The following is a 143,887-nucleotide window of genomic DNA, read 5'->3' as shown; positions in this document are numbered from 1 at the left end:
GATACGGGAATTGTACCGGGAAAAACATCGGGAATGACCGGAAATACGGGAATTGTACCGGGAGAAACACCGGGAAAGACCGGAAATACGGGAATTGTACCGGGAAAAACACCGGGAATGTACGGAGATCCTGGGAATTGTACCGGGAAAAACACCGGGAATGACCGGAAATACCGGAATTGTACCGGGAAAAACACCGGGAATGCGCGGAAATCCGGGAATTGTACCGGGAAAAACACTGGGAATGACCGAAGATACGGGAATTGTACCGGGAAAAACACCGGGAACGAGCAGAGATCCGGGAATTGTACTGGGAAAAACACCGGGAATGTGGAGAGATCCGGGAATTGTACCGGGAAAAACACCGGGAATGACCGAAGATACGGGAATTGTACCGGGAAAAACACCGGGAACGTGCAGAGATCCGGAAATTGTACCGGGAAAAACACCTGGGAAAAACACCGGGAACGCGCAGAAATCCGGGAATTGTACCAGGAAAAACACCGGGAACGCGCAGAGATCCGGGAATTGTACCAGGAAAAACACCTGGGAAAAACACCAGGAATGCGCAGAGATCCGGGAATTGTACCGGGAAAACACCCGGGGGAAAACACCGGGAACGCTCAGAGATCCGGGAATTGTACCGGGAAAACAGCCAGGGGAAAAACACCGGGAATGTGCAGAAATCTGGGAATTGTACCGGGAAAAACACCGGGAATGAGCGGAAATACGGGAATTGTACCGGGAAAAACACCGGGAACGTACGGAGATCCGGGAATTGTACCAGGAAAAACACCTGGGGAAAAACAGCGGGAACGTGCAGAGATCCGGGAATTGTACTGGGAATAACACCGGGAATGACCGGAAATCCGGGAATTGTACCGGGAATAACACCGGGAACGCGCAGAGATCCGGGAATTGTACCGGGAAAACACCGGGAATGACCGGAAATCCGGGAATTGTACCGGGAAAAACACCGGGAATGAGCGGAGATCCGGGAATTGTACCGGGAAAAACACCGGGAATGCGCAGAAATCCAGGAATTGTACCGGGAAAAAAACACCGGGAATGCGCGGAAATCCGGGAATTGTACCGGGAAAAACACCGGGAATGCGCGGAAATCCGGGAATTGTACCGGGAAAAACACCGGGAATGACCGGAAATACGGGAATTGTACCGGGAAAAAAACACCGGGAATGCGCGGAAATCCGGGAATTGTACCGGGAAAAACACCGGGAATGACCGGAAATACGGGAATTGTACCGGGAAAAACACCGGGAACACGCAGAGATCCGGGAATTGTACCGGGAAAACACCGGGAACGTGCAGAGATCCGGGAATTGTACCGGGAGAAACACCTGGGAAAAACACCGGGAATGCACAGAAATCTGGGAATTGTACCGGGAAAAACACCCAGGGAAAAACACCGGGATCACGCAGATATCCGGGAATTGTACCGGGAAAAACACCGGGAATGCGCGGAAATCCGGGAATGGTACCAGGAAAACACCGGGAATGAGCGGAAATACGGGAATTGTACCGGGGAAAACACCGGGAATGCGCAGAGATCCTGGGAATTGTACCGGGAAAAACACCTGGAAAAACACCGGGAACGAGCGGAAATCCCGGAATTGTACCGGGAAAAACACACCGGGAGTGACCGGAAATCCGGGAATTGTACCGGGAAAAAAACACCGGGAATGAGCGGAGATCCGGGAATTGTACCGGGAAAAAAACACCGGGAATGACCGGAAATACGGGAATTGTACCGGGAAAAAAACACCGGGAACGACCGGAAATCCCGGAATTGTACCGGGAAAACACCGGGAACGAGCGGAAATCTGGGAATTGTACTGGGAAAAACACCGGGAACGCGCAGAGATCCGGGAATTGTACCGGGAAAACACCGGGAATGCCCGGAAATACGGGAATTGTACCGGGAAAAACACCCGGGAAAAACATCGGGAATGGACAGAGATCCGGGAATTGTACCGGGAAAACACCGGGAACGAGCGGAAATACGGGAATTGTACCGGGAAAAACACTGGGAACGAACAAAAATCCGGGAATTGTACTGGAAAAACACCGGGAACGAGCGGAAATACGGGAATTGTACCGGGAAAAACACACCGGGAATGACCGGAAATCCGGGAATTGTACCGGGGAAAACACCGGGAATGCGCAGAGATACGGGAATTGTACCGGGAAAAACACCGGGAATGAGCGGAAATACGGGAATTGTACCGGGAAAAACACTGGGAACGAACAGAAATCCGGGAATTGTACCGGGAAAAACACCGGGAATGAGCGGAAATACGGGAATTGTACCGGGAAAAACACCCGGGAATGCACGGAAATCCGGGAATTGTACCGGGAAAAACACCGGGAATGACCGGAAATCCGGGAATTGTACCGGGAAAAACAGCGGGAATGCACAGAAATCCGGGAATTGTACTGGGAAAAACACCGGGAATGTGGAGAGATCCGGGAATTGTACCGGGAAAAACACCGGGAACGAGCGGAAATCCCGGAATTGTACCGGGAAAAACACCGGGAACGAGCAGAAATACGGGAATTGTACCGGGAAAACACCGGGAACGTACGGAGATCCTGGGAATTGTACTGGGAAAAACACCTGGGGAAAAAAACGGGAACAGAAATCTGGGAATTGTACCGGGAAAAACCTGGAGAAAAAAACGGGAACACAAATCTGGGAATTGTCCCAGGAAAACACCAGGGGAAAAAAACGGGAACAGAAATCTGGGAACGGAGCCAGGAACAGATCTGGGAATAGATCTGAGAATAGATCCGGGAATAATCTCCGGGTACAGAACCGGGAACGGATCCAGGAATTATCCCGGGAACAGATCTGGGAACAGACCCGGGAATAGATCCCAGAACGGATCTGGGAATAGATCCGGGAATAAATCCGGGAACAGATCCGGAAATTATTTCAGGGAACAGATCCAGGAACAGATCCTGGAACGGATCTGGGAATAGATCCGGGAACAGATCCGGGAAGAGGCCCGGGAACAGGTCCAGGAACGGATCCAGGAACAGATCCAGGAATAGATCCGAGTATAAATCCGGGAATGGATCCAGGAATTATCTCAGGGAACAGATCCAGGAACAGATCCCGGAACAGATCTGGGAAGAAATCCAGGAACAGATCCGGGAACGGATCCGGGAATGGATCCGGGAACGGATCCGGGAATAGATCTGGGAATGGATCCGGGAACGGATCTGGGAAGAGATCCAGCAACAGATCTGGGAACAGATCCTGGAAGGGATTCTGGAACGGATCCGGGAACAGACTTGGGAACAGATCCGGGAAAACACTTGGGAACAGATCCTGGAACGGATCCCGGAACAGATCTGGGAATAGATCCAGGAACAGATCCAGGAACGGATCCAGGAACAGATACAGGAACAGACCCGGGAATAGATCCTGGAACGGATCCCAGAATGAATGCGGGAATAAATCCGGGAATAGATCTGGGAGCGGATCCTGGAACAGATCCACGAACGGATCCGGGAACAGATCTGGGAACAGATCCGGGAATTATCTCAGGGAGCAGATCTGGGAACGGATCCCGGAACAGATCTGGGAATGGATCCAGGAATAAATCCAGGAATAAATCCGGGAACGGATCCGGGAATTATCTCAGGGAACAGATCCAGGAATAGATCCCGGAACAGATCTGGGAAGAGATCCGGGAACAGATCTGGGAATAAATCTGGGAATGGATCCGGGAATAGATTCGGGAATAGGTCCTGGAACAGATCCAGGAACGGATCCTGGAATGGATCCGGGAAAGGATCCGGGAACAGATCCGGAAATGGATCTGGGAACAGATCCGGGAATAGATCTGGGAATTATCCTGGAAATTATCCCAGGAATAAATCCAGGAATTATCCTGGGAATAAATCTGGAAATTATCCCGGGAATAAATCCAGGAATTATCCTGGGAATAAATTTGGAAATTATCCTGGGAATAAATCCAGGAATTATCCTGGGAATAAATCTGGAAATTATCCTGGGAATAAATCCAGGAATAAATCCAGGAAAAAATCTGGGAATTATCCCATGAAAAAATCTGAGAATGAATCCTGGAATAAATCTGAGGGCTATCCCGGGAATAAATCCGGGAATAAATCCGGGAATTAATCTGGGAATAAATCCGGGAATTAGTCTGGGAATAAATCCGGGAATTTATTCTCACTGTTCCTCGTTAACGACGGTGTTGGTTGATTGGCTGCCATTAACAAGCCAGTGCGTTAATTGGCTCAGTCATTAATTACCGGCTCCCGCCACATTGCCGTTGTTCATTGATTGGCTCCCATTACTGAGCAGGTGGTTAATTAGCAGCCTCGTTAATTACCGATCTCCCACCACGTTCCCATGGTTCGTTGATTAGTTCTCATTAACGAGCCAGTGCGTTGATTACCTCAGTCATTAATTACCGGCTCCCTCCGTGTTCCCGTAGTTCATTGATTGGCTCCCATTAACAAGCCAGTGTGTTAATTGGCTCAGTCATTAATTAACGGCTCCCGCTGCATTCCCATGGTTCGTTGATTGGCTCCCATTAACGAGCGGGTGGTTAATTAGCAGCCTCATTAATTACCGATCTCCCACCGCCTTCCCATGGTTCGTTGATTAGTTGTCATTAACGAGCCAGTGCGTTGATTACCTCAGTCATTAATTACCGGCTCCCTCCGTGTGCCCATAGTTCATTGATTGGCTCCCGTTAACGAGAGAGTGTGTTAATTGGCTCAGTCAGTAATTACCGGCTCCCGCCGCGTTCCGTGGTTCGTTGATTGGCTCCCATTAACGAGCAGGTGGTTAATTAGCAGCCTCATTAATTAACGGCTCTCGCCACGTGATTGGCTCTCATTAACGGGCAGGTGGGTTAATTAGCAGCCTCGTTAATTAACGATCTCCCGCTGCGTTCCCGTGGTTCGTTGATTGGTTCCCATTAACAAGCGGGTGGTTAATTAGCAGCTCATTAATTACCGACTCCTGCCGGGATCCTGTGGTTCATTCATTGGCTCCCATTAACAAGCGAGTGGGTTAATTAGCAGCTCGTTAATTAACGGTTCCCGCCACATTTCCGTGGTTCATTGATTGGCTCCCATTAATGAGTGGGTGGTGGGTTAATTAGCAGCTTCATTAATTAACGGTTCCTGCCGCTCATTGATTGGCTCCCATTAACGAGCCACTGCGTTACTTAGCAGCTTGTTAATTACCAATCTCCCGCCGTGTCTCCATGGCTCGTTGATTGGTTTCCATTAACGAGCGGGTATGTTAATTAGCAGCCTGGTTAATTAGCGCTCTCCCGCCGCGTTCCCGTAGTTCGTTGACTGGCTCCCATTAACAATGAACAATGAACGGGTGGTTAATTAGCAGCTCGTTAATTAGCGATCTCCCGCCGCGTTCCCGTGATTGGCTCCCATTAACGAGCGGGTGGTGGGTTAATTAGCAACCTGGTGATATTCCCGTGGCGCATTGATTGGCTCTCATTAACGAGCGGGTGCGTTAATTAGCAGCCTCGTTAATTAGCAATCTCCCGCCGTGTCCCTGTGGTTGGCTCCCATTAACGAGCGGGTGGGTTAATTAGCAGCTTGTTAATTACCGATCCCCCACTGCGTTCCCGTGGTTCATTGATTGGCTCCCATTAACGAGCGGGTGGTGGGTTAATTAGCAGCCTCGTTAATTACCGATCCCCCACTGCGTTCCCGTGGTTCATTGATTGGCTCTCATTAACGAGCGGGTGGTGGGTTAATTAGCAGCTCGTTAATTAGCGCTCTCCCCGCAGGCGTCGCTGCTGCAGAGCAAACTGAACCAGATCCTGCAGATCAACGTCAGGTACGGGAATGGGGAATTCCCGGGGAATTCCCGGGGAATTCCTGGGGAAATTTGGGAATTTCGGGATTGGGAATTATGGGGAACTTGGGAATTCCTCGGGAATTTGGGAATTCGGGATTTGGAATCTGGGAATTCCTCGGGAAATTTGGAAATTCCTCGGGAATTGGGGGGGATCCCTCCGGAATTTGGGAATTCCTCGGGAATTTGGGAATTGGGGGGGAATTTCGGAATTCGGGGGAATTTGGGAATCCCTCGGGAATTTGGAAATTCCTCGGGAATTTGGAAATTCGGGGGGAATTTGGGAATCCGGCGGGAATTTGGGAATTCAGGGGAATTTGGGAATTCCTCGGGAATTTCGGAATTCGGGGGAAATGTGGGAATTCAGGGGAATTTGGGAATTCCTCGGGAATTTGGGAATTGGGGGGAATTTGGGAATTGGGGGGAATTTGGGAATTCAGGGGAATTTGGGAATTCCTCGGGAATTTGGGAATTTTGGGGGGAATTTGGGAATTCCTCGGGAATTTGGGAATTTGGGGGAAATTTGGGAATTCCTCGGGAATTTGGGAATTCGGGGGAAATTTGGGAATTCCTCGGGAATTTGGGAATTATGGGGAACTTGGGAATTCCTCAGGAATTTGGGAATTCCTCAGGAATTTGGGAATTATGGGGAACTTGGGAATTCCTCAGGAATTTGGGAATTCCTCGGGAATTTGGGAATTCGGGGGAAATTTGGGAATTCCTCGGGAATTTGGGAATTATGGGGAACTTGGGAATTCCTCAGGAATTTGGGAATTCCTCGGGAATTTGGGAATTCGGGGGAAATTTGGGAATTCCTCGGGAATTTGGGAATTATGGGGAACTTGGGAATTCAGGGGAATTTGGGAATTTTGGGGGGAAATTTGGGAATTCCTCGGGAATTTGGAAATTGGAGAAATTTGGGAATTCCTCGGGAATTTGGGAATTCAGGGGAATTTGGGAATTATGGGGAACTTGGGAATTCCTCGGGAATTCGGGAATTCCTCAGGAATTTGGGAATTTTGGGGGAAATTTGGGAATTCCTTGGGAATTTTGGGGGAATTTAAGAATTCAGGAACTTGGGGGAATTTGGGAATTTTCGGGGGAATTTGGGAAGTCCGGGGGAATTTGGGGGAAATTTGGGAATTCCTCGGGAATTTGGGAATCTTGGGGGGAATTTGGGAATTCCTCGGGAATTTGGGAATCTTGGGGGGAATTTGGGAATTTTAGGGGGAATTTGGGAATTCCTCGGGAATTTGGGAATTCCTCGGGAATTTGGGGAAATTTGGGAATTCAGGGGAATTTGGGAATTGGGGGGGAATTTGGGAATTCCGGGGAATTTGGGAATTCGGGGGAAATTTGGGAATTCAGGGGAATTTGGGAATTCCTCCGGAATTTGGGAATTCGGGGGAACTTGGGAATTCCTCGGGAATTTGGAAATTGGAGAAATTTGGGAATTCCTCGGAATTTGGGAATTCAGGGGAATTTGGGAATTATGGGGAACTTGGGAATTCCTCGGGAATTTGGGGATTTTGGGGGAAATTTGGGAATTCCTCGGGAATTTTGGGGGAATTTAAGAATTCAGGAACTTTGGGGAATTTGGGAATTTTCGGGGGAATTTGGGAATTCAGAGGAATTTGGGAATTCAGGGGAATTTGGGAGTTCCTTGGGAATTTGGGAATTCGGGGCAATTTGGGAATTCGGGGGAAATTTGGGAATCCCTCGGGAATTTGGGGAAATTTGGGAATCCCTCAGGAATTTGGGGAAATTTGGGAATCCCTCAGGAATTTGGCAATTCGGGGGAAGTTTGGGAATTCCTCGGGAATTTGGGAATTCCTCAGGAATTTGGGAATTATGGGGAATTTGGGAGTTCCTCTGGAATTTTGGGGGAATTTGGGAATTTTCGGGGGAATTTGGGAAGTCCGGGGGAATTTGGGAATTACGGGGAACTTGGGAATTCCTCGGGAATTTGTGAATCCCTCGGGAATTTGGGAGTTCGGGGGAATTTGGGAATTCGAGGGAAATTTGGGAATTCCTCGGGAATTTGGGAATTATGGGGAACTTGGGAATTCCTCGGGAATTTGGGAATTTTGGGGGAAATTTGGGAGTTCCTCCAGAATTTGGGAATTTTGGGGGGAATTTGGGAATTCCTCGGGAATTTGGGAATTATGGGGAATTTGGGAGTTCCTCCGGAATTTTGGGGGAATTTGAGAATTCAGGAACTTTGGGGAATTTCAGAATTTTCGGGGGAATTTGGGAAGTCCGGGGGAATTTGGGGGAAATTTGGGAATTCCTCGGGAATTTGGGAATCTTGGGGGGAACTTGGGAATTCCTCGGGAATTTGGGAATCTTGGGGGGAATTTGGGAATTTTGGGGGGAATTTGGGAATCCCTCGGGAATTTGGGGAAATTTGGGAATTCCTCAGGAATTTGGGAATTGGGGGTGAATTTGGGAATTCCGGGGAATTTGGGAATTCGGGGGAAATTTGGGAGTTCCTCGGGAATTTTGGGGGAATTTTAGAATTCAGGAACTTTGGGGAATTCGGGAATTGGGGGAATTTGGGAATTTTGGGGGGAATTTGGGAATTTTGGGGAATTTCTCAGGAATTTGGAGGGAATTCGGGAATTCCTCGGGAATTTGGGAATGAGGGAATTCGGGATTGGGAATTTGGGAACTTGGGGGGAATTTGGGAATTTTGGGAATGAGGGAATTTGGGGGGAATTTGGGAATTCTGGGAGAATTTGGGAATGAGGGAATTTTGGGGATTTTGGGGGAATTTGGGGGAATTGGGGAATTTGGGGGAATTGGGGAATTTGGAGATCACGGATTTGGGAATTTGGGGATGGGAATTTGGGATCAGGGACAGGAATTTGGGAATTCCTCTTGTTCCTGCTTGAAACTTTCTTTTCCTTCCCATTTTTCTCACCCCAAATCCCTGAATTCCCATCCCCGAATTCCCCTTTCCCGTTCCATTTTCCCATCCCAAATCCCCTTTTCCTTCGCACTTTTCCTATCCCAAATCCCATTTTTCCCATCCCAAATTCCCTTTTCCTTCCCACTTTTCCCATTCCAAAATCCCAATTCTCCCATCCCAAATCCCCTTTTCCCATTCCCCATTTCCCACCTCAAATTCCCATTTCTCCCACCCCAAATTTCCCACTTTTCCTATCCCAAATCCCCAATTTCCCATCCCAAATTCCCATTTCTCCCATCCCAAATCCCCTTTTCCTTCCCACTTTTCCCACCCCCAAATCCCATTTCTCCCATCCCAAATCCCATTTTTCCCATTCCAAATTCCCAATTCTCCCATCCCAAATCCCATTTTTTCCTATCCCAAATCCCATTTTTTCCATCCCCAAATTCCCATTTCTCCCCAATCCCCTTTCCCACCCCAAATCCCCAATTTCTCATCCCAATTCCCATTTTCCTTCCCACTTTTCCCATCCCAAATCCCCAATTTCCCATTCCAAATCCCCAAATTTCCCATTCCCAAATCCCAATTTCCCATCCCAAATTCCCTTTTCCCATCCCAAATCCCAAATTTCCCATTCCAAATCCCCAATTACCCATCCCCAAATTCCCCTTTTCCCATCCTACATTCCCACTTTTCCCATCCCAAATTCCCTTTTTCCCATCCCACTTTTCCCATCCCAAATTCCCATTTCTCCCATTCCCAAATTCCCATTTTCCCCACCCCAAATCCCCATTTCCCACTCCCAAAATCCCATTTTTCCCATCCCCAATCCCCTTTTCCATTCCCAAATCCCCAATTTCCCAACCCAAATTCCCTTTTCCATTCCCAAATCCTCATTTCCCATCCCAAATTCCCATTTTTCCCACCTCAAATCCCCTTTTCCTTCCCACTTTCCCCATTCCCAAATTTCATTTTTCCATTCCCAAATTCCCATTTTTCCCATTTCCAAATCCCCTTTCCTATTCCAAACTCTATTTCCTTCCCACTTTTCCCATCCCCAAATTCTCCTTTCCCCATCCCCAAATCCCAAATTCCCATCCCAAATTCCCTTTTCCATTCCCAAAATCCCCATTTCCCAACCCAAATTCCCATTTCTCTCACCCCAAATTCCCCTTTCCCATTCCCAAATTCCCTTTTCCTTCCCACTTTTCCCATTCCCAAATCCCCAATTTCCCATCCCAAATTCCCATTTTCCCCACCCCAAATTCCCATTTCTTCCACCCCAAATCCCGATTTTCCATCCCAAATCCCCATTTTTCCATCCCAAATTCCCATTTCTCCCATCCCAAATCCCGAAATTCCCATCCCAAATCTCATTTTCCTTCCCACTTTTCCCACCCCAAATCCCAATTTCCCATCCCAAATTCCCAATCCCCCATCCCAAATCCCCAATTTCCCATCCCAAATTCCCATTTTTCCCACCCCAAATCCCCTTTTCCATGCCATTTTCCCCATCCCAAATTCCCCCTTTCCCATCCCCAAATCCCGATTTCCCATCCCAAATCCCCTTTTCCATTCCTAATTTCCCATCCCAAATCCCATTTTTCCCACCCCAAATCCCCAATTTCCCATCCCAAATCCCCTTTTCCTTCCCACTTTTCTCATCCCAAATTCCCATTTCTCACATCCCAAATCCCCTTTTCCCATTCCCATTTTCCCCTTTTCCCATTCCCCATTTCCCACCCCAATTCCCATTTCTCCCACCCCAAATTTCCCATTTTCCCCATCCCCAAATCCCCAATTTCCCATCCCAAATTCCCATTTCTCCCATCCCAAATCCCCTTTTCCTTCCCACTTTTCCTATCCCAAATCCCATTTTTTCCATTCCCAAATTCCCATTTCTCCCCCCCCCAAATCCCTTCTCCTGTTTTCCTGGCCGATCCCGGATTTTTCCCATTCCCAAATTCCCATCCCAAATCCCCTTTTCCTTCCCACATTTCCCATCCCAAATCCCATTTTTCCTACCCCAAATCCCATTCCCATCCCACTTTCCCCATCCCAAATTCCCATTTCTCCCATCCCAATTTCCCTTTTTCCCATCCCAAATCTCATTTTCCTTCCCACTTTTCCCACCCCAAATCCCAATTTCCCATCCCAAATCCCCAATTTCCCATCCCAAATCCCAATTTCCCATCCCAAATCCCCAATTTCCCATCCCAAATTCCCAATTTCCCATCCCAAATCCCATTTTCCTTCCCATTTTTCCCATCCCAAATCCCCCAATTCCCATCCCTGAATTCCCCTTTCCCATCCCAAATCCCCTTTTCCCATTCCCAAAATCCCATTTCTCTCATCCCAAATCGCCTTTTCCATCCCACTTTTCCCATCCCAAATCCCATTTTTCCCATCCCAAATCCCCAATTTCCCATTCCCAAATCCCATTTTTCCCACCCTAAATCCCCCAATTCCCATCCCCAATCCCCTTTTCCATCCCAAATTCCCCTTTCCATTCCCAAATTTCCCATTTCTCCCACCCCAAATCCTGATTTCCAATCCCAAATTCCCAATTTCCCACCCCAAATCCCCATTTTCCCATTCCCAAATCCCCAATTTCCCATCCCAAATTCCCAATTTCCCACCCCAAATCCCCAATTTCCCTTTCCAAATTCCCTTTTTCCATCCCTTCCCCCCCCGATCCCATTTTCTCCCGGGATTTTTCCGGCCGATCCCGGATTTTTCCCAGGCCGCCCCCGAGTCCCTCGGGCGCCGTCTCGGCCGTGCTGGGCCCGCCCCAATCCCAATCCCAATCCCAATCCCAATCCCAACAATCCCAATCCCAATCCCAATCCCAGCCCCACTCCATCCCCGTGTACGAGATGAAATTCCCGGATCTCTGCGTCTACTGAAGCTTCCGGAACAGCCGCGGCCCCTCGGAATTCCCAGAATTCCCAAAATCCCCCAAATCCCTCGGCATCCTCAGCCTCCCGCCCCGGTTTCTTTTTTGGGATCGTTCCAAATTTTCCTGGGATTTTTTGGGGTTTTTTTCGGATCATCCCAAATTTTTCTGGGATTTCCTGGGGTTTTTTTTGGGATCGTCCCAAATTTTTATGGAATTTTTTGGGATCGTCCCAAATTTTCCTGGAATTTTTTGGGATTTTTTGGGATCATCCCAAATTTTCCTGGGATTTTTTTGGGATCGTCCCCAATTCTCCTGGGATTTCCTGGGGATTTTTTTGGGATTGTCCCAAATTTTCCTGGAATTTTTTGGGATCGTCCCCAATTTTCCTGGAATTTTTTGGGGGGTTTTTTTGGGATCATCCCCAGTTTTCCTGGGATTTTTGGGATTTTTTTTTAGGGATCATCTCCAATTTTCCTGGGATTTTTTTGGGATCGTCCCCAATTTTCCTGGAATTTTTGGTTTTTTTTTTTTGGAATTGTCTCCAATTTTCCTGGGATTTTTGGGGGTTTTTTTGGGATCATTCCCAGTTTTCCTGGGATCTTTTGGGATCATCTCCAAATTTTCCTGAGATTTCCTGGGGCGTTTTTTTGGGATCATTCCCAATTTTCCTGGAATTTTTTGGGATCGTCCCCAGTTTTCCTGGGATTTCCTGAGTGGGTTTTTTGGGTTCATCCCCAATTTTCCTGGGATTTTTTGGGATCCTCCCCAAATTTTCCTGGGATTTTTTGGGATCATCCTCAATTTTCCTGGGATTTTTTGGGTTCATCCCCAATTTTCCTGGAATTTTTTGGGGTTTTTTGAGATCATCTCCAATTTTCCTGGGATTTTTTGGGATCATCCCCAATTTTCCTGGGATTTTTGGGATTTTTTTGGGATCATCCCAAATTTTCCTAAGATTTCCTGAGTTGTATTTTTTGGGTTCATCCCCAGTTTTCCTGGGATTTTTTTGGGATCATCTCCAAATTTTCCTGAGATTTCCTGGGGGTTTTTTTTTGGGATCATTCCCAATTTTCCTGGAATTTTTTGGGATCATCCCCAATACTCCTGGGATTTCCTGAGGTTTTTTTTGGGATCATTCCCAATTTTCCTGGAGTTTTCTGGGGCTTTTTGAGATCATCCCCAATTTTCCTGGGATTTTTGGGGTTTTTTTTGGGATCATCCCAAAATTTTCCTGGGATTTCCTGAGTGGGTTTTTTTGGGATCATTCCCAATTTTCCTGGGATTTTTTTGGGATCATCTCCAGATTTTCCTGGGATTTCCTGGGGTTTTTTTTGGGATCATTCCCAATTTTCCTGGAATTTTTTGGGATCACCTCCAATTTTCCTGGAATTTTTCTTGGGATCATCCCCAATTTTCCTGGGATTTTTTGGGGTTTTTTTGGGGATCATCTCCAAATTTTCCTGGAATTTTTTGGGATTTTTTAGGGATCATCTGCAATTTTCCTGGGATTTCCTGAGTGGGTTTTTTTGGGATCATCTCCAAATTTTCCTGGGATTTTTTGGGGGGAGTTTTCCTGGGAATCTCTGGGGGGTTTTTGGAACTGTCCCAGGTTTTTTTTTTTTTGGGATCATCCGGGGTGGGTGAGGGAGGGAAAATCCCAAAGGGAAAATCCCAGATGGAAAATTTTGGGATGGAAAATTCCAGGCAAGAAATCCCGGATGGAAAAATCCCAAATAGAAAATTCCAGATGGAAAATCCCAAATGGATAACCCTGGAATTCCAAATGGAAAAATCCCAAAAGGAAAATCCCAGATACAAAATCCCAAGTGGAAAATCCCAAAAGGGAAATTTGGGATGGAAAGTCCTGGAAGGAAAATTCCGGATAGAAAATCCCAGATGGAAAATCCGGGATGGAAAATTCCAGATGGAGAATCCGGGATGAGAGAATTTGGGATGGAAAATTCCAGGCAAGAAATCTCAGATGGAAAATTCTAGATGGGAAAATCCAGGTGAGAATCCCAAACAGGAAAATCTGGGATGGAAAAAAATCCCAAAAGGAAAATCCCAAATGGAAAATTCCTGGAATTCCAAAGGGAAAATTCCTGAAAGGAAAATTTTGGGATGGAAAATTCCGGACAGAAAATCCCAAAATGGAAAATTCTGGATGGAAAAAATCCTAAAATGGAAAATCTGGGATTGGAAAAATCCCAGGTGGAAAATCCCAGGTGGAAAAATTGGGATGGAAAATTCCAGACAGAAAATCCCAAAATGGAAAATTCTGGATGGAAAAAATCCCAAAATTGAAAATTTGGGATGGAAAATTCTGGACAGGAAATTCCAAATGGAAAATTCCAGAGGGAAAATCCCAAAATGGAAAATTCCGGGCCGGAAAAAAAATCAGGATGGAAAAATCCCAAAAAGGAAAATTTTGGGATGGAAAAAAATCCCAAATGGAGAATCAGAAATGGAAAATTCCAGATGGAAAATTCAGGATGAAAAATCCCACAAGGAAAATCCGGGATGGAAAAATTCCAGAGGGAAAATCTGGGATGGAAAATTCCAGATGGAAAATTGGGGATGGAAAATCCAGGATGGAAAAATTGGGATGGAAAATTCCAGATGGAAAATTTGGGATGGAAAATTGGGGATGGAAAATTGGGGATGGAAAAATCCAGAGGGAAAATTGGGAATGGAAAATTCCAGATGGAAAAATTGAGATGGAAAATTCCAGATGGAAAATTTAGGATGGAAAATTCCAGAAGGAAAACTCGGGATGGAAAATTCCAGAGGGAAAATCCAGGATGGAAAATTCGGGATGGAAAATTCCAGAAGGGAAATCCGGGATGGAAAATCCAGGATGGAAAAATTGGGATGGAAAATTGCAGATGGAAATTCCAGGATGGAAAATTCCAGAGGGAAAATTTGGGATGGAAAATTCTGGACAGGAAATTCCAGGATGGAAAATTCCAGAGGGAAAATTGGGGATGAAAAATCCAGAGGGAAAATTTGGGATGGAAAATTCAGGATGGAAAATTCCAGGATGGAAAAATTGGGGATGAAAAATCCAGGATGGGAAAATCTCAGGTGGGAAAATCCCACAAGGAGAATTTGGGATGGAAAATTCTGGACAGGAAATCCCGGATGGAAAATTCCAGATGAAAAATCCAGGATGGAAAAATTGGGATGGAAAATTCCAGAGGGAAATTTTGAGATGGAAAATTCCAGATGGAAAATCCAGGATGGAAAATCCAGGATGGAAAAATTGGGATGGAAAATTCCAGATGGAAAATCCAGGATGGAAAATTCCAGAGGGAAAATTTGGGATGAAAAATTCCAGAGGGAAAATTTGGGATGGAAAATTCAGGATGGAAAAATTGGGATGGAAAATTCCAGAGGGAAAATCTGGGATGGAAAATTCCAGAGGGACTCGGAGCGTTGGGAATTCCAGAAAATTCCAATTTTTCCCTAATTTTGGGATCAGTTCCTGCACTTCTGGGCCTGGAAAAAAAAAATTGGAGAAGAGATTTGGGAGATTTTCAAATTCCTGGGATCCAACTGGAGGAAAAATTGGGAATTCTTGGAAGCAAAACTGGAACATTCCCAAAAAAAAAAAACCCAAGAATTCCCAGGATTTGTTTTTCCCCAAATTGTTTTTATTTCCCAGAATCTTGGGGTGTTTTTTTCCCAAAATTCCATGTTTTTTCCCCAAAATTCCGAGTTTTTTTCCCAAAATTCCGTGTTTTTTCCCCCAAAATTCGATGTTTTTTCCCACAAAATTTCATGTTTTCCTCCCAAAATTCCGGTTTTTTTTCCCAAAATTCCAAGTTTTTTCCCCCAAAATACCGTGGTTTTTCCCAAAATTCCAGTTTTTTCCCTCAAAATTTCGTGTTTTTCTCTCAAAATTCAGTGGTTTTTTCCCAAAATTCTTTCCCAAAAATCCATGTTTTTTCCCCAACATTCCAGGGTTTTTTCCCCAAATTTTTTCCCAAAATTCCGCAGTTTTTTCCCCAAACTTCCGTTTTTTCTCTCAAAATTTTGTGTTTTCCTCCCAAAATTCCAGGTTTTTTTCCCAAAAATTTTTCCCAAAATTCCGTCTTTTTTCCCCAAAATTCCAGGGGTTTTTCCCCAAAATTCCTTTTTTTTCCCCAAAATTTCAGTTCTTTCCCTCAAAATTCCCAAAATTCTGGGGTTTTTTTCCCAAAATTTTTTCCCAAAATTCTGGGTTTTTTCCCGAAATTCCGAGTTTTTTCCCCCCAAAATTCTGGGTTTTTTCCCAAAATTCCGGGTTTTTCCCCCAATAAACGAACGCCGACGTCGGCACCGTGGCCTCGGGAATTTTTTTGGGGAATTTGGGGAGGGCTCAGGGGGAGGGGGAGGGGAGGAAAACCAACTCCAAATTTCAAAAAATTCCCCCAAAATTTCAGGGTTTTTTCCAAAATTTTTTTCCCAAAATTCCATGTTTTTTCCCCAAAATTCCGTGATTTTTCCCAAAATTCCTTTTTTCCCCCCAAAAATCCAGTTCTTTCCCTCAAAATTTCATGTTTTTTTCCCAAAATTCCGGGGGCTATTCCCCAAAGTTTTTCCCAAAATTCCGTGGTTTTTTCCCCAAATTCCGCGTTTTTCCCCCCCAAATTCCGTTTTTCCCCTAAAATTCCAGGGGTTTTTTCCAAAATCTCGTGTTTTTTCCCCAAAATTCCATTTTTTCCCCCAAAATTCTGGGTTTTTTTCCCCAAAATTCCAGTTCTTTTCCCCAAAATTCCATTTTTTTCCCAAAATTCCCTTTTTTTCCCCCCAATAAACGAATGCCAACATCGGCACCGTGGCCTCGGGAGTGTCGGGAATTGTTTTGGGAATTTGGGAAATGCTCAGGGGGAGGGGGGAGGGGAGGAAAATCAACCCCAAATTTCAAAGAATTCCCAAAAAAAGTCACAAAAATTAAAAAAATAAACCAAAATCCTTTCAGAAAAGTCCCAAATCTGCCCCAAAAATCGCCTCAAAATCTGCAGGGTCTCAAAAAACCCCAAATTTCCAAAAATTCAAAGAATTCAAAGTGGAAAAAAAACCCCAAAATCCCCCCAAAAATCCACAAAAGGCAAAAAAAGCCCCAAATCTTCCCCAAAAACCCCAAATCTTCCCCAAAAATCCCAAATCTCCCCCCAAAAATCCCAAATCTCCCCCAAAAACTCCAAATCTCCCCCAGAAAATCCCAAATCTCCCCCAAAAAATCCCAAATCTTCCCCAAAAAACCCCAAATCTCCCCCAAAAAATCCCAAATCTCCCCCCAGAAACCCAAATTCCTCAAAAAAACCCCAAATTGCTCCAAAAAGATCAAATCCCAAAAGGCCAAAAATTCCAAATGCTGAAAAACTCCAGATGGCCCCAAACAAACCCAAAAATTCCAGAAACTTCCCCAAAATGTCCAAATCTTAAAATGGCAAATCCCAAAAAAAACCCCGAAAAATTGGTTTGGATTTGTGGGGTTGGGTTGGGATTCCGGGATCGGTTCTGGGATTGGTTTGGGATTTTTTTTGGAATTGTGGGATTGGTTTGGGATTGGTTTGGGATTGAGTTGGGATTGGTTTGGGATTGGTTTGGGATTGGGTTGGGATTGGGTTGGGATTGGTTTGGGATTGGTTTGGGATTGGGTTGGGATTGGGTTGGGATCGGGTTGGGATTGGTTTGGGATTGGTTTGGGATTGGGTTGGGATTGGGTTGGGATTGGTTTGGGATTGGTTTGGGATTGGGTTGGGATCGGGTTGGGATTGGTTTGGGATTGGGTTGGGATTGGTTTGGGATTGGTTTGGGATTGGTTTGGGATTGTGGGATTGGTTTGGGATTGGGTTGGGATTGGGTTGGGATTGGTTTGGGATTGGTTTGGGATTGGTTTGGGATTCTGGGATTGGTTTGGGATTGGTTTGGGATTGGTTTGGGATTGGTTTGGGATTGGTTTGGGATCGGTTTGGGATCGGGTTGGGATCGGGTTGGGATTGGTTTGGGATTGGTTTGGGATTGGTTTGGGATTGGTTTGGGATTGGGTTGGGATTGGTTTGGGATTGGGTTGGGATTGGGTTGGGATTGGTTTGGGATTGGTTTGGGATTGGTTTGGGATTCTGGGATTGGTTTGGGATTGGTTTGGGATTGGTTTGGGATTCTGGGATTGGTTTGGGATTGGTTTGGGATTTTGGGATTGGTCTGGGATTTTGGGATTGGTCTGGGATTGGTTTGGGTTTGGTTTGGGATCGGTTTGGGATCGGGTTGGGATTGGGTTGGGATTGGGTTGGGATTGGGTTGGGATTGGGTTGGGATTCTGGGATTGCTTTGGGATTGCTTCGGGATTCCTTTGGGATTCCTTTGGGATTCTGGGATTGGTTTGGGATTGGTTTAGGGATTCCTTTGGGATTCCTTTGGGATTCTGGCATCGGTTTGGGATTGGTTCTGGGATTCCGGGATTGGGTTGGGATTCCTTTGGGATTCTGGGACTGGGTTGGGATTTTGGGATGGGTTGGGATTCTGGGATCCATTCTGGGATTTTTGGGGATTTGTTTGGAATTTTCTGGGGATTCTGGGATTGGTTCTGGGATTCCTTTGGGATTTTGGGATTGGTTTGGGATTCCTTTGGGATTGGTTTTGGGATTTTTTGGGGATTCTGGCATCGGTTTGGGATTCCTTTGGGATTGGTTTGGGATTCCTTTGGGATTCCTTTGGGATTCCTCTGGGATTCCTTTGGGATGCTGGGATCGGTTCTGGGATTGGTTCTGGGAATCCTTTGGGATTTTGGGGTTGGTTCTAGGATTCCTGTGGGATTCCTCTGGGATTCCTTTGGGATTCTGGGATCGGTTCTGGGATTCATTTCACGATTCTGGGATTGATTTGGGGATTTATTCTGGGATTGTTTCTGGGATTTGGGGACAGAGGGACAGAGGGACAGAGGGACGGGGACAGAGGGACAGGGACAGAGGGACAGGGATGGGGACAGAGGGACAGGGATGGGGACAGAGGGACAGAGGGACGGGGACAGAGGGACAGGGACAGAGGGACAGGGATGGGGACAGAGGGACAGGGATGGGGACAGAGGGACAGAGGGACAGGGATGGGGACAGAGGGAGAGGGATGGGGACAGAGGGACAGAGGGACAGGGATGGGGACAGAGGGACAGGGACAGAGGGACAGAGGGACAGGGATGGGGACAGAGGGACAGGGACAGAGGGACAGGGATGGGGACAGAGGGACAGATGGACAGGATGACACCGGACACGTGACCCGCCCCCTCCCCCCCCCCCCTTTCTGGCGCCCCCTCCTCCCCTCCCGCCGCCCAAATCTCGCGAGAACTCGCGCGGCACGGCCGGGCTGAGGCGGAAGCGCCGCTCCGCCGCCATTGCCGCCTCCCTCCGGCCTCTGCCGCTCCCGCCGGCACCGGAACCGCCTCCGGAACCGGCAGCGGCACCGGGCCCGGCCCAGGGCGCCGCGGCCCCGCCATGGAGGCGAACGCGGCCAAGCGGAAGGAGCCGCGCAAGGCGCTGCGGGTTAAAGTCATCTCCATGGGCAACGCCGAGGTGGGCAAGGTGAGGCGCTGCGATTGGCCGGCAGACCTGACGGGCGGGCGGGCCGGCCAATCAGCACCGCGGGAAGGCGGGCGCTGTGCGCTGAATGGCCGCGCGGCGTGACCAATCAGCGGCCGGCATTTCGTTGTTGTTGCTAGGTTGATTGATAGGCGGGTGGGCGGGGCCTCGGGGGAAAGGCGCGGATCTGATTGGCCGGCGGTGAAGGGGGCGGGGCGGCATTCCCAAAAGTTGGAATTTTTTGGGGATTTGGCGGGAACGGGCGTTTTCCCGGCGGGCAGAGCTGCATCATCAAGCGGTACTGCGAGAAGAGGTTCGTGCCCAAGTACCTGGCCACCATCGGCATCGACTACGGCGTCACCAAGTGAGGGGGGAAAAATGGTGGGAATGGCGGGGAAAATGGTGGGAATGGCGGGAAAAATGGTGGGAATGGGATTGGGAATGGTGGGGATGGTGGGGATGGTGGGGGTAATGGGAATGGTGGGATTGGTGGGATTGGGAATAACAGGAATAATGGGGATAAAGGGGATAATGGGGATGATGAGGATAATGGGAATGGGATTGGGAATAATGGGGATAATGGGATTGGGAATGATGGGGATAATGGGAATGGGATTTGGAATAATGGGGATAATGGGAATGGGATTGGGAATAATGGGGATAATGGGATTGGGGATGATGGGGATAATGGGGATAATGGGAATGGGATTGGGGATAATGGGAATGGGATTGGGAATGATGGGGATAATGGGAATGGGATTTGGAATAATGGGGATAATGGGAATGGGATTGGGAATAATGGGGATAATGGGATTGGGGATGATGGGGATAATGGGGATAATGGGAATGGGATTGGGGATAATGGGAATGGGATTGGGAATAATGGGGATAATGGGAATGGGATTGGGGATAATGGGGATAATGGGAATGGGATTGGGGATAATGGGGATAATGGGAATGGGAATAAGGGGGATAATGGGAATGGTGGGGATAATTGGGATAATGGGAATAATGGGAATAAAGGGGGAATGGGAATAATGGGAATATTGGGAATAATGGGATTGGGAATAGTGGGGATAATGGGGATAATGGGGATAAGGGGATTGGGATTGGCTATAGGGGGATTGGGATGGGATGGGAATAATGGGAATGGTGGGGATAATGGGGATAGTGGGGATAGTGGGAATGGGATTGGGAATAATGGGAATGATGGTGATGGGAATAGGATTGGGAATAATGAGGATAATGGGAATGGGATTGGGAATAATGGGGATAATGGGGATGGGATTGGGAAGAATGGGAATGATGGTGATGGGAATGGGATTGGGGATAATGGGGATAATGGGAATAATGGGAATAATGGGGATAATGAGGATAATGGGGATAATGGGGATAATGGGAATAATGGGGATAATGGGAATAATGGGGATAATGGGGATAATGGGAATAATGGGGATAATGGGAATGGGATTGGGAATAATGGGGATAATGGGAATGGGATTGGGAATAATGGGAATGGGATTGGGAATGATGGGGATAATGGGGATAATGGGGATAATGGGGATAATGGGATTGGGAATGATGGGAATGGGAATAATGGGACTAACGGGACTAACGGGAATAATGGGGATGATGGGGATAGTGGGGATAATGGGAATGGGATTTGGAATAATGGGAATGGGATTGGGAATGATGGGAATGGGATTGGGAATAATGGGGATAATGGGAATAGGATTGGGAATAATGGGAATGGGATTGGGAATAATTGGAATGGTGGTGATGGAAATAGGATTGGGAATGATGGGGATAATGGTTATGGTGGGAGTAGGATTAGGAATAATGGGGATAATGGGAATGGGATTGGGGATAATGGGAATGGGATTGGGAATGATGGGAATGGGATTGGGGATAATGGGGATAATTGGAATGGGATTGGGAATAATGGGGATAATGGAAATAGGATTGGGAATGATGGGAATGGGATTGGGAAGTATAGGGATAATGGGAATGGTGGGAATAATGTGAATGGGATTGGGGATAATGGGAATGGGATTGGGAATGGTGGGGATGGTAGGGATAATGAGAATGGTGGGATTGGGAATAACAGGGATTATGTGGATAATGGGAATAATGGGGATAATGGGAATGGGATTGGGAATAATGGGAATGGGGTTGGGATTAATGGGAATGGGGTTGGGATTAATGGGAATGGGATTGGGATTAATGGGAATGGGATTGGGAATAATGGGAATGGGATTGGGAAGAATGGGGATAATGGGAATGGTGGGAGTAATGGGAATGGGATTGGGAATAGTGGGGATTATGGGAGTGTTGGGAATGTTGGGAATGGGATTGGGAATGATGGGAATTGGATTGGGAATAATGGGGATAATGGGAATGGGATTGGGAATAATGGGAATGGGATTGGGAATAATGGGGATAATGGGAATAGGATTGGAAATAATGGGAATGGGAATAATGGGGATAATGGGAATGGGATTGGGAATAATGGGAATGGGATTGGGAATTATGGGAATGGGATTGGGAATAATGGGGATAATGGGAATGGGATTGGGAATAATGGGAATGGGATTGGGAATAATGGGGATAATGGGAATAGGATTGGAAATAATGGGAATGGGAATGGGAATAATGGGGATAATGGGAATAATGGGGATAATGGGGATAATGGGAATAGGATTGAAAATAATGGGATTGGGAATAATGGGGATAGTGGGGATAATGGGAATAATGGGGATAATGGGAATGTTGGGAATAAGGGGAATGGGATTGGGAATAGTGGGAATGGGACTGGGAATAATGGGAATGGGATTGGGGATAATGGGGATAATGGGACTGTTGGGAATAATGGGGATAATGGGAATGGGACTGGGAATAATGGGACTGTTGGGAATGATGGGAATGGGATTGGGAATAATGAGAATGAGATTGGGAATAATGGGAATGGGAATGGGATTGGGAATAATGGGGATAATGGGAATAATGGGAATAATGGGAATAATGGGGATAATGGGAATGGGGTTGGGAATAATGCGAATGGGATTGGGAATAAGGGGAATAATGGGAATGGTGGGGATAAAGGGTGTAATGGGATTGGGAATATTGGGAATAGTGGGGATAATGGGAATAATGGGAATGGAAAAGAATGGGGGAATGGGAATAATGGGAAAAATGGGAATATTTGGAATAAGGGCATTGGGAATAGTGGTATTGCTATTGGGATGGGAATGATGGGAATGGTGGGGATATTTGGGATAATGGGGATAATGGGATTGGGAATAATGGGAATGGTGGTGATGGGAGTAGGATTGGGAATAATGGGGATAATGGGGATAGTGGGAATGGGAATGGGATTGGGAACAATGGGGATAATGGGGATAATGGGAATGGGATTGGGAATAATGGGGATAATGGGAATGGGATTGGGAATAATGGAAATGATGGGAATGATGGGAATAACGGGAATGGTGGGGATAATGGGAACGGTGGGATTGGGAATGATGGGATTGGTGGTGATGGGAATAGGATTGGGGATAATGGGGATAATGGGATTGGGAATAGTGGGATTGGGATGGGATGGGAATAATGGGAATGTTGGGGATAATGGGGATAATGGGAATGGGAATAATGGGAATGGTGGGAATAGGATTGGGAATAATGGGAATGATGGGAATGGGAATAGGATTGGGAATAATGGGGATAATGGGAATAATGGGAATTGTGGGAATGGGATTGGGAATAGTGGGATGGGATGGGAATGATGGGAATGATGGGAATGGTGGGGATAAAGGGGATAATGGGAATGGGGTAATGGGATAATGGGATTTATTGGATAATGGGATGATGGAATGGGATAATGGGATTTATGGGATAATGGGATAATGGGATAATGGGATTAATGGGATAATGGGATAGTGGGATCGTGGGATGATGGGATTCATGGGATTCCTGGGATAATGGGATGGGATTTCTTGGATAATGGGATTTATGTGATAATGGGATTTATTGGACAATGGGATAATGGGATAATGGGATAGTGGGATAGTGGGATGATGGGATTCATGGGATTAATGGGATTACTGGGATAATGGGATGGGATTTATGGGATAATGGGATTTATAGGATAATGGGATTTATTGGATAATGGGATAATGGGATGGGATTTATGGGATAATGGGATTTATGGGATAATGGGATTTATGGGATAATGGGATAATGGGATGGGATAATGGGATGGGATTTATGGGATAATGGGATTTATGGGATAATGGGATTTATTTGATAATGGGATAATGGGATGGGATAATGGGATGGGATTTATGGGATAATGGGATGATGGAATGGGATAATGGGATTTATGGGATGATGGGATTCATAGGATTTCTGGGACAATGGGATGGGATTTATGGGATAATGGGATTTATTGGATAATGGGATAATGGGATGGGATTTATGGGATTTCTGGGATAATGGGATGATGGGATAATGGGATAGTGGAGTCATGGCATTATGGGATAAATGGGATAATGGGATTCACGGGATTTAGGGGATTTTGGCAGAATGGGAATTTTTCTTGGAATTCCCACCCAGATTTCCGAGGCTTTTTCCCACGGAATTCCCGGAATTCTGAGGGGATTTTTCCTGGAATTCCCACCCAGATTTCCGAGGGTTTTTCCCACGGAATTCCCGGAATTCCGAGGGGATTTTTCCTGGAATTCCCACCCAGATTTCCGACGGTTTTTCCCCACGGAATTCTGAGGGGATTTTTCCTGGAATTCCCACCCAAATTTCCGAGGGTTTTTTCCCACGGAATTCCCGGAATTCTGAGGGGATTTTTCCTGGAATTCCCACCCAGATTTCCGAGGGTTTTTTCCTACAGAATTCCCAGAATTCCGAGGGGATTATTCCTGGAATTCCCACCCAGATTTCCGAGGGCTTTTTCCCACGGAATTCCCGGAATTCCGAGGGGATTTTTCCTGGAATTCCCACCCAGATTTCCGAGGCTTTTTCCCCACGGAATTCCCGGAATTCCAAGAATTTTTCCCCCCAGAATTCCCAGATTTCCAACCCCTTTTCCAGGGTGCAGATCCGGGACCGGGAGATCAAGGTGAACATCTTCGACATGGCCGGACACCCCTTCTTCTACGAGGTCAGAATTCCCAAAAAATTCCCAAAATTCCCCCTGGAAAATCAGGAATTCTTCCCTTTGGGCTCTTCCCCAAAATTTTTTTTCCCCTGTTTTTTTTCCCAGATTTTTTTTTTTCCTTATTTTGTTCCCAAATTTTTTTTTTCTCCAAATTTTTTTTTACACGAATTTTTTTTCCTGGAATTTTTCGGTTTTTTGGGGTTTTTTTGGTTGGTTTTTTTTTCATTTTCTCCCCCTGAATTTTTTTCCCCCCTGAATTTTTCCTTTTCCCTTGAATATTTTTCCCCCAAATTTTTTCCCAGAATTTTTTCCCTCCGGAATTTTTTCCCTCTGGATTTTTCCCCCAGGAATTTTTCCCTCTTTTCCCATTTTTCCCAGGTCCATAACGAGTTCTACAAGGACACCCAGGGCGGGAATTTTTATTTTTCCCCCGAATTTTTTCCTGGAATTTTTTCCTCCCTGGAATTTTTTCTCCCTGAAATTTTTTCCCTCTGGAATTTTTTCCCTCTGGAATTTTTCCTTGTTTCCCTTTTCTCTGTCTCCACGGTTCTACAAGGACACGCAGGGGGAGAATTTTTCTTTTTCCCCTGAATTTTTTTTTCCAATTTTTTCCTGGAACTTTTTCCCTCTGGAATTTTTCCCCCTGGAATTTTTTCCCTCTGGAATTTCCCCCCAGGAATTTTTTCCCATTTTTCCCAGGTCTGTAACGAGTTCTACAAGGACACCCAGGGCGGGAATTTTTCCTTTTTCCCCCGAATTTTCCCCAAATTTTTTTCCCAGAATTTTTTCCCTCTGGAATTTTTTCCCCCTGGAATTTTTTCCCTCTGGAATTTTCCCCCAGGAATTTTTCCCCCTTTTCCCATTTTTCCCAGGTCTGTAACGAGTTCTACAAGGACACCCAGGGCGGGAATTTTTCTTTTTCCTCAGATTTTTTTCTTTTTCCCCCGAATTTTTTCCTGGAATTTTTCCCTCTGGAATTTTTTCCCTCTGGAATTTTCCCCCAGGAATTTTTCCCCATTTTTCCCAGGTCCATAACGAGTTCTACAAGGACACCCAGGGGGAGAATTTTTCTTTTTCCCCTGAATATTTTTCCCCAAAATTTTTTCCTGGAATTTTTTCCCCCTGGAATTTTTTCCCTCTCGAATTTTTTCCCTCTGGAATTTTCCCCCAGGAATTTTTTCCCGTTTTTCCCAGGTCTGTAACGAGTTCTACAAGGACACCCAGGGCGGGAATTTTTATTTTTCTCCTGAATATTTTTCCCCCAAATTTTTTCCTGGAATTTTTTCCCTCTGGAATTTTTCCCCCAGATTTTTTTTCCCTGGAATTTTTTCCCTCTGGAATTTTCCCCCCTTTTCCCGTTTTTCCCAGGTCTGTAACGAGTTCTACAAGAACAACCAGGGCGGGAATTTTCCTTTTTCCCCTGAATATTTTTCCCCAAAATTTTTTCCCTCTGGAATTTTTTCCTAGGAATTTTTCCCCCAAATTTTTTCCTGGAATTTTTTTCCCTCTGGAATTTTCCCCCAGGAATTTTTCCCCATTTTTCCCAGGTCTGTAACGAGTTCTACAAGGACACCCAGGGCGGGAATTTTTCCTTTTCCCCTGAATATTTTTTCCCCAAAAATTTTCCTGGAATTCTTTCCCTCTGGAACTTTTTCCCTCTGGAATTTTCCCCCAGGAATTTTCCCCCTTTTCCCGTTTTTCCCAGGTCTGTAACGAGTTCTACAAGGACACCCAGGGCGGGAATTTTTCTTTTTCCCCTGAATATTTTTCCCCCAAATTTTTTCCTGGAATTTTTTCTCTCTGGAATTTTTCCCCCAGATTTTTTTCCCCAGGAATTTTTTCCCTCTGGAATTTTTCCCCAGGAATGTTTTCCCATTTTTCCCAGGTCTGTAACGAGTTCTACCAGGACACCCAGGGCGGGAATTTTTCTTTTTTCCCCCGAATTTTTTCCTGGAATTGTTTCCCCCTGGAATTTTTTCCCTCTGGAATTTTTTGCCGCTGGAATTTTTTCCCTCTGGAATTTTTCCTTGTTTCCCTTTTCTCTGTCCCTGTGGTTCTACAAGGACACGCAGGGGGAGAATTTTTCTTTTTCCCCTGAATATTTTTTCCCCAAATTCTTTCCTGGAATTTTTTCCCTCTGGAATTTTCCCCCAGGAATTTTTCCCCCTTTTCCCAGGTCTGTAACGAGTTCTAACACACAGGGCGGGAATTTTTCTTTTTCCCCTGAATATTTTTCCCCCTGTATTTTCCCCGAACTTTTTCCTGGAATTCTTTCCCTCTGGAATTTTTTCCCTCTGTAATTTTCCCCCAGGAATTTTTCCCCCTTTTCCCATTTTTCCCAGGTCTGTAACGAGTTCTACCAGGACACCCAGGGCGGGAATTTTTCTTTTTCCTCAGATTTTTTTCTTTTTCCCCCGAATTTTTTCCTGGAATTTTTCCCTCTGGAATTTTTTCCTGGAATTTTTCCCTCTGGAATTTTTCCTGGAATTCTTTCCCTCTGGAATTCCCCCCAGGAATTTTTTCCCGTTGTTCCCAGGTCCGTAACGAGTTCTACAAGGACACCCAGGGGGTGCTGCTGGTCTACGACGTCGGCTCCAAGGAATCCTTCGAGGCGCTCGACTCCTGGCTGGCCGAGATGCGCCGCGAGCTGGGGCCCCACGGCAGCCTGGACAGCGTCGTCTTCGCCGTCTGCGCCAACAAGGTCCAGAATTCCAGGGAAAATCACGGAATTCCGGGAATTCTGGAGCTATTCCCGGGGTTTTTTCCCAGGCTGGATCCCTCAGGATTGAAATCCAGGGATTCCAGAGCCATTCCTGGGCTTTGTTCCCGATTGGATCCCCCCAGGATGGAAATTCTGGGAATTCTGGAGCCGTTCCTGGGGTTTGTTCCCAGCTGGATCCTTCTGGGATGGGAATTCTGGGAATTCCCGGAATTCCGGAGCTGTTCCCGGGGTGTTTTCCATGCCAGATCCAGAGGGTTGGGAATTCTGGGAATTCTGGAGATTCCAGAGCCATTCCCGGGGTGTTTATTCATTTTCCCATGGCTTATTCCCGCTGTTGATTCATTTTCCCCCTGTTTTTATTCCCAATTTTCCCAGGATTTTTTTCCCATCATTCCCAATTTTCCCAGGATTTTTTTCCCATCATTCCCAATTTTCCCAGGATTTTTTCCCCATCATTCCCAATTTTCCCAGGGTTTTTTTCCCATCATTCCCAATTCCATTCCCATTATTCCCATTCCCAATTTTATTCCCGATTTCAATCCCAATTTCTTTCCCGATTTTATTCCCAATTTCATTCCCGATTTTCCGGCTGGTGGATGTGGGGAAGCTGCGGGTGGTTATTCCCGCTCTTTATTCCCCCTGATTTTATTCCCAATTTTCCCGGGGTTTTTTTCCCCATCATTCCCAATTTTCCCAGGGTTTTTCCCCATCATTCCCAATTTTCCCGGGGTTTTTTCCCATCATCATTCCCAGTTTTCCCAGGCTTTGTTCCCATCGCCATTCCCAGTTTCATTCCCGTTATTCCCATCGTCATTCCCGATTTTTATTCATTTTCCCGCTGATTTTATTCCCCATTTTCCCGGGGTTTTTTTCCCCATCATTCCCAATTTTCCCGGGGTTTTTTTCCCATCATTCCCAATTTTCCCGGGTTTTTTTCCCATCATCATTCCCAGTTTTCCCAGGGTTTGTTCCCATCGCCATTCCCAGTTTCATTCCCGTTATTCCCATCGTCACTCCCGATTTTTATTCATTTTCCCGCTGATTTTATTCCCCATTTTCCCGAGGTTTTTTTCCCATCATTCCCAATTTTCCCAGGATTTTTTCCCCACCATTCCCAATTTTCCCAGGATTTTTTTCCCATCATTCCCAATTTTCCCAGGATTTTTTTCCCATCATCATTCCCAATTTTCCCGGGGTTTGTTCCCATCATTCCCAATTTTTTTCCCGTCATTCCCATCGTCATTCCCAGTTTTTTCCATCAGGTGGAGGCGGGGAAGCTGTGGGTGGTTATTCCCGCTCTTTATTCCCCCTGGTTTTTTTTCCCAATTTTCCCATTGTTTTTTCCCATCATCATTCCCAATTTTCCCGGGTTTTTTTCCCATCATCATTCCCAGTTTTCCCAGGGTTTGTTCCCATTGCCATTCCCAGTTTCATTCCCGTTATTCCCATTGTCACTCCCGATTTTTATTCATTTTCCCGCTGATTTTATTCCCCATTTTCCCGGGATTTTTTTCCCATCATTCCCAATTTTCCCGGAGTTTTTTTCCCCATCATTCCAAATTTTCATGGGTTTTTTCCCCATTATTCCCAATTCCATTCCCATTATTCCCATTCCCGGTTTCATTCCCGATTTTATTCCTGTTATTCCCAATTTTCCGGCGGGTGGACGCGGGGAAGCTGTGGGTGGTTATTCCCAGTGTTTATTCCCCCTGTTTTTATTCCCAATTTTCCCGGGATTTTTTTCCCATCATTCCCAATTTTCCTGGGGTTTTTCCCCATCATTCCCATCGTCATTCCTGTTATTCCCATCATCATTCCCGTTATTCCCATCGTCATTCCCGGTTTTTCCCCCCCAGGTGGACGCGGGGAAGCTGCGGGTGGTCATTCCCGCTCTTTATTCCCCCTGATTTTATTCCCAATTTTCCCGGGATTTTTTTCCCATCATTCCCAATTTTCCCGGGATTTTTTCCCATCATCATTCCCAGTTTTCCCAGGGTTTGTTCCCATCGCCATTCCCAGTTTCATTCCCGTTATTCCCATCGTCACTCCCGATTTTTATTCATTTTCCCGCTGATTTTATTCCCCATTTTCCTGGGATTTTTTCCCCATCATTCCCAATTTTCCCAGGATTTTTTTCCCATCATTCCCAATTTTCCCAGGGTTTTTCCCCACCATTCCCAATTTTCCCGGGTTTTTTTCCCCATCATCATTCCCAGTTTTCCCAGGCTTTGTTCCCATCGCCATTCCCAGTTTCATTCCCGTTATTCCCATCGTCATTCCCGATTTTTATTCATTTTCCCACTGATTTTATTCCCCATTTTCCCAGGATTTTTTTCCCATCATTCCCAATTTTCCCAGGTTTTTTTCCCATCATTCCCAATTTTTTTCCCGTTATTCCCATTGTCATTCCCGGTTTTTCCCCCCCAGGTGGACGTGGGGAAGCTGTGGGTGGTTATTCCCGCTGTTTATTCCCCCTGATTTTATTCCCAATTTTCCCGGGGTTTTTTTCCCATCATTCCCAATTTTCCCGGGATTTTTTTCCCATCATCATTCCCAATTTTCCCGAGGTTTGTTCCCATCGCCATTCCCAGTTTCATTCCCGTTATTCCCATCGTCACTCCCGATTTTTATTCATTTTCCCGCTGATTTTATTCCCAATTTTCCCAGGATTTTTTTCCCATCATTCCCAATTTTCCCAGGATTTTTTTCCCACCATTCCCAATCTTCCCAGGATTTTTTTCCCATCCTTCCCAATTTTCCCGGGTTTTTTTCCCATCATCATTCCCAGTTTTCCCAGGCTTTGTTCCCATCGCCATTCCCAGTTTCATTCCCGTTATTCCCATCGTCACTCCCGATTTTTATTCATTTTCCCGCTGATTTTATTCCCCATTTTCCCGGGATTTTTTTCCCATCATTCCAAATTTTCCCAGGGTTTTTTCCCATCATTCCCAATTTTCCCGGGGTTTTTCCCCATCATTCCCATCGTCATTCCCGTTATTCCCATCGTCATTCCCGATTTTTCCCCCAGGTGGACGCGGGGAAGCTGTGGGTGGTTATTCCCGCTCTTTATTCCTGCTGTTTCTATTCCCAATTTTCCCATTGTTTATTCCCATCCTTCCCAATTTTCCCGGGGTTTTTTCCCATCATCATTCCCAGTTTTCCCAGGCTTTGTTCCCATCGCCATTCCCAGTTTCATTCCCGTTATTCCCATCGTCATTCCCGATTTTTATTCATTTTCCCGCTGATTTTATTCCCCATTTTCCCGGGATTTTTTTTCCCATCATTCCCAATTTTCCCGGGATTTTTTTTCCCATCATTCCCAATTTTCCCAGGTTTTTTTTCCCCATCCTTCCCAATTTTTTTCCCGCTATTCCCATCGTCATTCCCGTTTTTTCCCGGCAGGTGGACGCGGGGAAGCTGCGGGCGGTTATTCCTGCTCTTTATTCCCCCTGTTTTTATTCCCAATTTTCCCAGGGTTTTTTTTCCCATCATTCCCAATTTTCCCGGGATTTTTTTCCCATCATCATTCCCAGTTTTCCCAGGGTTTGTTCCCATTGTCATTCCCGTTATTCCATCGTTATTCCCGTTATTCCCATTGTCATTCCCGGTTTTTCCCGGCAGGTGGACGCGGGGAAGCTGCGGGTGGTTATTCCCACTGTTTATTCCCCCTGATTTTATTCCCAATTTTCCTGGGATTTTTTTCCCATCATTCCCAATTTTCCCGGTGATTTTATTCCCAATTTTCCCGGGGTTTTTTCCCATCATTCCCAATTTTATTCCCGATTTCATTCCCGGTTTTCCCCCCCCAGGTGGACGCGGGGAAGCTGCGGGTGGTTATTCCCGCTCTTTATTCCCCCTGATTTTGTTCCCAATTTTCCTGGGATTTTTTTCCCATCATTCCCAATTTTCCTGGGGTTTTTTCCCATCGTCATTCCCGTTATTCCCATCGTCATTCCCGGTGTTTTTCCCGGCAGGTGGATGCGGGGAAGCTGCGGGTGGTGGACGAGAGCGAGGGGCGGCTCTGGGCCGAGAGCCGCGGCTTCCTCTACTGGGAGACCTCGGCACAGAGCGGGGAGGGCATCCAGGAGATGTTCCAGGTGGGAATTTGGGAATTCTGGGAATTCTGGGTGGGAATTCTGGGTGGGAATTCCAGGCGGGAATTCCAGGTGGGATTTGGGATGAGGGGATGGGTGGGAGCTGCGGGTTCCTCCTCTACTGGGAGAGCTCGGCACAGAGCGGGGAGGGCATCCAGGAGATGTTCCAGGTGGGAATGACCCCGGGAATTCCGGGAATTCCATGGGAATTCTGGGCGGGAATTTTGGGAATTCTCTGGGACATGTTCCGGGTGGGAATTCTGGGAATTCAGGGTGGGATTTGGGGTGGGAATGTGGGATGAAGGGATGGGTGGGAGCGATCCAGGAGATGTTCCTGGTGGGAATTTGGGAATTCTGGGAGATGTTCCGGGTGGGAATTCTGGGAATTCTGGGGATTCTGAGAGATGTTCCAATGGGGAATTTGGGAATTCTGGGAGATGTTCCAGGAGGGAATTCTGGGAATTCTGAGGATTCTGAGAGATGTTCCAGGAGGGAATTTGGGAATTCTGGGAGATGTTCCAGGAGGGAATTCTGGGAATTCCCTGGGAGATGTTCCTGGTGGGAATTCTGGGAATTCCAGGTGGGATTTGGGGTGGAAGTGTGGGATGAAGGGATGGGTGGGAGCGTTCCAGGAGATGTTCCTGGTGGAAATTCCAAGTGATGTTCCAGGTGGGAATTTTGGGAATTCTGGGAGATGTTCCTGGTGGGAATTCTGGGAATTCTGGGTGGGATTTTGGGGTGGGAGTGTGGGATGAAGGGATGGGTGGGAGCGATCCAGGAGATGTTCCAGGAGGGCATCCAGGAGATGTTCTAGGTGGGAATTTGGGAATTCCGGGAATTCTGGGAGGTGATGATCCAGGTGGGAGTTCTGGGCGGGAATTCCAGGCGGGAATTCCGGGTGGGATTTGGGATGAGGGGGAGGGGCGGGAGCTGCGGGTTCCTCCTCTACTGGGAGAGCTCGGCACAGAGCGGGGAGGGCATCCAGGAGATGTTCCAGGTGGGAATGACACCGGGAATTCCGGGAATTCCATGGGAATTCTGGGCGGGAATTTTGGGAATTCTCTGGGACATGTTCCGGGTGGGAATTCTGGGAATTCAGGGTGGGATTTGGGGTGGGAATGTGGGATGAAGGGATGGGTGGGAGCGATCCAGGAGATGTTCCTGGTGGGAATTTGGGAATTCTGGGAGGTAATCCAGGAGGGAATTCTGGGAATTCTGGGGATTCTGAGAGATGTTCCAGGGGGGAATTTGGGAATTCTGGGAGATGTTCCAGGTGGAAATTCCAGGTGGGATTTGGGGTGGGAGTGTGGGATGAAGGCACGGGTGGGAGCAATCCAGGAGATGTTCCTGGTGGGAATTCCAGGTGGGAATTCCGGGAGATGTTCCAGGTGGGAATTCCCTGGGAAATGTTCCAGGTGGGAATGAGGGAATTCCGGAAATTCCGGGATTTTCCTGGGAAAAGGTTTGGGAATTGGATCTGGGATTGTTGGGATTGGAGGGCTGGGATTGGGATCTGGGATTGTTGGGATTCTCCTGTGGGATTTGGATCCGGGATTGTCCCGGGATCATCCTGGGATTGGGATCTGGGATTTGTTGGGAATGTGCTGGGAAGGGTTTGGGGCGTGGATCTGGGATTGTCCTGAGAAAGGTTTGGGAATGGGATCTGGGATTGTTGGGAATGAAGGGTGGGAATGGGATCAGGGATTTTCCTGGGAATGGCTGGGAATGGGATCTGGGATTGTTGGGAATGGCTGGGAATGGGATCTGGGATTGTTGGGAATGGCTGGGAATGGGATCTGGGATTGTTGGGATTCTCCTGTAGGATTTGGATCTGGGATTTTGCTGGGATCACCCTGGGATTGGGATCTGGGATTTTTTGGGAATGTGCTGGGAAAGGTTTGGGGCGTGGATCTGGGATTGTCCTGAGAAAGGTTTGGGAATGGGATCTGGGATTGTTGGGAATGAAGGGTGGGAATGGGATCAGGGATTTTCCTGGGAATGGCTGGGAATGGGATCTGGGATTGTTGGGATCTGGGATTGTTGGGATTCTCCTGTGGGATTTGGAGCCGGGATTGTCCTGGGAAGGAGCTGGGAGTTGGATCTGGGATTTTTTGGGAATGTGCTGGGAAGGGTTTGGGGCGTGGATCTGGGATTTTCATGGAAAATGTTTGGGAATTGGATCTGGGATTGTTGGGATTGGAGGGCTGGGAATGGGACCTGGGATTTCCCTGGGAAAGGTTTGGGAATGGGATCTGGGATTGTTGGGAATGGCTGGGAATGGGATCTGGGATTGGGATCTGGGAATTTTCTGGGAAGGGACTGGGAATGGGATCTGGGATTGTTGGGATTGGAGGGCTGGGAATGGGATCTGGGATTGTTGGGAATGAAGGCTGGGAATGGGATCTGGGATTATCCTGGGAATCCCACAAAATCCCCCAAAAATCCCCCAAAATCAAACAAAATCCTCCCAAAATACCCCAAAAATGCCCCCAAAAACCCGATAAAATTCCCAAGAAATCCCCAAAAAATCCCCCCCAAAATTCCACAAAATTCCTAAAAAAACCCGCCAAATAAACCCCCCCAAAAAATCCCAAAAAACCCTCAAATAAACCCCAAAAATCCCTCAAAATCCCCCAAAATTAAAAAAAAAAATCCCCCAAAAACCCCACAAATAAACCCCAAAAATCCTCCCAAAAATCCCCCACAATTGCAAAAACCCAAATAAACCCCCAAAATCCCTAAAGAACCCCAAATAAAGCCCCAAAAGTCCCACAAAATACCCCCAAAAATACCCAAAAATTAAAAAAATCCCCCCAAAATCCCCAAAAATCCTCCAAAAATCCAAAAAAACACCCCGAAAAATCCCCCAAAGATCCTAAAAAATCACACAAAAATCCCATAAAAATCCCCAAAAAATCCCCAAAAGATCTCAAAAAAATCGCAAAAAATTCCCATAAAAATCCCATAAAATCCCATAAAATCCCCCAAAAATCCTCCCAAATGCCCAAAAATCTAAAAACATCCCCAAAAAATCCCCTCCATATCCTCCAAAAAATCCCAAAAATCCCCAAAAAATCCCCCAAAAATCCCCAAAATTCTTTTAAAAATCCCCAAAAAATCCCCCAAATTAAAAAAAAATCCCCCAAAATCCCCAAAAATCCCTGAAAAATCTCCAAAAAATCCCCAAAACCCCAAAAAAATCCCCAAAATTCTCAATAAAATTCCCCCAAAAATCCCCAAAAAATCCCATAAAAATCCCCCAAAAGTCCCAAATAAATCCCAAAAATCCTCAAAGAATCCCAAAATATCCCCCCAAAACCCCCCAAAAACCCCCAAAAATCCCCAAAAAATCCCCCAAAAATCCCCAAAATCCCCCCAAAAATCCAAAAAAATTCCCCAAAAAATCCCCAAAAAATCCCCAAAAAATCCCCAAAAATCCCCCAAAAATTCCCAAAAAAATCCCCAAAAAATCCCCAAAAATCCCAAAAAAACCCCCCCAAAATACCCCCAAAAAATCCTATAAAATCCCCCCAAAATCCCCCAAAAATCCCCAAAAAATCCCCCAAAAAATCCCCCAAAAATCCCCAAAATCCAAAAAAAATCCTTAAAAAATCCCCCAAAAAATCCCAATAAAATCCCCAAAAATCCCCAAAAAATCCCCAAAAAATCCCAATAAAATCCCCAAAACATCCCATAAAATCCCCAAAAATCCCCTAAAAATCCCCCCAAAATCCCCAAAAAATCCCAAATCCCAAAAAATCCCCAAAAAATCCCCCCAAAAAACCCCAAAATCACCCAAAAAATCCCCAAAAAATCCCCCAAAAATCCCCAAAAAATCCCCCCAAAAATCACAAAAATCACCCAAAAAATCCCCCAAAAATCCCCAAAAAATCCCCCCAAAATCCCCAAAATATCCCAAAAAAATCCCAAAAAAATCCCCAAAAATCCCCCAAAAAATCCCCAAAAATCCCCCCAAAAAACCCCCAAAATACCCCCAAAAAATCCTATAAAATCCCCCAAAAATCCCCCAAAAACCCCCAAAAAATCCCCCAAAAAATCCCCCAAAAATCCCCAAAATCCCAAAAAAATCCTTAAAAAATCCCCCAAAAAATCCCAATAAAATCCCCAAAACATCCCATAAAATCCCAAAAAAACCCCCAAAAATCCCCAAAAAATCCCCCCAAAATCCTCAAAAAATCCCCAAAAAATCCCAATAAAATCCCCAAAAATCCCCCAAAAAATCCCCCCAAAATCCCCAAAAAATCCCCCAAAAAATCCCAAAAATCACCCAAAAAATCCACAAAAAATCCCCCAAAATCTCAAAAAATCCCCAAAAAATATCAAAAAAATCCCCAAAATCCCCCAAAAAATCGAAAAAAAAAATCCCAAAAAATTCCAAAATTATCCCCAAAATTCTCAAAAAAATCCCATAAAAATCCCCCCAAAAATCCCAAAAAATCAAAAAAAAATCCCCAAAAAATAAAAAAAAATCCCCAAAAAATCCCCAAAAAATCCCCCAAAAATCCCCAAAAAATCCCCCCAAAAATCACAAAAATCACCCAAAAAATCCCCCAAAAATCCCCAAAAAATCCCCCCAAAATCCCCCAAATATCCCCAAAAAATCCCAAAAAAATCCCCAAAAAATCCCCAAAAAATCCCTAAAACATCCCAAAAAAATCCCCCAAAAATTCCAAAAAAATCCAAAAAAATCCCAAAAATATCCCCCCAAAAATCCCAAAAAAGTCCCAAAAAAATCCCAAAAATCCCCCCAAAAACCCCCAAAAAATCCCCCCAAAATCTCAAAAAAATCCCAAAAAAATATCAAAAAAATCCCCAAAATCCCTCAAAAATCGAAAAAAAAATCCCAAAAAATTCCAAAATTATCCCCAAAATTCTCAAAAAATCTCCAAAAAAATCCCAAAAATCCCCAAAAAATCCAAAAAAAATCCCCAAAAAATCCCAATAAAATCCCCATAAATCCCAATAAAATCCCCAAAACATCCCATAAAATCCCCAAAAAAACCCCAAAAATCCCTCCAAAAATCCCAAAAATCCCCCCCCAAAATCCCCCCAAAATTCCCCAAAAATCCCCAAAAAATCTCCAAAAAATCCCTAAAATTCTCAAAAAATGCCCCCAAAATCCCAAAAAAATCCCTAATAAAATCAAAAAAATCCCAAAAAATCCCAAAAAATCCCAAAAAATCCCAAAAAAATCCCCCTCTCCCCCCAAACCCCCCGGGATATTTTCCCATGGCCGATTCCCGTTGGGAATTCCCAGAATTTCTACTCGGCCATCGTGGAGCTGTGCGAGAGCGGGGGGAAGCGGCCGCCGGCCGGCGCCGCCCTCGGCTTCACGCGGGAGCAGGCGGAGGCCATCCGCAGGATCCGCGCCAGCAAGGACAGCTGGGAGCTGCTGGGGCTCAAACCCGGCGCCTCCAGGTGAGGGGATTCCGGAAAAATCCATGGAATTCCGGGAAAAATCCATGGAAAAATCCCATGGAATTCCATAAGGAAAAATCCATGGAATTCCCACATCCCAGCAAGGACAGCTGGGAGCTGCTGGGGCTCAAACCCGGCGCCTCCAGGTGAGGGGATTCCGGAAAAATCCATGGAATTCCGGGAAAAATCCATGGAAAAATCCCATGGAATTCCCACATCCCAGCAAGGACAGCTGGGAGCTGCTGGGGCTCAAACCCGGCGCCTCCAGGTGAGGGAAGTCGGGAATTCTGGGAATTCTGAGCAGGAAAAATCCCATGGAATTCCATGAGGGAAAAGCCCATGGAATTCTGGTTAAAAACCCCCATGGAATTCCCACATCCCAGCAAGGACAGCTGGGAGCTGCTGGGGCTCAAACCCGGTGCCTCCAGGTGCGGGAATTCCGGAAAAATCCATGGAATTCCGGGAAAAATCCATGGGAAAAATCCATGGAATTCTGGGAAAAATGGGAAAAATCCCATGGAATTCTGGGAAAAATCCCGTGGAATTCTCACATCCCAGCAAGGACAGCTGGGAGCTGCTGGGGCTCAAACCCGGCGCCTCCAGGTGCGGGAAACACTGGGAATTCTGGGAATTCCGGGAATTCTGAATGGGAAAAATCCCATGGAATTCCATGAGGAAAAATCCCCATGGAATTCTGGCTAGAAAATCCCATGGAATTCCCACATCCCAGCAAGGACAGCTGGGAGCTGCTGGGGCTCAAACCCGGCGCCTCCAGGTGAGGGAAATTCGGGAAAAATCCCATGGAATTCTGGGGAAAATCCCATGGAATTCCATGAGGAAAAATCCCATGGAATTCCCACATCCCAGCAAGGACAGCTGGGAGCTGCTGGGGCTCAAACCCGGCGCCTCCAGGTGAGGAGATTCCGGAAAAATCCAGGGAATTCTGGGAAAAATCCATGGAAAAATTCATGGAAAAATCCATGGAAAAATCCATGGAATTCCAGGAGAAAAATACCCATTGAATTCTGGATGAGAAATCCCCATGGAATTCCCAGCAAGGACAGCTGGGAGCTGCTGGGGCTCAAACCCGGCGCCTCCAGGTGAGGGAATTCCGGAAAAATCCATGGAATTCCGGGAAAAATCCCGTGGGAAAAATCCATGGAAAAATCCATGGAAAAATCCATGGAAAAATCCATGGAATTCCATAAGGAAAAATCCCATGGAATTCTGGATGGGAAACACCCGTGGAATTCCCAGCAAGGACAGCTGGGAGCTGCTGGGGCTCAAACCCGGCGCCTCCAGGTGAGGGAATTCCGGAAAAATCCATGGAAAAATCCCATGGAATTCCCACATCCCAGCAAGGACAGCTGGGAGCTGCTGGGGCTCAAACCCGGCGCCTCCAGGTGCGGGAAAACACAAGGAAAAATCCATGGAATTCCGGGAAAAATCCATGGAAAAATCCATGGAAAAATCCCTGGAAAAATCCATGGAAAAATCCATGGAATTCTGGGAAAAATCCCCATGGAATTCTGGACAGAAACCCCCGTGGAATTCCCAGCAAGGACAGCTGGGAGCTGCTGGGGCTCAAACCCGGCGCCTCCAGGTGCGGGAAAATGGGAATTCTGGGAATTCTGAATGGGAAAATCCCATGGAATTCCATGAGGAAAAATCCCCATGGAATTCTGGCTAGAAAATCCCATGGAATTCCCACGTCCCAGCAAGGACAGCTGGGAGCTGCTGGGGCTCAAACCCGGCGCCTCCAGGTGAGGAAAAACGGGGAAAATCCCATGGAATTCTGGGAAAAATCCATTGAAAAATCCATGGAAAAATCCATGGAAAAATCCATGGAAAAATCCATGGAATTCCAGGAGAAAAATCCCCATTGAATTCTGGATGAGAAATCCCCATGGAATTCCCAGCAAGGACAGCTGGGAGCTGCTGGGGCTCAAACCCGGCACCTCCAGGTGCGGGAAAACACAAGGAAAAATCCATGGAATTCCGGGAAAAATCCATGGAAAAATCCATGGAAAAATCCCTGGAAAAATCCATGGAAAAATCCATGGAAAAATCCATGGAATTCTGGAAAAATCCCCATGGAATTCTGGACAGAAACCCCCGTGGAATTCCCAGCAAGGACAGCTGGGAGCTGCTGGGGCTCAAACCCGGCGCCTCCAGGTGAGGGGATTCCGGAAAAATCCAGGGAATTCCGGGAAAAATCCCATGGAATTCCATGAGGAAAAATCCGTGGAACTCTGGATGAGTAATCCCCATAGAATTCCCACATCCCAGCAAGGACAGCTGGGAGCTGCTGGGGCTCAAACCCAGCACCTCCAGGTGAGGAAAACACCGGGAATTCCGGGAAAAATCCATGGAATTCCGGGAAAAATCCATGGAAAAATCCATGGAAAAATCCATGGAATTCCAGGAGAAAAAAACCCATTGAATTCTGGATGAGAAATCCCCATGGAATTCCCAGCAAGGACAGCTGGGAGCTGCTGGGGCTCAAACCCGGCGCCTCCAGGTGTGGGAAAACACCGGGAAAAATCCATGGAATTCTGGGAAAAATCCATGGAAAAATTCATGGAAAAATCCCTGGAAAAATCCATGGAAAAATCCATGGAATTCTGGTTAAAAACCCCCATGGAATTCTGGGGGAAAATCCATGGAATTCCCAGCAAGGACAGCTGGGAGCTCCTGGGGCTCAAACACAGCGCCTCCAGGTGAGGAAAGTCGGGAATTCCGGGAAAAATCCATGGGAAAATCCCATGGAATTCCGTAAGGAAAAATCCGTGGAATTCTGAATGAAAAATCCCCATGGAATTCCCACATCCCAGCAAGGACAGCTGGGAGCTGCTGGGGCTCAAACCCGGCGCCTCCAGGTGAGGAAAAACGGGAAAAATCCATGGAATTCTGCGAAAAATCCCATGGAATTCCAGGAGGAAAACCCCCATGGGATTCTGGGAAAAATCCCATGGAATTCCAGGAGGGAAAATCCTGTGGAATTCTGGATGAGAAATCCCCATGGAATTCCCTAAAGAAAAATCCATGGAATTCCCACATCCCTGCAAGGACAGCTGGGAGCTGCTGGGGCTCAAACCCGGCGCCTCCAGGTGAGGGAATTCGGGAAAAATCCGTGGAAAAATCCATGGAATTCTGGGAAAAATCCCTGGAAAAATCCATGGAAAAATCCATGGAATTCCAGGAGAAAAATACCCATTGAATTCTGGATGAGAAATCCCCATGGAATTCCCAGCAAGGACAGCTGGGAGCTGCTGGGGCTCAAACCCGGCACCTCCAGGTGCGGGAAAACACAAGGAAAAATCCATGGAATTCCGGGAAAAATCCATGGAAAAATCCCTGGAAAAATCCATGGAAAAATCCATGGAAAAATCCATGGAATTCTGGGAAAAATCCCCATGGAATTCTGGACAGAAACCCCCGTGGAATTCCCAGCAAGGACAGCTGGGAGCTGCTGGGGCTCAAACCCGGCGCCTCCAGGTGAGGAAATTCCGGAAAAATCCATGGAATTCTGGGAAAAATCCCGTGCAATTCCATAAGGAAAAATCCCATGGGATTCTGGGAAAAATCCCGTGGAATTCTGGGGAAAAATCCATGGAATTCCCAGCAAGGACAGCTGGGAGCTGCTGGGGCTCAAACCCGGCGCCTCCAGGTGAGGGAAACACTGGGAATTCCAGGAAAAATCCATGGAAAAATCCATGGAATTCTGGGAAAAATCCCATGGAATTCCCACATCCCAGCAAGGACAGCTGGGAGCTGCTGGGGCTCAAACCCGGCGCCTCCAGGTGAGGAAATTCCGGAAAAATCCCATGGAATTCTGGGAAAAATCCCGTGGAATTCCGTAAGGAAAAATCCCATGGGATTCTGGGAAAAATCCCATGGAATTCCCTAAGGAAAAATCCCATTGAATTCCCACGTCCCAGCAAGGACAGCTGGGAGCTGCTGGGGCTCAAACCCGGCGCCTCCAGGTGAGGGAAAAATGGGAAAAATCCATGGAATTCTGGGAAAAATCCCATGGAATTCCAGGAGGGAAAACCCGTGGGATTCTGGGAAAAATTCCATGGAATTCCATAAGGAAAAATCCCATGGAATTCTGGATGGGAAATCCCCGTGGAATTCCCAGCAAGGACAGCTGGGAGCTGCTGGGGCTCAAACCCGGCGCCTCCAGGTGAGGAAAAACGGGAATTCCGGGAAAAATCCATGGAATTCTGGATGGGAAAAGGTGGAATTCCCATGGGAAAAGGTGGGATTCCAGGCAGAAAACCAGGAATTCCTGATGGGAAATCAGAAATTCTGGATGGGGAAAGGTGGAATTCCAGATGGAAATGATGGAATTCCAGTGGGAAAACCAGGAATTCCCTCAAGAATTCCCATAGGAACCCCAAAATCTCTGCCCCAAACCCCCAGAATTCCCATGAAAACCCCCAGAACTCCCAGATTTTCCCCAGAATTCCCAGATTTCTCCCAGAATTCCATGATTTTTCCATGTTTTTCCCATTCCAGGGAGGAGGTCACCACGCTGCTGCACCCCTGAACCCCCAAATTTGCAGATTTTCCCCCCAGAATTCCCATTTAAAACCCCAGAACCCCCAAAATGCCTTCCCAAAACCCCCAGACTTCCCAGATTTTTCCCAAAATTCCCAAATTTTCCATGTTTTTCCCGTTCCAGGGAGGAGGTGACCCGTGCCTACCGCCGCCTGGCCGTGCTGCTGCACCCCTGAACCCCAAAATTTGCAGATTTTTCCCCCAGAATTCCCATTTAAAACCCCAGAACGCCCAAAATCCTTTCCCAAACCCCCAGAATTCCCAGATTTTCCCCAGAATTCCCAGATTTCCCCCAGAATTCCCAGATTTTCCCCAGATTTTTCCCAATTTTGCCCCGTTTTAACAGGGAGAATGTGATGTGGACGTCCCGGTGCCTGGCCAGAATTCCCTCAACAATTCCCATGTGAAATCCCCAAAATCCCTTCCCCAAACCCCCAGAATTCCCATGAAAACCCCCAGAATTCCCAGATTTCCCCCAGAATTCCCATTAAAACCCCCAGAATTCCCAGATTTTCCATGATTTTTCCTGTTTTCCCAGGGAGGACGTGACGTGGACGTCCCGGCACCTGGCCAGAATTCCCTCAAGAATTCCCATGTGAAATCCTCAAAATCCCCGCTCCAAACCCCCAGAATTCCCATGAAAACCCCCAGAATTCCCAGATTTCCCCCAGAATTCCCATGAAAACCCCCAGAATTTCCAGATTTCCCCCAGAATTCCATGATTTTTCCCAGAATTCCCCAAGAATTCCCAAAGAATTCCATGTTTTTTCCCATTTTTGCAGGGAGGAGGTGACGCGGGTGTACCAGCAGCCCTGAACTCCAAAATCCCTGCCCCAAACCCCAAAATCCTTTCCCAAAACCCCCAGAATTCCCATGAAAACCCCCAGAATTCCCAGAATTCCATGATTTTCCATGTTTCTCCCCGTTCCAGGGAGGAGGTGACCCGTGCCTACCGCCGCCTGGCCGTGCTGCTGCACCCCTGAACCCCAAAATTTGCAGATTTTTCCCCCAGAATTCCCATTTAAAACCCCAGAACCCCCAGAATCCCTTGCCAAAACCCCCAGAATTCCCATGAAAACCCCCAGAATTCCCAGATTTTTCCCAAAATTCCCAGATTTTCCCAAGATTTTTCCAGATTTTTCCCAGGGAGGAGGTGACGTGGACGTCCCGGTGCCTGGCCAGAATTCCCTCAAGAATTCCCCCAAAATCCCTTCCCCAAACCCCCAAAATTGCCAGATTTTCCCCCAGAATTCCCAGATTTTTACCCAGAATTCCCAGATTTTTACCCAGAATTCCCAGATTTCCCCCAGAATTCCCAGATTTTCCTCACAATTCCATGTTTTCTCCCCCAGGGAGGAGGTGATGCGTGCGTACCAGCAGCCCTGAAGCCCAAAATCCCTTCCCCAAACCCCCAAAATTCCCAGATTTTCCCCCAGAATTCCATGAAAACCCCCAGAATTCCCATGAAAACCCCAGAATTCCCAGATTTTTCCCAAAATTCCATATTTTCCCGTTCCAGGGAGGAGGTGACCCGCGCCTACCGCCGCCTGGCCGTGCTGCTGCACCCCTGAACCCCAAAATTCCCTCCAGAATTCCCAGATTTTCCCCCAGAATTCCCATTTAAAACCCCAGAACCCCCAAAATCCCTTCCCAAAACCCCCAGAATTCCCAGATTTCTCCCAGAATTCCCAAATTTTCCCTGTTTTTCCCCGTTCCAGGGAGGAGGTGACCCGAGCCTACCGCCGCCTGGCCGTGCTGCTGCACCCCTGAACCCCAAAATTCCCATCAAGAATTCCCAGATTTTCCTCCAGAATTCCCATTTAAAACCCCAGAACCCCCAAAATCCCTTCCCAAAACCCCCAGAATTCCCAGATTTTTCCCAAAATTCCCAGATTTTCCATGATTTTCCATGTTTTTCCCGTTACAGGGAGGAGGTGACCCGTGCCTACCGCCGCCCGGACCGTGCTGCTGCACCCCTGAACCCCAAAATTTGCAGATTTTTCCCCCAGAATTCCCATTTAAAACCCCAGAACCCCCGAAATCCCTTCCCAAACCCCCAGAATTCCCAGATTTTTCCCCAAATTCCCTGTTTTTCCCCGTTCCAGGGAGGAGGTGACCCGTGCCTACCGCCGCCTGGCCGTGCTGCTGCACCCCTGAACCCCAAAATCCCTTCCCCAAACCCCCAGAATTCCCATGAAAACCCCCAGAATTCCCAGATTTTTCCCAATTTTCCATGTTTTTCCCCCAGGGAGGAGGTGACCCGTGCCTACCGCCGCCTGGCCGTGCTGCTGCACCCCTGAACCCCAAAATCCCTTCCCCAAACCCCCAGAATTCCCATGAAAACCCCCAGAATTCCCAGATTTTTCCCAATTTTCCCATTTTTCCCATTCCAGGGAGGAGGTCACCACGCTGCTGCACCCCTGAACCCCAAAATTTGCAGATTTTTCCTCCAGAATTCCCATTTAAAACCCCAGAACCCCCAAAATCCCTTCCCAAAACCCCCAGAATTCCCAGATTTTTCCCAAAATTCCATGTTTTTCCCCCCAGGGAGGAGGTGACCCGCGCCTACCGCCGCCTGGCCGTGCTGCTGCACCCCTGAACCCCAAAATTTGCAGATTTTTCCCCCAGAATTCCCAAATTTCCCCCAGAATTCCCATGAAATCCCCCAGAATTCCAAGATTTCCCCCAGAATTCCCAGATTTCCCCCAGAATTCCCAGATTTCCCATGATTTTTCCAGATTTTTCCCAGGGAGGAGGTGACGTGGACGTCCCGGTGCCTGGCCAGAATTCCCTCAAGAATTCCCCCAAAATCCCTTCCCCAAACCCCCAAAATTGCCAGATTTCCCCCAGAATTCCGGGATTTTTACCCAGAATTCCCAGATTTCCCCCAGAATTCCCAGATTTCCCCCAGAATTCCCAGATTTTCCATGATTTTTCCCTGTTTTCACCCCCAGGGAGGAGGTGATGTGTGCGTACCAGCAGCCCTGAACTCCAAAATCCCTTCCCCAAACCCCAAAATCCCTTCCCCAAACCCCCAGAATTCCCATGAAAACTCCCAGAATTCCCAGATTTCCCCCAGAATTCCCAGATTTTTCCCAAAATTCCATGATTTTCCCCACAGGGAGGAGGTGACCCGTGCCTACCGCCGCCTGGCCGTGCTGCTGCACCCCTGAACCCCAAAATTCCTTCCCCAAACCCCCAGAATTCCCAGATTTTCCCCCAGAATCCCCAATTTCCCCCAGAATTCCCATGAAAACCCCCAGAATTCCCAGATTTCCCCCAGAATTCCCAGATTTCCCCCAGAATTCCCAGATTTCCCCCAGAATTCCATGATTTTCCCAAGATTTTTCCAGATTTTTCCCAGGGAGAACATGATGTGGACGTCCCGGCGCCTGGCCAGAATTCCCTCAAGAATTCCCCCAAAATCCCTTCCCCAAACCCCCAAAAATTCCCAGATTTTTCCCCAGAATTCCCAGATTTTCCCCAGAATTCCCAAATTTCCCCCAGAATTCCCAGATTTCCCCCAGAATTCCCAGATTTCCCCAGAATTCCCAGATTTCCCCCAGAATTCCCAGATTCCCCTCTTCTCCCCGTTCCAGGGAGGAGGTGACCCGGGCGTACTGCACCCCTGAATCCCAAAATTCCCTCAACAATTCCCATGGAAACCCCAAAATCCCTTCCCCAAACCCCCAGAATTCCCATGAAAACCCCCAGAATTCCATGGTTTCCCCCAGAATTCCATGGTTTCCCCCAGAATTCCCAGATTTCCCCCAGAATTCCATGATTTTCCCAAGATTTTTCCAGATTTTTCCCAGGGAGGACGTGACGTGGACGTCCCAGCACCTGGCCAGAATTCCCTCAAGAATTCCCCCAAAATCCCTTCCCCAAACCCCCAAAATTCCCAGATTTTTCCCCAGAATTCCAGATTTTCCCCAGAATTCCCAGATTTTTACCCAGAATTCCCAGATTTCCCCCAGAATTCCCAGATTTTCCTCACAATTCCATGTTTTCTCCCCCAGGGAGGAGGTGATGCGTGCGTACCAGCAGCCCTGAAGCCCAAAATCCCTTCCCCAAACCCCCAAAATTCCCAGATTTTCCCCCAGAATTCCCAGATTTTCCCCAAAATCCCTTCCCAAAACCCCCAGAATTCCCAGATTTTTCCCAAAATTCCATGATTTTTCCACAGGGAGGAGGTGACCCGTGCCTACCGCCGCCTGGCCGTGCTGCTGCACCCCTGAACCCCAAAATTTGCAGATTTTCCCCCAGAATTCCCATTTAAAACCCCAGAACCCCCAAAATCCTTTCCCAAAACCCCCAGAATTCCCAGATTTTTTCCCCAGAATTCCCAGATTTCCCCAGAATTCCCAGATTTCCCCCAGATTTTTCCCAATTTTCCCCCGTTTTAACAGGGAGAATGTGATGTGGACGTCCCGGTGCCTGGCCAGAATTCCCTCAACAATTCCCATGGGAACCCCAAAATCCCCGCCCCAAACCCCCAGAATTCCCATGAAAACCCCCAGAATTCCCAGATTTCCCCAGAATTCCCATGAAAACCCCCAGAATTCCCAGATTTTTCCCCGTTTTCCCAGGGAGGACGTGACGTGGACGTCCCGGCGCCTGGCCAGAATTCCCTCAAGAATTCCCCCCAAAATCCCTTCCCCAAACCCCCAAAATTCCCAGATTTTTCCCCAGAATTCCCAGATTTTCCCCAGAATTCCCAGATTTCCCCCAGAATTCCCAGATTCTCCATGATTTTTCCCTGTTTTCTCCCCAGGGAGGAGGTGATGCGTGCGTACCAGCAGCCCCAAACCCCAAAATCCCTTCCCCAAACCCCCAGAATTCCCATGAAAACCCCCAGAATTCCCATGAAAACCCCCAGAATTCCCAGATTTCCCCCAGAATTCCCAGATTTTTCCCAATTTTCCATCTTTTTCCCCCCAGGGAGGAGGTGACCCGTGCCTACCGCCGCCTGGCCGTGCTGCTGCACCCCTGAACCCCAAAATTCCCTCAAGAATCCCCAGATTTTCCCCCAGAATTCCCATTTAAAACCCCAGAACGCCCAAAATCCCTTCCCCAAACCCCCAGAATTCCCAGATTTCCCCAGAATTCCCAGATTTTCCCAAGATTTTTCCCGATTTTTCCCCGTTTTCCCAGGGAGGAGGTGACGTGGATGTCCCGGCGCCTGGCCAGAATTCCCTCAAGAATTTCCCCAAAATCCCTTCCCCAAACCCCCCAAATTCCCAGATTTTCCCCAGAATTCCGAGATTTTCACCCAGAATTCCCAGATTTCCCCCAGAATTCCCATGAAAACCCCCAGAATTCCCAGATTTCCCCCAGAATTCCCAGATTTTCCATGATTTTTCCCTGTTTTCACCCCCAGGGAGGAGGTGATGCGTGCGTACCAGCAGCCCCAAACCCAAAATCCCTTCCCCAAACCCCCAGAATTCCCATGAAAACCCCCAGAATTCCCAGATTTCCCCCCAGAATTCCCAGATTTTTCCCAATTTTCCCATTTTTCCCATTCTAGGGAGGAGGTCACCACGCTGCTGCACCCCTGAACCCCAAAATTTGCAGATTTTTCCCCCAGAATTCCCATTTAAAACCCCAGAACGCCCAAAATCCTTTCCCAAAACCCCCAGAATTCCCAGATTTTTCCCAAAATTCCATGATTTTCCCCACAGGGAGGAGGTGACTCGTGCCTACCGCCGCCTGGCCGTGCTGCTGCACCCCCTGAACCCCAAATCCCTGCCCCAAACCTCCAGAATTCCATGAAAACCCCCAAAATTCCCAGATTTCCCCCAGAATTCCCATGAAATCCCCCAGAATTCCAAGATTTCCCCCAGAATTCCCAGATTTTCCCCAGAATTCCCAGATTTTCCCAAGATTTTTCCAGATTTTTCCCAGGGAGGAGGTGACGTGGACGTCCCGGTGCCTGGCCAGAATTCCCTCAAGAATTCCCCCAAAATCCCTTCCCCAAACCCCCAAAATTCCCAGATTTTCCCCCAGAATTCCCCGATTTTCCCCAGAATTCCCAGATTTTCCCCCAGAATTCCCAGATTTCCCCAAGAATTCCCAGATTTCCCCAAGAATTCCCAGATTTCCCCAAGAATTCCATGCTTTTTCCCGTTCCAGGGAGGAGGTGACGCGGGCGTACCGGCAAACCTGAACCCCAAAATTCCCAGGAGAAACCCCAAAATTCCCGCCCCAAACCCCAAAATCCCTGCCCCACACCCCCCAGAATTCCCATGAAAACCCCCAGAATTCCAAGATTTCCCCCAGAATTCCCAGATTTTTCCCAATTTTCCATGATTTTTCCATGTTTTTTTCCACAGGGAGGAGGTCACTCGCGCCTACCGCCGCCTGGCCGTGCTGCTGCAGCCCTGAACCCCAAAATTCCCTCAAGAATTCCCAGATTTTTTCCCCAGAATCCCCAGATTTCCCCCCAGAATTCCCATTTAAAACCCCAGAACCCCCAGAATTCCCAGATTTCCCCCAGAATTCCCAGATTTCCCCCAGAATTCCATGATTTTCCCCGATTTTTCCCCATTTTTCCACGGGGGAGGTGACACAGGCGTGCTGGCACCTGGCCAGAATTCCCTCAAGAATTCCCATGGAAACCCCCAAAATCCCCCGCCCCAAACCTCCAGAATTCCCATGAAAACCCCCAGAATTCCCAGATTTCCCCAGAATTCCAGATTTTTCCCAGAATTCCCAAATTTTCCATGTTTTCCCCGTTCCAGGGAGGAGGTGACCCGCGCCTACCACCGCCTGGCCGTGCTGCTGGACCCCTGAACCCCAAAATTCCCTCAAGAATTCCCAGATTTTCCCCCAGAATTCCCATTTAAAACCCCAGAACTCCCAAAATCCCTTCCGAAAACCCCCAGAATTCCCAGATTTCTCCCAAAATTCCATGATTTTCCATGTTTTTCCTGTTCCAGGGAGGAGGTGACTCGGGCATACTGCACCCCTGAATCCCAAAATTCCCTCAACAATTCCCATGGAAACCCCAAAATCCCCTCCCCAAACCCCCAGAATTCCCATGAAAACCCCCAGAATTCCAAGATTTCCCCAGAATTCCCAGATTTTTCCCAATTTTCCATGTTTTTCCCCCCAGGGAGGAGGTCACTCGTGCCTACCGCCCCCTGGCCGTGCTGCTGCACCCCTGAATCCCAAAATCCCTTCCCCAAACCCCCCAGAATTCCCATGAAAACCCCCAGAATTCCAGATTTCCCTCACAATTCCAGAATTTCCCCCCAGAATTCCCAGATTTTCCATGATTTTTCCCGTTTTTCCAGGGAGGACGTGACATGGACGTCCCAGCACATGGCCAGAATTCCCTCAAGAATTCCCATGTGAAACCCCAAAATTCCTGCCCCAAACCCCCCAAATTCCCAGATTTTCCCCAGAATTCCCAGATTTTCCCCCAGAATTCCCAGATTTCCCCCAGAATTCCCAAATTTCCCCCAGAATTCCCAGATTTTCCTCACAATTCCATATTTTCTCCCCCAGGGAGGAGGTGACTTGTGCATACTGGCAGCCCTGAACCCCAGAATTCCCAGGGGAAACCCCAAAATTCCCGCCCCAAACCCCAAAATCCCTTCCCCAAACCCCAGAATTCCCGTGAAAACCCCCAGAATTCCCAGATTTCCTCCAGAATTCCCAGATTTTTTCATGTTTTCCATTCCAGGGAGGTGACCCGTGCCTACGGCCGCCTGGCCGTGCTGCTGCACCCCTGAACCCCAAAATCCCTTCCCAAACCCCCAAAATTCCCAGATTTTTCCCCAGAATTCCCAGATTTTCCCCAGAATTCCCATGAAAACCCCCAGAATTCCCAGATTTTTCCCGATTTTCCATGATTTTTCCCATTTTTCCCGTTCCAGGGAGGAGGTCACTCGTGCCTACCGCCGCCTGGCCGTGCTGCTGCACCCCTGAACCCCAAAATTCCCTCAAGAATTCCCAGATTTTCCCCCAGAATTCCCATTTAAAAACCCCAGAACCCCCAAAATCCCTTCCCAAAACCCCAGAATTCCCAGATTTCTCCCAAAATTCCATGATTTTTCCTGTTTTCCCCCCCAGGGAGGAGGTGACCCGCGCCTACCGCCGCCTGGCCGTGCTGCTGCACCCCTGAACCCCAAAATTTGCAGATTTTTTCCCCGAATTCCCATTTAAAACCCCAGAACCCCCAAAATCCCTTCCCAAAACCCCCAGAATTCCCAGATTTTTCCCGATTTTCCATGATTTTTCCCATTTTTTCCCATTCCAGGGAGGAGGTGACCCGGGCGTACTGCACCCCTGAACCCCAAAATTCCCTCAAGAATTCCCATGGAAACCCCCAAATCCCCGCTCCAAACCCCCAGAATTCCCATGAAAACCCCCAGAATTCCCAGATTTCCCCCAGAATTCCCAGATTTCCCTCACAATTCCATGTTTTTTTCCCCAGGGAGGAGGTGACCCGTGCCTACCGCCGCCTGGCCGTGCTGCTGCACCCCTGAACCCCAAAATTTGCAGATTTTTTCCCCAGAATTCCCATTTAAAACACCAGAACCCCCAAAATCCCTTCCCAAAACCCCCAGAATTCCCAGATTTCCCCCAGAATTCCCAGATTTCCCCAAGAATTCCATGCTTTTTCCCGTTCCAGGGAGGAGGTGACGCGGGCGTACCGGCTGCCCTGAACCCCAGAATTCCCAGGGGAAACCCAAAAATCCCCTCCCCAAACCCCAAAATCCCTGCCCCAAACCCCCAGAATTCCCATGAAAACCCCCAGAATTCCCAGATTTCCCCCAGAATTCCCAGATTTCCCTCACAATTCCATGTTTTTTTCCCCAGGGAGGAGGTGACCCGTGCCTACCGCCGCCTGGCCGTGCTGCTGCACCCCTGAACCCCAAAATTTGCAGATTTTTCCCCCCAGAATTCCCATTTAAAACCCCAGAACGCCCAAAATCCCTTCCCAAAACCCCCAGAATTCCCAGATTTCCTCCAGAATTCCCAGATTTCCCCCTTTTTCCCGTTCCATGGAGGAGGTGACGCGGGCGTACCAGCAGCCCTGAACTCCAAAATCCCTTCCCAAAACCCCAAAATTCCTGCCCCAAACCCCCAGAATTCCCATGAAAACCCCCAGAATTCCCAGATTTCCCCCAGAATTCCCAGATTTTTCCATGTTTTTCCCGTTCCAGGGAGGAGGTGACCCGTGCCTACCGCCGCCTGGCCGTGCTGCTGCACCCCTGAACCCCAAAATCCCTGCCCCAAACCCCCAGAATTCCCAGATTTCCCCCCAGAATTCCCATGAAAACCCCCAGAATTCCCAGATTTCCCCCAGAATTCCCAGATTTCCCCCAGAATTCCATGATTTTCCCAAGATTTTTCCAGATTTTTCCCAGGGAGGGAGGTGACTTGGACGTGCCGGCGCCTGGCCAGAATTCCCTCAAGAATTCCCATGGGGACCCCAAAATCCCCTCCCCAAACCCCCAGAATTCCCATGAAAATCCCCAGAATTCCCATGAAAACCCCCAGAATTCCCAGATTTCCCCCAGAATTCCCAGATTTTCCATAATTTTTCCCATTTTTCCAGGGAGGAGGTGACCCGGGCGTACTGCACCCCTGAACCCCAAAATTCCCTCAAGAATTCCCATGGGAAACCCCAAAATCCCCCGCTCCAAACCCCCAGAATTCTCATGAAAACCTCCAGAATTCCCAGATTTCCCCACAGAATTCCCATGAAAAACCCCAGAATTCCAGATTTCTCCCAGAATTCCCAGATTTTTCCCAATTTTCCATGTTTTTCCCCCCAGGGAGGAGGTGACCCGTGCCTACCGCCGCCTGGCCGTGCTGCTGCACCCCTGAACCCCAAAATCCCTTCCCCAAACCCCCAGAATTCCCATGAAAACCCCCAGAATTCCCAGATTTCCCTCACAATTCCAGAATTTTCCCCCAGAATTCCAGATTTTCCATTATTTTTCCCCAGCTTTCCAGGGAGGAGGTGACCTGGATATGCCGGCGCCCGGCCAGAATTCCCTCAAGAATTCCCATGGAAACCTCAAAATCCCCGCCCCAAACCCCCAGAATTCCCATGAAAACCCCCAGAATTCCCAGATTTCCCCCAGAATTCCCAGATTTCCCCCAGAATTCCATGATTTTTCCACAGGGAGGAGGTGACCCGTGCCTACCGCCGCCTGGCCGTGCTGCTGCACCCCTGAACCCCAAAATTCCCTCAAGAATTCCCAGATTTTCCCCCAGAATTCCCATTTAGAACCCCAGAACGCCCAAAATCCCTTCCCAAAACCCCCAGAATTCCAGATTTTTCCCAAAATTCCATGATTTTTCCCCCCAGGGAGGAGGTGACCCGTGCCTACCGCCGCCTGGCCGTGCTGCTGCACCCCTGAACCCCAAAATTCCCTCAAGAATTCCCAGATTTTCCCCCAGAATTCCCATTTAGAACCCCAGAACGCCCAAAATCCCTTCCCAAAACCCCCAGAATTCCCAGATTTTTCCCAAAATTCCATGTTTTTTTCCCCAGGGAGGAGGTGACCCGTGCCTACCCGCCGCCTGGCCGTGCTGCTGCACCCCTGAACCCCCAAATTTGCAGATTTTCCCCAGAACTCCCATTTAAAACCCCAGAACCCCCAAAATCCCTTCCCAAAACCCCAGAATTCCCAGATTTTTCCCAAAATTCCATGTTTTTCCCGTTCCAGGGAGGAGGTGACCCGTGCCTACCGTCGCCTGGCCGTGCTGCTGCACCCCTGAACCCCAAAATTCCTGCCCCAAACCCCCAAATTTCCCAGATTTTCCCCCAGAATTCTCAGATTTCCCCCAGAATTCCCATGAAAACCCCCAGAATTCCCAGATTTCCCCAGAATTCCCATGAAAAACCCCCAGAATTCCCGGATTTCCCCCAGAATTCCCAGATTTTCCCAGATTTTCCTCACAATTCCATGATTTTTCCCATTTTTTCTGTTCCAGGGAGGAGGTGACGCGGGCGTACCGGCAAACCTGAACCCCAAAATTCCCAGGGGAAACCCCAAAATCCCTTCCCAAAACCCCAAAATTCCTGCCCCAAACCCCAAAATCCCTTCCCAAAACCCCCAGAATTCCCAGATTTTTCCCAGAATTCCATGATTTTTCCACAGGGAGGAGGTGACCTGCGCCTACCGCTGCCTGGCCGTGCTGCTGCACCCCTGAACCCCAAAATCCCTCAACAATTCCCATGGAAACCCCAAAATCCCTGTCCCAAACCCCCAGAAAATCCAAAATTTCTGCAGGAAAACTTGGAATTCCTGTGGGAGAAGCTGGATTTCCCATGGGAAAAGGCCAAAATTCCAGTGGGAAAAGCCAAAATTCCTGCAGGAAAACTTGGAATTCCCATGGAAAAAGCTGGAATTCCCGTGGGAAAAGACCGGAATTCCCAGGGAAAAGCCAAAATTCCTGTGGGAAAAAAAATCAGAATTTCCAGGGAAAAGCTAGAATTCCTGCTGGAAAAAACTCGCAATTCCCAGGGAAAACTGGAATTCCTGTAGGAAAAAGGTGGAATTCCTGCAGGAAAAGATGGAATTCCCACGGGAAAAGCCGGAATTCCGGTGGGAAAAGCCCAAAATTCCAGTGGGAAAAGCCAAAATTCCAACAGGAAAAAGCCAAAATTCCTTCCATAAAACCCAAAATTCCCTCAAGAATTTCCAGGGAAACTCCAAAATCCCTGTCCCAAACCCCAAAATCCCTTCCCAAAACCCAAAATCCTGCCCCAAACCCCCAAAATTCCTATAAAAACCCCCAGAATTCCCAGATTTCCCTCAGAATTCCATGATTTTCCCCCCAGGGAGGAGGTGACCCGTGCCTACCGCCGCCTGGCCGTGCTGCTGCACCCCGACAAGTGCCCGGCCCCGGGCAGCGAGGACGCCTTCAAGGCCGTGGTGGGCGCCCGCACCGCCCTCCTCAAGAACATCAAATGAGCCGGGAAAAAATTCCCAACCGGAAAATTCCCGGAGTTCCCGGCCCGGCATCGGATCCGCGCCGAGGGGAGAGGAGGAGGGGAGAATTCCCGGGAATTTGGGGTTGTTCCTGGTTTTTGGGGGGTTGTTCTTCATTGTCTGTCGATTATTCCCGGTTTTCTGAACTTTATTTCCAATTTTCCCGAGTCATTCCCATTTTTTCCGAGGTTTATTCCCATTTTTTTTGTGTTATTCCCGTTTTTCTGAGCATTGTTCCCGATTTTCCCAGAGTTGTTCCCATTTTTTTGAGGGTTATTCCCATTTTTCCAGGATTATTCCCATTTTTCTGCAAGTTTTTCCCATTTTTCCGGAACTCAATGCCACTTTTCCAAGGATTATTCCCATTTTTTTGAGTGGTATTCCCAGTTTTCCAAGGCTCATTCCCAGTTTCCCAAGGGTTATTCCCACTTTTCTGAGCACTGTTCCCATTTTTCCGAGGGTTATTCCCATTTTTCTGAGCGTTATTCCCATTTTTCCGGGCTCATTCCCAATTTTCCAGGGGTTATTCCCAACTTTCCATAGTGTTATTCCCATTTTCCATGGGGTTATTCCCAGTTTTCTGTTATTCCCATTTTTCCAGGGCTCATTCCCATTCTTCCAAAGGTTATTCCCATTTTTCCAGGGGCTCAATCCCATTTTCCGAGGGTTATTCCCATTCTTCTAAGGGTTATTCCCATTTTCCGAGTGTTATTCCCATTTTTCCGAGGGTTATTCCCAATTTTCCAGGGGTTATTCCCATTTTTTCCGGGGCTTATTCCCATTTTTCTGAGTGTTATTCCCAATTTTCCAAGAGTTATTCCCACTTTTCCTGGGGTTATTCCCAATTTTCCGTGAGTTATTCCCATTTTCCGGGGTTATTCCCATTTTTCGAAGGCTCATTCCCATTTTTCTGAGGCTTATACTCAGTTTTCCAAGGATTATTCCCATTTTTCATGGAGTTATTCCCAATTTTCCGTGAATTATTCCATTTTTCCAGGGCTCATTCCCAGTTTCTCAGGGATCATTCCCATTTTTCCATGGATTATCCCAATTTCCAGGGGTTATTCCCAATTTCCCATGGATTATTCCCATTTTCCATGGGGTTATTCCCAGTTTTCTCTGAGTTATTCCCATTTTTCCAGGGCTCATTCCCATTCTTCCAAAGGTTATTCCCATTTTTCCAGGGCTCAATCCCATTTTCCCAGGGTTATTCCCATTCTTCTAAGGGTTATTCCCATTTTCCGAGTGTTATTCCCATTTTTCCGAGGGTTATTCCCACTTTTCTGAGCATTATTCCCATTTTTCCGAGGGTTATTCCCAACTTCCCAAGGGTTATTCCCAATTTCTCAAGGATTATTCCATTTTTTTTGAGGGTTTTTCCCATTTTCCCCATGAATTATTCCCATTTTTCCTGGGCTCATTCCCATTTGTCCAAGGGTTATTCCCATTTTTCCCGGGCTCATTCCATTTTTCCCAGGGTTATTCCCATTTTTCCATGGATTATTCCCATTTTTCCCGGAGTTATTCCCATTTTTTGGAATGTTATTCCCATTTTTCCAAGGATTATTCCCATTTTTCCCCGGCTCATTCCCTATTTTCCAAGGGTTATTCCCAATTTTCCGGAGGTTATTCCCATTTTTCCGGGGCTCATTCCCAATTTCCCAAGGCTCATTCCCATTTTCTTTTTCATTCTCATTTTTTTCAGGGTTATTCCCAGTTTTCCAAGGGTTTTTCCCAATTTTCCAAGGATTATTCCCATTTTCCATGGGGTTATTCCACTTTTCTCTGAGTTATTCCCATTTTTCTGGGGCTCATTCCCAATTTCCCAAGGCTCATTCCCATTTTTCCAAGATTTATTCCCATTTTTCCAGGTGTTATTCCCATTTTTCCAAGGATTATTCCCATTTTTCTGGGGGTTATTCCCATTTTTCTGAGTGTTATTTCCATTTTTCTGAGGGTTATTCCCACTTTTCCTGGGGTTATTCCCAATTTTCCGTGAGTTATTCCCATTTTCTGGGGTTATTCCCCATTTTCCAAGGGTTATTCCATTTTTCCAGGGGTCATTCTCACTTTTCCCAGAGTCATTCCCGTTCTTCCAGGGCTTATTCCCATTTTTCCAGGGTTTTTTCCTATTTTCCTGAGGCTCATTCCCATTTTTTCCCAGGGTTATTCCCATTTTTCCGTGAATTATTCCCATTTTTCCAGGGCTCATTCCCAGTTACTCAGGGGTCATTCCCATTTTTCCATGGATTATTCCCATTTTTCCAGGGCTCATTCCCAATTTTCCCAGTTTATTCCCATTGTCCATGGGGTTATTCCCAATTTCTCTGAGTCATTCCCATTTTTCCAGGGGTTATTCCCCATTTTCTGACAATCATTCCCAGTTTTCTGAACACTGTTCCCAATTTCCCGGAATCGCTCCCAATTTTCCAGGGGTTATTCCCATTTTTCCTGAGGTTGTTCCCAGTTTCCCAAGGGTTATTCCCATTCTTCTGAGGGTTATTCCCAATTTTCCCATGGGTTATTCCAAGTTTTCCAGGGCTCATTCCCATTTTTCCCAGACTTATTCCCATTTTTTGGAGTGTTATTCCCATTTTTCCGGGGCTCAATCCCAATTTCCCAGGGGTCATTCCCATTTTCCCCGGATTTTTCCCATTTTCCCAGGGTTATTCCCATTTTTTTGAGGGTTATTCCCATTTTCCCATGAATTATTCCCATTTTTCCGTGAGTTATTCCCATTTTTCTGGGGCTCATTCCCAATTTCCCAAGGCTCATTCCCACTTTCTTTTTTTATTCCCATTTTTTCCATGAATTATTCCCAATTTCCCATGGTTTATTCCCATTTTTCCATGAATTATTCCCATTTTTCTGTGAATTATTCCCATTTTTCTGGGGCTCATTCCCAATTTCCCAAGGCTCATTCCCATTTTTCCAAGATTTATTCCCAATTTCCCAGTGGTTATTCCCATTTTTCTGGGGGTTATTCCCATTTTTCCGGGGCTCAATCCCAATTTCCCAGGGCTCATTCCCATTTTTCAATGTGTTATTCCCATTTTTCCAAGGATTATTCCCATTTTTCCGGGGGTTATTCCCATTTTTCCAAGGATTATTCCCAATTTTCCAAGAGTTATTCCCATGTTTCCAGGGGTTATTCCCATTTTTCCAGGGCTCAATCCCATTTTCCCAGGGTTATTCCCATTTTTCCGAGGGTTATTCCCAATTTTCCAAGGCTTATTCCCATTTTTCTGGGGGTTATTCCCATTTTACCGAGGCTTATTCCCACTTTTCTCTGAGTCATTCCCACTTTTCTGAGCGTTATTCCCATTTTTCTGAGGTTTATTCCCAAATTTCCGAGGGTTATTCCCCATTTCCCATGAATTATTCCCATTTTTCCGGGGCTCAATCCCAATTTCCCAGGGCTCATTCCCATTTTTCCATGGATTATTCCCATTCTTCCAAGGCTTATTCCCATTTTTCTGGGGGTTATTCCCATTTTTCCAAGGCTCATTCCCATTTTCCCATGGATTATTCCCAATTTTCCAGGGGTCATTCCCATTTTTCCCAGAGTTATTCCCATTTTTTTGAATCTTATTCCCAATTTCCCGAGGGTTATTCCCATTTTTCCAAGGATTATTCCCATTTTTCCTGGGGTTATTCCCACTTTTCTCTGAGTTATTCCCAATTTTCCAAGGGTTATTCCCATTTTTCCTGGGGTTATTCCCACTTTTCTCTGAGTTATTCCCAATTTTCTGTTATTCCCATTTTTCCAAAGGTCATTCCCATTTTTCCTGGGATTATTCCCCATTTTCCATCAATTATTCCCGTTTTTCTGAGCGTTATTCCCGATTTTCCCAGAGTCATTCCCATTTTTCTGGGGGTTATTCCCATTTTTCCAAGGCTTATTCCCAATTTCCAAGGGGTCATTCCCATTTTCCCAGGGTTTTTCCCATTTTTCCCAGGATTATTCCCAATTTCCCAGGGCTCATTCCCAATTTTCCATGAACTATTCCCATTTTTCTGTGAGTTATTCCCGTTTTTCTGGGGCTCATTCCCATTTTCTTTTTTTATTCCCATTTTCCCATGAATTATTCCCATTTTTCCAAGGATCATTCCCATTTTTCCGGGGCTCATTCCCAATTTCCCATGGATTATTCCCATTTTTTGGAGGGTTATTCCCAATTTTCCGGAATTATTCCCAGTTTTCCCCGGATTTTTCCCAATTTCCCATGGATTATTCCCAATTTTCCAAGGCTCATTCCCAATTTCTTTTTTTATTCCCATTTTTCCCAGGGTTATTCCCAATTTCCTAAGGATTATTCCCATTTTTTTTGAGTGTTATTCCCAATTTCCCAGGGCTCATTCCCATTTTTTTTGAGTGTTATTCCCATTTTTCTGGGGCTCATTCCCATTTTTCCATGAATTATTCCCATTTTTCCCAGGGTTATTCCCATTTTTCCATGAATTATTCCCATTTTTCTATGAGTTAATCCCATTTTTCCAGGGCTCATTCCCATTTTTTTGAGAGTTATTCCCATTTTTCCACGAATTATTCCCAATTTCCATGGGGTTATCCCAATTTTCTGTTAGTTACTCCCATTTTTCCGGGCTCATTCCCAATTTTCCCAGGGTTATTCCCATTTTTCTGAGGGTTATTCCCAATTTCCCATGGATTATTCCCATTTTTCCCGGACTCATTCCCAATTTCTTTTTTTATTCCTATTTTTCCCAGGGTTATCCCAATTTTTCCGGGATTTTTTCCCATTTTTCTGGGGGTTATTCCCAATTTCCCATGGATTATTCCATTTTTCTGAAGGTTATTCCCATTTTTCTGGGCTCAATCCCAATTTCCCAGGGCTCATTCCCAATTTTCCATGAATTATTCCCATTTTTCCGAGAATTATTCCAATTTTCCAGGGTTATTCCCATTTTTCCGGTGTTATTCCCAATTTTCCGGGGTTATTTATTGTAAATAAAGATTTGTTCATGTCAATAAAGGAAATTAAATTGAATTAAATCGAATTAAATCAAATTAAATTGAATGGGGGGAGATTTTGGGAGATTTTGGGGATTTGGGGGATTTGGGGTTTTTTGGGATGAGATTTTGGGGGGTTTGGGGTCAAATTTGGGGGAGATTTGGGGGATTTGAGAGGTTTGGGGTCAAATTTGGGGTTTTGGGGGGAGATTTTGGGGTGAAATTTGGGGATTTGAGGGGTTCAGGATGAGATTTTGGAGGGTTTGGGGTGAAATTTGGGGTTTTTGGGGGGAGATTTGGGGATTTTGGGGTGAAATTTGGGGATTTGAGGGGTTCAGGATGAGATTTTGGGGGGTTTGGGGTGAAATTTGGGGGATTTGGGGTTTTTGGATGAGATTTTGGGGGTTTGGGGTGAAATTTGGGGGAGATTTTGGGGATTTGAGGGGTTTGGGGTAAAATTTGGGGTTTTGGGGGGAGATTTTGGGGAGTTTGGGGGGAGATTTTGGACTGAGATTTTGGGGGCCTTTGGAGAGATTTGGGGTTTTGGGGGTGAGATTTGGGCTGAGATTTTGGGGGGTTTGGGGTTTTTGGGGGGGATTTTGGTGAAATTTGGGGGGGAGATTTGGGGGATTTGAGGGGTTTGGGGTCAAATTTGGGTTTTGGGGGGAGATTTTGGGGGTTTGGGAGATTTGAGGGGTTCAGGTGAAATTTTGGGGGGGGGTTGGGGGAGATTTGGGGATTTTGGGGGGAGATTTTGGGGGATTTGAAGGGTTTGGGGTGAAATTTGGGGTTTTGGGGGTGAGATTTGGGCTGAGATTTTGGGGGTTTTGGGGTGAAATTTGGGGGATTTTGGGATTTTAGGAGTTCAGGATGAGATTTTGGGGTGAAATTTGGGGGATTTGGGGTCAAATTTGGGGTTTTTGGGATGAGATTTTGGGGGTTAGGGGAGATTTAGGGTTTTTTGAGGAGAGATTTGGGGTGAAATTTGGGGTAAAATTTGGGGATTTGAGGGGTTCAGGATGAGATTTTGGAGGGTTTGGGGTGAAATTTGGGGTTTTTGGGGGGAGATTTGGGGTATTGGGGTGAAATTTGGGGAATTTGGGGATTTGAGGAGTTCAGGATGAGATTTTGGGGGAGATTTTGAGAGATTTTGGGAGAAATTTGGGGGATTTAGGGTCAAATTTGGGGTTCTGGGGGAGATTTTGGGGATTTGGGGTCAAATTTGGGGGGTTTGGGGGCAAATCTGGGGTTTTGGGGGTTTTTGGGGTGAGATTTTGGGGGTTTTGGGGGAGATTTGGGGTGAGTTTTGGGGTTTTGGGGGCAGATTTTGGGGGCTTTGGGGTGAAATTTGGGGCGAGAATTGGGGGATTTGAGGGGTTTGGGGTCAAATTTGGAGGTTTTGGGGTGAAATTTGGGGGATTTGAGGGGTTCAGGATGAAATTTTGGGGTTTTGGGGGGAGATTTTGGGGGGTTGGGGTGAAATTTGGGGGGGAGATTTGGGGATTTGAGGGGTTTGGGGTCAAATTTGGGGTTTTGGGGGGGAGATTTGGGGGGTTTGGGAGATTTGAGGGGTTCAGGGTGAAATTTTGGGGGGGGTTGGGGGAGATTTGGGGGATTTGAGAGGTTTTGGGAGATTTTTGGGATTTGGGGTCAGATTTGGGGGGGTTCTGGGGGGAGATTTGGGGTTTTTGGGGGGAGATTTCTGGAGGTTTGGGGGATTTGAGGGGTTTGGGGTCAGATTTGGGGATTTGGGGTCAGATTTGGGGGATTTTGGGGTGAACTTGGGGGTTTGGGGAGATTTGAGGTGTTTGGGGGGAGATTTGGGGGATTTGAGGTTTTGAGGGGTTTGGGGGAGATTTTGGGGATTTGGGGGATTTTGGGGGGATTTGGGGATTTGGGGAGATCTGGAGGATTTGGGGGGTTTGGGTGAGATTTGGGGGGGATTTGGGGGATTTAGGATGAGATTTGGGGGGGTTGGGCTGAAATTTGGGGTTTTTGGGGTGAGATTGGGGGATTTGAGGTGTTTGGGGTGAGATTTGGGGTCAGATTTGGGGGGATTTTGGGGTGAATTTGGGAGGTTTGGGAGGATTTGAGGGGTTTGGGGGGAGATTTGGGATTTGGGGTGAGATTTGGGGGAGATTTGGGGGATTTGGGGTTTTTGGGCTGAGATTTGGAGGATTTGGGGATTTGAGGGGTTCAGGATGAGATTTTGGGGGGTTTTGGGGGAGATTTGGGGTGAGTTTTGGGGTTTTGGGGGCAGATTTTGGGGGCTTTGGGGTGAAATTTGGGGCGAGAATTGGGGGATTTGGGGGGTTTGGGGGTCAAATTTGGAGGTTTTGGGGTGAAATTTGGGGATTTGAGGGGTTCAGGATGAAATTTTGGGGTTTTGGGGGAGATTTTGGGGGGTTGGGGTGAACTTTGGGGGGAGATTTGGGGGATTTGAGAGGTTTTGGGAGATTTGGGTTTGAGGAGAGATTTGGGGGATTTTGGGGTGAGATTTTGGGGAGATTTGGGCTGAGATTTGGGGGATTTGGGGCTTTGAGGGGTTCAGGATGAAATTTGGGGGGGTTGGGGGAGATTTGGGGGATTTGGGGAGAGATTTGGGGATTTGAGAGGTTTTGGGAGATTTTTGGCATTTGGGGTCAGATTTGGGGGGAATTTGGGGTGAGATTTGGGAGGTTTGGGGTTTTTGGGGTGAGATTTGGGGGAGGTTTGTGGGATTTGAGGGGTTTGGGGGATTTTGGGGTCAGATTTGGGGGGATTTTGGGGTGAATTTGGGGGGATTTGAGGTGTTTGGGGGGAGATTTTGGGGGGGTTGGAGAGAGATTTGGGATTTGGGGGAGATTTGAGATTTGGGTTTTTTGGGGTGAGATTTGGGACGTTTGGGGATTTGAGGTGTTTGGGGTGAGATTTGGGGTCAGATTTGGGGGATTTTGGGGTGAATTTGGGAGGTTTGGGGAGATTTGAGGTGTTTGGGGAAGATTTGGGGGGGTTTGGGGAGAGATTTGGGATTTGGGGGGAGGAGATTTGGGTGAGATTTGGGGATTTTTGGGGGGAGATTTGGGGGTTTTGAGGGGTTTGGTGTGAGATTTGGGGGGGGTTTGGGGTGAATTTGGGGGAATTTGGAAGTTTTGGGGAGATTTGAGGTGTTTGGGGTGAAATTTGGGATTTGGGGGGAGATTTGGGGGAGATTTGGGAGATTTGGGGTTTTTGGGGAAGATTTTGGGGGATATTTGGGGGATTTGAGGGGTTCAGGATGAGATTTTGGGGGTTTGGGGGAGATTTGGGGTGAGTTTTGGGGTTTTGGGGGCAGATTTTGGGGGCTTTGGGGTGAAATTTGGGGCGAGAATTGGGGGATTTGGGGGTTTGGGGGTCAAATTTGGAGGTTTTGGGGTGAAATTTGGGGGATTTGAGGGGTTCAGGATGAAATTTTGGGGTTTTTGGGGGAGATTTTGGGGGGTTGGGGTGAACTTTGGGGGGAGATTTGGGGGATTTGAGAGGTTTTGGGAGATTTGGGGTTTGAGGAGAGATTTGAGGGGTTTTGGGGTGAGATTTGGGGTTTTTGGGGGGAGATTTCTGGAGGTTTGGGGGATTTGAGGGGTTTGGGGTGAATTTGGGGGTTTGGGGGATTTGAGGGGTTCAGGATGAGATTTTGGGGGTTTGGGGGGAGATTTGGGGTGAGCTTTGGCGTTTTTGGGGGCAGATTTTGGGGGCTTTGGGGTGAAATTTGGGGGGCGAATTGGGGGATTTGGGGGGTTTGGGGTCAAATTTGGAGGTTTTGGGGTGAAATTTGGGGGATTTGAGGGGTTCAGGATGAAATTTTGGGGTTTTTGGGGGGAGATTTTGGGGGGTTGGGGTGAACTTTGGGGGGAGATTTGGGGGATTTGAGAGGTTTGGGGAGATTTGGGGTTTGGGGGGAGATTTGGGGGAGATTTGGGGATTTGAGAGGTTTTGAGAGATTTGGGGTTTGAGGAGAGATTTGGGGGGTTTGGGGAGAGATTTGGGGGATTTGAGAGGTTTTGGGAGATTTGGGGTTTGGGGGAGATTTGGGGGAGATTTGAGGGAGATTTGGGGGATTTTGGGGCAGATTTGGGGTGAGATTTGGGAGGTTTGGGGTTTTTGGGGTGAGATTTGGGAGGTTTGGGGTTTTTGGGGTGAGATTTGGGGAGGTTTGGGGGATTTGAGGGGTTTGGGGTCAGATTTGGGGGGATTTTGGGGTGAATTTGGGGGGATTTGAGGTGTTTGTGAGGAGATTTGGGGGGGTTGGGGAGAGATTTGGGGGAGATTTGAGGGAGATTTGGGGGATTTTAGGGTGAGATTTGGGTTTTTTGGGGTGAGATTTGAGGTTTTGGGTTGAGATTTGGGGTTTTGGGGTGAGATTTGGGTTTTTGGGGGTGAGATTTGGGGTTTTGGGGTGAGATTTGGGACGTTTTGGGGTGAGATTTGGGGTTTTGGGGGGGAGATTTGGGGAGGTTTGTAGGATTTGATGGGTTTGGGGGGGGTTTGGGGTCAGATTTGGGGGGGTTTTGGGGTGAATTGGGTGGAATTTGAAGTTTTGGGGTGAGATTTGAGGTGTTTGGGGTGAAATTTGGGGTTTTTGGGGGGAGATTTGGGAGGTTTGGGGGATTTGAGGGGTTTGGGGCGAGATTTGGGGGAAATGTGGGGGTTTTGGGGGATATTTGGGGTGAGATTTGGGGGTTTGAGGGGTTTGGGGTCAAATTTGGGGTTTTTGGGGTGAGATTTGGGGGGATTTGGGTGAAAATTGGGGGGTTTTGGGGTGAGATTTGGGGGGTTTGGAGAGATTTGGGGTTTTGGAGTGAGATTTGGGGGAAATTCGGGGAAAATTTGGGGGTTTGGGGTTGAAATTTGGGGGTTTTGGGGTGAGATTTGGGGGAAATTTGGGGGGAGATTTGGGAAAATTTGGGGGAAATTTGGGGTGAAATTTGGGGTGAGATTTGGGGTTTTTGGGGTGAGATTTGAGGGCAGATTTGGGAAAATTTGGGTGAAATTTGGGGGTTTTGGGGTGAGATTTGGGGGTTTTGGGGTGAAATTTCGGGGGAAATTTGGGGGGAGATTTGGGGTTTTTAGGGGGAGATTTGGGGGAAATTTGGTCAAATTTGGGGGTTTGGGGTTGAAATTTGGGGTTTTTGTGGTGAGATTTGGGGGAAATTTGGGGCGAAATTTGGGTGAAATTTGGGGGGGAGATTTGGGGAAAATTTGGGGCAGATTTGGGGAAATTTAGGGTTTTGGGGTGAGATTGGGGGGCAGATTTGGGAAAATTTGGGGGTTTGGGGTTGAAATTTGGGGGGAATTGGGGTGAGATTTGGGGGAAATTTGGGGTGAAATTTGGGGGAAATTTGGGGTGAATTTTAGGGGAGATTTGGGGAAATTTGGGTTTTTTGGAGGAAACTTGAGGTGAAATTTGGGCTTATTGGGGTGAGATTTGGGGGAAATTTGGGACAGATTTGAGGGAAATTTGGGGTTTTTGGGGTAAGATTTTAGAGGAAATTTGGGGGGAGATTTGGGGAAATTTGGGTGAAATTTGGGGGTGAAATTTGGGGGGTTGGGTGTGAGATTTGGGGAGATTTGGGGGAGATTTGGGGGAAATTTGGGACAGATTTGAGGGAAATTTGGGGTGAGATTTGGGGGAAATTTGGGCTGGAATTTTGGGAGAGATTTGGGGGAGATTTGGGGGAGATTTGGGAAAATTTGGGGGGAATTGGGGTGAGATTTGGGGGAAATTCGGGGGGAAATTTGAGGGGAGATTTGGGGAAAATTTGGGGAAAATTTGGGGGTTTAAAATCCCACCTGAAGAATTTGGGGATTCTGGGATCCAGGATCCATCCCGGAGGGGATTTTATGGAATTTTCGGGGATTTTGGGATTCTGGGATCCAGGATCCATCCCAAGGGGATTTTTATGGAATTTTCGGGGATTTTGGGATTCTGGGATCCAGGATCCATCCCGAGGGGGATTTTAGGGAATTTTCGGGGATTTTGGGATTCTGGGATCCAGGATCCATCCCGAGGGGGATTTTTATGGAATTTTCGGGGATTTTGGGATTCTGGGATCCAGGATCCATCCCGAGGGGATTTTTTATGGAATTTTCCGGGATTTTGGGGATTCTGGGATCCAGGATCCATCCCGAGGGGATTTTATGGAATTTTTGGGGATGGAAAATGGAAGGAAAATCCCGAATTCCCAGAGAATTCCCAAAATTCCTTCCCGAGGATGAGTCGGGATGGGGGCGGATCCAACGCCGGGCTGGGAACGGAGGGAATTCCATGGAAAAAAAATTTAAAAAAATTTTAAAAAGGAAGAATTTGGGAAAAAAAATCCCAGAAAATCCTTGGGAATACCCAAGGAAAAACTGGACCGAGCCACTCCAAGCCCGAATTCCCTCGGGAATCTCTTCCCGGTTTTTTTTAGGGTGTTTTTAAAAATTTTTTGGGGTTTTTTTGGGGTTTTTTTGGGGTTTTTTGGTGTTTTTCCCCCATCCCGGCACCGAGAGGGTTACGAGAGGCGGGACCGCCGCCATCCCGGGAAAATCCCTTCCCGTTTTTCCCAACCTCCATCCCGAGGTTTTCCCATCGCCCCAGCACCGGGAAACTCCAGCGGGAAGAGGATGCGGGAACCGGGAAGCGCGGCCGGGATCGCGTCCCGTTATTCCCGCTTTGGTTTTCCCGGTTTTTTTACATTTTTTTTAATTTTTTCCCGGTTTTTTCGGGGTTTTTTTTGTGGTCCGGATTTTGTTTTTTTCCCGGATTTTTTTTTTTTTGTGGATCCCGGCGGGAACGAAGCATCTCGGGAAGGAGGAGCAGGGGAGGCATCGCGACATCTCTGGGGCAGAGCTGGGAAAGCTGGGAAAGCGCCTGGAAAAGGAGCTGGGAACCGGGAGGAGCCGGGAAAGGGGGAAAAAAACCCAAAACAACCCAAAAAAAAAACCGGGAATCCACCGGGAATCGGCACGGAAAGAACCGGGAATCAAAATCCGGGAAAAATCCGGAATCGGCCGGGAAGGAGCCGGGAAGGAATTCCGGGAATTGCACGGGAAGGAACCGGGAGGAAATTCCGGGATTCGACCGGGAAGGAGCCGGGAATCGGCCGGGAAGGAATTTCGGGAATCGGCCGGGAAGGAATTTCGGGATTCGGCCGGGAAGGAGCCGGGAATTGGCCGGGAAAAACCGGGAATCGGCCGGGAAGGAATTTCGGGAATCAGCCGGGGAAGGAACCGGGAAGGAATTCCGGGATTCGACCGGGAAGGAGCCGGGATTTGGCCAGGAAGGAATTTCGGGATTCGACCGGGAAGGAATTTCGGGATTCGGCCGGGAAGGAGCCGGGAATTAACCGGGAATCGGCCGGGAAGGAATTTCGGGATTCGGCCGGGAAGGAATTTCGGGAATCGGCCGGGAAGAAGCCGGGAATCGGCCGGGAAAGAACCGGGATTCGGCCGGGAAGGAATTTCGGGAATCGGCGGGGAAGGAGCCGGGAATTAACCGGGAATCGGCCGGGAAGGAATTTCGGGAATCGGCCGGGAAAAAACCGGGATTCAGCCGGGAAAAAAACGGGATTCGGCCGGGAAGGAATTTCGGGAATCAGCCGGGGAAGGAACCGGGGAAGGATTTCGGGAATCAGCCGGGAATCCGGCCGGGAAAAAACCGGGAATCGGCCGGGAATTAACCGGGAATCGGCCGGGAATTAACCGGAATTCGGCCGGGAAAGAACCGGGAATCGGCCGGGAAGGAACCGGGATTCGGCCGGGAATTAACCGGAATTCGGCCGGGAATTAACCGGGAATCGGCCGGGAAGGAATTTCAGGAACCAGCCGGGAATCCCGACCTCCAAAAATTCCCAATCCCGGAATTTTCCCGGTGGATTGAGGCAGCCGAAAAACCGTGCGGGCAGCCCCCGCAGGATGGCGACGCCGCGCTGAGCATCCCGAGATTCCCTCTGGAATAAAAAAACCGGGAATTCCGAGCTGGGAAAAAACCAAAAAACCGGGAATTTCTCCCAGGAAAAGATGCCGAGGAACCGCGCCTTCTCCGAGCCGGAATTCTCGGCCGAATACTCCGCCGATTATTCCTTGAGTTTCCCCTCGGATCCCGACGGGAATCTCCGCCGCTCCCGGGAATCTCCGGCCCCGCAGGGTTGGGGCGGCCCCTGCCCGTGCCTGCCGCATTCCCGACGTTTTTCCTTCTCTCCGGAATCCCTGGAAAAACTCTACCAGACTTATTTCCGCCGCCAGCGCCACGAAACCCTGCTGGTCCTGGTGGTCTTCTCCGCTCTTTTCGACTGCTACATCCTGGGAATGTGCGCCGGATTTTCCCGCATGGAAAAACTTTTCCCGGCGCTGGCGGCGCTGGCGGGGCTGGTGGCGCACGGCGCGGTTTTCCTGCTGTTGAAATCCCGGCTTCTCCCGGAGGATTTTTCCCAGAAATTCCTGCCCGGAGGGTTGTGGGCGCTGACGGTGGCGCAGCTGTGGGGGTTGCTGGGTTTGGAATTCCAGAGGAGTTTTCCAGAGGCGGTGGACACGGCGGGCTGGCAGGCGTTCTTCGCCTTCTCCTGCTTCCTGACGCTGCCGCTGCGCCTGGCGCGGATCCTCCTGCTGGCGGCCGCCTCCTGCGGCGGGCACGCGCTGCTCCTGGGAATCGTGGAATTCCAGAGGGGAGCCGGGAGCGTGGATCGAGGGGAGGTGGCCAGGCAGGTGCGGGAATGGGGCGGGAATGGGGTGGGAATGGGGCGGGAATTCCATGGATCGAGGGGTTCTGGCCAGGGAGGTGCAGGAATAGAGACTGGGAATGGGGGGGGAATGGACCAGGAATGGGTTGGGAATGTTGGGAATTCCATGGATCAAGGGGTTCAGACCAGGGAGATGTGGGAATGGAGACTGGGAATGGGGTGGGAATGGACCAGGAATGGGGCGGGAATGGGCTGGGAATTCCATGGATCGAGGGGTTCTGGCCAGGCAGGTGCAGGAATGGAGACTGGGAATGGGGTGGGAATGGAGCAGGAATGGGTTGGGAATGTTGGGAATTCCATGGATCGAGGGGTTCTGGCCAGGGAGGTGCGGGAATGGAGCAGGAATGGGGCAGGAATGGTGGGAATAGGACGGGAATGGGCAGGGAATGGAGCAGGAATGGGGCGGGAATGGACTGGGAAAGGGGTGGGAATGGACTGGGAATGGACTGGGAATGATGGGAATGGTATGGGAATGTTGGGAATGGACAGGGAATGGGAATGGGACTGGGAATGGGAATGGGAATGGGAATGGGAATGGGAATGGGAATGGGAATGGGGCGGATCCTGCTGCTGGAGGCCGCCTCCTGCGGCGGGCACGCGCTGCTCCTGGGATTCGTGGAATTCCAGAGGGGAGCCGGGAGCGTGGATCGAGGGGAGGTGGCCAGGCAGGTGCGGGAATGGGGCGGGAATTCCATGGATCGAGGGGAGGTGGCCAGGCAGGTGTGGGAATGGGGCGGGAATGGGGCGGGAATAGTGGGAATAGTCCGGGAATGGGCAGGGAATGGAGCAGGAATGGGGCAGGAATGGACTGGGAAAGGGGTGAGAATAGACTGGGAATGGACTGGGAATGATGGGAATGTTGGGAATGGGAATGGGAATGGGAATGGGAATGGGGCCAGGGAATGGGGCGGATCCTGCTGCTGGCGGCCGCCTCCTGCGGCGGGCACGCGCTGCTCCTGGGAATGGTGGAATTCCAGAGGGGAGCCGGGAGCGTGGATCGAGGGGAGGTGGCCAGGCAGGTGCGGGAATGGGGCGGGAATTCCATGGATTGAGGGGTTCTGGCCAGGGAGATGCGGGAATGGAGACTGGGAATGGGGTGGGAATGGACCAGGAATGGGTTGGGAATGGTGGGAATTCCTTGGATCCAGGAGTTCTGGGCAGTCAGGTGCGGGAATGGAGACTGGGAATGGGGTGGGAATGGTGGGAATAGGCTGGGAATGGGGCAGGAATGGAAAGAGAATGGGAATGGGAATGGACTGGGAATGGTGGGAATGGACTGGGAATGATGGGAATGGGGTGGGAATGGGAATGGGAATGGGAATGGGATGGGAATGGGGTCAGGGAATGGGGCGGGAATTGTGGAAAAGGGATGGGAATGAACAAGGAATGGAAAAGGAATGGGCTGGGAATGGGGTGGGAATGGATTGGGAATTCCTTGGATCGAGGGGTTCAGGCCAGGGAGGTGTGGGAATGGACACTGGGAATGGGGTGGGAATGGACCAGGAATGGGTTGGGAATGGTGGGAATTCCATGGATTGGTGGGTTCTGGCCAGGCAGGTGAGGGAATGGAGACTGGGAATGGGGTGGGAATGGACCAGGAATGGGTTGGGAATGGTGGGAATTCCATGGATTGAGGGGTCCTGGCCAGGCAGGTGCTGGAATACAGCAGGAATGGGGCAGGAATGGACTGGGAAAGGGGTGGGAATAGACTGGGAATGGAATGGGACAGGTGGGAATGGGAATGGGGCCAGGGAATGGAAATGGGAATGGGAATGGGAATGGGAATGGGGCCCGGGAATGGGGCGGATCCTGCTGCTGGCGGCCGCCTCCTGCGGCGGGCACGCGCTGCTCCTGGGAATGGTGGAATTCCAGAGGGGAGCCGGGAGCGTGGATCGAGGGGAGGTGGCCAGGCAGGTGCGGGAATGGGGCGGGAATGGGCTGGGAATGGGGCAGGAATTCCATGGATCGAGGGGTTCAGGCCAGGGAGGTGCAGGAATGGGGCAGGAATTCCATGGATCGAGGGGTTCTGGCCAGGGAGGTGCGGGAATGGAGACTGGGAATGGGGTGGGAATGGAGCAGGAATGGGCTGGGAATGTTGGGAATTCCTTGGATCGAGGGATTCTGGCCAAGTGGAGGAATGCAGCAGGAATGTGGTGGGAATGGTGGGAATGAGATTGGAGTGTTGGGAATTCCATGGATCGAGGGGTTCTGGCCAGGGAGATGTGGGAATGGACACTGGGAATGGGGTGGGAATGGAGCAGGAATGGGCTGGGAATGGTGGGAATTCCATGGATCGAGGGGTTCAGGCCAGGGAGGTGCGGGAATGGAGACAGGGAATGGGGTGGGAATGGTGGGAATAGGCCGGGAATGGGCAGGGAATGGAGCAGGAATGGGGCGGGAATGGGCTGGGAAAGGGGTGGGAAGAGACTGGGAATGGGCTGGGAATGATGGGAATGGGATGGGAATGTTGGGAATGGGAATGAGAATGGGATGGGAATGGGATCAATGGGAATGGGAATGGGAATGGGAATGGGAATGGGACTGGGGCCAGGGAATGGGAATGGGAATGGGAATGGGAATGGGGTCAGGGAATGGGGCGGATCCTGCTGCTGGCGGCCGCCTCCTGCGGCGGGCACGCGCTGCTCCTGGGATTCGTGGAATTCCAGAGGGGAGCCGGGAGCGTGGATCGAGGGGAGGTGGCCAGGCAGGTGCGGGAATGGGGCGGGAATGGGGCGGGAATGGGGCAGGAATTCCATGGATCGAGGGGTTCAGGCCAGGGAGGTGCAGGAACGGAGACTGGGAATGGGGTGGGAATGGACCAGGAATGGGCTGGGAATGGTGGGAACGCGGTGGGAATGGGTTGGGAATGGTGGGAATGGATCAGGAATGGGGCGGGAATGGGGCGGGAATTCCTTGGATTGAGTGGTTCAGGCCAGGCAGGTGTGGGAATGGAGACTGGGAATGGGGTGGGAATGGAGCAGGAATGGGTTGGGAATGTTGGGAATTCCATGGATCGAGGGGTTCTGGCCAGGCAGGTGCGGGAATGGAGACTGGGAATGGGGCAGGAATGGAAAGAGAACGGGGCGGGAATGGGCTGGGAATGGGAATGGGTATGGGATGGGAATGGGAATGGGAATAACAGGAATGGGAATGGGATGGGAATGGAAATGGGAATGGGAATGGGAATGGGATGGGAATGGGGCCAGGGAATGGGGCTGGGATCCTGCTGCTGGCGGCCGCCTCCTGCGGCGGGCACGCGCTGCTCCTGGGATTCGTGGAATTCCAGAGGGGAGCCGGGAGCGTGGATCGAGGGGAGGTGGCCAGGCAGGTGCGGGAATGGGGCGGGAATGGGCTGGGAATGGGGTGGGAATTCCATGGATCGAGGGGTTCTGGCCAGGCAGGTGCAGGAATAGAGACTGGGAATGGGGTGGGAATGGACCAGGAATGGGTTGGGAGTGTTGGGAATTCCATGGATCAAGGGATTCTGGCCAGGTGGAGGAATGCAGCAGGAATGAGGTGGGAATGGTGGGAATGAGATTGGAATCTTGGGAATTCCATGGATCGAGGGGTTCTGGCCAGGCAGGTGCGGGAATGGAGACTGGGAATGGGGTGGGAATTGTGGAAAAGGGATGGGAGTGAACAAGGAATGGAGAAGGAATGGGCTGGGATGGGATTGGGAATTCCTTGGATCAAGTGGGGTGGCCAGGCAGGTGTGGGAATGGGGTGGGAATGGTGGGAATGGGGTGGGAATTCCATGGATCGAGGGGTTCTGGCCAGGCAGGTGCGGGAATGGAGACTGGGAATGGGGTGGGAATGGGGCAGGAATTGTGGAAAAGGGATGGGAATGGTGGGAATGAGCTGGGAATGGACCAGGAATGGGCTGGGAATGGGGTGGGAATGATGGGAATTCCATGGATCAATGGGTTCTGGCCAGGCAGGTGCGGGAATGGAGACTGGGAATGGAGCAGGAATGGGTTGGGAATGATGGGAATTCCATGGATCAAGGGATTCTGGCCAGGTGGAGGAATGCAGCAGGAATGGGGTGGAAATGGTGGGAATGAGATTGGAATGTTGGGAATTCCATTGATCGAGGGGTTGTGGCCAGGCAGGTGCGGGAATGGAGACTGGGAATGGGGTGGGAATGGTGGGAATAGGCCGGGAATGGGGTGGGAATGGGCTGGGAAAGGGGTGGGAATGGACTGGGAATGGGAATGGGAATGGGAATGGGAATGGGAATGGGAATGGGAATGGGATGGGAATGGGGTCAGGGAATGGGGCGGGAATTGTGGAAAAGGGATGGGAATGAACAAGGAATGGAGAAGGAATGGGCTGGGAATGGGGTGGGAATGGGCTGGGAATTCCATGGATCGAGGGGTTCAGGCCAGGGAGGTGCAGGAATGGAGACTGGGAATGGGGTGGGAATGGTGGGAATAGGCCGGGAATGGGGCGGGAATGGGCTGGGAAAAGGGTGGGAATGGACTGGGAATGGTGGGAATGGGAATGGGAATAGGGCCAGGGAATGGGAATGGGGACTGGGAATGGGGCCAGGGAATGGGAATGGGAATGGGAATGGGAATGGGAATGGAGCCAGGGACTGGGAATGGGATTGGGAATGGGAATGGGGTCAGGGAATGGGGCGGATCCTGCTGCTGGCGGCCGCCTCCTGCGGCGGGCACGCGCTGCTCCTGGGAATGGTGGAATTCCAGAGGGGAGCCGGGAGCGTGGATCGAGGGGAGGTGGCCAGGCAGGTGCGGGAATGGGGCGGGAATGGGGCGGGAATGGGGCGGGAATTGTGGAAAAGGGATGGGAATGAACAAGGAATGGAGAAGGAATGGGCTGGGAATGGGGTGGGAATGGGCTGGGAATTCCATGGATCAAAGGGTTCAGGCCAGGGAGGTGCAGGAATGGAGACTGGGAATGGGGTGGGAATGGTGGGAATAGGCCGGGAATGGGGCGGGAATGGGCTGGGAAAGGGGTGGGAATGGACTGGGAATGGTGGGAATGGGAATGGGAATAGGGCCAGGGAATGGGAATGGGGACTGGGAATGGGGCCAGGGAATGGGAATGGGAATGGGAATGGGAATGGGAATGGAGCCAGGGACTGGGAATGGGATTGGGAATGGGAATGGGGCCAGGGAATGGGGCGGATCCTGCTGCTGGCGGCCGCCTCCTGCGGCGGGCACGCGCTGCTCCTGGGAATGGTGGAATTCCAGAGGGGAGCCGGGAGCGTGGATCGAGGGGAGGTGGCCAGGCAGGTGCGGGAATGGGGCGGGAATCGGGTGGGAATGTTGGGAATTCCATGGATCTACGGGTTCTGGCCAGGGAAGTGCAGGAATGGAGACTGGGAATGGGGTGGGAATGGAGCAGGAATGGGTTGGGAATGATGGGAATTCCATGGATCGAGGGGAGTTGGCCAGGGAGGTGCGGGAATGGAGCAGGAATGGGGCAGGAATGGTGGGAATAGGACGGGAATGGGCAGGGAATGGAGCAGGAATGGGGCGGGAATGGACTGGGAAAGGGGTGGGAATGGACTGGGAATGGACTGGGAATGATGGGAATGGTATGGGAATGTTGGGAATGGACAGGGAATGGGAATGGGACTGGGAATGGGAATGGGAATGGGAATGGGAATGGGAATGGGGCGGATCCTGCTGCTGGAGGCCGCCTCCTGCGGCGGGCACGCGCTGCTCCTGGGAATGGTGGAATTCCAGAGGGGAGCCGGGAGCGTGGATCGAGGGGAGGTGGCCAGGCAGGTGCGGGAATGGGGCGGGAATGGGGCGGGAATTCCATGGATTGAGGGGAGGTGGCCAGCCAGGTGCGGGAATGGGGCGGGAATGGGGCGGGAATTCCATGGATTGAGGGGAGGTGGCCAGCCAGGTGCGGGAATGGGGCAGGAATGGGGCGGGAATTGTGGAAAAGTGATGGGAATGAACAAGGAATGGAGAAGGAATGGGCTGGGAATTCCATGGATCGAGGGGTTCAGGCCAGGGAAGTGCGGGAATGGAGACTGGGAATGGGGTGGGAATTCCATGGATCGAGGGGTTCAGGCCAGGGAGGTGCAGGAATGGAGACTGGGAATGGGGTGGGAATGGTGGGAATGGGGTGGGAATGGTGGGAATTCAATGGATTGAGGGATTCAGCCAGGGAGGTGCGGGAATGGGGCGGGAATGAGGTGGGAATGTTGGGAATTCCATGGATCGAGGAGAGGTGGCCAGGCAGGTGCGGGAATGGGGCGGGAATGGGGTGGGAATGGTGGAAAAGGGGTGGGAATGAACAAGGAATGGAGAAGGAATGGGCTGGGATGGGATTGGGAATTCCTTGGATCAAGTGGGGTGGCCAGGCAGGTGTGGGAATGGGGTGGGAATGGTGGGAATGGGGTGGGAATTCCATGGATTGAGGGGTTCTGGCCAGGGAGGTGCGGGAATGGGCACTGGGAATGGGGTGGGAATGGGGCAGGAATTGTGGAAAAGGGATGGGAATGGTGGGAATGGGCTGGGAATGGACCAGGAATGGGCTGGGAATGGGGTGGGAATGGTGGGAATTCCATGGATTGAGGGGTTCTGGCCATGCAGGTGCAGGAATGGGGTGGGACTGGTCCAGGAATGGGTTGGGAATGTTGGAAATTCCATGGATCGAGGGGTTCTGGCCAGGCAGGTGCGGGAATGGAGACTGGAATGGGGTGGGAATGGACCAGGATGGGTTGGAATGGTGGGAATTCCATGGATTGAGGGGTTCTGGCCAGGGAGGTGCAGGAATGGACACTGGGAATGGGGTGGGAATGGTGGGAATAGGCTGGGAATGGGCAGGGAATGGAGCAGGAATGGGGCGGGAATGGACTGGGAAAGGGGTGGGAATGGACTGGGAATGGGCTGGGAATGTTGGGAATGGACAGGGAATGGGAATGGGACTGGGAATGGGAATGGGAATGGGAATGGGAATGGGGCCAGGGAATGGGAATGGTGGAAATGGGAATGGGAATGGGAATGGGAATGGGAATGGGGTCAGGGAATGGGGCGGATCCTGCTGCTGGCGGCCGCCTCCTGCGGCGGGCACGCGCTGCTCCTGGGAATGGTGGAATTCCAGAGGGGAGCCGGGAGCGTGGATCGAGGGGAGGTGGCCAGGCAGGTGCGGGAATGGGGCGGGAATGGGGCGGGAATGGGGTGGGAATTCCATGGATCGAGGGGTTCAGGCCAGGCAGGTGCGGGAATGGAGACTGGGAATGGGCAGGGAATGGACCAGGAATGGGCTGGGAATGGGGCAGGAATGGGGCAGGAATTCCATGGATCGAGGGGTTCAGGCCAGGCAGGTGCGGGAATGGAGACTGGGAATGGGCAGGGAATGGACCAGGAATGGGCTGGGAATGGGGCAGGAATGGGGCAGGAATTCCATGGATCGAGGGGTGCTGGCCAGGCAGGTGCGGGAATGGACCCTGGGAATGGGGCAGGAATGGATCAGGAATGGGTTGGGATTGTTGGGAATTCCATGGATCAATGGGTTCTGGCCAGGCAGGTGTGGGAATGGGGCGGGAATGGAGCAGGAATGGGTTGGGATTGTTGGGAATTCCATGGATCAATGGGTTCTGGCCAGGCAGGTGTGGGAATGGGGTGGGACTGGACCAGGAATGGGTTGGGAATGTTGGGAATTCCAAGGGTTAGTGGGTTCTGGCCAGGCAGGTGCAGGAATGGACCCTGGGAATGGGGTGGGAGTGGGGTGGGAATGGGATCGGATTTTTTCCAGGATTTGGGATCTGGGATCGGAGCTTTTCCCACAGGATCTGGGATCTGAGATCTCCTCCGTGTTGGAGCTTTTCCCACAGGATTTGGGATGGGAGATTTTCCCGCAGAATTTGGGATTTGGGACCTGTGCTTTTACCTCAGAATTTGGGATTTGGGATCGGAGATTTTCCTGCAAAATTTGGGATTTGGGATCGGAGTTATTCCTGCAGAATTTGGGATCAGAGCATTTCCTGCAGGATTTGGGATCTGGGATCGGAACCCTTCCCACAGAAATTGGGATTTGGGATCAGAACTTTTGCCACAGAATATTTGGGATTTGGGATTGGAGCTTTTCCCACAGAGTTTGGGATTTGGGATCGGAGTTATTCCTGCAGAATTTGGGACCTGTGCTTTTCCTGCAGGATTTGGGATTTGGGATTGCTCTTCTGATGGAATTTTTCACGGAGGATTTGGGATCTGGGAATTGTAGATTTTCCTGCAGAATTTTGGGATTTGGGATCGGAGCTTTTCCTGCAGAATTTGGGATTTGGGATTGCTCCTGTGCTGGAATTTTTCCCATAGAATTTGGGATCTGTGGTCAGAACTTTTCCCACAGTATTTGGGATCTGGATCGGAACTTTTCCCACAGAATATTTGGGATCCGGGATCAGAGATTTTCCTGCAGAATTTTGGGATTTGGCATGGGAGAGTTTCCTGCAGGATTTGGGATCTGGGATCTCCTCCATGCTGGAGCTTTTCCCTCAGAATTTGGGATCGCAGGATTTCCTGCAGAATGTGGGGTTTGGGATTTGGGATCGGACCTTTTCCCACAGGATTTGGGATCAGAACATTTCCCACAGAATATTTGGGATTTGGGAACAGTGTTTTTCCCACAAAATTTGGGATTTGGGATACGAGCTTTTCCTGCAGAATTTGGGATTTGGGATTGGAGGTTTTCCCGGGGAATTTGGGATTTGGGATCCGAGTTTTCCTGCAGGATTTGGTATCTGGATCAGAACTTTTCCCACAGAATATTTGGGATTTGGGATCAGAGCTTTTCCCCCAAAATTTGGGATTTGGGATTGGAGCTTTTCCTGCAGAATTTGGCATCTGGGATCGGAGCTTTTCCCACAGAATTTGGGATTTGGGATCGGAGCTTTTCCCACAGAATTTGGGATCTGGGATCTCCTCCATGCTGGAGCTTTTCCCTCAGAATTTGGGATCGCAGGATTTCCTGCAGAATGTGGGATTTGGGATCGGAGCTTTTCCCACAGGATTTGGGATCTGGATCAGAACATTTCCCACACAATATTTGGGATTCGGAATTGGAGCTTTTCCCGTAAAATTTGGGATTTGCGATCGGAGCTTTTCCCACAGAATTTGGGATCTGGGATTGAAGCTTTTCCTGCAGGATTTGGGATTTGGGATTGGAGCTTTTCCTGCAGGATTTGGGATCTGGATCAGAACATTTCCCACAGAATATTTGTGATTAGGGATCGGAGCTTCTCCCCCAAAATTTGGGATTTGCGATCGGAGTTTTTCCCACAGGATTTGGGATTTGGGATCGGAGCTTTTCCTGAAGGATTTGGGATTTGGGATTGGAGCTTTTCCCGCAGAATTTGGGATTTGGGATCCCAGATCCCCTCCATGTTGGAGCTTTTCCCGCAGGATTTGGGATCTGGATCAGAACTTTTCCCACAGAATATTTGGGATTGGAGCTTTTCCCGCAGAATTTGGGATCTGGGATCGGAGCTTTTCCTGCAGGATTTGGGATCCAGGATGGGAACTTTCCCCTCAGTATTTGGGATTTGGGATCGGAGCTTTTCCTGCAAAATTTGGGATTTGGGATCCCAGATCCCGTCCATGTTGGAGCTCTTCCCGCAGGATTTGGGATCTGGGATTGGGACTTTCCTGCAGAATTTTGGGATTTGGGATCAGATCTTTTCCCACAGGATTTGGGATCTGGGCTTGGAGCTTCTCCCACAGAATTTGGGATTTGGGGTCGGAGATTCCCCAGCAGGATTTGGGATATGGGAATCTGAAATTGTCCCTGCAGAATTTGGGATTTGGGATTGCTCCTCTGCTGGAATTTTTCCCAGAGAATTTGGGATCTGGGGATTGGAGATTTTCCTGCAGAATTGTGGGATTTGGGATCGGAGATTTTCCCGCAGGATTTGGGATCTGGGATTGGAGCTTTTCCTGAAGGATCTGGGATCGGAGCTTTTCCTGCAGAATTTTGGGATTTGGGATCGGAGATTTCCTGCAAAATTTGGGATTTAGGATCGGAGCTTTTCCCACAAAATCTGGGATTTGGGATCGGAGCTTTTCCCGCAGGATTTGGGATTTGGGATCGGAACTTTTCCTGCAGAATTTGGGATCTGGGATCTCCTCCATGCTGGAGCTTTTCCTGCAGAATTTGGGATCGGAGCTTTTCCTGCAGGATTTGGGATCTGGGATTGGAGCTTTTCCCACAGAATTTTGGATTTGGGATCGGAGCTTTTCCCACAGAATTTTGGATTTGGGATTGGAGCTTTTCCCGCAGAATTTTGGATTTGGGATCGGAGCTTTTCCCACAGGATTTGGGATTTGGGATTGGAGCTTTTCCCACGGGATTTGGGATTGGAGATTTTCCCACAGAATTTGGGATCCAGGATGGGAACTTTCCCCTCAGTATTTGGGATTTGGGATCGGAGCTTTTCCTGCAGGATTTGGGATTTGGGATCCCAGATCCCATCCATGTTGGAGCTTTTCCCACAGGATTTGGGATCAGAGCTTTTCCCACAGAATTCGGGATCTGGGATCGGAGCTTTTCCTGAAGGATTTGGGATTTGGGATCGGAGTTTTTCCCATAGAATTTGGGATTTGGGATTGGAGCTTTTCCTGCAGGATTTGGGATCTGGGATCGGAGCTTTTCCTGCAGGATTTGGGATTTGGGATCGGAGCTTTTCTTGCGGAATTTGGGATCTGGGGTCGGAGCTTTTCCCACAGGATTTGGGATCCAGGATGGGAACTTTCCCCTCAGTATTTGGGATTTGGGATCGGAGCTTTTCCTGCAGGATTTGGGATCCAGGATCGGAGCTTTTCCCGCAGAATTTTGGGATTTGGAATTGGAGCTGTTCCTGCAGGATTTGGGATGTGGGAATCAGAGCTTTTCCTGCAGAATTTGGGATCGGAGTTTTTCCTGCAGAATTTGGGATCGGAGCTTTTCCTGCAGGATTTGGCATTTGGGATCAGAGCTTTTCCCACGGAATTTGGGATCCAGGATCGGAGCTTTTCCCGCAGAATTTTGGGATTTGGGATTGGAGCTGTTCCTGCAGGATTTGGGACCTGGAATCAGAGCTTTTCCTGCAGAATTCGGGATCGGAGGATCCATTCCCAAGAATCCGGATTCGGAGCCCAGGCCGTGTTTTTCCGGAACTTTCTCGCTCCGAGGGCTGCAATTCCCACGGGATCCGCTCGGAGCCGCTGCCTTCCCCCGGGATCTCCCGGGATCCCTCGGGATCCCGGCCCAGCTGCGCCTTTTTCCAAAACATCTCCGGGATTTCCAACCCCGGGAATCCCCCGGGATGCTCCCGGAGCTGCTTTCCCCCCTGGATTCCCAAGGTTTATCCTAAAATGGGATCTGAGGGACTTTTATCCCAAAAATCCTGTGATCCCAAATTCCTGCTGTTTGTTCCCAAAAATCCTGCGGTCTCAAATTCCTGCTCTTTTATCCCAAAGATCCTGTGGTCCCAAATTCCTGCTGTTTGTTCCCAAAAATCCCGTGATCCCAAATTCCTGCTCTTTTATCCCAGAGATCCTGTGATCCTGAATTCTCACTCTTTCTTCCCAAATATCCTGCGATCCCAAATTCCTGCTCTTTCTTCCCAAAGATCCTGCAATCCCAAATCCTTGCTCTTTCTTCCCAAAAATCCTGTGGTCCCAAATTCCCGCTGTTTCTTCCCAAAGATCCTGCGATCCCAAATTCCTGCTGTTTCTTCCCAAAGATCCTGCGATCCCAAATTCCTGCTCTTTTATCCCAAAAATCCTGTGATCCCAAATTCCTGCTCTTTTATCCCAGAGATCCCGTGATCCTGAATTCTCACTCTTTCTTCCCAAAGATCCTGTGATCCCAAATTCCTGCTGTTTCTTCCCAAAGATCCTGCGATCCCAAATTCCTGCTGTTTCTTCCCAAAGATCCTGCGATCCCAAATTCCTTCCGTTCTGTCCTGAATATCCCGTGATCCCGAATTCCTGCTGTTTCTTCCCAAAAATCCTGTGATCCCAAATTCCTGCTCTTTTATCCCAGAGATCCCGTGATCCTGAATTCTCACTCTTTCTTCCCAAAAATCCTGTGATCCTGAATTCCTGCTGTTTGTTCCCAAAAATCCCGTGATCCCAAATTCCTTCCATTCCATCCCAAATATCCCCTGATCCCAAATTCCCTCAGTTCCATCCCGTGATCCCAAATTCCCACCCTTTCATCCCAAGGATCCCCCGTCCCAAATTCCTCCTCTGTGTTCCCAAATATCCCCTGATCCCAAATTCCCGCTGTTCCATCCCAAATATCCCCTGATCCCAAATTCCCACTGTTCCATCCCGTGATCCCAAATTCCTGCTGTTCCAACCCGTGATCCCAAATTCCTGCTGTTCCATCCCATAATCCCAAATTCCTGCTGTTCCAACCCGTGATCCCAAATTCCTGCTGTTACATCCCATAATCCCAAATTCCTGCTGTTCCAACCCGTGATCCCAAATTCCTGCTGTTCCAACCCAAGGATCCCCCGTCCCGAATTCCTCCTCTGTGTTCCCAAAAATCCTGTGATCCCAAATTCCCAGCATTCCATCCCAAATATCCCCTGATCCCAAATTCCCAGCATTCCATCCCAAATATCACCCGATCCCAAATTCCCTCCGTTCCATCCCAAATATCCCCTGGTCCCAAATTCCTTCCGTTCCATCCCAAATATCCCCTGATCCCAAATTCCCACCGTTCCATCCCGTGATCCCAAATTCCTGCTGTTCCAACCCAAGGATCCCCCGTCCCAAATTCCTCCTCTGTGTTCCCAAATATCCCCTGATCCCAAATTCCCTCCGTTACATCCCAAATATCCCCTGATCCCAAATTCTCACCGTTCCATCCCGAATATCACCTGATCCCAAATTCCCACCGTTCCATCCCGTAATTCCAAATTCCTGCTGTTCCAACCCAAGGATCCCCCGTCCCAAATTCCTCATCTGTGTTCCCAAATATCCCGTGATCCCAAATTCCTGCCGTTCCATCCCAAATTTCCCCTGATCCCAAATTCCCTCCATTCCATCCCAAGTATCCCAAATTCCCAAATATGCCCTGATCTCAAATTCCCACCGTTCCATCCCGAATATCCCGTGATCCCAAATTCCTGCAGTTCCATCCTGAATATCAACTGATCCCAAATTCCCTCTGTTCCATCCCGTAATCCCAAATTCCCGCCGTTCCATCCCAAATATCACCTGATCCCAAATTCCTTCCATTCCATCCCAAAGATCCCATGATCCCAAATTCCCAGCATTCCATCCCAAATATCCCCTGATCCCAAATTCCCACTGTTCCATCCCGAGTATACCGAGATCCCAAATATCCCAAATATCCCCTGATCCCAAATTCCCAGTGTTCCATCCCAAATATCCCCTGATCCCAAATTCCCTCTGTTCCATCCCATAATCCCAAATTCCTGCCGTTCTATCCTGAGTATCCCGTGATCCCAAATATCCCAAATATCCCCTGATCCCAAATTCCCAGCGTTCCATCCCAAATATCCCCTGATCCCAAATTCCCACTGTTCCATCCCGTGATCCCAAATTCCTGCTGTTCCAACCCAAGGATCCCCTGTCCCAAATTCCTCCTCTGTGTTCCCAAAAATCCTGTGATCCCAAATTCCCAGCATTCCATCCCAAATATCCCATGATCCCAAATTCCCAGCGTTCCATCCCAAATATCCCCTGATCCCAAATTCCCAGTGTTCCATCCCAAATATCCCCTGATCCCAAATTCCCAGTGTTCCATCCCAAATATCCCCTGATCCCAGATTCCTGCTCTTCCATCCCATAATCCCAAATTCCCTCAGTTCCATCCCGTGGTCCCAAATTCCCGCCCTTTCATCCCAAGGATCCCCCATCCCAAATTCCTTCCCTTTGTTCCCAAATATCCCAAATTCCCAAATATCCCAAATATCCCCTGATCCCAAATTCCCTCCGTTCCATCCCAAATATGCCCTGATCCCAAATTCCCACTGTTCCATCCCAAATATGCCCTGATCCCAAATTCCCGCCATTCCATCCCAAGTATCCCAAATTCCCAAATATCCCCTGATCCCAAATTCCCAGCGTTCCATCCCAAATATCCCCTGATCCCAAATTCCCGCCGTTCCATCCCAAATATCACCTGATCCCAAATTCCTACCGTTCCATCCCGTAATCGCAAATTCCTGCTGTTCCAACCCAAGGATCCCCTATCCCAAATTCCTCCTCTGTGTTCCCAAAAATCCTGTGATCCCAAATTCCCGCCATTCCATCCCAAATATCCCCTGATCCCAAATTCCCACTGTTCCATCCCAAAGATCCCCTGATCCCAAATTCCCTCCGTTCCATCCCAAATATGCCCTGATCCCAAATTCCCACTGTTCCATCCCAAATATGCCCTGATCCCAAATTCCCGCCGTTCCATCCCAAATATCACCTGATCCCAAATTCCTACCGTTCCATCCCGTAATCGCAAATTCCTGCTGTTCCAACCCAAGGATCCCCTATCCCAAATTCCTCCTCTGTGTTCCCAAAAATCCTGTGATCCCAAATTCCCGCCATTCCATCCCAAATATCCCCTGATCCCAAATTCCCACTGTTCCATCCCAAAGATCCCCTGATCCCAAATTCCCTCCGTTCCATCCCAAATATGCCCTGATCCCAAATTCCCACTGTTCCATCCCAAATATGCCCTGATCCCAAATTCCCGCCATTCCATCCCAAGTATCCCAAATTCCCAAATATCCCCTGATCCCAAATTCCCAGCGTTCCATCCCAAATATCCCCTGATCCCAAATTCCCGCCGTTCCATCCCAAATATCCCCTGATCCCAAATTCCCGCCGTTCCATCCCAAATATCACCTGATCCCAAATTCCCACTGTTCCATCCCGTGATCCCAAATTCCTGCTGTTCCAACCCAAGGATCCCCCGTCCCAAATTCCTCCTCTGTGTTCCCAAAAATCCTGTGATCCCAAATTCCCAGCATTCCATCCCAAATATCCCCTGATCCCAAATTCCCTCCGTTCCATCCTGTGATCCCAAATTCCCACTGTTTTATCCTGAATATCCCATGATCCCAAATTCCTCCTCTGTGTTCCCAAATATGCCCTGATCCCAAATTCCCACTGTTCCATCCCAAATATGCCCTGATCCCAAATTCCCACTGTTCCATCCCAAATATCCCCTGATCCCAGATTCCTGCTGTTCCATCCCATAATCCCAAATTCCCTCAGTTCCATCCCGTGATCCCAAATTCCCGCCCTTTCATCCCAAGGATCCCCCATCCCAAATTCCTCCCCTTTGTTCCCAAATATCCCAAATTCCCAAATATCCCAAATATCCCCTGATCCTACATTCCCTCCGTTCCATCCCAAATATGCCCTGATCTGAAATTCCCACTGTTCCATCCCAAATATCCCCTGATCCCAAATTCCCACTGTTCCATCCCGTGATCCCAAATTCCTGCTGTTCCAACCCAAGGATCCCCCGTCCCAAATTCCTCATCTGTGTTCCCAAATATCCCCTGATCCCAAATTCCCACCGTTCCATCCCGTGATCCCAAATTCCTGCTGTTCCAACCTAAGGATCCCCCGTCCCGAATTCCTCCTCTGTGTTCCCAAATTTCCCCTGATCCCAAATTCTCACCATTCCTTCCCAAATATCCCCTGATCCCAGATTCCCAGCATTCCTTCCCAAATATCCCCTGATCCCAAATTCCCGCCGTTCCATCCCAAATATCACCTGATCCCAAATTCCTTCCATTCCATCCCAAAGATCCCATGATCCCAAATTCCCAGCATTCCATCCCAAATATGACGTGATCCCAAATTCCTGCCGTTCCATCCCGAGTATCCCGAGATCCCAAATATCCCAAATATCCCCTGATCCCAAATTCCCAGTGTTCCATCCCAAATATCACCTGATCCCAAATTCCTGCTGTTCCATCCCATAATCCCAAATTCCTGCCATTCTATCCTGAGTATCCCGTGATCCCAAATATCCCAAATATCCCCTGATCCCAAATTCCCACTGTTCCATCCCAAATATCCCCTGATCCCAAATTCCCAGCGTTCCATCCCAAATATCCCCTGATCCCAAATTCCCGCCGTTCCATCCCGAGTATCCCATAATCCCAAATATCCCAAATATCCCAAACATCCCAAACATCCCAAATATCCCAAATATCCCAAATATCCCAAACATCCCAAATATCCCCAATATCCCAAATATCCCAAATATCCCCAATATCCCAAATATCCCAAATATCCCAAATATCCCAAACATCCCAAATATCCCAAATATCCCAAATATCCCAAATATCCCAAATATCCCAAACACCCCAAATATCCCAAATATCCCAAATCTATCCCAAATTTTGTTGGGTTTCCCATCATCCCCCACAGCTGCTGTCCAACGTGGCGCTGTACGCCTGCGCGGTGGCGGTGGGCGCCATGTCGTACGTGATGGCCGACCGGAAGCACCGGAAGGCGTTCCATCCCAAACATCCCAAATATCCCAAACATCCCAAATAACCCAAATATCCCAAATATCCCAAATCTATCCCAAATTTTGTTGGGTTTCCCATCATCCCCCACAGCTGCTGTCCAACGTGGCGCTGTACGCCTGCGCGGTGGCCATGGCGGGCGCCATGTCGTACGTGATGGCCGACCGGAAGCACCGGAAGGCGTTCCATCCCAAACATCCCAAATATCCCAAATATCCCAAATCTATCCCAAATTTTGGGGGGTTTCCCATCATGCCCCACAGCTGCTGTCCAACGTGGCGCTGTACGCCTGCGCGGTGGCGGTGGGCGCCATGTCGTACGTGATGGCCGACCGGAAGCACCGGAAGGCGTTCCATCCCAAACATCCCAAACATCCCAAATATATCCCAAATATCCCAAATCTATCCCAAATTTTGTTGGGTTTCCCATCATGCCCCACAGCTGCTGTCCAACGTGGCGCTGTACGCCTGCGCGGTGGCCATGACGGGCGCCATGTCGTACGTGATGGCCGACCGGAAGCACCGGAAGGCGTTCCATCCCAAACATCCCAAATATCCCAAACATCCCAAATATCCCAAATATCCCAAATATCCCAAACATCCCAAACATCCCAAATTTTGTTGGGTTTCCCATCATCCCCCACAGCTGCTGTCCAACGTGGCGCTGTACGCCTGCGCGGTGGCGGTGGGCGCCATGTCGTACGTGATGGCCGACCGGAAGCACCGGAAGGCGTTCCATCCCAAATATCCCAAATATCCCAAATATCCCAAATCTATCCCAAATTTTGTTGGGTTTCCCATCATCCCCCACAGCTGCTGTCCAACGTGGCGCTGTACGCCTGCGCGGTGGCCATGACGGGCGCCATGTCGTACGTGATGGCCGACCGGAAGCACCGGAAGGCGTTCCATCCCAAATATCCCAAACATCCCAAATATCCCAAATATCCCAAATATCCCAAATCTATCCCAAATTTTGGTGGGTTTCCCATCATCCCCCACAGCTGCTGTCCAACGTGGCGCTGTACGCCTGCGCGGTGGCGGTGGGCGCCATGTCGTACGTGATGGCCGACCGGAAGCACCGGAAGGCGTTCCATCCCAAATATCCCAAATATCCCAAATATCCCAAATCTATCCCAAATTTTGTTGGATTTCCCATCATCCCCCACAGCTGCTGTCCAACGTGGCGCTGTACGCCTGCGCGGTGGCCATGACGGGCGCCATGTCGTACGTGATGGCCGACCAGAAGCACCGGAAGGCGTTCCATCCCAAATATCCCAAATATCCCAAACATCCCAAATATCCCAAATCTATCCCAAATTTTGTTGGGTTTCCCATCATCCCCCACAGCTGCTGTCCAACGTGGCGCTGTACGCCTGCGCGGTGGCGGTGGGCGCCATGTCGTACGTGATGGCCGACCGGAAGCACCGGAAGGCGTTCCATCCCAAACATCCCAAACATCCCAAACATCCCAAATATCCCAAATATCCCAAATAACCCAAATATCCCAAATATCCCAAATTTTGTTGGGTTTCCCATCCTCCCCTACAGCTGCTGTCCAACGTGGCGCTGTACGCCTGCGCGGTGGCGGTGGGCGCCATGTCGTACGTGATGGCCGACCGGAAGCACCGGAAGGCGTTCCTGGAGGCGCGGCAGTCGCTGGAGGTCAAACTCAACCTGGAGGAGCAGAGCCAGCAGCAGGTGGGGGAGGGGAGGGCGGGAATGACGGAATGCGGGAATGCGGGAATGGGAATGGGGGTGGGAATGGGATTGGGAATGGGATTTCGATTGGGATTGAGATTGGGATTTGGATTGGGGATAGAATTGGGATTGGGATGGGAATGGGAATGGAAATGGGAATGGGGATGGGATTGGGATTGGGGGTGGGAGTGGGGATGGGGATGGGATGGGAATGAGAATGGGATTGGGAAGTGGTATGGGATTGGAATCGGGGATAGAATTGGAATTGGAATGGGAATGGGAATGGGAATGGGAATGGGAATGGGAATGGGAATGGGATTGGGAATGGGAATGGGAATGGAAATGGGATTGGGGATGGGATTGGGGATGGATTGGGATTGGGGACGGATTGGGAATGGGATTGGGATTGGGATTGGAATTGGAATTGGGGTTGGGAATCAGAATGGGAATGGGATTCGGAATCAGAATGGGAATGGGATTGGGATTCTGATTGGGATGGGAATGGGGATGGGGATGGGATTGGGAATGGGAATGGGAATGGGGATGGGATCGGGAATGGGAATGGAAATGGGATTGGAAATGGGATTGGGGATGGGATTAGGATTGGGAATGGGAATGGGACTGGGAATGGGAATGGGATTGGGACTGGGGATGGGATTGGGGATGGATTGGGATGGGAATGGGATTGGGAATGGGATTGGGAATGGGATTGGGATTTCGAATGGGAATGGGATTGGGAATGAGATTGGGGATGGATTGGGATGGGAATGGGAATGGGATTAGGAATGGGGATGGATTGGGATGGGAATGGGATTGGGAATGGGATTAGGAATGGGGATGGATTGGGATGGGAATGGGATAGGGAATGGGAATGGGATTCTGCTTGGGAATGGGAATGGGATTCTGATTGGGAATGGGATTGGGGATGGATTGGGATGGGAATGGGAATGGGAAGGGGAAGGGGAATGGAAATGGGGATGGGAATGGGGATGGCAATGGGATTGGGAATGGGAATGGGATTGAGATGGGATGGGACTGGGAATGGGATTGAGAATGGGATTGGGATTTCGATTGGGAATGGGATTGGCGATGGATTGGGATGGGAATGGGGATGGGATTGGGATTGGGATTGGGATTGGGATTGGGGATGGGATGGGAATGGGGTGGGGGTTGGGGTTGGGGATAGGTTTGGGATTGGGATTGGGATGGGGATTGGGATTGGGAATGGGATTTCAGTTGGGGATGGGAATGGGACTGGGGATGGGAATGGGAATGGGACTGGGATTGGGATTGGGATTGGGATTGGGATTGGGATTGGGAATGGCGACGGGATTGGGAATGGAGACAGGGACATGGAGCTGTTCCTTGGGAATGGGGACAGGGACACAGAGCCATTCCTTGGGAATCTCCTCCTGGGAACGGGGACAGGGACACGGAGCGGAGCTGTTCCTTGGGAATGGGAACCTTTCCCGGAATTCCCAGATTTTTCCCGTCCCCCAGGAGCGCCTGATGCTGTCCATCCTGCCCAAGCACGTGGCGGACGAGATGCTGAAGGACATGAAGAAGGACCCGAGCCAGAAGGAGCTGCAGCAGTTCAACACCATGTACATGTACCGCCACGAGAACGTCAGGTGAGCCTTCCCGGAAAACATTCCCGGGAAACATTCCCGGAAAACATTCACGGGAAATTCCCCAAAGCCCCCAAAATCCGGCCGCCTTTCCGTGCGGAAAACGCTGCCGGGAAAAGGGGCGGGAATCCTGGAAATTCCAAAATCCTGTGGGGAAAATGTGGCCGGGAAGGCGGTGGGAGTTCCCAAAATTCCTGCTTGGAAAAGGTTCCTGGAAAACTGGCTGGAATTTCCCCAAAATTCCCCCGTTCTGTGCAGAAAACAGTCCTGGAATTCCCCAAAATTCCCCCATTCCACGGCGGGAATTCCCCAAAATTTCCCCCATTCCACACAGAAAACGTTCCTGGAAAACCGGTGGGAATTCCCCAAAATTCCCCAATTCTGTGTGGAAAATGTTCTTGGGAAACTGGTGGGAATTCCTGAAAGTCCCCTGTGATGCCAGGAAATTATTCCTGGGAAAATGGAAGGAATTCCCAAAATTCCCCCATTCCACACAGAAAACATTCCCGGAAAATGGGTGGGAATTCCCAAAATTCCCCAATTCTGTGTGGAAAATGTTGCTGGAAAATTTGTGGGAATTTCCAAAATTCCCCCTTTCCACACAGAAAACATTCCCAGAAAAACGGCAGGAATTCCCCAAAATTCCCCCATTCCACACAGAAAACATTCCCAGAAAAACATCGGGAATTCCCCCAAATTCCCTCCTGTTCTGGGCAGAAAACTCCCAGGAAAACTGGTGGGAATTCCCAAGACTCCCCAATTCTGTGTGGAAAACATTCCCGGGAAAAATTCCCCAAATCCCCCAAAATCCGGCCACCTTTCCACACGGAAAACGCTGCCGGGAGAAGGGGAGGGAATTCCTGAAATTTCCAAAATTCTGTGGGGAAAATGTGGCCGGGAAGGTGGTGGGAATTCCCAAAATTCCAGCTTGGGAAATGTTCCTGGAAAATCACTAGGAATTCCCCAAAGTTCCACCCTGCACCTAGAAAATATTCCCGGAAACCGGTGGGAATTCCCAAAATTTCCCCCATTCCACACAGAAAACTCCCCAGAAAATGGGTGGGAATTCCCAAAATTCCCCAACTCTGTGTGGAAAATGTTCCTGGAAAACCAGTGGGAATTCCTGAAATTCCCCTCCATTCCACACAGAAAACATTCCCGGAAAAATGACGGGAATTCCCCAAAATTACCCCCTGGTGCCCAGAAAATATTCCTGGAAAAATGGTGGGAATTTCCCAAAATTCACCCATTCTGTGTGGAAAACATTCCCAGAAAACTGGCTGGAATTTCCCAAAATTCCCCTGTTCTGTGCAGAAAACGTTCCCAGAAAAATGGTGGGAATTCCCCAAAATTCCCCCGTGGTGCCCAGAAAATATTCCTGGAAAAATGGCAAGAATTTCCCAAAATTCCCCCATTCCACACAGAAAACATTCCCAGAAAAATGGCTGGAATTTTCAAAAATTCCCCAATTCTGTGTGGAAAAGGTTCCTGGAAAATTCGTGGGAATTCCCAAAATTCCCCCATTCCACACAGAAAACATTCCCAGAAAAACGGCGGGAATTCCCCAAATTCCCCCATTCCACACAGAAATCTCCCAGGAAAACGGGTGGGAATTCCCAAAATTCCCAAATTCTGTGTGGAAAACATTCCCGGGAAATTCCCCAAATCCCCCAAAATCCGGCCGCCTTTCCGTGCGGAAAACGCTGCCGGGAAAAGGGGCGGGAATTCCTGAAATTTCCAAAATCCTGTGGGGAAAACGTTGCAAAAGTGGTGGGAGTTCCCAAAATTCCAGCTTGGAAAAGGTTCCTGGAAAATCAGTAGGAATTCCCAAAATTTACCCATTCTGTGTGGAAAACATTCCCGGAAAAACGGTGGGAATTCCGAAAATTCCCCCATTCCACACAGAAAACATTCCCAGAAAACTGGTGGGAATTCCCCAAAATTCCCCCGTGGTGCCCAGAAAATATTCCTGGAAAAATGGTGGGGATTCCCCAAAATTCCCCCATTCCACACAGAAAACATTCCCAGAAAACCGGTGGGAATTCCCCAAAATTCCCCCATGGTGCCCAGAAAATATTCCTGGAAAAATGGCAGGAAATTCCCAAAATTCCCCCATTCCACACAGAAAATATTCCTGGAAAAGCGGTGGGAATTCCCAAAATTCCCTCCTGTTCTGTGCAGAAAACTCCCAGGAAAACGGGTGGGAATTCCCAAAATTCCCCAATTCTGTGTGGAAAACATTCCTGGAAAACCAGTGGGAATTCCCCAAAATTCCCCTGTGGTGCCCAGAAAACATTATTGGAAAAATGGTGAGAATTCCCAAGATTCCCTCATTCCACACAGAAAACATTCCCAGAAAAATGGCAGGAATTCCCAAAATTCTCTCCTGTTCTGTCCAGAGAACATCCCAGGAAAACGGGTGGGAATTCCCCAAATTCCCCAATTCTGTGTGGAAAACATTCCTGGAAAACCAGTGGGAATTCCCCAGAATTCCCCCATTCCACACAGAAAACATTTTTGCCTCCACTCCATCCAGGATTCTTTTGGGATAACGGGAATGAAGAAATTGGGATTGAGTTTGCATCCCCACATCCCAGATTTTTTTTTTTTGGGAAAACGGGAATGAGGAAGTCAAGATTGAGTTTGTATCCCCTCATCCAGGATCGTTCATTTTCTGGGAAAACGGGAATGAGGAAACTGGGATTGAGTTTGTATCCCCACATCCCAGATTTTTTTTTTTTTGGGAAAACGGGAATGAGGAAATTGGGATTGAGTTTCTATCCCCACATCCCTGATTTTTTTTTTTTGGGAAAACGGGAATGAGGAAATTGTGTCCCAGTTTCTCTCGCCGCATCCATGATTTCTTTTTGGGGTTTTGAGTTTTTTGAGTCATTTTTCCCTTATCCTGGAATTTTTTTGGGAAATCAGGAAGCGGGGAGGTCGCGAACGAGTTGGGAAGGTGGGGATGGAGCATCCCCACATTTTCCTGGATTTGGGATTTTTAAATTTCTTTTGGGATGCGTTTTTCCCGGCCGGCAGCATCCTCTTCGCCGACATCGTGGGCTTCACGCAGCTCTCGTCCTCCTGCAGCGCCCAGGAGCTGGTCAAGCTCCTCAACGAGCTCTTCGCCCGCTTCGACAAGCTGGCCGCCGTGAGTGCCGCCCGGAATTCCCGGAATTCCCGGAATTCCCGAAAAAAAATTAAAAAATCCGGGATGGGGGCGAGGAGGTTTGGGAGGGAGAGGAGGGAAACGGAGGCGGCGCCGCGACGGTGGGAGGGGAAATGGGAATTGTGTGAGGTGGGAGTTGTGGGGAAATTCTGGGATTATCCGGGAGTTTTTGGGGAATTCTGGGATTATCCGGGAATTTTTTGGGAATTTTGGGTTGTCAGAGGCATCACCAGCTGCGGATCAAGATCCTGGGGGATTGCTACTACTGCATCTGCGGGCTGCCGGAATTCCGGGAGGATCACGCGGCGTGCTCCATCCGGATGGGGCTGGCCATGGTGGAGGCCATCGCGTAAGGGAAGCGGGAATTTGGGAATTTGGGATTTGGGATTTGGGAATTGGGATTTGGGGATTTGGGGATTTGGGGTTGGGGATTGGGATTGGGAATGGGAATGGGGATGGGGGATTGGGAATGGGGATTGGGGATTGGGGATTGGAGATTTGGGAATGGGGATTTGGGTTTGGGAATTGGGGATTGGGAATTGGGGATTGGGGATCGGGAATTTGGGGTTGGGGATTGGGGATTTGGGAATGGGGATTTGGGGTTGGGAATTGAGGATTGGGAATTGGGGATTTGGGGATTTGGGGTTGGGAATTGGGGATTGGGAATTGGGATCGGGATTTGGGAATTGGGCATTGGGGATTGGGGGTTGGGATTGGGAGATGGGTATTGGGGATTGGGGATTGGGAATTGGGAATGGGGATTGGGGATTGGGGATTGGGAATTGGGAATTGGGGATTGGGGATTGGGGATTGGGAATTGGGAATGGGGATTGGGGATTGGGGATTGGGAATTGGGAATTGGGGATTGGGGATTGGGAATTGGGAATTGGGGATTGGGGATTGGGGATTGGGGATTGGGAATTGGGGACTGGAAATGGGGATTGGGATTTGGGAATTGGGCATTGGGGATTGGGGATTGGGAATTGGGAATTGGGGATTGGGAATTGGGAATTGGGGATTGGGGATTGCGGAATGGGATTGGGGATTGGGGATTGGGGATTGGGGATTGGGGATTGGGGATTGGGGATTGGGAATTGGGGATTGGGAATTGGGGATTGGGAATTGGGGATTAGGGATAGGGGATTGGGAATTGGGGATGGGGAATTGGGGATTGGGAATTGGGGATTGGGGATTGGGGATTGGGAATTGGGGATTGGGGATTGGGAATTGGGGACTGGGGATTGGGAATTGGGAATTGGGAATTGGGGATTGGGGATTGGGGATTGGGGATTGGGGATTGGGATTGGGGATTGGGGATTGGGGATTGGGTATTGGGAATTGGGGAATGGGAATTGGGATTGGGAATTGGGATTGGGAAACGGGGATTGGGAATTGGGGATTGGGAATTGGGGATTGGGATTGGGAATGGGGATTGGGGATTGGGGATTGGGGATCGGGGAATTTCGGATTGGGAATTTGGAATTGGGGATTTGGGAATGGGGATTGGGAATTGGGGATTGGGGATTGGGGATTGGGGATTGGGGATTGGGGATTGGGGATTTGGGATTTGGGAATGGGGATTGGGGATTGGGAATTGGGGATTGGGGATTGGGGATTTGGGATGGGATTGGGGATTGGGGATTGGGGATTGGGGATGGGGATTGGGGATTGGGGATTGGGGATTGGGGATTGGGAATTGGGGATGGGGATTGGGGATTGGGGATTGGGGATTGGGGATTGGGAATTGGGGATGGGGATTGGGGATGGGGATGGGAATGGAATTGGGGATGGGAATGGAAACGGGGATGGGAATGGGAATGGGAATGGGAATTGGGATGGGAATTGGGATGGGATGGGATGGCAATGGAGATGGGAATCGGGATTGGGGAGGATTGTTGATGATGGGGGCCGGGTTGTGCCGAGTCCACATTCCCTGCGGATTGTCTGCGTTCCCCATGGATACTCCGCATTCCGTGCTGGTTTTCCCATGGCCATTCCCCATTCCCCATTGCCATTCCCAGTTCCCTGTGGCCATTTCCCCATTCCCCATGGCCATTCCCAGTTCCCTGTGGCCATTTCCCCATTCCCCATGGCCATTCCCCATTCCCTGTGGCCATTCCCAGTTCCCTGTGGCCATTCCCCAGTTCCCTGTGGCCATTCCCCATTCCCCATTGCCATTCCCAGTTCCCTGTGGCCATTCCCAGTTCCCTGTGGCCATTCCCCATTCCCCATTGCCATTCCCAGTTCCCTGTGGCCATTCCCAGTTCCCTGTGGCCATTCCCCAGTGCCCATGGCCATCCCCATTCCCCATTCCCAGTCCCCACGGCCATTCCCACTCATGGTGTCCCCATGTCCCCATGTCCCCATGTCCCCGTGTCCCCGTGTCCCAGCTCGGTGCGGGAGCGGACGCGCACGGCCGTGGACATTCCCTGTCCCCATTCCCAGTGTCCCCATTCCCTGTCCCCATGTCCCCATTCCCTGTCCCCATGGCCATTCCCCATTCCCTGTCCCCATATCCCCACGTCCCCATGTCCCCATGTCCCCATGTCCCAGCTCGGTGCGGGAGCGGACGCGCACCGCCGTGGACATTCCCTGTCCCCATGTCCCCATGTCCCCATGTCCCCATGTCCCCATGTCCCCATGTCCCCGTGTCCCAGCTCGGTGCGGGAGCGGACGCGCACCGCCGTGGACATTCCCTGTCCCCATTCCTCATTCCCTGTCCCCATTCCCCATGTCCCCATGTCCCCATGTCCCCATGTCCCAGCTCGGTGCGGGAGCGGACGCACACCGCCGTGGACATTCCCTGTCCCCATTCCCGATGTCCCCATGTCCACCCCGGTGTCCCCGTGTCCCAGCTCGGTGCGGGAGCGGACGCACACCGCCGTGGACATTCCCGGTGTCCCCATGTCCCCATGTCCCCATGTCCCCATGTCCCCATGTCCCAGCTCGGTGCGGGAGCGGACGCACACCGCCGTGGACATTCCCTGTCCCCATGTCCCCATGTCCCCATGTCCCCATGTCCCAGCTCGGTGCGGGAGCGGACGCACACCGCCGTGGACATTCCCTGTCCCCATGTCCCCATGGTCACCCTGGTGTCCCCGTGTCCCAGCTCGGTGCGGGAGCGGACGCACACCGCCGTGGACATTCCCTGTCCCCATGTCCCCATGTCCCCATGTCCCCATGTCCCAGCTCGGTGCGGGAGCGGACGCACACCGCCGTGGACATTCCCTGTCCCCATGTCCCCATGGTCACCCCGGTGTCCCCATGTCCCAGCTCGGTGCGGGAGCGCACTCACACCGCCGTGGACATGCGCGTGGGCGTGCACAGCGGCGCCGTGCTGGGCGGCGTGCTGGGCCAGAAGCGCTGGCAGTACGACGTCTGGTCCACCGACGTCACCGTGGCCAACAAGATGGAGGCGGGTGGCATCCCCGGGTGAGTGTCCCCGTCACGGGGGGGTGGTGACAGTGACGGTGACACCGTGGTGACGGCGGTGGCCGCGGCAGGCGCGTGCACATCTCGCAGAGCACCGTGGACTGCCTGAAGGGAGAGTTCGAGGTGGAGCCGGGCGAGGGCGGCTCCCGCTGCGACTACCTGAGGGACAAGGGCATTGTCACCTACCTGGTGGTGGTCCCCAAGCAGGGCCTGCGGCACGGCGTCAACGGCGTGGTGAGTGGCACCCCTGGGGACAGTGGGGACATGGGGGTGGGGACATTGACATTGTGTCAATGTGTGGTGAGTGGCACCCCTGCGGACAGTGGTGGGGACAGAGTTGGGGACGCTGGGGACATGGGTTTGGGGACACTGTCACTGATTGGGTCAATGGTGTGGTGAGTGGCACCCATGGGGACACTAGGGACATGGGTGTGGGGGCGTTGACATTGTGTCAATGGTGTGGTGAGTGGCACCAATGGGGACAGTGGTGGGGACAGTGGGGACAGGGGTGTGGGGACACTGTCACTGATTGTGTCAATGTGTGGTGAGTGGCACCCCTGGGGACAGTGATGGGGACACTGAGGGGACACTGGGGACATTGGTGTGGGGACACTGTCACTGATTGGGTCAATGGTGTGGTGAGTGGCACCCCTGGGGACAGTGGTGGCGACATTGGGGACATGGGTGTGGGGAGGTTGACGTTGTGTCAACGGTGTGGTGAGTGGCACCAATGGGGACAGTGGGGACACTGAGGGGACAGGGCTGTGGGGACACTGACATTGATTGTGTCAATGTGTGGTGAGTGGCACCAATGGGGACAGTGGGGACACTGAGGGGACACTGAGGGGACATGGGTGTGGGGACGTTGACGTTGTGTCAATGGTGTGGTGAGTGGCACCAATGGGGACAGTGGTGGGGACGTTGGGGACATGGCTGTGGGGACATTGACATTGTGTCAATGTGTGGTGAGTGGCACCAATGGGTACAGTGGTGGGGACAGTGGTGGGGACAGTGGTGGGGACAGTGGTGGGGACGCTGGGGACAGGGGTGTGGGGACATTGACATTGATTGTGTCAATGTGTGGTGAGTGGCACCAATGGGGACAGTGGGGACACTGGGGACATGGGTGTGGGGACGTTGACGTTGTGTCAATGTGTGGTGAGTGGCCCCCCTGTGGACAGTGATGGGGACACTGAGGGGACACTGGGGACATTGGTGTGGGGACACTGTCACTGATTGTGTCAATGTGTGGTGAGTGGCACCAATGGGGACAGTGGGGACACTGGGGACATGGGTGTGGGGACGTTGACGTTGTGTCAATGTGTGGTGAGTGGCCCCCCTGTGGACAGTGATGGGGACAGTGGTGGGGACACTGGGGACATAGGTTTGGGGACACTGTCACTGATTGTGTCAATGTGTGGTGAGTGGCACCAATGGGGACAGTGGTGGGGACACTGAGGAGATGCTGGGGACAGGGGTGTGGGGACGTTGACGTTGTGTCAATGGTGGGGTGAGTGGCACCAATGGGGACAGTGATGGGGACAGTGGTGGGGACACTGGGGACATGGGTGTGGGGGCGTTGACATTGATTGTGTCAATGTGTGGTGAGTGGCACCAATGGGGACAGTGGTGGGGACATTGGGGACATGGGTGTGGGGGCGTTGACATTGCGTCAACGGCGTGGTGAGTGGCACCCCTGGGGACAGTGGGGACACTGAGGGGACATGGGTGTGGGGACGTTGACATTGATTGTGTCAATGTGTGGTGAGTGGCACCAATGGGGACAGTGGGGACACTGGGGACATGGGTGTGGGGACGTTGACATTGATTGTGTCAATGTGTGGTGAGTGGCACCAATGGGGACACTGAGGGGACATTGGGGACATGGGTGTGGGGACATTGACATTGTGTCAATGGTGTGGTGAGTGGCACCAATGGGGACAGTGGTGGGGACAGTGGGGACATGGGTGTGGGGGTGTTGACATTGTGTCAATGTGTGGTGAGTGACAGTGGTGGGGACAGTGGGGACACTGAGGGGACATGGGTGTGGGGACGTTGACGTTGTGTGAATGTGTGGTGAGTGACAGTGGTGGGGACAGTGGGGACATTGAGGGGGACAGTGGTGACATGGGTGTGGGGACATCCAGGGTGACCACATGCCACCACAGACATGTCACTGACATTGCCGCACAGCATGGTGGGTGACACTGGTGACACTGGTGACATGGTGACACCCCCTCGCCCTGTCCCCCAGAAGCTGTCCCTGACCTTGTCCCATGGCATGATGGGTGACACTGGTGACACTGGTGACATTGGTGACACTGGTGATGCAGTGACACAGGTGACACTGGTGACATGGTGACACTGTTGACACCCCCCTTGCCCTGTCCCCCCAGAAGCTGTCCCTGACCTCGTCCCACGGCACAATGGGTGACACAGTGACACGGTGACATTGATGACCCTGGTGACCCTGCTGACCCCGGTGACACAGTGACACTGGTGACACGGTGACACTGGTGACCCTGGTGACACTGCCCTGTCATCCCCCAGAAGCTGTCCCTGACCTCGTCCAACAGCACGATGGGTGACACAGTGACACGGTGACACTGCTGACCCTGGTGACACTGGTGACATTGGTGACGCTGCTGACATTGGTGACACGGTGACACCCCCCTTGCCCTGTCCCCCCAGAAGCTGTCCCTGACCTCGTCCCACGGCACAATGGGTGACACTGATGACATTGGTGACCCTGCTGACATTGGTGACACGGTGACACCCCCCTTGCCCTGTCCCCCCAGAAGCTGTCCCTGACCTCGTCCCACAGCACGATGGGTGACATGGTGAAACTGGTGACACTGTTGACATTGGTGACACTGGTGACATTGGTGACATGGTGACACTGATGACATTGGTGACACTGGTGACACAGTGACCCTGGTGACACTGGTGACACTGGTGACACGGTGACACTGGTGACACTGGTGACATGGCGACACAGTGACCCTGGTGACACAGGTGACACCCCCCTTGCCCTGTCCCCCCCCCCAGAAGCTGTCCCTTACCTCGTCCCACGGCCTGATGGGTGACACAGTGACCCTGGTGACACCGGTGACATTGGTGACATTGGTGACCCTGGTGACACTGCTGACCCTGGTGACATTGGTGACACCCCCTGTCCCCCCCCAGAAGCTGTCCCTGACCTCGTCCCATGGCACGATGGGCGACATTGGTGACATTGGTGACATTGGTGGCACTGGTGACATTGGTGACACTGGTGACATTGGTGACACGGTGACACAGTGACACAGTGACACCCCCTGTCCCCCCCCAGAAGCTGTCCCTGACCTCGTCCCACGGCATGATGGGTGACGCTGGTGACATGGTGACATTGGTGACACTGGTGACACCGGTGACACAGTGACACCCCCTGTCCCCCCAGAAGCTGTCCCTGACCTCGTCCCACGGCACGATGGGTGACATTGGTGACACTGGTGACACTGGTGACACAGTGACACCCCCTGTGTCCCCCCCCAGAAGCTGTCCCTGACCTCGTCCCACGCCATGATGGGTAACACTGGTGACACTGGTGACACAGTGACCCTGGTGACACAGTGACACCCCCTCTGTCCCTCCAGAAGCTGTCCCTGACCTCGTCCCACGGCACGATGGGTGACACTGGTGACATTGGTGATCCTGGTGACCCTGGTGACACTGGTGACATTGGTGATCCTGGTGACCCTGGTGACACAGTGACACGGTGACACAGTGACACAGTGACACCCCCCTTGTCCTGTCCCCCCCCAGAAGCTGTCACTGACCTCATCCGACGGCACGATGGGTGACACTGGTGACATTGGTGACACTGTGACACTGGTGACATGGTGACACTGGTGACATTGCCCTGTCCCCCCCAGAAGCTGTCCCTGACCTCATCCCACGCCATGATGGGTGACATTGGTGACACAGTGACAGTGACATGGTGACACCCCCCTTGTCCTGTCCCCCCCCAGAAGCTGTCCCTGACCTCGTCCCCCGGCACGATGGGTGACACTGGTGACACAGTGACCCTGGTGACCCTGGTGACATTGGTGATATTGGTGACACAGTGACCCTGGTGACACAGTGTCACCCCCTGTGTCCCCGCCCAGAAGCTGTCCCTGACCTCGTCCCACGCCATGATGGGTGACATTGGTGACATGGTGACACTGGTGACATTGGTGACATTGGTGACACTGGTGACATGGTGACCCTGGTGACACTGGTGACACTGGTGACATTGGTGACCCTGGTGACATGGTGACACTGGTGACATTGGTGACACTGCTGACCCTGGTGACACCGGTGACACAGTGACACTGCCCTGTCCCCCCCCAGAAGCTGTCCCTGACCTCGTCCCACAGCATGATGGGTGACATTGGTGACACGGTGACACAGTGACACAGTGACACCCCTGTCCCCCCAGAAGCCGTCCCTGACCTCGTCCCACAGCACGATGGGTGACAGAGTGACACAGTGACCCTGGTGACACAGTGACACCCTTGTCCCCCCCCAGAAGCCGTCCCTGACCTTGTCCCACGGCATGATGGGTGACATTGGTGACACGGTGACACAGTGACATTGATGACACTGGTGACCCTGGTGACCCTGGTGACACAGTGACATTGGTGACACTGCCCTGTCCCCCCCCAGAAGCTGTCCCTGACCTCGTCCCACGGCATGATGGGTGACATTGGTGACACGGTGACACAGTGACACAGTGACACCCCTGTCCCCCCCCAGAAGCTGTCCCTGACCTCGTCCCATGGCATGATGGGTGACACAGTGACATTGGTGACACAGTGACCCTGGTGACACAGTGACATTGGTGACACAGTGACACTGGTGACACAGTGACACCCCTGTCCCCTGTCCCCCCAGAAGCTGTCCCTGACCTCGTCCCACGCCGTGATGGGTGACATTGGTGACACTGGTGACATTGGTGACACAGTGACACCCCTGTCCCCCCCAGAAGCTGTCCCTGACCTCGTCCCATGGCACGATGGGTGACACAGTGACACGGTGACACAGTGACCCTGGTGACACAGTGACATTGGTGACACTGGTGACACAGTGACCCTGGTGACCCTGGTGACACTGTGACACCCCCTGTCCCCCCAGAAGCTGTCCCTGACCTTGTCCCACAGCACGATGTGTGACACAGTGACATTGGTGACATGGTGACCCTGGTGACACTGGTGACACTGGTGACACCCCTGTCCCCCCAGAAGCTGTCCCTGACCTCGTCCCATGGCATGATGGGTGACATTGGTGACACTGGTGACACAGTGACCCTGGTGACACTGGTGACATTGGTGACACAGTGACAGTGACACTGGTGACACCCCTGTCCCCCTGTCCCCCCCAGAAGCTGTCCCTGACCTCGTCCCACGCTGTGATGGGTAACACTGGTGACACTGGTGACACCGGTGACACAGTGACACCCCCCCTGTCCCCCCCAGAAGCTGTCCCTGACCTCGTCCCACGCCGTGATGGGTAACACTGGTGACACTGGTGACATTGGTGACACAGTGACACCGGTGACACAGTGACACCCCTGTCCCCCCAGAAGCTGTCCCTGACCTCGTCCCACGCCGTGTCCCCTCCCGCTGTCACCCCCAACGGTGGCCTCAGCCCGGAGCCCCCCGAGGACGCCGAGCGCGGCCGCAGCAGCTCCGCCGAGCCGGACGACGACGACGACACCGAGGTACCGCCGCTGTCCCCAGAGTGTCACCGGGCTGTCACCGGGGTGTCACCTCCCCTTGGTGTCCCCAGGGTGTCCCCAGGGTGTCCCCAGGGTGTCCCCTCGGTGTCACCAGGGTGTCACCGGGGTGTCCCCGTGGTGTCCCTGGGCTGTCCTCTCCCCGTGGTGTCCCCAGGATGTCCCCAGGCTGTCCCCAGGGTGTCACCGGGGTGTCCCCTCCCCTCGGTGTCCCCAGGGTGTCCCCAGGGTCTCCTTGAGTTGTCCCCAGGGTGTCCCGAGACTGTCCCCAGGGTGTCCCCTCGGTGTCCCCTCAGTGTCCCCAGGGTGTCCCCATGGTGTCCCTGGGCTGTCCCCTCCTCTGGGTGTCCCCAGAGTGTCCCCAGGCTGTCCATGGGCTGTCCCCTCCCCGTGGTGTCCCCAGGATGTCCCCAGGGTATCCCTGCCATGTCCCTTTGGTGTCCCCTCGGTGTCCCCAGGCTGTCCCCAGGGTGTCACCGGGGTGTCACCGGGGTGTCCCTGGGCTGTCCCCTCCCCAGGGTGTCCCCAGGGTGTCCCCAAACTGTCCCCAGAGTGTCCCCAGGGTGTCCCCAGGCTGTCCATGGGCTGTCCCCTCCCCAGAGTGTCCCCAGGATGTCCCCTCGGTGTCCCCAGGCTCCCTACCCGTCCTTCCCAAACCTGTGGTGCTGGCTGCGGTACCCACAGCTGTCCCCTCCGTGTCCCCACGGTGTCCCCGTGGTGTCCCTGGGCTGTCCCCTCCCCAGGGTGTCCCCAGGGAGTCCCCAGGGTGTCCCCAGGGTGTCCCCTCCCCGTGGTGTCCCCAGGGTGTCCCCAGGGTGTTCCCAGGGTGTCACCGGGGTGTCCCCAGGGTGTCACCAGGGTGTCCCCTCCCCTTGGTGTCCCTGCTGTGTCCCCATGGTGTCCCTGCTGTGTCCCCAGGGTGTCCCCTCTGTGTCCCCAGGGTGTCCCCAGAGTGTCCCCAGGCTGTCACCGGGGTGTCCCCTCCCCTGGGTGTCCCCAGAGGGTCCCCACGGTGTCCCCAGGCTGTCCCCAGGCTGTCCCCAGGGTGTCACCGGGGTGTCCCCTCCCCTTGGTGTCCCCAGGGTGTCCCCAGAGTGTCCCCTCTGTGTCCCCAGAGTGTCACCGGGGTGTCCCTGGGGTGTCCCTGGGCTGTCACCGGGGTGTCCCCAGGCTGTCCCCACGGTGTCACCGGGGTGTCCCCTCCCCTTGCTGTCCCTGCTGTGTCCCCAGGGTGTCCCCGGGGTGTCCCCAGGCTGTCCCCACGGTGTCCCCAGGGTGTCCCCTCGGTGTCACCGGGGTGTCACCGGGGTGTCCCCGTGGTGTCCCTGGGCTGTCCTCTCCCCGTGGTGTCCCCAGGATGTCCCCAGGCTGTCCCCAGGGTGTCACCGGGGTGTCCCCTCCCCTTGGTGTCCCCAGGGTGTCCCCAGGGTGTCCCCTCGGTGTCCCCAGGGTGTCCCCAGGGTCTCCTTGAGTTGTCCCCAGGGTGTCCCGAGACTGTCCCCAGGGTGTCCTCTCGGTGTCCCCTCAGTGTCCCCAGGGTGTCCCCATGGTGTCCCTGGGCTGTCCCCTCTCTGTGGTGTCCCCGGGGTGTCCTTGAGTTGTCCCCAGGGTGTCCCCTCCCCATGGTGTCCCCAGGCTGTCCCAGAGCTTTCTGAACGGTGTCCTGGCAGTGTCCCCTCGGTGTCCCCAGGGTGTCCCCTGGGTGTCCCCTGGGTGTCCCCTGGGTGTCCCCTCCCCTTGCTGTCCCCAGTGTGTCCCCAGGGTGTCCCTAGCCTGTCCCCAGGGTGTCCCTTGGTGTCCCCTCCCCGTGGTGTCCCCAGGATGTCCCTGGGCTGTCCTGGCAGTGTCCCCAGGGTGTCCCCTCCCTGTGGTGTCCCCAGAGTGTCCCCAGGGTGTCCCCAGGGTGTCTCCAAGGTGTCCCCGTGGTGTCCCCAGGGTGTCCCCTCAGTGTCCCCAGGGTGCCCCTGGGTGTCCCCAGAGGGTCCCCACGGTGTCCCCAGGCTGTCCCCAGGCTGTCCCCAGGGTGTCACCGGGGTGTCCCCTCGGTGTCCTCAGGGTGTTCCCAGGGTGTCCCTGGGTGTCCCCTCCCCAGGGTGGCCCCAGGGTGTCCCCAGGGTGTTCCCAGGGTGTTCCCAGGGTGTCCGCAGGGTGTCCCCTCCCCGTGGTGTCCCCAGGGTGTCCCCTCGGTGTCCCCTCAGTGTCCCCAGGGTGTCCCCAGTGTATCCCTGCTGTGTCCCCTCAGGGTCCCCATGCTGTCTCCAGGGTGTCCCCAGGGTATCCCTGCCATGTCCCTTTGGTGTCCCCTCGGTATCCCCACAGTGTCCCCAGGATGTCCCTAGCCTGTCCCCAGGGTGTCCCCAGGGTGTCCCCTTGGTGGCCCCACAGTGTCCCCAGGGTGTCCCCTCGGTGTCCCTACGGTGTCCCTAGGATGTCCCCAGGGTGTCCCCAGTGTGTCCCCATGGTGTCCCCAGGGTGTCCCTGCCATGTCCCTGTATTGTCCCCGGGGTGTCCGCAGGCTGTCACCAGGGTGTCCCTTGGTGTCCCCAGGGTGTCCCCAGGGTGTCCCCTCTGTGTCCCCAGGGTGTCCCCTCGGTGTCCCCTCGGTGTCCCCAGGTCCCCAACCCGTCCTTCCCCAACCCCCGTCGGCGGCTGCGGCTGCGGGACCTGGCCGAGCGCGTGGTGTTCCCAGGCTGTCCCTGTGTCCCCGTGGTGTCCCCAGCGTGTCCCTGGCCTGTCCTGGCAGTGTCCCCAGCGTGTCCCCAGGGTGTCCCCTCGGTGTCCCCTCGGTGTCCCCAGGTCCCCAACCCGTCCTTCCCAAACCCGCGGCGGCGGCTGCGGCTGCGGGACCTGGCCGAGCGTGTGGTGTCCCCAGGCTGGCCCTGTGTCCCCAGGGTGTCCCCAGCGTGTCCCTGGCCTGTCCTGGCAGTGTCCCCAGGGTGTCCCCAGGGTGTCCCCAGGGTGTCCCCTCGGTGTCCCCAGGTCCCCAACCCGTCCTTCCCGAACCCCCGTCGGCGGCTGCGGCTGCGGGACCTGGCCGAGCGCGTGGTGTCCCCAGGCTGTCCCTGTGCTGTCCCCTCCCCGTGATGTCCCCAGGGTGTCCCCTTGGTGTCCCCTCGGTGTCCCCAGGTCCCCAACCCGTCCTTCCCAAACCCCCGTCGGCGGCTGCGGCTGCGGGACCTGGCCGAGCGCGTGGTGTTCCCAGGCTGTCCCTGTGTCCCCAGACTGTCCCTGGGCTGTCCCTGTGTCCCTGGCCTGTCCTGGCAGTGTCCCCAGGGTGTCCCCAGGGTGTCCCCTCGGTGTCCCCAGGTCCCCAACCCGTCGTTCCCGAATCCCCGTCGGCGGCTGCGGCTGCGGGACCTGGCCGAGCGCGTGGTGTCCCCAGGCTGGCCCTGTGTCCCCAGGCTGTCCCTGGGCTGTCCTGGCAGTGTCCCCAGGGTGTCCCTGTGTCCCCAGGCTGTCCTGGCAGTGTCCTGGCAGTGTCCCCAGGGTGTCCCCTCGGTGTCCCCAGGTCCCCAACCCGTCGTTCCCCAACCCCCGTCGGCGGCTGCGGCTGCGGGACCTGGCCGAGCGCGTGGTGTCCCCAGGCTGTCCCTCTGTCCCCATGATGTCCCCAGGCTGTCCCTGGCCTGTCCTGGCAGTGTCCCCAGGGTGTCCCCAGGGTGTCCCCTTGGTGTCCCCAGGTCCCCAACCCATCCTTCCCCAACCCCCGTCGGCGGCTGCGGCTGCAGGACCTGGCCGAGCGCGTGGTGTCCCCAGGCTGTCCCTGTGTCCCTGGGCTGTCCTGGGCTGTCCTGGCAGTGTCCCCAGGGTGTCCCCTCGGTGTCCCCAGGTCCCCAACCCGTCCTTCCCGAACCCCCGTCGGCGGCTGCGGCTGCGGGACCTGGCCGAGCGCGTGGTGTCCCCAGGCTGTCCCTGTGTCCCCAGACTGTCCCTGTGTCCCCTGGCTGTCCCTGTGTCCCCGGGCTGTCCCTGTGTCCCCAGGCTGTCCCTGTGTCCCTGGCCTGTCCTGGCAGTGTCCTGGCAGTGTCCCCAGGGTGTCCCCAGGGTGTCCCCTCGGTGTCCCCAGGTCCCCAACCCATCCTTCCTCAACCCCCGTCGGCGGCTGTGGCTGCGGGACCTGGCCGAGCGCGTGGTGTCCCCAGGCTGTCCCTGTGTCCCCAGGCTGTCCCTGGGCTGTCCTGGCAGTGTCCCCTCGGTGTCCCCTCGGTGTCCCCTCGGTGTCCCCAGGTCCCCAACCCGTCCTTCCCCAACCCCCGTCGGCGGCTGCGGCTGCGGGACCTGGCCGAGCGCGTGGTGTCCCCAGGCTGTCCCTGGGCTGTCCTGGCAGTGTCCCCTGGGTGTCCTGGCAGTGTCCCCAGGCTGTCCCTGTGTCCCCAGGCTGTCCCCAGGCTGTCCCCAGGCTGTCCCCAGGCTGTCCCTGGGCTGTCCTGGCAGTGTCCCCAGGGTGTCCCCTCGGTGTCCCCAGGTCCCCAACCCGTCCTTCCCCAACCCCCGTCGGCGGCTGCGGCTGCGGGACCTGGCCGAGCGCGTGGTGTCCCTGGGCTGTCCCCTCCCCGTGGTGTCCCCAGGGTGTCCCCAGGGTGTCCCCAGGGTGTCCCCTCGGTGTCCCCTCGGTGTCCCCAGGTCCCCAACCTTTCGTTCCCGAACTCCCGTCGGCGGCTGCGGCTGCGGGACCTGGCCGAGCGCGTGGTGTCCCCAGGCTGTCCCTGTGTCCCCAGGCTGTCCCTGTGTCCCCAGGCTGTCCCTGGGCTGTCCTGGCAGTGTCCCCAGGGTGTCCCCTCGGTGTCCCCAGGTCCCCAACCCGTCCTTCCCCAACCCCCGTCGGCGGCTGCGGCTGCGGGACCTGGCCGAGCGCGTGGTGTCCCCAGGCTGTCCCTGTGTCCCCAGGCTGTCCCTGTGTCCCCAGGGTGTCCCTGTGTCCCTGGGTGTCCCTGGCCTGTCCTGGCAGTGTCCCCAGGGTGTCCCCAGGGTGTCCCCTCGGTGTCCCCAGGTCCCCAACCCGTCCTTCCCAAACCCCCGTCGGCGGCTGCGGCTGCGGGACCTGGCTGAGCGCGTGGTGTCCCCAGGCTGTCCCTCTGTCCCCATGATGTCCCCAGGCTGTCCCTGGCCTGTCCTGGCAGTGTCCCCAGGGTGTCCCCAGGGTGTCCCCTTGGTGTCCCCAGGTCCCCAACCCATCCTTCCCCAACCCCCGTCGGCGGCTGCGGCTGCGGGATCTGGCCGAGCGCGTGGTGTCCCCAGGCTGTCCCTGTGTCCCTGGGCTGTCCCTGGGCTGTCCTGGCAGTGTCCCCAGGTGTCCCCTCGGTGTCCCCAGGTCCCCAACCCGTCGTTCCCAAACCCCCGTCGGCGGCTGCGGCTGCGGGACATGGCCGAGCGTGTGGTGTCCCCAGGCTGGCCCTGTGTCCCCAGGCTGTCCCTGGGCTGTCCTGGCAGTGTCCCCAGGGTGTCCCTGTGTCCCCAGGCTGTCCCTGGGCTGTCCTGGCAGTGTCCCCAGGTGTCCCCTCGGTGTCCCCAGGTCCCCAACCCGTCGTTCCCAAACCCCCGTCGGCGGCTGCGGCTGCGGGACCTGGCCGAGCGCGTGGTGTCCCCAGGCTGTCCCTGTGTCCCCGTGGTGTCCCTGGGCTGTCCTGGCAGTGTCCCCAGGGTGTCCCCAGGCTGTCCCCAGGCTGTCCTGGCAGTGTCCCCAGGGTGTCCCCTCGGTGTCCCCAGGTCCCCAACCCGTCCTTCCCGAACCCCCGTCGGCGGCTGCGGCTGCGGGACCTGGCCGAGCGCGTGGTGTCCCCAGGCTGTCCCTGTGTCCCTGGGCTGTCCTGGGCTGTCCTGGCAGTGTCCCCAGGGTGTCCCCAGGGTGTCCCCAGGGTGTCCCCTCGGTGTCCCCAGGTCCCCAACCCATCCTTCCCCAACCCCCGTCGGTGGCTGCGGCTGCGGGATCTGGCCGAGCGCGTGGTGTCCCCAGGCTGTCCCTGTGTCCCCAGACTGTCCTGGCAGTGTCCTGGCAGTGTCCCCTCGGTGTCCCCTCGGTGTCCCCTCGGTGTCCCCAGGTCCCCAACCCGTCGTTCCCGAATCCCCGTCGGCGGCTGCGGCTGCGGGACCTGGCCGAGCGCGTGGTGTCCCCAGGGTGTCCCTGTGTCCCCAGGCTGTCCCTGTGTCCCCTCAGTGTCCCTGGGCTGTCCTGGCAGTGTCCCCAGGGTGTCCCCTCGGTGTCCCCAGGTCCCCAACCCGTCCTTCCCGAACCCCCGTCGGCGGCTGCGGCTGCGGGACCTGGCCGAGCGCGTGGTGTCCCCAGGCTGTCCCTGTGTCCCCAGACTGTCCCCAGGCTGTCCTGGCAGTGTCCCCAGGGTGTCCCCAGGCTGTCCCCTCGGTGTCCCCAGGTCCCCAACCCGTCGTTCCCGAATCCCCGTCGGCGGCTGCGGCTGCGGGACCTGGCCGAGCGTGTGGTGTCCCCAGGGTGTCCCTGTGTCCCCAGGCTGTCCCCAGGGTGTCCCCTCGGTGTCCCCTCGGTGTCCCCAGGTCCCCAACCCGTCCTTCCCGAATCCCCGTCGGCGGCTGCGGCTGCGGGACCTGGCCGAGCGCGTGGTGTCCCCAGGGTGTCCCTGTGTCCCCAGGCTGTCCCCAGACTGTCCCTGGGCTGTCCTGGCAGTGTCCCCAGGGTGTCCCCTCGGTGTCCCCAGGTCCCCAACCCGTCGTTCCCGAACCCCCGTCGGCGGCTGCGGCTGCGGGACCTGGCCGAGCGCGTGGTGTCCCCAGGCTGTCCCTGTGTCCCCAGGCTGTCCCTGTGTCCCCAGGCTGTCCCTGTCCTGTCCTGGCAGTGTCCCCAGGGTGTCCCCAGGGTGTCCCCTCGGTGTCCCCTCGGTGTCCCCAGGTCCCCAACCCGTCCTTCCCGAACCCCCGTCGGCGGCTGCGGCTGCGGGACCTGGCCGAGCGCGTGGCGGGGGCGGCGCAGAACGAGCAGGAGCTGAACCGGCTGCTGAACGAGGCCCTGCTGGAGCGGGAGAGCATCCAGGCGTGAGTGGGACGGTCCCGGGAAGCTCACGGAACGTTCTGGAAAATCCCGGATATTTCTGGGATTTCTGGAAAAAAAAGCAAAAGAAAAATCCGAAAATTCCCCCGGAATTCCCAGAAAAATCAACAGAAATCCACAAAATTCACAAGTTCCAAAACTGCCCCAAATTCACAAAGATTCGTGAGAAATTCCAAGAATTCTCCAAAAGTTTCTGAAAATTCCTGAAAATTTCAAGAATTCTCCAAATTCCTGAAAATTCACGAAAAAATCCCCCGCAAAAACCCCCAAAATTCTGGAAAATATCCAAAAATCCCTGGAAATTCCTGAAAAGACCCAAAAATCCACCAAAATTCACAAGTCTCAAAAACTCCCCCAAATTCACAAAAATTCATGAAGAATTCTCGAAAAAATCCTGAAAAATCCTGAAAAGTCCCATAATTCCTGAAAATTCAAAAAAATCACCAAAATTCTGGAAAATATCCAAAAATCCCTGGAAATTCTTGAAAGTTCCCCAAAAGTCCCAAAAATACACAAAAAATTCACAAGTAGCCAAAATTCACAAAAATTCATGAAAAATTCCAAGAATTCTCAAAAAGTTCCTGAAAATTTCTGAAAATTAAAAAAAAAATCCCAAAATCCCCCAAATTCTGGAAAATATCCAAAAATCCCCGGAAATTCTCCCAGAATTTCCCCAGAATTCCCAAAAATTCACAAGTCTCAAAAACTCCCCCAAATTCACAAAAATTCATGAAGAATTCTCAAAAAATCCTGAAAAATCCTGAAAATTCAAAAAAATCCCCCAAAATCCCTGGAAATCCCCCCAGAATTCCCCAAAAGACCCAAAAATCCACAGAAATTCACAAGTCTCAAAAACTCCCCAAAATTTATAAAAATTCACAAGAAATTCCAAGAATTCTCAAAAAAATATCCCCAAGATTCTGGAAAATATCCAAAAATCCCTGGAAATTCCTGAAAATTCCCAAAAATCCACAAAAATTCACAAGTCTCAAAAACTCCCCCAAAATTCACAAAGATTCGCGAGAAATTCCAAGAATTCTCAAAAATTCCCCAAAATTTTACAAAAAATTCCCCCAAATCCCCCCCAAATTCCCTCAAAGTTCCTCCAAAATTCTCAAAAATTCCCCCCAAAATTCCCCACAAATCCACAAAATTCCGCAAAAATTCTCAAAGAATTTCTCAAAAAATCACAAAAAAATTCCCCTAAAATTTCCCCAAAAATTCCCTCAAAATTCTCAAAAATTCTTATATTCCCCCAAAATTCTCAAAAATTTCTCAAAAATTTCCAAAAATTCCCCCAAATTTCCCCAAAATTTCCCCCAAAAATTCCCAGAAATTAAAAAAAATTCAAAAAAATCCCCCAAAACTTCCCAAAATTCTCAAGAATCCCCTCAAATTTCCCTAAAAATTCCCCCAAATTGCCCCAAAATTCCCAAAATTCCCCTAAAAAGTCCCCAAAATTCCCCCAAAATTCCAAAAAAATTCTCTAAAATTCTCCAAAATTTTCCCCAAAATTCCCTAAAAATTCTCAAAAATTCCCCGAAAATTCTCCCCAAAATTCCCCCCAAAATTCCCCAAAAATTCCGCAAAATTTCCCCCTTAATTCCCCCGAAATTCAAAAAAAATTCCAAAAAATTCCCCAAAAAATCCCCCAAAATTCTCAAAAATTCCAAAAAAATTCCCCCAAATTCCCCAAGAATTCCCCAAAAATTCCCCACAAGTCCATAACATTCCTCAAAAATTCTCAAAAGATTTCCCAAAAATCCCCCCAAATTCCCTCAAAATTCTCAAAAATTCCCCAAAAATTCCCCACAAATTCTCCAAAATTCCCCCTAAATTCCCCAGAAAATCCCCAAAACTTCCAAAAAATTTCCCAAAATTCCCCAAAAATTCCCCCCAAATCCCAAAAATTCCTCAAAAATTCCTCAAAAATTCCTCAAAAATTCCCATAAAATCCCCAAAAATTCCCCAAAAAATTCCCCCAAAAATTCCCCCAAAATTGTCAAAAATTTTCCCCAAAATCCCCCCAAAATCCCCAAAAAATTCCCTAAAAATCCCCCAAAATTCCCCCAAAATCCCCCCAAAATCCCCCCAAAATCCCCCAAAAATCCCCAAAAATCCCCAAAAATCCCCCAAAATTCCCCAAAAATTCTCCCCAAAATCCCCAAAAATTCCTCAAAAATACCCATAAAATCTCCAAAAATTCCCCAAAATCCCCCCAAAATTCCTGTAAAATCCCCCAAAATTCCCCAAAAATCCCCAAAAAATTCCCCAAAAAATCCCCAGAAAATCCCCAAAAATTCCCCAAAGTTCCTCCCCAAATCCTCAAAAATTCCCATAAAATCCAAAAAAATTCCCCCAAAAATTCCTAAAAAATCCTACAAAAATCCCCCAAAATTGTCAAAAATTTCGTCCCAAAATCCCCAGAAATTCTGAAAAATTCCCCCAAAATTCTGAAAAATTCCCCCTAAATTCCCCAGAAAATCTGCAAAAATTCCCCAAAATTCCCCCAAAATTCCCCCAAATCCCCAAAAATTCCTCAAAAATTCCCATAAAATCCCCAAAAAAATCCCCCAAAATTCCCCAAAAAATTCCTCTAAAATTCTCCCCAAAATTTCCCCCAAAATCCTCAAAAATTCCCCCCAAAATCCTCAAAAATTCAAAAAAAAATCCCCAAAAATTCCCCAAAAAATCCCCCCAAATCCCCCAAAATTGTCAAAAATTCCCCCCAAAATCCCCCCAAAATTCTCAAAAAATCCCCAAAAATTCTTTAAAAATTCCCCCTAAATTCCCCAGATAATCCCAAAAAATTCCCAAAAAATCCCCAAAAATTCCTCAAAAATTCCCATAAAATCCCAAAAATTTCCCCAAAAAATCCCCCAAAATCCCCCAAAATTCCCCCAAAATTCTCCAAAAATCCCCCAAAAATCCCAAAAAATTCCCCAAAAATTCCCCAAAAATCCCCCAAAAATCCCCCCAAATTCTCAACAATTCCCCAAAAATTAAAAAAAAATCCCCCAAAATTCTCTAAAATTCCCCAAAAATTTCCCCCAAATTCCCCCAAAATCCCCCAAAATCCTCCAAAAATCCTCAAAAATTCCCCAAAAAATCCCCAATAATTGTTAAAAACTCCCCCCAAAATCCCCCCAAAATCCCCCAAAAATCCCAAAAAATCCCCCAAAAATTCCCAAAAATCCCTGTAAAATCCCCCCAAAATCCCCCAAAATTCCCCAAAATCCCCCAAAAATTCCCGTAAAATCCCCCAAAAATCCCCAAAAATTCCCCCCAAAATCCTCCAAAATTCTGAAAAATTCCCCCAAAATTTTCCCCCAAATTCCTCAGAAATCCCCCAAAATCCTCCAAAAATCCCCAAAAATTCCCCCAAAATTCTTGTAAAATCCCAAAAAATTCCCCAAAAATCCCCCCAAATCCCCCCAAAATCCCCCAAAATCCCCCAAAATCCCCCCAAATTCCCAGAATTTTCCCCAAAATCCCATTCCCTCCCCAGGCTGAAGGGCAAGAGCACGTTCCGCCTGTCTCTGCGCTTCACCGACCCCGACATGGAGACGCGCTACTCGGTGGAGAAGGAGAAGCAGAGCGGCGCCGCCTTCAGCTGCTCCTGCGTCGTCCTCTTCTTCACCGCCCTGCTCGAGGCCGTCATCGACCCCTGGTAGGGACGGGGGACACCTCGGGGACACCCCGGGGACGCCGTGGCGGCGGTGAGGACGATTGTCACCGCGGTGTCCCCCCGGCTCCGGGCAGGTTGGTGACGAACTACGCCACGTTCGCGGCGGGCGAGGCGGCGCTGCTGGGCCTGACGCTCTGCTCCTCGGCCGCCGTCTTCCCCAGGGTGAGGAGGTGACACCGTGGGGACACCGCGGCGGCGTGTCACCTCCCCACCCAGGTGACAGTTGGCGTTGTCACCGTAGGGTTTCCCCAAGAAGCTGGTGGCGTTCTCCAGCTGGATCGACCGCACGCGCTGGGCGCGCAACGCCTGGGCCATGGCGGCCATCGGTGTCGTCACCGCCGCCGACATCGTGGACATGGTGAGGGGACATGGGGGACACCGTGGCACTGCTGGCACCTCGGGGGGAGGACACAAGGTGGTGGCCAAGGGGACACCATGGGGTGGTGGCTGTGAGGAGCAGCTCTGGTGGCCATGGCGGCCATCGGTGTTGTCACCGCCGCCGACATCGTGGACATGGTGAGGGGACAGGCGGGGACACCTCGTGTCCCCAGCTGGGGTGAGGTGACGTGGAAGGGACAGGGTGGTGGCCAGTGGGGACACCCAGGGGTGGTGGCTTTGAGGAGCAGTGCAGATATTGTAGTTCTGGTGGTCATGGCGGCCATCGGTGTCGTCACCGCCGCTGACATCGTGGACATGGTGAGGGGACAGGCGGGGACAGCGCGGCGCTGCTGGCACCTCGGAGTGGGGGTGGCGTGGAGGACACGAGGTGGTGGCCAGTGGGGACACCCAGGGGTGGTGGCTGTGAGGAGCAGCCCAGATATTGCAGCTCTGGTGGCCATGGTGGCCTCCATGTCCCCATGTCCCCAGCTCGGCTGCCATGGGGACCGTGGGGTGGTGGCTATTGGGACATCAGGGCCACCAAGGGGTGGTGGCTTCACGGAGCAGCCATACCACCCTGGTGGCCATGGTGGCCACCAGCGTGTCCCCAGGTCCCCAGCTTGGCTGCCACGGGGACCATGGGGTGGTGACATCAGGGCCACCAAGGGGTGATGGTCATTGGGACATCAGGGCCACCAAGGGGTGGTGGCTGGGAGAGCAGCGCAGATATTTCAGCTCCATCACCATGGTGGCCGTGGTGGCCACCACCGTGTCCCCATGTCCCCAGCTCGGCTGCCATTGGGACCATGGGGTGGTGACATCAGGGCCACCAAGGGGTGGTGGCTGGGAGAGCAGCCCAGATATTGCAGCTCCATCACCCTGTTGGCCATGGTGGCCACCACCGTGTCCCCATGTCCCCAGCATGGCCGCCATGGGGACCATGGGATGGTGGCCAGTGGGACATCAGGGCCACCAAGGGGTGGTGGCTTCATGGAGCAGCCAAAACACTGCAGCCACACCACCCTGGTGGCCATGGCGGCCATCGGCGTTGTCACCGCCGCCGACATCGTGGACATGGTGAGGGGACATGGGGGACACCGCGGCGCTGCTGGCACCTCGGGGTGGGTGGCATGGAGGACACGAGGTGGTGGCCAGCGGGGACACCCAGGGGTGGTGGCTGTGAGGAGCAGCTCTGGTGGCCATGGCGGCCATCGGTGTCGTCACCGCCACCGACATCGTGGACATGGTGAGGGGACACGCGGGGACACCTCGTGTCCCCAGCTGGGGTGGGGTGACATGGAAGGGACAGGGTGGTGGCCAGTGGGGACACCCAGGGATGGTGGCTGTGAGGAGAAATGCAGATATTGCAGCTCTAGTGGCCATGGTGGCCTCCATGTCCCCATGTCCCCAGCATGGCTGCCATGGGGACAGTGGGGTGGTGACATCAGGGCCACCATGGGGTGATGGCCAGTGGGACATCAGGGCCACCAAGGGGTGGTGGCCATTGGGACATCAGGGCCACCAAGGGGTGGTGGCTTCATGGAGCAGCCAAAACACTGCAGCCACACCACCCTGGTGGCCATGGCGGCCATCGGTGTCGTCACCGCCGCTGACATCGTGGACATGGTGAGGGGACATGGGGGACACCGCGGCACTGCTGGCACCTCGTGTCCCCAGCTGGGGTGAGGTGGCGTGGAAGGGACAGGGTGGTGGCCAGTGGGGACACCCAGGGGTGGTGGCTGTGAGGAGAAACGCAGATATTGCAGCTCTGGTGGCCACGGCGGCCATCGGCGTCGTCACCGCCGCCGACATCGTGGACATGGTGAGGGGACATGGGGGACACCCCGTGTCCCCAGCTGGGGTGGGGTGGCGTGGAAGGGACAGGGTGGTGGCCAGTGGGGACACCATGGGGTGGTGGCTGTGAGGAGCAGCTCTGGTGGCCATGGCGGCCATCGGCGTCGTCACCGCTGCTGACATCGTGGACATGGTGAGGGGACATGGGGGACACCGCGGCGCTGCTGGCACCTCGGGGTGGGTGGCATGGAAGGGACAGGGTGGTGGCGAGTGGGGACACCATGGGGTGGTGGCTGTGAGGAGAAACGCAGATACTGCAGATCTGGTGGCCATGGCGGCCATCGGTGTCGTCACCGCCGCAGACATCGTGGACATGGTGAGGGGACATGGGGGACACCTCGTGTCCCCAGCTGGAAGGGACAGGGTGGTGGCCAGTGGGGACACCCAGGGGTGGTGGCTGTGAGGAGCAGCTCTGGTGGCCATGGCGGCCATCGGCGTCGTCACCACCACCGACATCGTGGACATGGTGAGGGGACATGGGGGACACCGCGGCGCTGCTGGCACCTCGGAGTGGGGGTGGCGTGGAGGACACAAGGTGGTGGCCAGTGGGGACACCCAGGGGTGGTGGCTGTGAGGAGCAGCCCAGATATTGCAGCTCTGGTGGCCATGGTGGCCTCCATGTCCCCATGTCCCCAGCTCAGGTGCCATGGGGACCGTGGGGTGGTGGCCAGTGGGACATTAGGGCCACCAAGGGGTGGTGGCTTCACAGAGCAGCCACACCACCCTGGTGGCCATGGTGGCCACCAGCGTGTCCCCAGGTCCCCAGGTCGGCTGCCATGGGGACCATGGGATGGTGACATCAGGGCCACCATGGGGTGGGACATCAGGGCCACCAAGGGGTGGTGGCTGTGAGGAGCAGCTCTGGTGGCCACGGTGGCCACCACTGTGTCCCCATGTCCCCAGCTCAGGTGCCATGAGGACCGTGGGGTGGTGACATCAGGGCCACCATGGGGTGGTGACATCAGGGCCACCAAGGGGTGGTGACATCAGGGCCACCAAGGGGTGGTGGCCAGTGGGACATCAGGGCCACCAAGGGGTGGTGGCTGGGAGAGCAGCGCAGATATTGCAGCTCCATCACCATGGTGGCCGTGGTGGCCACCACTGTGTCCCCATGTCCCCAGCTTGGCTGCCATGGGGACCATGGGGTGGTGACATCAGGGCCACCATGGGGTGGTGGCTGTAAGGAGCACCCTCAGCACTGCAGCCACACCACCCTGGTGGCCACGATGGCCCCCATGTCCCCGCGCTGACCCCACCCCTGTGTCCCCAGCTCGCCTGCCACCGCCACCGCTGGCTGGCCACCAACGGGACCCTGTGGCCACCAAGGGGTGGTGGCTTCACAGAGCAGCCACACCACCCTGGTGGCCATGGTGGCCACCACCATGTCCCCATGTCCCCAGCTCAGCTGCCATGGGGACCATTGGATGGTGACATCAGGGCCACCATGGGGTGATGACATTAAGGACACCAAGGGGTGGTGGCTGTGAGGAGCAGCTCTGGTGGCCACGGTGGTCACCACCGTGTCCCCATGTCCCCAGCTCAGGTGCCATGAGGACCATGGGGTGGTGACATCAGGGCCACCATGGGGTGGTGACATCAGGGCCACCAAGGGGTGGTGGCTGTGAGGAACAGAGCAGATATTGCAGCTATGGTGGCCATGGTGGCCATGGTGGCCTCAATGTCCCCATGTCCCCAGCTCGGCCACCATGGGGAGCATGGGGTGGTGACATCAGGGCCACCGAGGCGTGGTGTCTTCACAGAGCAGCCACACCACCCTGCTGGCCGTGGTGGCCACCACCGTGTCCCCATGTCCCCAGCTCAGCTGCCATGGGGACCATGGGATGGTGACATCAGGGCCACCAAGGGGTGGTGGCCATTGGGACATCAGGGCCACCAAGGGGTGGTGGCCATGAGGAGCAGCGCAGATATTGCAGCTCCATCACCATGGTGGCCATGGTGGCCACCACTGTGTCCCCATGTCCCCAGCTCGGCTGCCATGGAGACCGTGGGGTGGTGGCCAGTGGGACATTAGGGCCACCAAGGGGTGGTGGCTTCACAGAGCAGCCACACCACCCTGGTGGCCATGGTGGCCACCACTGTGTCCCCATGTCCCCAGCTCGGCTGCCATTGGGACTGTGGGGTGGTGACATCAGGGCCACCAAGGGGTGGTGGCCATTGGGACATCAGGGCCACCAAGGCGTGGTGTCTTCACGGAGCAGCCACACCACCCTGGTGGCCACGGTGGCCACCGTGTCCCCGTGCTGACCCCACCCCCATGTCCCCAGCTCGCCTGCCACCGCCACCGCTGGCTGGCCACCAACGGGACCTTGTGGCCACCAAGGGGTGGTGGCTTCACGGAGCAGCCACACCACCCTGGTGGCCATGGTGGCCACCACTGTGTCCCCATGTCCCCAGCTCAGCTACCACGGGGACCATGGGGTGGTGACATCAGGGCCACCATGGGGTGGTGACATCATGGCCACCTCAGGGTGGTGGCTCTGAGGAGCAGCCCAGATATTGCAGCTCTGGTGGCCATGGTAGCCACGGTGGCCTCAATGTCCCCATGTCCCCAGCTTGGCCACCATGGGGACTGTGGGGTGGTGACATCAGGGCCACCAAGGGGTGGTGGCTTCACAGAGCAGCCACACCACCCTGGTGGCCATGGTGGCCACCAGCGTGTCCCCATGTCCCCAGCTCAGGTGCCATGGGGACCATGGGGTGGTGACATCAGGGCCACCATGGGGTGGTGACATCAGGGCCACCAAGGGGTGGTGGCTGGGAGAGCAGCGCAGATATTGCAGCTCCATCACCCTGGTGGCTGTGGTGGCCACCACTGTGTCCCCATGTCCCCAGCTCGGCCGCCATGGGGACAGTGGGGTGGTGACATGAGGGCCACCAAGGGGTGGTGGCCATTGGGACATCAGGGCCACCAAGGGGTGGTGGCTGTGAGGAGCAGCACAGATATTGCAGCTCTGGTGGCCATGGTGACCACGGTGGCCTACATGTCCCCATGTCCCCAGCTCGGCTGCCATTGAGACTGTGGGGTGGTGACATCAGGGCCACCAAGGGGTGGTGGCTGGGAGAGCAGCGCAGATATTGCAGCTCCATCACCCTGGTGGCTGTGGTGGCCACCACTGTGTCCCCATGTCCCCAGCTTGGCCGCCATGGGGACAGTGGGGTGGTGACATGAGGGCCACCAAGGGGTGGTGGCCAGTGGGACATCAGGGACACCAAGGGGTGGTGACCATTGGGACATTAGAGACACCAAGGGGTGGTGGCTGTGAGGAGCAGCACAGATATTGCAGCTCTATCACCATGGTGGCCGTGGTGGCCACCACTGTGTCCCCATGTCCCCAGCTTGTCTGCCATGGGGACCATGGGGTGGTGACATCAGGGCCACCAAGGCGTGGTGGCTTCACGGAGCAGCCACACCACCCTGGTGGCCATGGTGGCCACCACCGTGTCCCCATGTCCCCAGCTCAGGTGCCATGAGGACCATGGGGTGGTGACATCAGGGCCACCATGGGGTGGTGACATCAGGGCTACCAAGGGGTGGTGGCTTCATGGAGCAGCCAAAACACTGCAGCCACACCACCCTGGTGGCCTTGGTGGCCACCACCGTGTCCCCAGCTCGGCCTCATGGGGACCATGGGGTGGTGACATCAGGGCCACCATGGGGTGGTGACATCAGGGCCACCAAGGCGTGGTGGCTTGACAGAGCAGCCACACCACCCTGGTGGCCACGATGGCCACCGTGTCCCCGTGCTGACCCCACCCCCGTGTCCCCAGCTTGCCTGCCACTGCCACCGCTGGCTGGCCACCAACGGGACCTTGTGGCCACCAAGGGGTGGTGGCTTCACGGAGCAGCCACACCACCCTGGTGGCCACGGTGGCCACCACTGTGTCCCCATGTCCCCAGCTCAGCTGCCATGAGGACCATGGGGTGGTGACATCAGGGCCACCAAGGGGTGGTGACATTAAGGACACCATGGGGTGGTGGCTGTGAGGAGCAGCTCTGGTGGCCGTGGTGGCCACCACCGTGTCCCCATGTCCCCATCTCAGCCGCCATGAGGACCCTGGGGTGGAGACATCAGGGCCACCATGGGGTGGTGACATCAGGGCCACCAAGGGGTGGTGACATCAGGGCCACCAAGGGGTGGTGGCCATTGGGACATCAGGGCCACCAAGGCGTGGTGTCTTCACACAGCAACCACACCACCGTGGTGGCCACGATGGCCACCATGTCCCCGTGCTGACCCCACCCCCATGTCCCCAGCTCGCCTGCCACCGCCACCGCTGGCTGGCCACCAACGGGACCTTGTGGCCACCAAGGGGTGGTGGCTTCACGGAGCAGCCACACCACCCTGGTGGCCATGGTGGCCACCACTGTGTCCCCATGTCCCCAGCTCAGCTACCACGGGGACCATGGGGTGGTGACATCAGGGCCACCATGGGGTGGTGACATCATGGCCACCTCAGGGTGGTGGCTCTGAGGAGCAGCCCAGATATTGCAGCTCTGGTGGCCATGGTGGCCACGGTGGCCTCAATGTCCCCATGTCCCCAGCTTGGCCACCATGGGGACTGTGGGGTGGTGACATCAGGGCCACCAAGGCGTGATGGCTTCACGGAGCAGCCACACCACCCTGGTGGCCGTGGTGGCCACCACTGTGTCCCCATGTCCCCAGCTCGGCTGCCATGGGGACAGTGGGATGGTGACATCAGGGCCACCAAGGGGTGGTGGCCTCATGCAGCAGCCACACCACCCTGGTGGCCCCCATGTCCCCGTGCTGACCCCACCCCCGTGTCCCCAGCTCGCCTGCCACCGCCACCGCTGGCTGGCCACCAACGCCACCCTGTCCCCTCCCCGCGGTGACGGTGACGGCGGCGGTGGCGGTGGCTGCGCCGCCCACCCCAAGTACTACAGCTACATCGCCCTGCTGGCCCTGGTGGCCACCGTGATGCTGGTGCAGGTGAGCCACATGGTCAAGCTGACCCTGATGGTGCTGATCACCGCCGCCACCGGCGCCCTCAACTTCTCCGCCTGGGAGCCCATCTTCGACCAGTACGACCGGCGGCGCGGCCAGCACAGCTCGTAAGGAGGGGACGCGGGGACGCGGGGACGCGGGGACGCGGGGACATGGGGACATGGAGGGGACGGAATTCCCTGATCCCGGTGATCCCCCGGCAGGTCGGTGCTGGTGCCCTCCAAGTACTCCATGACCGCCATGATCTTCGTGGTGATGCTCAGCTTCTACTACTTCTCGCGGCACGTGAGTGGCTGGGAGGGGAAGGTGATATTCCCTCCCTTTTCCCTTCTTCTTCCTTCATTTTCCTTCTTCTTCCTTCCTTTTCTTTCTTCTTCCTTCCTTTTCCTTCTTCTTCCTCCCTTTTCTTTCTTCTTCCTTCGTTTTACTTCTTCTTCCTCCCTTTTCCTTCTTCTTCCTTCCTTTTCCTTCTTCTTCCTCTCTTTTCTTTCTTCTTCCTTCCTTTTCCTTCTTCTTCCTTCCTTTTCCTTCTTCTTCCTTCCTTTTCTTTCTTCTTCCTTCCTTTTCCTTCTTCTTCCTCCCTTTTTCTTCTTCTTCCTTTTCCTTCTTCTTCCTTCCTTTTCCTTCTTCTTCCTTCCTTTTCTTTCTTCTTCCTTCCTTTTCCTTCTTCTTCCTTCCTTTTACTTCTTCTTCCTTCCTTTTCTTTCTTCTTCCTTCCTTTTCTTTCTTCTTCCTTCCTTTTCCCTTCTTCTTCCTTCCTTTTCCTTCTTCTTCCTCCCTTTTCCTTTCTTCTTCCTTCCTTTTCCTTCTTCTTCCTCCCTTTTCCTTCTTCTTCCTCCCTTTTCTTTCTTTTTCCTTCCTTCTTTTTCCTTCTTCTTCCTCTCTTTTTCTTCTTCTTCCTCCCTTCTCCTTGTTTTTCTTTCCTTTTCCTTCCTTCTCTTCCCTTTCCCTTCTTTTTCCACCGCTTGTCTCTCCTTCCCTTCCTTTTCCTTCTTCTTCCTTCATTTTCTTTCTTCTTCCTTCCTTTTCTTTCTTCTTCCTTCCTTTTCCTTCTTCTTCCTTCCTTTTCCTGCCTTTTCTTACTCTTTCCTTCTCTTGCCTCTCCTTCCCTCCCTTTTCCCTTCTTTTTCCTTCCTTTTCTTTCTTCTTCCTTCCTTTTCCTTCATCTTCCTCCCTTTTCCTTCTTCTTCCTCCCTTTTCCTTCTTCTTCCTCCCTCCCTTTTTCTTCTTCTTCCTTCATTTTCCTTCTCCTTCCTCCCTTTTCCTTCTTCTTCCTCCCTTTTCCCTTCTTCTTCCTTTCTTTTACTTCTTCTTCCTTCATTTTTCTTCTTCTTCCTTCATTTTTCTTCTTCTTCCTCCCTTTTCCTTCTTCTTCCTCCCCTTTCCTTCTTCTTCCTTCCTTTTCCTTCTTTTCCTCCCTTCTCCTGCCATTTCTTACTCTTTCCTGCTCTTTCCTCTCCTTCCCTCCCTTTTCCTTTTTTCTTCCTTCCTTTTCTCTCCTTCTCTTCCCTTTCCCTTCTTTTTCCTCCTCCTGCCTCTCATTCCCTCCCTTTTCATTCTTCTTCCTTCCTTTTCCTGCTGCTTCCTCACTTTTCCTTGTTTTCCCTTCCTCTTCCTGCCTTTTCTTACTCTTTCCTCCTCTTGCCTCTCCTTCCCTTCCTTTTCCTTCTTCTTCCTTCCTTCTCCTGCCTTTTTTTCCCTTTCTCTTCTTTTTCCTCCTCTTGCCTCTCCTTCCCTCCCTTTTCCTTCTTCTTCCTTCTTTTTCCAGCCTTTTCTTCCCTTTCTCGATTTCCTCCTTTTCCTTTTCCTCCTCTCCTTCCCTCCCTTTTCCTTCTTCTTCCTTCCTTTTCCTTCTTCTTCCTCTCTTTTTCTTCTTCTTCCTTCCTTTTTCTTCTTCTTCCTTCCTTTTTCTTCTTCTTCCTCCCTTTTCCTTCTTCTTCCTCTCTTTTTCTTCTTCTTCCTCCCTTTTTCTTCTTCTTCCTCCCTTTTTCTTCTTCTTCCTCCCTTTTTCTTCTTCTTCCTCCCTTTTCTTTCTTCTTCCTTCCTTTTCCTTCCTTTTCTCTCATTCTCTTCCCTTTCCCTTAATTTTCCTCCTCTTGCCTCTCCTTCCCTCCCTTTTCCTTCTTCTTCCTCCCTTTTCCTTCTTCTTCCTCCCTTTTTCTTCTTCTTCCTCCCTTTTCCTTGTTTTCCCTTCATTTTCCTTCTTCTTCCTCCCTTTTTCTTCTTCTTCCTTCATTTTCCATCCTTCTCTTCTCTTTCCCTTCTTTTTCCTCCTCTTGCCTCTCCTTTCCTCCCTTTTCCTTCTTCTTCCTTCCTTTTCCTTCTTCTTCCTTCATTTTCCTTCTTTTTCCTTCCTTTTCCTTGTTTTCCCTTCCTTTTCCTGCCATTTCTTCTTCTTTCCTCCTCTTACCTCTCCTTCCCTCCCTTTTCCTTCTTCTTCCTCCCTTTTCCTTGTTTTACCTTCCTCTTCCAGCCTTTTATTACTCTTTCCTCCTTTTGCCTCTTCTTCCCCTCCCTTTTCCTTCTTTTCCTTCCTTTTCCTGCCATTTTCCCCTTTCCCTTCATTTTCCTCCTCTTGCCTCTCCTTTCCTCCCTTTTCCTTCTTCTTCCTACCTTTTCCTTCTTCTTCCTCCCTTTTCCTTCTTCTTCCTTCCTTTTACTTCTTCTTCCTTCATTTTCTTTCTTCTTCCTTCCTTTTCCTGCCTTTTCTTCCCTTTCTCGTTTTCCTCCTCTTCTTTTTCCTCCTCTCCTTCCCTCCCTTTTCCTTCTTCTTCCTTCCTTCTCCTGCCTTTTTTTTCTTTCTCTTCTTTTTCCTCCTCTTGCCTCTCGTTCCCTCCCTTTTCCTTCCCCTTCCTTCCTTTCCCTTCTTCTTCCTTCCTTTTCCTTGTTTTCCCTTCCTTTTCCTTGTTTTTCCTTCCTTTTCCTGCCTTTTCTTCCTCTTTCCTCCTCTTGCCTCTCCTTCCCTCCCTTTTCCTTCTTTTTCCTCCCTTTTCCTTCTTCTTCCTTCCTTTTCCTTCCTCTTCCTTTTCCTTCTTCTTCCTTCCTTTTCCTTCCTCTTCCTTCCTTTTCCTTCTTCTTCCTTCCTTTTCCTGCCATTTCTTACTCTTTCCTCCTATTGCCTCTCCTTCCCTCCCTTTTCCTTCTTCTTCCTTCCTTTTCCCTCCTTCTCTTCTCTTTCCCTTCTTTTTCCTCCTCTTGCCTGTCCTTCCCTCCCTTTTCCTTCTTCTTCTTTCCTTTCCCTGACTTTTCTTCCTCTTACGTCCTCTTACCTCTCCTTCTTTCTGTTGTCCTTCACCTTCCATATTTTCCCTTCCATATTTTCCCTTCCCTTCCCTTCCCTTCCCTTCCCTTCCCTTCCCTTCCAAATCCCTTCCCAGAATTCCCCAAATCCCTTTTCGGATTCCCTGGAAGCTCTGAGGCACCGGGATTTATCCCAGGCCCATCCACAGCACCTGCAGCTTTTCCAAGGAAACTCCCAAAGGGTTTTCCAGCCACCACCAATTCCAGGAACACCCTCATCCCATTATCCCATTGTCCCATAATTGATTATCCCATTATCCCATTATCCCATCATCCCATTATCCCATTATCCCATTATCCCATTATCCCATTATCCCATTATCCCATTATCCCATTATCCCAATATCCCAATATCCCATTATCCCATTATCCCATTATCCCAATATCCCAATATCCCCTCATCCCATTATCCCATTATCCCATAATCCCATTATCCCATTATCCCATAATTGATTATTCCATTATCCCATTATCCCATAATTCCATGATCCCATGATCCCATTATCCCATAATTGATTATCCCATTATCCCTTATTCCCATTATCTCATTATCCCATATTTTCATTATCCCATAATTCCATTATCCCATTATCCCATAATTGATTATCCCATTATCCCTTTATCCCATCATCCCATTATCCCATTATCCCATTATCCCATCATCCCAATTCCTTTGCAAGATTGACGTCGATGACCAGAAGGAGTCCATGATTCCATCTTCCCGTTATCCCACATTCCCACAATTCCCACAATTCCCACAATTCCCACCATTCCCAGGTGGAGAAGCTGCCCGGACGCTGTTCCTGTGGAAGATCGACCTCCACGACCAGAAGGAGCGCGTCTCCGTTATCCCATCATCCCATATTCCCGTTATCCCACAATCCCACAATCCCACAATCCCACAATCCCCATAATCCCACAATCCCAGGAATTCCCACAATTCCCACAATTCCTACAATTCCCACAATTCCCACCATTCCCAGGTGGAGAAGCTGGCCCGGACGCTGTTCCTGTGGAAGATCGACGTCCACGACCAGAAGGAGCGCGTCTCCGTTATCCAACCCCGTTATCCCGTTATCCCATCCTGCAATCCCATTATCCCACAATCCCATCATCCCCACAATCCCCACAATCCCCAGAATTCCCAGAATTCCCACAATCCCCACCATTCCCAGGTGGAGAAGCTGGCCCGGACGCTGTTCCTGTGGAAGATCGACGTCCACGACCAGAAGGAGCGCGTCTCCGTTATCCAACCCCGTTATCCCGTTATCCCATCCTGCAATCCCATTATCCCACAATCCCATCATCCCCACAATCCCCACAATCCCCAGAATTCCCAGAATTCCCACAATCCCCACCATTCCCAGGTGGAGAAGCTGGCCCGGACGCTGTTCCTGTGGAAGATCGACGTCCACGACCAGAAGGAGCGCGTCTCCATTATCCCGTTATCCCGTTATCCCACCATCCCGCAATCCCATCACCCCCACAATCCCAATACCCCACAATTCCCAGAATTCCCACAATTCCCTGTTAATTCCCAGGTGGAGAAGCTGGCCCGGACGCTGTTCCTGTGGAAGATCGACGTCCAAGACCAGAAGGAGCGCGTCTCCGTTATCCAACCCCATTATCCCATTATCCCATTATCCCACCATCCCACAATCCCAACACCCCAGAATTCCCACAATTCCCACCATTCCCTGTTAATTCCCAGGTGGAGAAGCTGGCCCGGACGCTGTTCCTGTGGAAGATCGACGTCCACGACCAGAAGGAGCGCGTCTCCGTTATCCCGTTATCCCTTTATCCCACCATCCCGCAATCCCATCATCCCCACAATTCCCACAATTCCCACAATTCCCAGAATTCCCACAATTCCCACAATTCCCACCATTCCCAGGTGGAGAAGCTGGCCCGGACGCTGTTCCTGTGGAAGATCGACGTCCACGACCAGAAGGAGCGCGTCTCCATTATCCAACCCCGTTATCCCGTTATCCCACAATCCCCATCATCCCCACAATCCCAACACCCCACAATCCCCAGAATTCCCACAATTCCCACAATTCCCAGAATTCCCACCATTCCCTGTTAATTCCCAGGTGGAGAAGCTGGCCCGGACGCTGTTCCTGTGGAAGATCGACGTCCACGACCAGAAGGAGCGCGTCTCCATTATCCCGTTTTCCCGTTATCCCACCATCCCGCAATCCCATCATCCCCACAATTCCCACAATTCCCACAATTCCCACAATTCCCACAATTCCCACCATTCCCAGGTGGAGAAGCTGGCCCGGACGCTGTTCCTGTGGAAGATCGACGTCCACGACCAGAAGGAGCGCGTCTCCGTTATCCAACCCCGTTATCCCATTATCCCATCCTGCAATCCCATTATCCCACAACCCCACAACCCCACAATCCCAACACCCCACAATTCCCACAATTCCCACAATTCCCACCATTCCCAGGTGGAGAAGCTGGCCCGGACGCTGTTCCTGTGGAAGATCGACGTCCACGACCAGAAGGAGCGCGTCTCCGTTATCCAACCCCGTCATCCCATTATCCCGTTATCCCACAATCCCACAATCCCACAATTCCCATAATTCCCAGAATCCCCACAATTCCCACCATTCCCTGTTAATTCCCAGGTGGAGAAGCTGGCCCGGACGCTGTTCCTGTGGAAGATCGACGTCCACGACCAGAAGGAGCGCGTCTCCGAGATGCGCCGCTGGAACGAGGCCCTGGTGGCCAACATGCTGCCCGAGCACGTGGCCCGACACTTCCTGGGCTCCAAAAAGCGGGATGAGGTCGGTATTCCCGCTTTTCCGGGCCATATTCCCGCTTTTTTGGGCGGTGTTCCTGCTTTTTTGGGCACTATTCCCGCTTTTCTGGGTGGTATTCCCACTTTTCTCAGCGGTATTCCCACTTTTCTGGGCAGTTTTACCACTTTTCTGGGCGGTATTCCCACTTTTATGGGCAATATTCCCGCTTATCTAGGCAGTATTCCCGCTTTTCCGGGCGGTATTCCCGCTTTTCTGGGCGGTATTCCCACTTTTCTGGGCGGTATTCCCATGTTTCTGGGCAGTATTCCCACTTTTCTGGGCGGTATTCCCACTTTTCTAGGTGGTATTCCTGCTTTCCTGGGTGGCATTCCCACTTTTCTGGGCGGTATTCCCGCTTTTCTGGGCGGTATTCCCACTTTTCTGGGCGGTATTCCCACCTTTCCGGGCGGTATTCCGGCTTTTCTGGGCAGTATTCCCGCTTTTCCGGGCAGTATTCCCGCTTTTCTGGGCGGTATTCCCCATTTTCCGGGCGGTATTCCCACTTTTCTGGGTGGTATTCCCGCTTTTCTCGGCCGTATTCCCGCTTTTCTGGGTGGTATTCCCGCTTTTCCGGGCAGTATTCCCGCTTTTCTGGGCAGTTTTCCCGCTTTTCCGGGCGGTATTCCCACTTTTCCGGGCGGTATTCCCGCTTTTCCGGGCGGTATTCCCGCCTTTCAGGGCCGTTTCCACATTTCCTGGAATTCTTTGGGCGGGATCCACGGAGCTTCCATCCCATCCTGGTCCCAGGTGGCTCCAACCTTTCCTTGGATACTCCCAGGGATCCAGAAAAATCCAATAACCAATAACCCATAATCAATAACCAATAACCGATAATCAATAACCGATAATCAATAACCGATATTGGCGCGCTCCGGGGGCGGAATTCCCGGCATTCCCAGGAGCTGTACAGCCAATCTTACGAGGAGATCAGGGTGATGTTCCCATCCCTGCCCAACCCATAACCCATAACCAATAACACATAACCCATAACCGATAATCAATAACCGATAATCAATAACCGATAATCAATAACCGGCTCCGGGGGCGGGATTCCCGGCATTCCCAGGAGCTGTACAGCCAATCCTACGAGGAGATCGGGGTGATGTTCCCATCCCCACCCAACCCATAACCCATAACCCATAACCAATAACCCATAACCCATAACCCATAACCCATAACCCATAACCCATAACCCATAACCAATAACCGATAATCAATAACCGATAATCAATAACCGATATCGGCGCGCTCCTGGCGTTCCCAGGAGCTGTACAGCCAATCCTACGAGGAGATCGGGGTGATGTTCCCATCCCCGCCCAACCCATAACCCATAACCCATAACCCATAACCCATAACCCATAATCAATAATCAATAACCGATAATCAATAACCGATTCCGGGGGCGGGATTCCCGGCATTCCCAGGAGCTGTACAGCCAATCCTACGAGGAGATCGGGGTGATGTTCCCATCCTCGCCCAACCCATAACCCATAACTCATAACCCATAGCAATGACCAATAACCGATAATCAATAACCGATAATCAATAACCGATTCCGGGGGCGGGATTCCCGGCATTCCCAGGAGCTGTACAGCCAATCCTACGAGGAGATCAGGGTGATGTTCCCATCCCTGCCCAACCCATAACCGATAACCAATAACCCATAACCCAATAACCCATAACCAATAACTGATAACCAATAACCAATAATCAATACCCGATAATCAATAACCGATATCGGCGCGCTCCCGGCCTTCCCAGGAGCTGTACAGCCAATCCTACGAGGAGATCGGGGTGATGTTCCCATCCCCACCCATAACCCATAACCAATAACCAATAACCGATAATCAATAACCGATAATCAATAACCGATAATCAATAACCGATTCCGGGGGCGGGATTCCCGGCATTCCCAGGAGCTGTACAGCCAATCCTACGAGGAGATCGGGGTGATGTTCCCATCCCATAACCCATAACCCATAACCCATAACCCATAACCAATAACCCATAACCAATAACCCATAACCAATACCCAATAACCCATAACCAATAACCGATAATCAATACCCGATAATCAATAACCGATTCCGGGGGCGGGATTCCCGGCGTTCCCAGGAGCTGTACAGCCAATCCTACGAGGAGATCGGGGTGATGTTCCCATCCCCACCCAACCCATAACCCATAACCAATAACCAATACCCCATAACGCATACCCAATAACCCATAACCAATAACCGATAATCAATAACCGATAATCAATAACCGATTCCGGGGGCGGCATTCCCGGCATTCCCAGAAGCTGTACAGCCAATCCTACGAGGAGATCGGGGTGATGTTCCCATCCCCACCCAACCCATAACCCATAACCAATAACCAATACCCCATAACGCATACCCAATAACCCATAACCAATACCCGGTAATCAATAACCGATAATCAATAACCGATATTGGCGTGCTCCCGACATTCCCAGGAGCTGTACAGCCAATCCTACGAGGAGATCGGGGTGATGTTCCCATCCTCGCCCAACCCATAACCCATACCCAATAACCAATACCCCATAATGCATACCCAATAACCCATAACCAATAACCGATAATCAATACCCGATAATCAATAACCGATATCGGCGCGCTCCCGGCATTCCCAGGAGCTGTACAGCCAATCCTACGAGGAGATCGGGGTGATGTTCCCATCCCTGCCCAACCCATAACCCATAACTCATAACCCATAGCAATGACCAATAACCGATAATCAATAACCGATTCCGGGGGCGGGATTCCCGACATTCCCAGGAGCTGTACAGCCAATCCTACGAGGAGATCGGGGTGATGTTCCCATCCTCGCCCAACCCATAACCCATACCCAATAACCAATACCCCATAATGCATACCCAATAACCCATAACCAATAACCGATAATCAATACCCGATAATCAATAACCGATATTGGCGCGCTCCCGGCATTCCCAGGAGCTGTACAGCCAATCCTACGAGGAGATCGGGGTGATGTTCCCATCCCTGCCCAACCCATAACCCATAACTCATAACCCATAGCAATGACCAATAACCGATAATCAATAACCGATAATCAATAACCGATTCCGGGGGCGGGATTCCCGGCATTCCCAGGAGCTGTACAGCCAATCCTATGAGGAGATCGGGGTGATGTTCCCATCCCTGCCCAACCCATAACCGATAACCAATAACCCATAACCTATAACCCATAACCCATAATCGATAATCAATAACCGATAATCAATAACCGATTCCGGGGGCGGGATTCCCGGCGTTCCCAGGAGCTGTACAGCCAATCCTACGAGGAGATCGGGGTGATGTTCCCATCCCTACCCAACCCATAACCCATAACCAATAACCGATAACCCATAACCCATAACCCATAACCCATAACCAATAACCAATACCCCATAACGCATACCCAATAACCAATAATCAATAACCGATAATCAATAACCGAATCGGGGGCGGCATTCCCGGCATTCCCAGGAGCTGTACAGCCAATCCTACCAGGAGATCGGGGTGATGTTCCCATCCCATAACACATAACCCATAACCAATAACCCATAACCAATAACGAATAACCCATAACTGATAATCAATAATCAATAACCGATAATCAATAACCGATATCGGCGCGCTCCCGGCATTCCCAGGAGCTGTACAGCCAATCCTACGAGGAGATCGGGGTGATGTTCCCATCCCATAACCCATAACCAATAACCAATACCCCATAACGCATACCCAATAACCGATAATCAATAACCGATAATCAATAACCGATTCCGGGGGCGGCATTCCCGGCATTCCCAGGAGCTGTACAGCCAATCCTACGAGGAGATCGGGGTGATGTTCCCATCCCCACCCAACCCATAACCCATAACCAATAACCCATAACCAATAACGAATACCCCATAATCAATAATCAATAACCGATAATCAATAACCGATTCCGGGGGCGGCATTCCCGGCATTCCCAGGAGCTGTACAGCCAATCCTACGAGGAGATCGGGGTGATGTTCGCCTCGCTGCCCAACTTTGCCGATTTCTACACCGAGGAGAGCATCAACAACGGCGGCATCGAGTGCCTGCGCTTCCTCAACGAGATCATCTCCGACTTCGACGCGGTGAGCGCCACGCCCCGCCACGCCCCGCCACGCCCCGCCACGCCCTGCCCTGCCCCGCCCCGCCCCGAACCTGCCCCGCCCTGCCCCGCCACGCCTCGCCACGCCCCGCCCCGCCACGCCACGCCACACCACGCCCTGCCCCGCCACGCCACGCCCCGCCCCACCCCGCCATGCCACGCCACGCCCTGCCACGCCACGCCCTGCCCTGAACCCGCCACGCCCCGCCCTGCCCCGCCCCGACGGAATTCCGCATGGAAACGGGAATGGATGGTTGGGATCGGGGCGGGAATCACAGGGAGGGTCCGGGTGGGATCACAGTGGGAATTGTGGGAATGTCCAGGTGAGATCAGACTGGGAATCTCGGGGAAAATCCAGGTGGGATGGGGAATATCCAGGTGGGATCACACTGGGAGTGATCAGGAATATCCAGGTGGGGTCATGGGGGGAATCTCAGGGAATGTCCAGGTGGGATCAGACTGGGAATCACAGGAAAATCCAGGTGGGATGGGGAACGTCCAGGTGGGATCACATCGGGAGTGATCAGGAATATCCAGGCGGGATGGAGAATATCCAGGTGGGATCACACCAGGAATCACAGGAACATCCAGGTGGGATCAGACATGGGAATTGGGAACATCCAGGTGGGATCACACATGGGAATTGGGAACATCCAGGTGGGATCAGACTGGGAATCACAGGGAATATCCAGGTGGGATCAGACTGGGAATCATGGGAACATCCAGGTGGGATCAGACTGGGCATCTCAGGGAATATCCAGGTAGGATCGTAGTGGGAATCATGGGGAGGGTCCAGGTGGGGTCATGGTGGGAATCACGGGAACATCCAGGTGAGATCAGACTGGGAATTGGGAACATCCAGGTGGGATCAGACTGGGAATCACAGGAACATCCAGGTGGGATCAGAGTGGGAATCATGGGAAAATCCAGGTGGGATCAGACTGGGAATCTCAGGGAATGTCCAGGTGGGATCAGACTGGGAATTGTGGGGAACATCCTGGTGGGATCAGACTGGGAATCACAGGGAATGTCCAGGTGGGATCACACCAGGAATTGTGGGGAACGTCCAGGTGGGATCGGACTGGGAATCACAGGAACATCCAGGTGGGATCAGACTGGGAATCACAGGGAATGTCCAGGTGGGACAGGGAACATCCAGGTGGGATCAGACTGGGAATCACGGGAACATCCAAGTGGGATCAGACTGGGAATCATGGGAATATCCAGGTGGGATCACACCGGGAGTGATCAGGAACATCCAAGTGGGATCAGGCTGGGAATTGTGGGGAACATCCAGGTGGGATCGCACTGGGAATCTCAGGGAATGTCCAGGTGAGATCACACTGGGAATCACTGGAACATCCAGGTGGGATGGGGAACGTCCAGGTGGGATCACACTGGGAATTGTGGGAAGCATCCAGGTGGGATCAGACTGGAAATTGTGGGGAATGTCCAGGTGGGATCACACTGGGAATCTCAGGGAATGTCCAGGTGGGATCACACTGGGAATCACGGGGAGGTTCCGGGTGGGGTCATGGTGGGAATCACAGGAACATCCAGGTGGGATCAGACCGGGAATCACAGGGAACGTCCAGGTGGGATCAGACAGGGAATACCAGGGAACATCCAGGTGGAACAGGGAACATCCAGGTGGGATCAGACTGGGAATTGTGGGAACATCCAGGTGGGATGGAGAATATCCAGGTGGGATCAGACTGGGAATCACAGGAACATCCAGGTGGGATCAGACTGGGAATCGTGGGAACATCCAGGTGGGATCATACTGGGAATCTCAGGGAATATCCAGGTGGGATAGTGGTGGGAATCATGGGGAGGGTCCAGGTGGGGTCGTGGTGGGAATCACGGGAACATCCAGGTGGGATCACACTGGGAATAACAGGGAACATCCAGGTGGGACAGGGAGCATCCAGGTGGGATCAGACTGGGAATCAGGAACATCCAGGTGGGATGGGGAATATCCAGGTGGGATCACACCAGGAATCACAGGAACATCCAGGTGGGATCAGAGTGGGAATCTCAGGGAATGTCCAGGTGCGACAAGGAGCATCCAGGTGGGATCAGACATGGGAATTGTGGGGAGCATCCAGGTGGGATCAGACTGGGAATCACAGGAACATCCAGGTGGGATGGGGAAAATCCACGTGGGATCAGACTGGAAATTGGGAATATCCAGGTGGGATCAGACTGGGAATCACAGGAACATCCAGGTGGGACAGGGAACATCCAGGTGGGATCAGACTGGGAATCACAGGAACATCCAGGTGGGATCAGACTGGGAATCACAGGAACATCCAGGTGGGATGGGGAACATCCAGGTGGGATCAGACTGGGAATCTCAGGGAACATCCAGGTGGGATGGGGAACATCCAGGTGGGATCAGACTGGGAATTGGGGGGAATGTCCAGGTGGGAACAGACTGGGAATCACAGGAACATCCAGGTGGGATCGGGAACGTCCAGGTGGGATCACACCAGGAGTGATCAGGAACATCCAGGTGGGGTCATGGTGGGAATCACGGGAACATCCAGGTGGGATCAGACTGGGAATCTCAGGGAATATCCAGGGGGGATCGTGGTGGGAATCATGGGGAGGGTCCAGGTGGGGTCGTGGTGGGAATCACGGGAACATCCAGGTGGGATCACACTGGGAATAACAGGGAACATCCAGGTGGGACAGGGAGCATCCAGGTGGGATCAGACTGGGAATCAGGAACATCCAGGTGGGATGGAGAATATCCAGGTGGGATCACACCAGGAATCACAGGAACATCCAGGTGGGATCAGAGTGGGAATCTCAGGGAATGTCCAGGTGGGACAGGGAGCACCCAGGTGGTATCAGACACAGGAATCAGGAACATCCAGGTGGGATCAGACTGGGAATCACGGGAACATCCAGGTGGGACAGGGAACATCCAGGTGGGATCAGACTGGGAATTGGGGGAATGTCCAGGTGGGATCACACCAGGCATCACAGGAACATCCAGGTGGGATGGAGAATATCCAGGTGGGATCAGACTGGGAATTGGGGGGAATATCCAGGTGGGATCAGACTGGGAATCTCAGGGAACATCCAGGTGGGACAGGGAACATCCAGGTGAGATCAGACTGGGAATTGGGAACATCCAGGTGGGACAGGGAACATCCAGGTGGGATCAGACTGGGAATTGGGAACATCCAGGTGGGACAGGGAACATCCAGGTGGGATCTTATTGGGGAATCACGGGAACATCCAGGTGGGATCGTGGTGGGAATCATGGGGAGGGTCCAGGTGGGGTCACACTGGGAATTGTGGGAACATCCAGGTGGGACAGGGAACGTCCAGGTGGAACAGGGAACGTCCAGGTGGGATCACACTGGAAATTGGGAATATCCAGGTGGGATCAGACTGGGAATCACAGGAACATCCAGGTGGGATCATACTGGGAATTGTGGGGAACGTCCAGGTGGGATGGGGAATATCCAGGTGGGATCACACCGGGAATCACAGGAACATCCAGGTGGGATCAGAGTGGGAATCTCAGGGAATGTCCAGGTGGGACAGGGAGCACCCAGGTGGGATCAGACATGGGAATCAGGAACATCCAGGTGGGATCAGACTGGGAATCACAGGAACATCCAGGTGGGATGGGGAACATCCAGGTGGGATCACACTGGGAATTGTGGGGAACATCCAGGTGAGGTCAGAATGGGAATTGTGGGGAACATCCAGGTGAGGTCAGAATGGGAATTGTGGGGAACATCCAGGTGGGATCAGACTGGGAATCACGGGAACATCCAGGTGGGATCAGACTGGGAATTGGAAACATCCAGGTGGGATCAGACTGGGAATCTTGGGAACATCCAGGTGGGATCAGACTGGGAATCTTGGAAACATCCAGGTGGGATCAGAGTGGGAATCGTGGGGAACATCCAAGTGGGATGGGTAACATCCAGGTGGGATGGGGAATATCCAGGTGGGATCAGACTGGGAGTGATCAGGAACATCCAGGTGGGATCAGACTGGGAATCACGGGAACATCCAGGTGGGATCCTGGGAACATCCAGGTGGGATCCCTGGGATCATCCAGGTGGGATCCCTGGCATCATCCAGGTGGGATCCCTGGCATCATCCAGGTGGGATCCCTGGGAACATCCAGGTGGGATCCCTGGGATCATCCAGGTGGGATCCCTGGCATCATCCAGGTGGGATCCCTGGGATCATCCAGGTGGGATCCCCCGGGATGCTCCCGCCCTGATCCCGGTTCCCTGTGGTTCCCAGCTCCTGGACGAGCCCCAGTTCCGCTGCATCACCAAGATCAAGACCATCGGCAGCACCTACATGGCCGCCTCCGGGGTGACGCCCGACGCCGGCGCCAACGGCTTCGGAGCCAAGGTCCGGCCGGGATCCGCCCGTGGGACACCCCTGGGGACCTTGGGATCCGTCCCTTCCTCCCTGTCCCCGTCCTTGGGTCCCATCTGAACGTCCCCGCTCTGTGTCCCAACCGTGTGCGATCTCCATCTCCCGTCCCAGTGTCCCCATCCCCATGTCCCATCTCCGTGTTCCATCCTGATGTCCCATCATCTCCATATCCCGTCCCAATGTCCCCAAATCCATGTCCCATCATCTCCATATCCCGTCCCAATGTCCCATCATCCCCATGTCCCATCATCCCCATGTCCCATCTCCATGTCCCATCATCTCCATCTCCCGTCCCAAAGTCCCCAAATCCATCTCCCATCATCTCCATGTCCCATCTCCATGTCCCATTCCATGTCCCATCTCCATGTCCCATCCTGATGTCCCATCACCTCCATATCCCATCCCAATGTCCCCAAATCCATGTCCCATCATCTCCATATCCCATCCCAATGTCCCCAGATCCATGTCCCATCTCCATGTCCCATCTTGGGGTCCCATTCCATGTCCCATCTCTATGTCCCATCCCAATGTCCCCAGATCCATCTCCCATCTCCATGTCCCCAAACCCATGTCCCATCCCCATGTCCCATCTCCATGTCCCATCATCTCCGTATCCCATCGCAATGTCCCATCATCCCCATGTCCCATCTCCGTGTCCTATCCCTGTATCCCATCCCAATGTCCCACCATCTCCATGTCCCGTTCCAAAGTCCCATCCCAATGTCCCACCATCTCCATGTCCCATCATCTCTATGTCACATCCCAATATCCCCACCCAATCTCCCATCCCAATGTCCCACCATCTCCATGTCCCATCATCTCCATATACCATCCCAATGTCCCACCATCCCCATGTCCCATCTCCGTGTCCTATCCCTGTCCCATCCCAATGTCCCATCATCTCCATGCCCCATCTCCATGCCCCATCCCAATGTCCCATCTCCGTGTCCCATCTCCATGTCCCCAAATCCACGTCCCATCCCCATGTCCCATCCCAATGTCCCATCTCCATGTCCCATCTCCATGTCCCATCTCCGTGTCCTATCCCTTTGTCCCACTCCATGTCCCATCATCTCCGTGTCCCACCATGTCCCATCTCCATCTCCCATCTCCATGTCCCATCTCCGTGTCCTATCACTGTGTCCCATCCCCATGTCCAATCATCTCTGTGTCCCATCCCCATGTCCCACCTCCATCCCCATGTCCCATCATCTCCATGTCCCCAAATCCATGTCCCATCTCCATCTCCCATCCCAATGTCCCAAATCCATTTACCATCCCAGTGTCCAATCTCTATGCCCCATCTCCATGTCCCATCTCCATGCCCCATCCCTGTGTCCCATCCCAATGTCCCATCATCTCCATGTCCCATCTCCATGTCCCATCCCAATGTCCCATCCCAGTGTCCCCATCTCCATGCCCCATCTCCATATCCTATCCCAATGTCCCATCCCAGTGTCCCATCTGCATGTCCCATCTCTGTCCCATCCCAATGTCCCATCATCTCCGTGTCCCATCATCTCCATGTCGCATCTCCATGTCCCATCCCAATGTCCCATCATCTCCATGTCCCATCCCAATGTCCCATCCCAGTGTCCCATCTCCATGTCCCATCTCCGTGTCCCATCTCCATGTTGCCAAATCCACGTCCCATCTCCATGTCCCATCTCCATGTCCCATCCCCATGTCTCCATCTCCATCTCTGTGTCCCATCTCCATGTCCCATCCCAGTGTCCCATCTTCATGTCCCCAAATCCATTTCCTATCTCCATGTCCAATCTCCATGTCCCATCCCAGTGTCCCATCTCCATGTCCCATCCCAATGTCCCATCCCAGTGTCCCATCTTCATGTCCCCAAATCCATTTCCTATCTCCATGTCCCATCCCAGTGTCCCCATCTCCATGCCCCATCTCCATGTCCCATCCCAATGTCCCATCCCAGTGTCCCATCTCCATGTCCCATCCCAGTGTCCCATCTCCATGTCCCCAAATCCATTTCCCATCTCCATGTCCCATCTCCATGTCCCATCCCAGTGTCCCCAAATCCATTTCCCATCTCCATGTCCCATCCCAATGTCCCATCCCAATGTCCCATCTTCATGTCCCCAAATCCATTTCCTATCTCCATGTCCCATCCCAGTGTCCCCATCTCCATGCCCCATCTCCATGTCCCATCCCAATGTCCCATCCCAGTGTCCCATCTCCATGTCCCATCCCAGTGTCCCATCTCCATGTCCCCAAATCCATTTCCCATCTCCATGTCCCATCCCAATGTCCCATCCCAGTGTCCCCAAATCCATTTCCCATCTCCATATCCCATCCCAATGTCCCATCCCAATATCCCATCCCAATGTCCCATCCCAGTGTCCCCATCTCCATGCCCCATCCCCATGTCCCATCCCAATGTCCAATCTCCATGTCCCATCTCCATGTCCCATCTCCATGTCCCATCCCAGTGTCCCCAAATCCATTTCCCATCTCCATGTCCCATCCCAATGTCCCATCCCAGTGTCCCCAAATCCATTTCCCATCTCCATATCCCATCCCAATGTCCCATCCCAATATCCCATCCCAATGTCCCATCCCAGTGTCCCCATCTCCATGCCCCATCCCCATGTCCCATCCCAATGTCCAATCTCCATGTCCCATCTCCATGTCCCATCTCCATGTCCCATCCCAGTGTCCCCAAATCCATTTCCCATCTCCATGTCCCATCCCAACGTCCCATCCCAGTGTCCCATCTTCATGTCCCCAAATCCATTTCCCATCTCCATATCCCATCCCAATGTCCCATCCCAATATCCCATCCCAATGTCCCATCCCAGTGTCCCCAAATCCATTTCCCATCTCCATGTCCCATCCCAATGTCCCATCTCCATGTCCCCATCTCCATGTCCCATCTCCATGTCCCATCCCAATGTCCCATCCCAATGTCCCATCCCAGTGTCCCCAAATCCATTTCCCATCTCCATGTCCCATCCCAATGTCCCATCCCAGTGTCCCATCTCCATGTCCCATCCCAATGTCCCATCTCCATGTCCCATCTCCATGTCCCATCCCAGTGTCTCATGTCCCCATCTCCACGTCCCATCTCCGTGTCCCATCCCCGTGTCCCCCCTCCCACCCTCCATGATGGGGCAGAATTCCATGTCCGATTCCCGGGATTTCCCGGCAGAAGGAGCCGCGCTCGGACAAGGAGCGCTGGCAGCACCTGGCCGACCTGGCCGACTTCGCGCTGGCCATGAAGGTGACGCTGATGAACATCAACTACCAGTCCTTCAACAACTTCATGCTGCGCATAGGCAAGTGCGGGAACGCCGGGAATTCCGGGAATTCCGGAAGGTTCCGGGCGTGATCCGTGTTTTCGTGGCAGGGATGAACAAGGGGGCGGTGCTGGCCGGGGTGATCGGGGCGCGGAAGCCGCACTACGACATCTGGGGCAACACGGTCAACGTGGCCAGCAGGATGGAGTCCACCGGAGTGATGGGCAACATCCAGGTGGGGACATGGGGACGTCCAGGTGGGGACACGGGGACGTCCAGGTGTGACCTCATGGGGACATCCAGGTGGGACCTCATGGGGACATCCAGGTGGGATCATGAGCTGGGAATGGGCCTGGGAATGGCGAGGTGGGATCATGGGGAACGTCCAGGTGGGGTCATGGAGGACATCCAGGTGGGATCATGGAGGATGTCCAGGTGGGGTCATGGGGGATGTCCAGGTGGGATCATGGGGGACATCCAGGTGGGGTCATTGGGGACATCCAGGTGGGGTCATGGGGAATGTCCAGGTGGGGTCACAGGGACATCCAGGTGGGGTCACTGGGGACATCCAGGTGGGGTCATGGGGAATATCCAGGTGGGAACATGGGGAATGTCCAGGTGGGATCATGGAGGATGTCCAGGTGGGGTCATGGGGGATGTCCAGGTGGGATCATGGGGGACATCCAGGTGGGGTCATTGGGGACATCCAGGTGGGGTCATGGGGAATGTCCAGGTGGGGTCACAGGGACATCGAGGTGGGGTCACTGGGGACATCCAGGTGGGGTCATGGGGAATATCCAGGTGGGAACATGGGGAATGTCCAGGTGGGGTCATGAGGAACATCTAGGTGGGATCATGGGGAACGTCCAGGTGGGATCATGGGGGACATCCAGGTGGGGTCATGGGTGACATCCAGGTGGGGTCATGGGGAACATCCAGGTGGGGACATGGGGATGTCCAGGTGGGGTCATGGGGATGTCCAGGTGGGATCATGGGGAATGTCCAGGTGGGGTCATTGGGGACATCCAGGTGGGACCAAGAGCTTGGAATGTTGGGGTGTGATCATGGGGAACGTCCAGGTGGGATCATGGGGAACATCCAGGTGGGATCATGGGGACATCCAGGTGGGATCATGGGTGACATCCAGGTGGGATCATGAGCTGGGAATGGGCCTGGGAATGGCGGGGTGGGATGGTGGGGACCTCCAGGTGGGACCATGGGGGACATCCAGGTGGGATCATGGGGGACATCCCGGTGGGATCATGGGGAATGTCCAGGTGGGATCATGGGGACATCCAGGTGGGATCATGAGCTGGGAATGGGCCTGGGAATGTTGGGGTGGGATCATGGGGAACGTCCAGGTGGGGTCATGGAGGACATCCAGGTGGGATCATGGAGGATGTCCAGGTGGGGTCATGGGGGATGTCCAGGTGGGATCATGGGGGACATCCAGGTGGGGTCATTGGGGACATCCAGGTGGGGTCATGGGGAATGTCCAGGTGGGGTCACAGGGACATCCAGGTGGGGTCACTGGGGACATCCAGGTGGGGTCATGGGGAATATCCAGGTGGGAACATGGGGAATGTCCAGGTGGGGTCATGAGGAACATCTAGGTGGGATCATGGGGAACGTCCAGGTGGGATCATGGGGGACATCCAGGTGGGATCATGAGAGACATCCAGGTGGGGTCATGGGTGACATCCAGGTGGGGTCATGGGGAACATCCAGGTGGGGTCATGGGGATGTCCAGGTGGGATCATGGGGACATCCAGGTGGGATCATGGGGACATCCAGGTGGGGTCATGGGGAACATCCAGGTGGGAACATGGGGAACGTCCAGGTGGGGTCATGGGGGATGTCCAGGTGGGGTCATGGGGAACGTCCAGGTGGGACCTCATGGGGAACATCCAGGTGGGGTCATGGGGAATGTCCAGGTGGGGTCATGGGGGATGTCCAGGTGGGGTCATGGGGAACGTCCAGGTGGGACCTCATGGGGACATCCAGGTGGGATCATTGGGGACATCCAGGTGCGATCATGGGGGACATCCAGGTGGGATCAAGAGCTGGGAATGTTGGGGTAGGATCATGGGGAATGTTGGGGTGGGATCATGGGGAATGTCCAGGGGGCATCATGGGGAACGTCCAGGTGGGATGTCATGGGGATGTCCAGGTGGGATCATGGGGAATGTCCAGGTGGGGTCATGGGGACGTCCAGGTGGGATCATGGGGAACATCCAGGTGGGGACATGGGGAACATCCAGGTGGGGTCATGGGGAATGTCCAGGTGGGGTCATGGGGAACGTCCAGGTGGGACCTCATGGGGACATCCAGGTGGGATCATTGGGGACATCCAGGTGGGATCATGGGGGACATCCAGGTGGGATCAAGAGCTGGGAATGTTGGGGTAGGATCATGGGGAATGTCCAGGTGGGATCATGGGGAATGTCCAGGTGGCATCATGGGGAATGTCCAGGTGGGATCATGGGGAATGTCCAGGTGGGGTCATGGGGACATCCAGGTGGGACCTCATGGGGACATCCAGGTGCGATCATGGGGGACATCCAGGTGGGGTCATGGGGAATGTCCAGGTGGGGTCATGGGGAATGTCCAGGTGGGATCATTGGGGACGTCCGGGTGGGATCATGGGGAACATCCAGGTGGGGTCATGGGGAATGTCCAGGTGGGGTCATGAGGAACATCTAGGTGGGGTCATGGGGGACATCCAGGTGGGATCATGAGGTGGGAATGGTGGGGTGGGATTATGGGGAATGTCCAGGTGGGATCATGAGCTGGGAATGGTGGGGTGGGATCATGAGCTGGGAATGGTGGGGTGGGATCATGGGGAACATCCAGGTGGGACCATGGGGGCATCCCAGTGGGACCTTGCTGGGAATGAGCTTGGGAATATTGGGATGGGATGGGGAATATCTGAGGGGGATCACACAGGGAATCTGGGGAATATTCAGGTGTGATCACCTTGGGAAATTTGGGAATATCCAGCTGGGATGGGGGACATCCAGGTGAGGTCAGACCGGGAATCTTGGGAATATCCAGGTGGGATCACACCAGGGCTTCCTTGGGAATTGGGGACTCCAGGAATTCCCTTTTCCACCCCTAAATTCCATAAAAATCCCTGGGGATGGATCCTGAGTGTCCTGGATCCCAGAATCCCGCAATGGTTTGGGATTATGGGATTATCCACGGACCTTCCATCCCATCCCCATCCCAACCCCGATCCCAAACCTCTCCAACCCTTCCCTGAACACTCCCAACCTTCCTCTGGGAATCCCCTTCCAGGAATTCCCGCTCCTTCCTCGGAATTTTCTCCCCCGAGCTCTTCCCGCTTTTCCCACCTCCCCAAATTCCCAAATTCCCGATTTTTTGGGGTTTTTCTCTCCCCGGGAAGGTGGTGGAGGAGACGCAGCAGATCCTGAAGGAATACGGATTCCGCTTCGTCCGCCGCGGCGCCGTCTACGTCAAGGGCAAGGGGGAGCTCCTGACGTTTTTCCTGAAGGGCCGCGAAAAACCGGGATCCTTCCTCGGATCCGCCGCCGTCCCCCTGCCCCACCAGGTGCTGGAGAATTCCTGAGGATCCCTCGGGAATCTCCACCGGGATCCGGAACCCCTCCGAGATTTTTTTTTTGGGGTGGTTTTTATTTTTTTGGGGGGGATTCGGGGTTTTTTATTCCGTGGAAAAGAGGGAAAGGCGGATCCGGGTTTTTCCCGCCGCGGGAATTCCGGACTCGGAGCGGCGGCGGCGGCGATTCCAGGAGATCCAAAACTCAGGGATGGTTGGGAAGACTCCGCGTCTCTTCCAGGAGCCGGGAGCGAATCCCGGATTTTTTTCCTCCCCGAAGATTCCTCCGGAATCCGAGAGCTCGGCTCGGGCTGGGATTTGGGGAAGGACGGGAGTTGTGTATTCCAGATCCATAAATTTTATCGGAGAAGCGATGGGTGTTCGTTTGTGCCACGCGGCCGGGATCGGGATCGGGATCGGGATTGGGATTGGGATCGGGATGGGGATGGGGATTGGGATGGGGATTGGAATGGGGTTTGGGATTGGGATTGGGATTGGAATTGGAATTGGGATCGGAATCAGGATCAGGATTGGGATCAGGATTGGAATTGGGATCGGGGTTGGGATTGGGATTGGAATGGGGATTGGTATTGGGATCGGGGTTGGGATTGGAATTGGGATCGGAATCGGGATCAGGATTGGGATCGGGATTGGGATCGGGATTGGGATTGGGATTGGAATGGGGATTGGGATTGGGATCAGGATTGGAATTGGGATCAGGGTTGGGATTGGGATTGGAATCAGGATCCGGATTGGGATGGGGATTGGGATTGGGATTGGGATTGGGATCGGAATTGGGATTGGGATCAGGATTGGAATTGGGATCGGGGTTGGGATTGGGATTGGAATGGGGATTGGTATTGGGATCGGGGTTGGGATTGGAATTGGGATCGGAATCGGGATCAGGATTGGGATCGGGATTGGGATCGGGATTGGGATTGGGATTGGAATGGGGATTGGGATTGGGATCAGGATTGGAATTGGGATCAGGGTTGGGATTGGGATTGGAATCAGGATCCGGATTGGGATGGGGATTGGGATTGGGATTGGGATTGGAATCAGGATCAGGATTGGGATCGGGATCAGGATTGGAAGTGGGATCAGGATTGGAATTGGGAACCTGCCCCCCCCTTGGCACAGCCCTTTCCCAGAGGTTTTTTTGGGGTGGTTTGTATTTTTTTGGGGGGGGAATTCGGGGGTTTTTTTATTCCGTGGAAAAGAGGGAAAGGCGGATCCGGGTTTTTCCCGCCGCGGGAATTCCGGACTCGGAGCGGCGGCGGCGGCGATTCCAGGAGATCCAAAACTCAGGGATGGTTGGGAAGACTCCGCGTCTCTTCCAGGAGCCGGGAGTGAATCCCGGATTTTTTTCCTCCCCGAAGATTCCTCCGGAATCCGAGAGCTCGGCTCGGGCTGGGATTTGGGGAAGGACGGGAGTTGTGTATTCCAGATCCATAAATTTTATCGGAGAAGCGATGGGTGTTCGTTTGTGACCCGCGGACGGGATTGGGATCGGGATTGGGATTGGGATTGGGATTGGGATCGGGATTGGGATTGGGGTTGGGATTGGGGTTGGGATTGGGATCGGGATTGGGATCGGGATTGGAATGGGGATTGGGATTCGGATCAGGATTGGGATTGGGATGGGAATTGGGATTGGGATTGGGATTGGGATCGGGGTTGGGATTGGAATGGGGATTGGGATTGGGATGGGGATTGGGATTGGGATCGGAATTGGGATTGGAATTGGGATCGGAATCAGGATCAGGATTGGGATTGGAATTGGGATTGGGATCAGGATTAGAATTGGGATCAGGGTTGGGATTGGAATTGGGATTGGGATCAGAATCAGGATCGGAATCAGGATTGGGATTGGAATTGGGATTGGGATCAGGATCAGAATTGGGATAGGGATTGGGATTGGAATTGGGATCAGGATTGGGAACAGGATTGGGATTGGGATTGGGATCGGGATCAGGATCGGGATCGGGATCGGGATCGGGATCGGGATCGGGATTGGGATTGGAATGGGGATTGGGATCAGGATTGGAATTGGGATTGGGATCAGGATTGGAATTGGGATCGGGGTTGGGATTGGAATGGGGATTGGGATTGGGATCGGGGTTGGGATTGGAATTGGGATCGGAATCAGGATCAGGATCGGGATTGGAATTGGGATTGGGATTGGGATTGGGATTGGGATCGGGATCGGGATTGGGATGGGGATTGGGATTGGGATCAGGATTGGGATTGGGATTGGGATTGGAATGGGGATTGAGATTGGGATCAGGATTGGAATTGGGATTGGGATCAGGATCGGGATTGGAATTGGGATTGGAATTGGGATCGGGGTTGGGATTGGAATTGGGATGGGGATTGGGATCGGGATTGGGATTGGGGTTGGGATTGGGGTTGGGATTGGGATCGGGATTGGGATTGGGGTTGGGATTGGGGTTGGGATTGGGATCGGGATTGGGATCGGGATTGGAATGGGGATTGGGATTGGGATCAGGATTGGGATAGGGATGGGAATTGGGATTGGGATTGGGATTGGGATGGGGATTGGGATCGGGGTTGGGATTGGAATGGGGATTGGGATTGGGATCGGAATTGGGATTGGAATTGGGATCGGAATCAGGATCAGGATTGGGATTGGAATCGGGATTGGGATCAGGATCAGAATTGAGATCGGGATTGGGATTGGAATTGGGATCAGGATTGGGAACGGGATCGGGATTGGGATTGGGATCGGGATCGGGATCGGGATTGGGATTGGGATTGGAATGGGGATTGGGATTGGGATCAGGATTGGAATTGGGATTGGGATCAGGATTGGAATTGGGATCGGGGTTGGGATTGGAATAGGGATTGGGATTGGGATCGGGGTTGGGATTGGAATTGGGATTGGAATCAGGATCAGGATCGGGATTGGAATTGGGATTGGGATTGGGATTGGGATCGGGATCGGGATTGGGATGGGGATTGGGATTGGGATCAGGATTGGAATGGGGATTGGGATTGGGATCAGGATTGGGATGGGGATTGGAATGGGGATTGAGATTGGGATCAGGATTGGAATTGGGATTGGGATCAGGATCAGGATCGGGATTGGAATTGGGATTGGAATTGGGATCGGGGTTGGGATTGGAATTGGGATGGGGATTGGGATCGGGATTGGGATCGGGATTGGGATTGGGGTTGGGATTGGGGTTGGGATTGGGATCGGGATTGGGATCGGGATTGGAATGGGGATTGGGATTGGGATCAGGATTGGGATTGGGATGGGAATTGGGATTGGGATTGGGATTGGGATTGGGATTGGGATCGGGGTTGGGATTGGAATGGGGATTGGGATTGGGATGGGGATTGGGATTGGGATCGGAATTGGGATTGGAATTGGGATCGGAATCAGGATCAGGATTGGGATTGGAATTCGGATTGGGATCAGGATTGGAATTGGGATCGGGGTTGGGATTGGAATTGGGATTGGGATCAGAATCAGGATCATGATCAGGATTGGGATTGGAATTGGGATTGGGATCAGGATCAGAATTGGGATCGGGATTGGGATTGGAATTGGGATCAGGATTGGGAACGGGATCGGGATTGGGATCGGGATCGGGATCGGGATCGGGATCGGGATTGGGATTGGAATGGGGATTGGGATTGGGATCAGGATTGGAATTGGGATTGGGATCAGGATTGGAATTGGGATCGGGGTTGGGATTGGAATGGGGATTGGGATTGGAATCGGGGTTGGGATTGGAATTGGGATCGGAATCAGGATCAGGATCGGGATTGGAATTGGGATTGGGATTGGGATTGGGATTGGGATCGGGATCGGGATCGGGATTGGGATGGGGATTGGGATTGGGATCAGGATTGGAATGGGGATTGGGATTGGGATCAGGATTGGGATTGGGATTGGGATTGGAATGGGGATTGAGATTGTGATCAGGATTGGAATTGGGATTGGGATCAGGATCAGGATCGGGATTGGAATTGGGATTGGAATTGGGATCGGGGTTGGGATTGGAATTGGGATCGGAATCAGGATCAGGATTGGATGGGAATTGGGATTGGGATCAGGATTGGAATTGGGATGGGGGTTGGGATTGGAATTGGGATTGGGATCAGGATTGGAATTGGGATCGGGATTGGAATGGGGATTGGGATTGGGATCAGGATTGGAATTGGGATTGGGATCAGGATTGGAATTGGGATCGGGATCGGGGTTGGGATTGGAATTGGAATCGGAATCAGGATCAGGATTGGAATTGGGATCGGGGTTGGGATTGGAATTTGGATCGGAATCAGGATCAGGATTGGAATTGGAATTAGGATTGGGATCAGGATTGGAATTGGGATCGGGGTTGGGATTGGAATTGGAATTGGAATCAGCATCAGAATTGGGATTGGGATCAGGATTAAGACTGGGATATGGATCCAGATCCAGATCAGGATTGGGGTCGGGATCGAGATCCAGAATGGGATCGGAATCAGGATTGGGATCAGGATTGGGATTGGGATCAGGATCGGAATTGGGATCGGAATCAGGATCGGGATTGGGATCGGAATTGGAATTGGAATCGGAATAAGGATCAGAATTGGGATCGGGATTAAGACTGGGATGTGGATCCAGATCCAGATCGGGATTGGGGTCGGGATCAAGACCCAGAATGGGATCAGAATCAGGATTGGGATCAGGATTGGAATTGGGATCAGGATCAGGATTGGGATTGGGATCAGGATTAGGATTGGGGTTGGGGTTGGGGTTGGGATTGGGATTGGGATCGGAATCAGGATCAGAATTGGGATTGGAATCGGGATTGGGATCAGAATTGGGATTGGGATCAGGATTAAGACTGGAATGTGGATCCAGATCCAGATCGGGATTGGGGTCGGTATCAAGATCCAGAATGGGATCAGAATCAGGATTGGGATCAGGATTGGGGTCAGGATTGGAATTGGCATCGGGGTTGGAATTGGGATCAGGATTGGAATTGGGATTGGGATCAGGATCCAGATTGGGATGAGGATCAGAATTGGGATTGGGATCAGGATTGGGGATGGGGAACAGGATTGGAATCAGAATCTGGGATCAGGAACGGGATTGGGATCAGGATGAGAATCGGGACCGGGATTGGGATCAGGATCAGGATTGGGATGGGGATCCATATTGGGATTGGGATCAGATTCAGAATCGGGATTGGGATCGGGATCAGAATCAGGATCAGGAATGGGATTGGGATGAGAATCAGGATCAGGACTGGGATCGAGAGAGGGATCAGGATCAGGATGGGGATCGAGATCCAAATTGGGACTGGGATTGGGATCAGGTTTGAGACTGGGATTGGGATCAGGATTG

The 143,887-nt window shown here is 52.0% G+C and overlaps 2 protein-coding genes across 3 annotated transcripts; both read left to right on the top strand.

The window, feature by feature from the left end:
• The first annotated feature begins 19,051 nt into the window (after positions 1-19,051).
• DNAJC27 (DnaJ heat shock protein family (Hsp40) member C27) lies at positions 19,052-53,295 on the top strand. 2 transcript variants are annotated; one of them, XM_084227593.1, is made up of 7 exons: positions 19,052-19,247; positions 19,535-19,617; positions 24,354-24,423; positions 26,957-27,121; positions 31,117-31,239; positions 36,515-36,675; positions 53,045-53,295. In XM_084227593.1, the coding sequence occupies exons 1-7, from the start codon at positions 19,170-19,172 to the stop codon at positions 53,175-53,177; spliced, it is 813 nt and encodes a 270-aa protein (XP_084083719.1). In that variant the 5' UTR covers positions 19,052-19,169; the 3' UTR covers positions 53,178-53,295. The 2 variants fall into 2 exon arrangements, with proteins under 2 accessions (XP_084083719.1, XP_084083718.1); XM_084227592.1 differs by having other exon boundaries at positions 19,052-19,256.
• Positions 53,296-66,186: 12,891 nt separating this feature from the next.
• On the top strand, positions 66,187-138,888 carry ADCY3 (adenylate cyclase 3; the record flags this gene model as incomplete). Its single annotated transcript, XM_084227591.1, has 20 exons — positions 66,187-66,870; positions 84,933-85,082; positions 86,583-86,713; positions 89,750-89,861; positions 90,101-90,228; positions 93,153-93,311; positions 93,383-93,545; positions 98,917-99,054; positions 105,929-106,071; positions 109,596-109,757; positions 109,850-109,937; positions 110,017-110,133; positions 116,819-117,099; positions 117,196-117,277; positions 122,929-123,087; positions 127,100-127,246; positions 131,542-131,655; positions 134,858-134,984; positions 135,056-135,180; positions 138,352-138,888. 20 exons carry the CDS (start codon positions 66,187-66,189, stop codon positions 138,532-138,534), a joined length of 3,393 nt encoding a protein of 1,130 aa, XP_084083717.1. The 3' UTR covers positions 138,535-138,888.
• Between the last annotated feature and the right edge of the window lie 4,999 nt (positions 138,889-143,887).

The sequence above is a fragment of the Fringilla coelebs genome (genome assembly GCF_963513975.1).
Source record: "Fringilla coelebs genome assembly, contig: SCAFFOLD_212, whole genome shotgun sequence".
NCBI lineage: Eukaryota > Metazoa > Chordata > Aves > Passeriformes > Fringillidae > Fringilla > Fringilla coelebs.
Note: the sequence above shows the minus strand (reverse complement) of the source record. Positions and strands in the feature narration are given on the sequence as shown.

What these genes read in the sequence shown, in the direction of transcription:
- DNAJC27 (XM_084227592.1), top strand. Translation starts at nt 19,170, where the DNA reads ATGGAGGCGAACGCGGCCAAGCGGAAGGAGCCGCGCAAGGCGCTGCGG. An exon ending in ATCGACTACGGCGTCACCAA is followed by an intron (nt 19,618 to 24,353) that starts GTGAGGGGGGAA and finishes CCCCTTTTCCAG; the next exon opens with GGTGCAGATCCGGGACCGGG. An exon ending in CTCAAACCCGGCGCCTCCAG is followed by an intron (nt 36,676 to 53,044) that starts GTGAGGGGATTC and finishes TTTTCCCCCCAG; the next exon opens with GGAGGAGGTGACCCGTGCCT.